Raw genomic sequence first — 101,568 nt, forward strand, 5'->3', positions numbered from 1 at the left:
TATCCATGTTGTCATAATTTCCAAACCACATGGAGACATTATTCTTAACCAGACTCAACCTCAGCTCAACTTTCTTGAGGTTTTTGTGTTTGTGTGGTTTTTTTAAATGCTTATTTATTTTTGAGAGAGAAAGAGAGAGAGAACAGGGGAAGGGCAGATAGAAAGGGACACAGAGAATCTGAAGTGAGCTCTGTGCTGATAGCAGAGAGCCTGAGGCAGGGCTCAAACTCTCCATCCATGAGATCATGACTCTGAGCTGAAGTTGACTGCTTAACTGACTGAACTGCCCATATGCCCCTTCCTCGACGTTTCTAAGAGGAGGTATTTGCCCTCCATCTTCTTCTGAGACAACTTTCTACTCTAACTCTGACTTTTTAGTTACTTTCATCAGCATCATCTCTGGTTTATGCTTCAAGAACAATCCTGCATTCCTGCTCTTAGCTCAAGTCAGTTTATAAGTTCTAACTAGGTCCTCTGGATTGGGACCAGGTTTTTCTATTGATACCATGGCTCGGGTTCTGTTGAACAGGTAGTGTGGGTTAGTGGACACAACACCCAATGGGAAGCTCTGAGTCCAAGTTTGTAGCCTCAGTTCTGCCACTCACTGACAAGGTGATCCTGACAAGAGGACCTTTTTTGGGTCCCGTTTCATTGGTAAAATGAGGCAAACTATCGTAGGCCTACATTAAGGGTTCTCCTACCTCAGCACAGATAAAAATCATCCCAAGGAATGGTAAAAATTGCACATTTGCCAGATGTGGATCTCATGGATTTTAAATAAGCACAAAAATGTCTGGTAAAAATTGGTTATTGAACTTCACCTTGACAAATCCTGAGCCTATTAGATTATATCTGTGACTGTACTGGAGCTCTCCCCTTCTGGCCCAAGTTCAAGTACTCTCAGGTTCCCATCTGAGCATCTCATTGCTCTCTCCCACCCCACCCCCTGCCTTTCTTTCACCTAGGGACAGTCTTTCCAGCTGCTTTCTGAAATGTGATTTTCATTCTTGTGATTTTCTTAGTTGAGCTAAGTCAGGAATTGTATTAAGAAGGTCATCTGGTAGTACTAATTTACAGGTGTGATTGGCTACTCTGTAATACTTACTGCTTGACAGAGTAGATTTTCGACATATTTTTGTTAAATGAATTATCAGTTTATTGAATAAGAATGCATTTAATCCAAGTTGATTTCTATCTAGGGATATTTTGGATATTAAAATTAAATAAAGATCTTCAGACATACGTGAATGAGATAATTTGAAGTTGATTCTTTCACAGTCCCTACCAAGAAGTAGGGGATCATAGCACCTGAGTCTTCCTAGGGTACCCGGAACATTTTTTACAGCAATTTCCTCTTCCTCACTTGTTGACCACAGTAGTGTTCACACATGGTTTTTGTATAAGTTCCTCTGTTCTTGCAGCAAACAGAGCCCTTGTCTTGATTGCTATTCTCCACAAATCCCATCAGGAGCTCCAGTCCAAGAATTCCTTGGTGGCTCTTGATTGTTCTTGTAATGAAATCTGAGGTCCTCCATGTGGTACATAAAACCCTTCCTTCAACATCTAGCTTCTGCCCACTTCTCTAGTCTCTGTCTTGTCCCACATCTTTCCCACACATAATGACATCCCACTATTCCTGCTATCTAGAATGACTGGCAAGAATTTTGTGATTCTCTGACTGTTTTTCCCCCCATTGCCTGCAAAGTTCTTCTCATATTTTTTGTCTAATGAGAGCCCAATTAATCTGAAAGACTTAGGTTAAGCCTCTTCTCCATGGTAGCCAGAATAACATTCCCTCAGAGGTGTCTATGCCCTGGAGTGCCTGGGTGGCTCATCCGACTTCAGCTCAGGTCATGATCTCATGGCTTGTGGGTTTGAGATCCACATCAGGCTCTGTGCTGACAGCTCAGAGCCTACAGACTGCTTTGGATTCCATCTCTCTCTGCCCCTCCACTTCTCATACTCTGTCTATCTGTCTCTCTAAAAAATAAATAAATAAAAAAGATGTCCATGTCCTAATCCCTAGTTACCTGTATGTTACTTGCCAAAAATGACTTTGCTGATGTAATTTACATTACATACAGTAAAATAGGAACATTGATCTGCATTATGCAGGTGGGCACACTGTAATCACAAGGTATCTTAAAAGCAGATGCAGCAGAAGAGAAGCTGCAGAGACTCAAAAGGTGAGAGAGACTTGAACCACCAATACTAAATACAGGCCACAGGAAAGCTTGAGGAGAAATGTGAGTGCCATCTAGAAACAAAGACCAGTTCCTGATAAAAAAAAAAAAAAAAAAAAAAAAAAAAAAAAAAAAGCAGACCTCAGTCTGACAACCACAAAAAAACTGAATTTGACCAACAATCTGATTGAATTTAAAAGCAATTTATCCCCAGAGCTTCCAGAAAGGAACACTGCTCTGCTGACACCTTGATTTTGGCCTGAGAAACAGCTGCACCCAGTGGGACTTTTGAGCTACCGAACTAACAGACAATAAATGGATATTGTTTTAAGATGCTAAATTTGAGATGATCTGTGATGGCAGCAATTAAAATATAATAAATCCTCTTCCAGAAAGCCTTTTCCCAAATCTCCTGTAGCCAGTCCAAGTCTACGTTACATGTCTCCCCTAGATTTTGCTGTGGTTTTCATGTGTTCCTCATCAAGAACTTTGCTCACTCTACTACATTTTTCTATTTACTGGGTTGTCTCCTCCACTGCATTTTTGAGTGTTTTGAAAACAGAACCATATTTTTCAGATTTACATAATTAGCCTGCATGCAATGCCTGCTTAATAATATTTTGTCAAGGGAATAAAGAAAGTAGATGCTCAACTCATTCAACAGATAGTTGTCGAACACTTACTATGGACCAAGAATCATTCTAAATTCTAAAATTACAGGAATAGACAGGAAAAAAATCAAAGATGGATTGGAGGAGGAAAACAATAAACATGAAAATATATAAATGAATAATTCCTGACAGTTATCCTTTCTAATAGGAATATAAGATAAAAGATAAAATAGTGAGGTAGGGTTATAAGGTGGGAGACAGGCTGCCTTAGCTAGAAAGCTCATGGAGTCTCTCTGAGGGGCATTGTGCTGACATATGAGTGATGAGGAGGCAGCATGTGATGATCTGAAGGAAGGAGTGTCCCAGGAAGCTAATAATTGGGAACGCCTTGCTGGAACAAAGTCCTTCAGGAAGAAAGCACAGAAAATGAGTCAGGAGGCTCAGACAGAGTCCAGAGCCTTGCAAACTGTGAGGGAAAGGTTTTAGACTATATTCTAATTCAATGGGAAGCCTTTGGAGGAGTTTAATTTACATTCTCGGCCTTATGATGTTAATAGTTTACTCTGACACTAGTATGAAGAAGAGTGTGGTAAAAGGGGTAGCAAGAGCTGATGGAGGTCTGGGTTAGCATTGTAGCAGTGTGGATGGAGAGAAGGGGTAAGACAGGAAGTATGTGTTGCAGATAAATGTGACTGGCCTTGCTGATGGATTAAATGTAAGATATGAAGATTGAGAGGAATGAAAGATGACTTCTAGATTTTTGGCCTAATCAACCTGGAGTGGGAAGTGGGAACTTAGGGACTAATCAGATTTGGGAAGGAATAGAAGAGAATCAAGAATTTTTCATTGGACATGTTAAATTTGAGATGACAATTGGTCATCCTAGTGGAAATCTTAAAGACTAATGGATGTATTAATCTAGAATTCATTGGTCAGAATTCATTTCGAGCTGGAGATACAAACATGGGACTAATGGCATATCAATAGTGTTTAATGCTCTCAGATAGGATATCATCTAGGGAGTGTTAGTGGAGAGGGTAGGGATTAAGGACTGAGCTCTGGGATGTTCTAACATTTAGAAGTAAATATAAGAAGGGGATAATTGTACAAATTAGATGGAGAAATAGGAAAGTGAAAGGAAAAGGAGAGTGTGATATCCCAAAAGCTACAGGAAAAAAAAGTGCTTCACAAAGGAAAGTGATCAGTTGTGTCATATACTGTACTATCAAGAGGTCCTAAATATGGAAATTACAAAGAATTTTTCATAGAATTTGGCAAATGATAAGAAATTGTATTGCGATTTTAATGTAATGATGTTCTTATCCAGGTCCCATCACCAGCCCCATTCAATTAATTCAATCCAATTCAAGAAACTTTAGTCTTTTAACATACTGTGTTAGGTAGTGTGGGCGATGAAAAGGTGACCAAAACAGAACCTTTTTCCTCAAAGAACGTAAAGTTCAATTGAAGACATAGACTTCTCAGAGGCTAACAGTGTTATATAAAACACTCTAATTAACCAATTACTTCTGAAAGAGAGGAACTGAGATAACTGGTAAGTCTCTAGGGAGAAAAAATATTTCACTGGAGTCTATAAGAATCAGTAGTAGTATTTAAGCCAGCTGAAAGAAAGCAGAGGGTTTTGTTTGTTGTTTGTTTGCTTTGTGTTTTCTAATTGAGGAAATAGAAATAATGTAGGTAAGGCAAAGTTTCTAAGCTAGAGTGGCAACATTGTGAACAGGAAGGAGGAAGAATGTGAGGATGATGCCGTCAATAGCTGTTGTTTATATCCATGCTTCAATGAGGTGTCATTTTCCTCATTTTACAGAGAAAGAAACTAAAGCATAAATTATACAATAAAAACAGTCTGAAAATGAATGCAATATTAAAATTGAATTGTCAAAGAATGTCCAAGACTTAAACATCACCACAACACACACCATCAAGTCATAGGAAGAATGGAAAGTAGCTGCCTCTAATGTGATTACAACTGGTAAACTAATCCAACCATCAAACTGAGGTCCAAGACACATCTTTAAGTCATAATATTGAGGCCAATGTTCAACCATAGAGTTATACAGTATCTAATGGATGATATTGAGGACCTACATATGGAATGGGTAGAGACTTTTTTTTTTTTTTTTTGGAGCTGAGAAGAACAATTTCAAGAACATTACATATCTATGGTATGTGGAATTACAGAAGTAGTTGCACAAAACAATGTAGCATGAGTGAGGATGGCCCAGGGTGATCTCTTTTAAAACTCAAGTGCATCATTGACCATCCACTCCATAAACATTAATTGACAGAAGCCTTGAAACTCAAATAGCCATGCTGGGAGCCAAGGCACCTCATAGAGGAACTAGAAAATGAAAGTCTGATTTCTTATGTCCCTGGAGGCACCTCTGCCAATGGTAAATCTCTTTAGTAGAGAAGAAAATGGTAATATGAAATGAGCTGAGATAGCAGCCAACAAGGAAGTCTGGTTTATCCTCAGATGGAGAAAGGAAAAATGCTTTTGTAGCTTGGAAATCTTGTTTTATAGAAGACTAGGGATGAGTGATCTTAAATCAGGCAAGTCAATGGTCCTTTCAGTAGAGAACTTTTCACGCCATTATTTGAACTGTAAATCTGATGAGACTTCAGAATAAGCACTTGTTCACATGCTTTTTCCAAATAAGAACAATCAGTTTAGGCTTAACATTTGGGGAAGATGGAGACTTTTTTTTTTCTGAGATCCTATTTTCCTTAGTTCTCTCTCCATAAAATCTCTCTGATAAATCTGAGGTTGCACTTGAAAATAACCCATAGAAGCGGTAGAGGAAGGAGTTGAAATTCTCCTACCTGAATAACATGATTATACAATGCTATCTCCTTCACCTCCATGTGCTGTTTTAAAGACTTCCTCTTATACAGAAAATAACACAGCCAGCTTGAGATGCTAAGTGATATTTAACCCTTGGCATTTTCTTATTGGCTTTTGATTTTTGTGATAAGTAGGTCTTTTTCCTCTCAGTGAGAACTGATTGACACTTATGTTCCACCTAATGCAGTAGTAAAAGATTTAATATAAGCGGAACATGGTTGCTACAGTATATTTTCAGGCACTAAAGTTCGAGCAAAATGGAATAAGGGCCAGGTGGCGGTATCTACAAACTGTGCTAATAGCTCCATCAACAGATGTTTAATGTACTTAGAGTTATTCTCCACATCCTACTGTTGCTAATACATTTCCTCTCATACCTCTTCTCAACACAAAAATTTTGAGAGGAAAGGAAACATTAATAACCCCAAAGTGTTTAATTTTAAAGGATATTTAAATCTTAATACTGGTCATAAGGTGACCTATTTGACCACTGGATGGCTTATTGCAGGCTCCAATAATTTTGTCGCCATCATTAGTAAAAGTTGTTAACTAAGAGAAGACTTAAAAGTGTATAGGTCTTCTCCTTTATTTACCCTTGGATTGTACACTGCTTTGAAGTTATTTTTCAGTGGATCAAAAATATAGAAGTGCTGTACAGTGATGTTTTAGCCTTGGGTGCAGGTGAGGCCAGCCAGCTGCCTCACCATGTATGAGAAGGGCACTGATCGGCAAGGAAGAGCCCCTGTTTTCTGTCTAGAGTTTTCAGTTCTGTGGCCAGTCCATCAAGTCAGGCAACCAAGATGGATTAGACAATTTTAGAGATTCAAAAGTCAATATTGGAGCATGCATTTTTTTTCCAGAAAAATGAAGAGGCAACTCCTTTCAGTGCAGTGCCTTCAGGGAGATTTATTTATATGATTATCCTGACTCCAGATTGCTAGACACAGAGAATAGGGGTATGGTGGGGATTAGCTAAAGGACAGAAAAGGCTCTCTGAGAGAGAAAGGTAAGCAACAGGATAGTTTGGGAGCATGGGGTTGTGGCCCTCTAAAAGCTTCAAGGAGCAATTTGAAGCAAATGTAGGGAGGGAGGGAGTGAACAAATGTGGGCCAGCTGATAGAGGAGCCTCCTACCCAGGCAGCAGCTACGTGGACAGACCCTTCTTGTCACATACCTGTCCTTGTTTCTCCATTTTGTCTCCTTTATCTCTTTTCCTCACCTGTTCAGTTTGTCAGGCTCTTCCATTTTTAATATTTTTGTGTGGAGGAAGGGGCCTACAAATAATACATCAGGCTCCCAAAAGTCATGATGCAGCTGTGCTTGAGCATTCCCACTTGACAACTTTTAACCTGTTCTATAATTTAAAGTATTCTCAACATGGGTTAGATATCATTTGGTTAATTGGCAAATGAACATAAGAAGAGAAAAGACATCTTAAAACAAAATTACAGCATGTGGATTTTCTGTAACACTTGTTTTAAGTTAGATGTCAATAACAATAATAAGAATAACTTCATCCCTAAAATTAGACTGAAATGGAAGCACCCAATGGTGGCTGAAAGAGCTTTGGAAAGGAAGCCAAGATGCTCTTTCTAGTTTGTTCCTGGTGAGGCCTTACCCAGTTATGAAAGTTTGGGAAGGTCACCCAACCTATGTGGTCATCACTGTAATTCAATGGCCACTAATGTCCTTTCTAAATTGTAAAATGTTTCCTGATCCTAATCATTAAGTTTCATTTCTGCTTGAGAGAATGCCCACTGACATTTTTGTTTGTAGCCAAGAACAAAGAGGAGGTTAAAGTAGAAGAAAATTGAGTAACATGAATCCTTGTTCTAATATAGATTAAAATTGCAGAAGGGCTCTGTCTTATGTCAGATTTTATTTCTCTCTAGAAACATTAGCAATTGTCATTTAAAGTATTTTCAATGTAGTTTAGACATAATGATTTGTCTAATTAAGAAGTTAACTTGAGAAAAGACATCTTAAAATGAAGCAACAGGATGTGGATTTTCCTTAACTTAATTCTGCAATATAAAAAATATCAGCAGTTAGTGTGGCAGGAGAGGCTGCTGCTCCCTTGAGAAGAGAGGGATGTGCTGACTTTGAGTAGGCCTTTTTTTTTTTTAAGTTTACTTATTTATTTTTGAGACAGACAGAGAGGGCACCCCTGTGACAGTGCACTTGCACCAGTAGGGGGAGGGACAGAAGGAAGGCGAGACAGGATCCTAAGCAGGCTCCATGTTGTCAGCACATCGTGGGGCTTGAACCCATGAAGCATGAATCCTGAGAACATGGCCTGAGCTGAGACAGAGTCAGATGCTCAATTGACGGAGCTGCCCAGTTGTCTCTTGAGTAGGTCTTAATTTCTTTTATTTATTTGTTTATTTTTGAGGGGGAGCATGCAGAGAGAGAGGGAGGCACAGAATCCAAAGCAGGCTCCAGGCTCTGAGTTGTCAGCATAGAGCCCCACGGGGCTCAAACTCATGGAGAGTGAGATCACCACCTGAGCTTAAGTCAGATGCTTAACTGACTGAGCCACCCAGACGACCGAGTAGGTCTTCCTAATGAAGAAAGGCACAGAGAGGAAGACCAAACAGAGAGGAAGACAAAGATATTAAAATGAAGTAATGATTTGAAGAGATTACAGTATGAGTTAGCTTAAACTGCAAATAATAATTACAAAAACAATGATGGGAAATATAATGGGAAAACATGATTGAGACATAAAAACATAAATATGTTTTCTAACACTTTTTAACTCATATGAGTAAGACACAATTAACAAGTTACATAATTTTTCATTTACCTTTTCCTGGTTGTAATATCTTTGAAAAATACAGGAAATATAAAAGAAGAAGCAGCCTAATTCTTATATCATACTAAACACTTTGTATCTGTGTATTTCTTTTCAGGTATATACTTTAAAAAATAAAATTTGGAACATCTTTTATCAACTGTTTTATATACTTATTTTCCTAGTATTGATTTTCATGAATATTTCCCACAAAATCAGACAGTATTTACAAACATGGTTTTAAGTGGGCCTATAATATTTGTTGTCTGGATGAAACCATTCCCCTGTTATAAAAATATCACTATTCATCATCACATGGTAATGTGCCATTAGAAGCAACAGACTCGATGTGCACGTAGCAGCATGCACAGATCCTAATCCTAAGTGGGGAAAAAAGTAGGAAAGAGAACGAGATGTATGATGTATAATGTAAAACCATCCGTATAAATAAAAACATGTGTATGCAAAACAACAGCTCACAGTGTACAAGAACAGGGCTCAGCACAAACGCTTTCTGTAATACAGCTTTAGCTATATTAACTAAAGGTGAATATATTGGTTTTTTTATTACAGTTTTATTGTCAAGTTGGTTTCCATATAGCACCCATGCTCGAATATATTGTATATACTGTGACTTACAGTTCCACTCCTAGGCAAGAGCCTGACAGAAATATGGACGTGTGTTCACCAAAAGATGAACTACAAGGTTCTCAGCAACACTATTAGCAAAAGCAAAACCAGAACCTACTCAAATCCCATCACCAATAGAATGGAAATGAATGGCAAATAGTCACAAGCTGGGACATTATACAGCAGTAAAAATGAACAATCTTCAGTCCCACACAAAAACATGAATTAATCCTAAAAACACAGTGTTGAGCTAAAGAAGCCAGACACATAAGAGTGAAAATAGTATGATTCTGTTTATAGAATGTACTAATCTCTCCTCTGTCAGGAGAGGGGCTCTCCTGAGCTGACTGTGACTAGAAGGTGTCCAAGAAAAGCTTGTGTGTGGTGCTGGAAACATCTGTTTCTTGATCACGGGGCTGATGGCTGAATAAGTGTGTTCAGTTTGTGAAAATTCACTAAGTTATACATTTAGGAGAAGTGTAACTGTCTCTATTCTTATAATATTGCAATTTAATATTTTTTAAAGATATTTTTTAATTTTTAAGTAATCTCTACACCCAGCGTGGGGCTCAAACTAACAACCCTGAGATCAAGAATCACATGCTCTACTAATGAGCCAGCCAGGCACCTCAAAAGTTTTTTTTTTAAGTTATGTATTAAATACATTAGAGTGGCTGCCTGTCAGGGAGGAAATGAAAGAAAGAATGAACGAATTTCAAGTATATGGTTTTCAAGAACTTATTCCCAAGGAATACCAAGGAATTTCTTAATTTTATTATGTTATTGAGAAGAGTAAGTTGTTCACCTTTGCTTCAGGGCTTTTTAGAAAATGTGTGGCAGAGGATGAAATTACATAAGCAACTAGATATAAGTCCTGTTAATAAGAATTGAGGTAATTAAAACTTTTTTTGTTTGTTTGTTTTTGTTTTCTTTAGAATTGGGTAATTAAATCTTAATGCTTTGCCAATAGTGAAATTCATGTGTGATAATTATGATTCAGAAAGCTACTTCTTTTGCCTTAATGTAATGTTTTAAAAAAGCACCTTTTAGCCATTTTTATTTTTAGAGCTTAGTACTTATTTCCCTTTATTTATCTTTTCTTCACATTTTAACCTCAACACCAACCTTTCCAAATGTTATTGAATGCAACCCCAGGCACTTCCTGCTAGAATGAGGCATTTTTCCCTTCCAGAACAACCTAAACAGATTAAAAATCACAAAATGCTTCTGATTTTAATTCCCTGCAGTGAGTTGCTAGAAGAGTTGTTTTAGGTTATCCTGGTGACATTTATTAAGATCAGAAGGTGCAGAGATAAGGCCATCAGAAATGTTTATTCTATTTAACTATTTAGATCCTCCCACACCTGCTTAGCTCAGTGACCCCAACTATCCTATAATTGCCCATATTAAATGTTTAGTGGGTATGAGGCAAGAACATACCAGCTTAAGCAAAATGCATGTGGTTTCCTTTTACATCAGTTTTTGTGGATGGTTCTAATTCCATTTAATGGATAAGATGAAAAGAATCTCACTAATTAAGTGATTTATTATATGAGCATATTGCTAGGCATATAAGAAAGCTTTCACCAGGTGCTCTAATTTTATTTTTCAGTATTATAAACATAATTGGAATCAAAATTTAATCTACAAATAATTTTTTTGTATCCTCTAATTCTGTTTTGGAAAAAAGATGATAATTTTTCTAGAAAAGTCAACTTAAATTTTGCCCTCTTGTGTGATTTTTTTAAAAAGCAACTTTACAAAAATATTTAGTAATTGAATTGTTTCTCGGCATGTCATTGCTTTTTCTTTGAGTTTTAAGCCAAAATTAACGATGGAATGTTTGGACACATTACTTATTAACATATACTTTCAGAATGACATCCTTTGCAATGAACTGCAAATGCATTCTGCAGCAAACTCCTTCTCTGTATTCTTAATTTTTTCTAATTGCTCAATTTTGCTAAACTTAAACACTGTCATGGTATTAGGTTCCAGTAGACCTCATCAGGTCTTATTCGTGCATGTGCATATATTGCTTTATGAAACAGACGCACATGCATATAACTCTTCGTTCTTGAGGACATTCAATGAATAGGGACACAGAATCATGTGCCCTGTCGTTTACTAAAGCCCCATGGAAAACCCTACTGCAGTAGCTATGCAAAGTTCTGGTTAAACATTGTCTTAGCGTTTGCACTGCTCCGTCTGTTGTTTTTACGCTAAAGACTCAGCCCAGGTTGGAGGCAGTATTGACTTTGTAATTAAACCATTTTACCTTCAGAATTTTGTAATCACTGCATTTAAAGCCATCTGTTGTGGCAAGAGGGTAAACTCTTTTTCCTTTCAAGGTAAAGAAAAAATCTACAGTGGCTTTTTTTTTTTTTTTTTAACTTTCAGAGTTCTGATTTTAGGGCCTTGATTTGGTAACACGTAAGTGGGAAAAAAGGGAGGAAATTCTCTCTGACTGATGGAAAAGGAAGCCTGTCATAGAACGCAAAATGAATGCGAATGAAATACCTGCCGCTCTTGTTTCCTCTCGTACATGCAGAGCTATTATTAGAGGATGAATGGGGTGAGGTTAAAGATAGGTTTTGATGTATTTCAGTGTTGGAAATTTTCCTTACTAACTTGCCATGATACTGTCAAGACTCTAAGAGTGTGCCTTTGCTGTGGGTAGCATGTGTCTTTTTACAGTGAGTAAAGGAGGCTCATGACACAAACAGAGTGATCCAGGAAGGGGAAAATACTATTAAAAGAAGTGGCTTGCAATGTATTGGCTTTGCAGTGATGTAGAATATCTAGGCTGTGTCCTTCTCTTCCCAGAAATAAGACTCAGAAGATTTGCACCTCTGTTAAATCTTTGTTTTTTTAAGTTTATTGATTTTATTTTGAGAGAGAGATAGAAAGACCGAGAGGGAGAGAGAGAGCATGTGTGCAGGAGGGGCAGAGAGAAAGGGAAAGAGGGAGAGAGAGAGAATCCTATGCTGGCTCCATGTTCAGCAAAGAGCCTACCGACACGAGACTCAAACTCACAGACCTTTGAGATGGTGATATGAGTTTAGACCAAGAGTCAGACACTTAACTAACTGAGCCACCCAGGCACCCCTCTGTTAAACCTTTATAAAAGGCATGTAATTAATCTTATCCCTCACCCCCACATGATGGACGTGAGTAGTGCTTGAACTACTATAAATTGCACCTTTTGCATTTAGGAAATATAGTGAAAACAGTTTGAAAATACAAACTTTGGAGTTAGAACAGGGCCCAAGTCATGGCTTTATCATTTTTTAGTTTTTGGTCTTAGGGAAGTCACTTAAACTCACTAACTTGATGTCTTGTCAAATAAAATAGTGAAGATAAAAGTACTTCTATCACAGTGTTCTTTTGGGGCCTTTAAAAGATAATGTAGTAAAATACCTCACATGGTTCCTGGCATGTAGGACACATAGAGGAAATCTCTTTGGGTCTCAATCAACTGGTCACTGGAAACCAAATATTTGAGTCATTTCACCTTTAAGTTCAGTGTAGTTCATCAATAAATATAACTGTATATGTGGTCTAGTTGTGGACTTTTAAAGCAATTTCATAGTTCTCTTTGGCTGATATCTATTATGTATGTCCATTTAGGAGAAAAACAAAACAATGACTGCTGACTATTATAAAATTCATTATTAATTGAATAATTCCTTTTCTCCCCCCAAATAATTTGGAGACTGAGCAAAAAGCCCAATTCAGAGACACCTCTTAACACATCTTAACACATGACTACCCAACAATAGCTGACTATCACTTGGGACAGGGGTGCGATGGGGATGAGGAGCAGGGCACGTTGGCAGAACTGTATCATCTCAGAATTCAAGCTTTAACCTCACGATGCCTGGCTTTAACTCAGCCTCGCTGCTTTCGAGATGTGTGACTTTGGGGAACCCCCTAATGTCTCCAATATGTAGTTTCCTTTTCTGTAAAATGGAGATAACAAAAGCACCAACCCCATAGAGTTAATGTGAAGATTTATCAAGGTAATGCATATAACCTGTTTAGCACGATGCCTAGCACATAGTAGACACTCGGTAGATTGATTTTTTTTATTATAAGAAAGCCATAATAAATTTGTGATGACTGTCTAAGAAAACCATGCATAATTTTATTTGTCATTTGTCATGATAAGCTTATAAGTACTTATAAGAATCCAAAACGTTCTGATATCTAAACTCATAATCCAGGGGCATGTTAGGATATGTAACAGTCCTAACTGGTAAAAACTTATAGAAAAATCTATAAAAATTAAGTAAATGTATGTAGGCTTGAAAAGACAGTAACATGAGGAAAAGAATTTTTAAGAAATGGAAATTATTTTGTCAACTGTAGGGATTTCTTACTACTTGAACTTTCTGCAGATTAAAAAAAAATCCATTTCATATTCCATAATCAATTCATAAAGCAATACCTTCTAGAACCCTAAATATCAGAGAAATTTCTATTTCCTTAAAACTCAATCTGGTTTACAATTCCTATGGAGTAGGAACTTTCTCTTGGTTGAGAAATGGGTGCTTTCATGAACCAGCATCTGGCCTCCTAGCATAGCTTAGCAACAGATCAATGGTGCTGCGTTGAGCTATGAACAAACTCCTTCTCTCTAAGCATAGGAGGCAGGAGGAGATAGGATGGCAAACTCTGAAGTCTTTCTGGAGGGAAAACTGTGTGTCCAACACAAATCACAGCTAGAAGATTAATCTGATACTGCTTGGGGAGTTACAAGTATTCCTTCAGGTTTTTATGTGCATATATTAATAACATGCTATCATTAGCCTTTGTCCAGTTCAAATACTTTTCTTCTTCTTATCAGCATAGATAAAACGAGGTAAACCAGATGTGAGAGAAAACACGGGAACCCATCAGCTGTGCATCAGCCACCCGATTGTTCTTCTATGGCTGTGCTCATCTTGCTAGTCAACCGGTCACAGAGGCCACAGCTTTGATCTCAATCTGACTCTATTTGACAAAGCCAGTTGCAGATGTTGTTCACGGAGATGGCCGATTACAGACAATACCATGCTGAAGCAAAGCTATCTTCCAGCCATAGATACACTAAGGGCTTTCTCTTTAATCTGGGATATGCTTGTGTCAAGGAGTCTCAGAAATGAGGTGACTGTGGAATGGAAGGCATCTACACATCACAGTTACAAAATCTCTCTGAGAAAAACCAATTTAGCAACAACAACCAAGTAAATATGGTATATACCATAAAATCATATAGATCCATTTTCAAGAAATCACTACAAAGACTGATGATGCACTCGGGCAGCTAAATACGCTCCACTTTCCCCAGAACACATCCACTTTCAGCTGTTGAAAGTGAGCCGCAATAATAGAATCAGATGGTGGGGAGTTAACTTGCAGGCATGTGATAGATATTTTAAAAATCCACTTTGGCTGTTGCTATCCCCATGACTTAGGAAGGAGATTTTCATTTCACTTTGGCCAATAACTATGGAAGGAATAATGTCATTTTAACAATTTACTTCAAAGTAGTCTTCACTACAAGATAAAAGGCCTCAGTTGCCATAATGTGCAAAGCCCTTTTCTTAACTTGAAGTTATACTATCATAATTGAGCAAGTGACTTCATTAATGTCCAAAGAATGACCTTTGAGTTTGTCTTCATGTTTAGGTGGGCACATTGCCCTGTGGTCAAGTCCCTTCCCGCCTTAGCAGCCCTACAGGTCAGATAAAATGGTATTGCGTTCCAACTGCATTTCTTTCATGCTAGATTTCAAAATCTTTACTCTTTAATCTTTTAAAGTTAATGAATAAAACTGAAGCCCTTTCTCAGATTCACTTCCCTTTAAAAATTGCAAGAAGATATACTTATCTTTACGACGCACAATCTCATGCTCACAGTGTCACTCTGGGCTGGCTTAATGCTTCTCCGGACTCATCATTTTGGCCACTCCTCTTGTCATTCAAATTTGAGAGCTTCTCACATTCTGAGCTTACTATTTATTTACCTCCACTAAACACATTCTCCAAAAGCTTTTACTTGCCCCAACAGCTATTGTTTTAATTCTGGTTTTAGCTGGTAAGATAAAAGTAATCTGCTATATTTTGGTTTTCATCTTTGCCTTGGGAAATTACAATATCTCTAAAATTTTTTGTGTACATATCTGTCATCAACCAACCTATCATTTCCCCTTGACTTGGGACTCGTATAAAGGGATAATTCAGGGACCTCTGGGCGACTCAGTTGGTTAAGCATCCCACTTGGGCTCAGGTCATAATCTCAAGGTTTGTGGGTTCAAACCGTGTTGGACTCTGTGCTGACAGTGTGGATCCTGCTTGGGACTCTCTCTCCCTCTCTTTCTGCCCCTCCCCAACTCACACACACACACTCTCTCTCTCTCTCTCAAAATAAAGACAAAAAAATTTTTTAAGGGAATAATGCAAAGAGTTCCCTTTTTTTTTTTTTTTTGAAGAGTTTCCTTAAAAACAAGGCAAGTATTCAAGGTTTTTCTATTCACAAATCTGGTTCATCAGGTTCAAACAGGGCTTGCTCAGTGGCAGAATTCTCAAGAAAATACACATTGGCTCCAGGTCACTAGCAAAATATTCAACATTTTTTTGTGAGAGCCACCATAACTACCTTTTAATTATCAACTTCTAAATCTTGATGTTGTATATATTACATGATATTTAGTATTTTTCTAATTACAATAGTAATCAATAAAATTTAATAATTATAAGAAGTCATGAAACACAAAGTCTCTTATAGTTTCCCCCACCCTGGAAAATCACTATAAACAAATTCAACACACTGAGGCCTAATTCCCTCCCCAAAATTTTCTTAGTTATGTTTATACTCCCCCTCCCCCCTAAAATATATGTTTTCAAGAAAAATGTGATATCATGTATATGAATTTGCAATCTGTTTCCCCATCCTCTACCACACCAAAATGTTTTCATGTTGATATGTGTTTCAGAAAAGAACTAGGTTTTAAAACTCATTTTGGAGGAGGGGGAAAAAAAAACCCATTTTATATAGTGTTTGCTGTCAGAAATATCTAGTTACTCCAAATATCTACCAAATGTGTTAAGCTCAAATGGAAAATGAGAAGATATTGTTCAGTGAATGTCTTATTCTCCTTAAATGATGGCATTTCCAAAGGCTCAAAGAATATGAAGAAAAGCATGACTTCTCATCCTGCAGATGACACTGCAGAGGTGGTGGCAGGGGTTCCTAGGCACCCATATCCCACCAGGGTTCACTGTGAAGAAATGAGGAGTCACTGCTCTCTGGCTTTTGCCCCTATTCTTCCTTTCCTCTCTTACCCTTTTCTTCTTTTTTCTGTGTACATATCATATGATGATTCTAATTTTAAAAGCTTGCATTTGTTGCAGGAGATTATCATTTCCATTACAAGAGTAAATGATTGGGGCGCCTGGGTGGCTTAGTCAGTTAAGCGTCGGACTTTTGATTAGGTCATGATCTCGCGGTTCGTGGGTTTGAGCCCCGCGTCAGGCTCTGTGCTGACTGCCAGCTCAGAGCCTGGAGCCTGTTTCAGTCTGTGACTCCCTTTCTCTCTGACCCTCCCCTGCTCACGCTGTCTCTCTCTCTCTCTCCTAGAAATAAATAAAACATTAAAAAAAAAAAAGTAAATGATTTATTGGGAACTGTTTCATCCCATTTCAATGCTCTCTTCTTAAAAATGAAGAATTTGAACACACAGAACGTGATTGTACTCAGATGATATACAAATTCGTATAAGAGTATCTATCTTGTCCTACGTCTTCTTTCTGTTTCTCTTTTTTTCTTTCCTTTCTTTCTCTCACTGTGGTAACCAGGGCATAAGGGCAGCTGGAACATGTGGCCTTTTATTTGATCAAGGGTAATGATCAACCAAGCCCAGAGGAAGGTGGGCCAGCTTTCTTAGTTCACCTGTGAAAGAGAATCCTTTTACATGCTCTCCAATTGTGAGTCCATCTGTGCCATCACTGAGAAGGAAAAATGTACAGAAATAAAGGGGCTTAACGCAACAGGAATGAATATTTAAAGTTCATTTGAATATGCATATGTAGGGGCTGCCACTCTATGAATGGAAATGTGTCCTTTATTCCTTTCTGTGAATTGAAAGAGCCACAGATAGGTTGCTTTTGTTGTTTGCTTGCTCATTTTAATTTTCTCTTCTGCATCATCATTTTTAAGTCTTTGCATTTATCTTTTTTTCTGTTTTAGATTTTAAACAGAGAGCACAATTCTTCGGATTATACCAATAAACATCAAAACACACAGTCATGTGTTTGCTAATCATAGTTTCCAGAACAAATGGTTTTCATTTGTGAAGAAAGACAAATTCATTTCTGTGCTTTCTAAATATTTGCTACACTGGTATGTTCCTTCCAGCCTTGAGGAAAATGTATACAGTATCTTGGAGTTTCCTATGAATCCTGACTACTTTTCAAATACGAGCCATTTGAAATGATGACCCAAGTTTCTAATGTAACAGCTTATTAAACACCGTTGGGTTTCTGGGCCATTCTGATGCTACAAGCACATTTCTTGCCCATATTGGATTCTATATGCTGTTTCTGGGGCATAGGACTCGGATTTTAATTATTAGTACTGCTCTCTGTGCAGACAAGCACCAGAAAATAAAATGAAGTATACCTACCAATGGCTATTGGCTCTAGAAACCTCATGTTACCACACTTCAGGATAACGGTGCTTGGTGCTTAACAAGACTTGTTGGTTAACATACTGATTACTTCAGAAAAGGCTTCTAGAACTGCTATTGAAAGGTAGTGATAGTTGGCTGTCAGGTGAGGGTAGTGAGTAAAGAATTGTCACGTCCACTATGAGGTTCAGAAGGGAAAGATGGGGAAATAGAAACAGAAGGTCATTGATAGAAAGTGAGATTATTAGGAATGAGAAGAAGACAGAACAGACGACTCTAGAAAAGTCACATGTCATCCTGACAAGACTTCTTTGATATTATTATTTTCACATTATGACTATTCTAAATTTCATATGCATTCATGAAATAAATTAAAGAGACAAAGCATTAACTTTCCAGGTTGTAAGAACTACCACATCATAAGTATAGTAGGACACCTTCATCACATTTCCAACTCTTACTCTGTCCCCCAGGTTACATATGGAGATGGAGGAGTGTGTCCGAGTGGTGGGCTGAGGGTCAGGAATGCAGTAAGGGGGTTTTACTATGTGTTACTAGGTAATTAAAAAGCTGAAAGTTTAGTATTCACCTTTGGACTATCCTAGATGTGTCCACGGCATGTTATTCCTGTATCGGAACTTCCTGTTTCACCTAAGGACCAGGAGAATGACATATCTTTGTGTGTTCTCTGTATATGTGTGTGTAATGCATTGGCTTAAAACCTACCCTAAGTCAATTCAGGCAGGCAGAGAATTCTATGAGATGAGACCATTAACTTGGATTTTGCAGAAATCTGTATCTCATCATAAAGATTTTGTGGCTATGTTGCTTTGGTAACCGAGCTTGTCTTTTGAATCAGGAAAGCCAAATGATGAGGTCACTTTATTACCATGGAGCAATTAGGAAAGAAGAACACAAACCAGTAAAGAAGTCTTTCTGGTTATATTCTGCTTTTGCTCACCAATCACCAGGTCCATCCTGGGTTTTTTTCCTACCAGGATTTTGCAGGAGGGCTTGGAAGAACAACATTCATAAACAGTGAGGGGTGTCCTGTTGCACATTCTACCAAAGTTCGTGAATAGATAATGAATAGCATGTGAATAGAGAATGTTATGGTGGGGTAATGGGAAGAAAAGCAATAACAATTAGTGCATCCCAGTGATGCAGCCAAGCCTGGATAAGAACACTCTTCTAGTACGTCACTCCTTCATTACCTCCATCTCTCCTATACCTTCGATGCTTTCCACCCACTCTACCAGTGGTTTTCCTGCAGTCCATATCCATGCTTAAGCTTTTCCCAGTCCAAATGAAGAAAACAAGCAACCCTCTTTTAACTCTGTAGGATAGGTTTTTAAAGAATGTTCCGTACTCATTGTCTTCCTTTCCTCACTTTCCATTTACAACTCAGTCCAAACCCATACAAGCTAGTCTTTGCTCCACTCAAACTGCCCTCACACATCCCACCAGTTTCCACATTACCAAACCCAATCTTTTCCAAATCGTTTCTTATGGGGTATCTACACTGTTTGCCTTTACTGACCATCACATCATAACGTATTCTTGAAACTCTCTCTCACTTCCTTGACGTCAGACCACAATTTTTCCTTTTTATTCTCTCAGCTCTAACCATCAGTTCTCTTTATTGAATGTTCTCTCTGTCTTCTCTTTAAACGCAGGATTTTCTCAGAGATCTTCTTTTGACCTACCTATGAATTCTCCTTTGGCACTGACTTTAATACTTACAGTTTTAACCAAAACCTTATCTTAGAGACCAACAAGTGCAAATGTTCAACCTGTGTAGTTACCCTGAGTTTTAGACCAGAAATAGGCCCATCCAGGCATACCTCAAAGGCACCTCAGAATGAATTTAGGTAAAATGGTTGTTTCTTGTGACTCTTCTCCCATACATACCTCACAGAAACACTGCACTTGTTCCTATTCCCTAATAAGCTGTTGGCATTAGCACAAACCAAGTCTCCAAGTCAGCTCTTTTCTTTCCTACTGCCCTGTCCACGATGTCCATGCTCCATAGCCTATTAATCAAGTCTTGTCTTCTCTCATTTTTAACCTACTGAATTCATCTTGAAACCACATTTTACCTGGAATATTACAGAATCTTCCTTCCTAATTATACAGATTGTAGAAACCCAAAGAATTTGGGCATAGCAGCTTTTATATGACACATGGGGCTTTGTCCCATGAGTTACTTGTATTCCAACAGAAGCACAAACACATAGACCTGCCTCAGAAAAAACAGTCCAAACACAAACTGGTTTTCTTAACATAACTTGGAAAAGTCCTTTATTGTTGAATGTTGCTGTTTGCACTGACCTTGGGTGGAAAGTTGGATTTTATTCCTTCATGGGGATGTGTTGAAGATTTGTCTGAATTATTCCTTTTATCTAAGGGAATGTATGATGCATCTAGCCTTGAAATCAGAAGGCAGATGAGTTGCTAGGCTATTGAGAGGTGTGTTTGCATGGATAAATACTTTCCAGGGAGGAAGCCGTGTGTTTATAACCTCCTCAATATTAACTGAACTTGAAAGAATGAATTGTGACATTGACATTGATAGCGGATCAAATCATGATCTCCACAGTGCCTGAATTTCACCCGATTTACCTTGCTTCTTTTCTACTTGCTTGTGTTCTCCATCGGGCTTTGTGTTTATCCTCTCTTGCCTAGACTACTGTCATATCTTCAGGGATATGTGAACATGGATATTCATGTGTCAGAAGGTCTTTTCTGGCAGTTAAGGCCAACAGGACTATTTTGTGATTGTCTTTTTGAAGGAATCATAAAGCAGTTGCTTCTTACATCCAGCATAAATGTTAATGTAATTTGTTTAAAAAATGATTACAGAAGACAATTTAGGTAACACAGACAACTGGAAACAACAGTTTCCATTCAGAGAACTGCAAAATGGGATGGAAGGTAGGAAGCTTTTACAGGATAAAGAATAAGGAACCAGGAAGGAAGCAATAAAGCCCAGAGGTGGTCTAGAGTTTAAGGATTGGCTGACTGGTTATACTACGTTTCTGGTGAAGCACAACATTTACAGGAACACAGGAGTTATCTAAATTTCTGTTTGTTGACATGGTGCCCTGAGCAGGAGCAGCTCCATCTTGGTCCTAGAAATTTACTTCAACAAAAATATTACTTAGAGTTGTTGTGAGGATTAAAAGCTCATACCCAGTATTAGTATTATTAATATTTTGGAAAGAATTCCCATTTAAGAATACTCAAATAAGTTTGTCACCCCAAAAGAATTTTATTTTAAACACTTTTACTGTGACGTCCCTTTTCCCCACTTCCAAAGTAAGCAAGTCAAAATCGGGGATATATCCATGGTCTAGGCATGCCACCTCCCAGACATGCTAACAGCTGACTGAGGTGCCACAGGGGTTTTGTCTTTTGGACATCAGACATGCCAAAAGTACCCAAGAAATTTAATTCATCATCTGGATGATTTCATATGTGTAAAACAAAAATCAAGTGTATGTGTTTTCATCTTGGGGTTCAGTGAGGACAACGCTAGATTAGAAAACATCCTAGGCCATGTTATTCTCAGGGAATGAAGAAATTACCATCTCTTTGGGTACCTGGGTGGCTCAGTCAGTTGAGCGTCTGACTCAGGTCATGATCTCACAGTTCATGAGTTAACCTCACAACAGCCATCAGTGAGAAGCCTGCTGGAGATTTTGTCTTTTCTTCCCTCTGCACCTCACCTGTTTGTGTTCTCTCTCTCTCTCAAAATAAATAAACTTCACTTAAAAAAAAGAAAGAAATTTCCATCTCTTTCTTTTTTTTAAAAGTTTATTTTGAGATAGAAAATCAGGGCACATGTGCTCAAGGGGGCAGAGAGATATAGAAAGAGAGAATCCCGAGCAGGTTCCATGCTAAGCACAGAGCCTGATGCATGGCTTGAACTCACATACTGCAAGATCAAGACCTGAGCTAAAATTAAGAGAATTTACAGTCAACTTAAGGAGACAGAAAAATAACATGTTAAGTGTCATGTTGGAAAAGTATAAGATCTAAAGGGAGCTTATATGAGGGACACTAACCTGGACTTTGGGGTTCCCAGAGGAACTTCTTAGACAATGCGATGTCTGTACTGGGAGATTGAGTAAGAATCATCCAAACGCAGGAAAGGCAGAAGAAAGAAGAAGAGAGTTTATTGTGTTTATTGAATTCCTGTATTATTAACTTGTTTTAAATCTCAATCTTAGCCTCAATTAAGCCTCTCTCTGCCTATACGTAATTGAGGTCTAACAAGGTCTATTTCCTTAGTCTTTCAATATCACTTTGTCACACATTAGAAAGACTCAGGCATGAGTCAAAATGTCCCATTAAATAAGATTTCCTTCAATGTTGTTTGTGTCAATTGCTAATGTCCTGAAATATTTTAGATCCATTAAAGCTATTGATTTTTGTCAGCATTTTATCTCTATTGACCATTTATCATTAATATTTCTACACCTTTTACTCTGACCATAAAACAGAAAGGAAATCCCAGTACCTACACAGTGATTACCTTTGACATCAAAAAATCCTATGAATCATTTATCTGCAGACAAAGTTCCAAAGAGTATATGCATTATATTGATTAATATTAGGTCCAAGCAGGAAGAGTGAGAATGCCCTAGGCCCATACTAATGAGTTTGGGCCTTGTTCTGAGATCAAAGAGCCACAGCCTGGTCTTGAGCAGCGGTTTAAGGAAGATCCCTCTGGAAGTGATGGAGAAATGGATTGAGTTGAGGCTAATACCATCATCCTGATAAGAGATGAGTTTGCATTGGGATGTTGTCTATGAGGAAGAGAGTTCAGAAAAATCATTAGAAGGAACAATGTGACTGGAAAAGGGGGCAAGGAGAGAGAGGTTAGGATAACTTCTCGGTTTCTGGCTTCCAGAGCACTGTAAGGACATGGTGAGCACACAATCTGAGAATAAATCAAATGGCTCCTGGTCTGTACATGCTGAACTTCAGGGGCCTGCAAAACATCTTGGAGGAGACGCCCAATAATCAGTAACTGACAGTCAGCTTTCTGGCTTGCGGGGGTGCTTTTGGCTAAGGTAAAGGTTTTCCTTATAGTAATAATAGAACAGAAAACACCTTGTCCCCAACCTGGCAGTTAGGAAGGCATTAGAAATTTCCAGCACTTAATAATTTTTTAAGGTAAATGTAACCATTTACGTTTTTTAAAATGCTAATTTAATTGACTTTAAAAGGAGAATAAAAATTAGTGAAAATATTGTCTTCCTAATATAAATATCCACAGGAAAATCTCATATTTTTATATCTTTTTATTACCAGTCTATGAAACCAAAGACAATCAGGCTGAAATAAACATTGACAGCTCACTCCCAGAATTAGTGATTAATCGAGGAAGAACTTGCATCATTGAATGAAACCGCCGAAATACACAGAAGCACAGATTATTTTTAAATATTGCTTGCAATGTTTTCATATCTAACAATCAGACCATATTGTATCCTGTGAGTGTCACTTCTATGTAACCATGCTGGTGTGGTTAATGATTTACTACATTTTGCTTTTTTCCTTTACTTTTACAAAATAAATTCTTATTTAATTACACCAGTTTGGGCTATCTTGCTGGACAACTCTAGCAATATAGCAGTCTACATTACACATAAAGGCATACAAGGACAATTTGTACTGCATTCAATAACATTACTGATTCCATTGGGATCTGAAGAATAGTGATAATTAGTAATGGTTACCATTTGTTTAGCCTGTGCTATATGATAGAAATGAACTTGCTAAATATTTTATAAGCATTAGCTCTGTTAATGCTCACAAAAACCTTTTGGTAGATAGCATTATGAAGCCCATTTTACAGATGAGGAAAATGAGTCTCAGAGAAGTTATTTGTCACATACAACTAGTATGGTTTCACACATAGATTTGTCTGACTCTGTAGTAAACATTTTAAATTGCTACATATTGTGTCTCTACTTTGAAATCATAGTTTATGTTAATCCTGTCTTCATATTTTATTTTATTATTATTTTTTAATGTTTGTTTATTTTTGAAAGAGAGAGACAGAGTATGAGTGCAGGAAGGGCAGAGAGAGAGAGTGGGACACAGAATCTGAAGCAGGTTCCAGGCTCTGAGTTGTCAGCATGGAACCTGATGCGGGGCTTGAACTCAGAAAGACAAAATCATGACTGAGGTCGAAGTCGGATGCTTCACCAACTGAGTCACCCAGGTGCCCCATCCTGTATTCATATTGTAACAGAAACTTGAAAAGCTACTTCAAGGCTGCTATATAAAGGCAAATTTTGGCCTTTCCTAGAACTTAACACTAGCTCACATCATCCTGATACTTCTCAGTCCTTACTGCATCCTATCTGAATATTCTAAGGTTTCATCTTGTCAAATGCAAGGAGTCAAGGAAAAGCTAAAAAGGTGTTTCACTATGGCAAGCCACTTAGAATTGAAGCCTGGGACAGGGACAGGCTATTCTTTTTGGTTTCCCAAATTCAATAGTCCATTCTTGGCCACTTTTCCCTTATATTCCCTGGGCAGCATTAAGATGTGTGAGAACTCATGTTGGCACATGTTGATGTGCCAAGGGGTTATCTTTCATCAAAGGACCAATGCACTCTCAGAAGGGTTTCTTTGCTGGTTTGCTGTCCAAGTGTCCCGAAGAGCCCCCACCTCCACCCACCCCGTGTCTGCCTCCGCAACTGAATACTCAGCTTCCTGTGAAAATACATCAGAGACCATCTTCAGGCACGCTTTCTAGTGGAGAGTTGAAACGATATTATAAATTGTAGAGGTACCCAGACAATGAGTAATAAGTGAAAGACAGTATATACGTGGGGAGAAGGGATGACAAAGAGTACATATATACATTACCCCCCAAATTGAAAGGCAAGAAATCTTGCCATTTTGTAACATAAAATATGGAAACCATTTTATTTTCCACAGGGATCATGCAGAAAGCATTAATAAGCTAAAGCACACAGAGCTAAATGACAAACCTTGATTAACAAACGACCCACAAAGCCCATATTTGCCTCGGTGTGTTTAAAGATGCTTGAAGGCTATAAATCCCTGACCCTCATTCTGACTATTGATTGGTAAGAACAACACCCTTGTTTTTAACTAATAAAAACAATGGTTTCTCTTTACTTTAGGGCAGGTATCATATTAAGTAGTTAATTTTTCACTTTTGTAAATGTGTTCCTCACCCAATTCTCACTTAAAGATCCTATGACATCTACTTTAAGAGGTAGTCATCACATCACACTGAGAAATCTTGGTTTTGACCTTCTCTTGACCTTTAGTTCCCTTTAGTTTTAGGGTCAAAATAAATCACATCAGCAATACAGGAAAATGCTTTTAAAAACATTAACAAATTTTTTCTTCCTTGGTATTTAAATACCTTTTTCAGGGGAGAAAGTCTGGGATTCAATTTGTGAAAAGGAATAGAAAACTGTATTAATCTTATTTTATTAAAATCATCATTTTTGAAAAGATAGCCAAATTAAGACCTTCATGAAGAAAACTAATACCTGAAACTAATACACTGTTATATGTCAATTATATCTCAATTTTAAAAATCCCATGAGATTAATTTCCTTACTTTTGTGTTGTCATAGAACACATAAAAGGGACTTAAAGCCTATTTTAAGTAGTAGATTCTATGAAAGCAATGGTGTTTGCTGAAAATATTTTAGCATTTCAGAGTTTATAAAAAGCTCAGCTTGACATTCCTACCAGCCTTGCCTAAAACTTTATGTATCTTCATAATCATGTTTCTCATGTTTCGTCACTAAATCACTATGATCATCATTAAAGTTTGAAAGCTTCAAGAGTGTCTCTCTAGATTCACTCTGGCTGCTCTTCCAAACTCTTCATGCTCCTTCATATCTTGTCATCTCTTCTTCCAACCCTGGGCTCCTTACCCGCTGCATTCCTGTCCTGAAGACTTGTCCTGCCTGCCAAGCCCTCCCCACCCCCACTGCTTCTTTCCCCATCGCCGGCTTTCCACTTATTCTTCCAGCCTCATATTTCACTTCCTTCAAGAAGTTTCCCTGACCAGCTCTCCCTACCCCGTCTCTGCCCTGAAGGCATCTCTATGGGCTCAACTCTGGTTATTTCTCTGAGCAGCCTTTACTTCTTTTCGCAATGTCAGTGAATTATTTCTTAGTTGTAACCAGTTGTGTAGATGTTAAGCTTAATGTCTGCCTTACCCCGTAAGATTCATGGGGGAAAGACCTTGTCCTTGTTATCAGCATGAGCAGACATATTGGTTAAGTTGTGGGATAAAATTGGATATCTTCTGGAAACTTCAACATGTTAACTCCTTAACAGAAAGCTAACCAAGCCTAAAAACGTAACCAAGACATTTCATTAAAATATTCAAGTAATAAGTAAATTATAAGTCTTGATTTTAAATGACATATTTATAAATAATGAGATAAGGGTTTTAATAGGAAGATGAATCTAGAAGTATTCTACATTTATATGTACGTCCAAAGCTCCTCATGCTACTGAATGAACAGAGAGAACTAGAACCTTCTAGTTATGACAGATTTCTACAGATATGACAAGTAAAATTATCAGTTTAATGAGTGGTCAATTTTATCCCCATAAACATCTGCATGAATATGATTGAAAGAATAGGTATCACAAGAGAACTTTGAGGAAGACAATCAGAGCTCTCTCCAACTGGATTAGTTTCTACAAAAACAAACTAACTAAATTACTTTGGTCATTCTGGGAAATAGACTATTTTTTATAAAAAAAGAAACATTTCTACCATAATATTATATGGACAAGATGAAGAAAAATTAAGCACTATTTATAAGATTTTGATATTAGGAAACTAATTGAAAACCTTTTTACCAAACAGAACAGAGATAAGCCCTTATTTTGAAATAATCTTAAAATTAATGAATAGATTACTCATTGCAGCTACCAATCTTTTCCAGCCACTGCTAACACCTATAATCAAGGAGTAACTGAAATTTATTTTCTTTTCATTTAAGCAGTGTGCTTTTGGAAGAGACAAGTTGTGTTCTCTGCCATTTACAAACTTGGGGATTTAATTTAGAATTCAATAATTGAATGAGATAGTACAATAACCTTTTATATAAACTCATCATTTCTTATCTTTCCCAAAGCACAAAATGTCCTGTATGCCATAATCACTATTGTTTACTTTTCGGGAAGGGTTTTGTTTAAATTTCGCTAACTGACCTGGGATTATGAATCTGCCTTCAAAATATAGTATGAACAGTCTGCTACTGCAGGCCTTACAAGAGCTCAGAGCTGTTCTTGTGAGACTTATAGGACAATTAATTTTGCTCCCTGTTATATAGAAATCTGAGAACTTATAATATCTCTTTCCAGGGAGTCCAGACATATCACTCTCATTTGTCCCCTGCTGTTTTGAAAAATTGGAACTTGGGGTTTGGATTTCAGAATTCATTTATATCAAAGAGTTTTTCTCTCTTTCTCTTTTTTTCTTTTTCTTTCTTGGGGAGTTGGTGGAGTAGAATGTGCTACCTGGGCTGACTTTTCAAGAATTGGCAGTATTCTTTGTCCTGTTTTTGTGGACTGCATTTGAGCATAAATTTATAAGCATAAATTCAGTGGTTGAAAAACATCATCAGTGAGCCTCTAATTTGCCATTTATCATGTTTTTCTGAAGAAGAGGAACATGCTGCTGTGGTCTGGTGACTGTAGTCAGAGCTGTTGTACTCTGAACGGCTAAATGGAGACCATGTCAATACAGGCTCCAAGGGTAAATTTGGGAGAGCAGGAGAGATTGGGCATTGTGCATCACTGGTCAGGATGGCACAGTCGCAACTAGTGTTCTAAAATCTAGGTCCAGGCACCCATTGCCTCAGTGTCCTGTTAGAGGGGCCCACCATTGCTGCCTACTGGACCCCTCTCACAAAAGCTTGTCTCTTCCTCTTTTCTCTCTTTCTCCCTGCTTCTAGTCCCACTCTTCTGCCTGTTTGCTTCTCTAGGCTTTGTGCAGTAGTTTCATGGTCACAGTACCTGAAGAAATCATCTAATTAGGTGAGTTAGATACTATTGGGTTAGTAGAGTGCCACTACTGGGCAGAGTTTGGGGACATTCATCTCACAGCCTACTGGTCTACCTCCCTTTCTTCATAGAAGTGTTGCTGGCTTTAGTTCTTGGCACAGTTCTTCATTGTGCAAATTTGTCCCACACATTGCAGGATATTCACATCCCTGGTCTTGACATTAAATGCCAGTGTGCCTGCTGTCTTTAGGTATCATGGGAGTAAAAAATCTTCTCCTTCCCATTGCCAAAATGGGTTCTTGACATGAGTGACTCTGAGAGTCTCATGGACCTTTTTCTCTCAAAGCAGAAACAAAGAGATTTTACAACACAACTGTAATAGGAATTTAGCTTAAATAATTTTTTAAAATTTCTTGCTAACCTAAAAGCATATTTGTGAACATATAACTGAGGAGAGCTCTAACCTTTCTTAGTGTAGCACTATCTGGAGAGATGAAAATAAATCAGATCTCTTTTGGTCTGTATTCTATGTTAATGGCATAGTTCAGTTTTAGCTTTTCTTCAAGCTGTTATAAAATAGGCTCTTGGCGTCTGAATTGTATTGAGTCCACTGAATTATTTGGAACGTGCATTTTTCCTTATGCTATTTATCTATAGTAACCACTAAAACACAAGATTTGAAAGATAGTACTCTAAGAACTGAGTATTTAAGCCTCTAGTTTTTTTTTATTTCTAACTTTAATTTTGGACTTCACATAGGCATTCGCTTGAACATGTCACTTTTTTTCTTTTATTTATTTATTATTTTTGAGAGAGAGCGAGGGAGAGAGAGAGAGCACGTGAGTGCAGAAGGCGTGGGGCCGGGGGTGGCGGGACAGAGGATCTGAAGCGGGGTCTGTGCTGACAGCAGATAGCCCAATGCAGGGCTCAAACTCACAAACTATGAGATCATAACCTGGGCCAAAGCCGGACACTCAACTGACTGACACTCAGGTGCCCCCAGGTCACTTCTTTATAATTGATAGTCCACAACTTCTAAAAATTACTTGAAGAATCATTGACTTACTTTTAAAAACAGAAACACTAGAAAGCTAGGCCAAGATCCTTTAACTATATTAAAATTTACCTAAAGAATAGCAGAAAAGGCCTTGAGCATCCAAGCTTTAGATCCATGAAGGAAACAATTCTCAAATGATGAGTGCAGCTGAAGGGCCGAAAGGTATTAAATGACTCAAGCTCCCTCTGGGTAAAATTAAAGATGCTGTCACTTATAATTCACGCAAGACTGGCACTGCCTCCCCAGAGGCATTTGGAAATATGGAAGATGTTAGTTGTCACAACGCTGGGTGAGGGGAGTGCTTTGGTATTTAGTGTTTGAGTGCCAGGGATACTAAATCTTTTGCAATATGCAGAAAAGTCCTATAAAAAAAAAGAAGTGTCCTGCCTGAAAGCCAGTAGTGCCCACAATAAGAAATGCTGTTATGTGTCTAAGAGAGATAAGCTCAAGTCCCACTGCCCGGGGAAAAGAACAAGTTAATCTTCCTGATGTCAAAATTTAGCACCTTGTCATCAGCCAGATGTACATGGAACCCAGAGATAATGTTTGCTTTTCTTCCGCACTTCTCCTTGCCCCAGATAATTTCCCCTCATCTATAAAGGGGCTATCAATCTAGAGTCAACTATTTGTACTGAAATGCTTTGCAAATAGGGTAAGGAAAACTTTAAAGCCACTATTAACATATTCCTTTTTAATCCCTGATAGCTACTCAGTCACAAATCCTTCAATTGTACTAAATGATGCTTATGCTTCTTTGAAATTTCTTTGTCTTGCTCCTTTCACTCTGCCCCCATGCAGTCTCTGCACTTACCTGCTGGACATCTGGATGAGAGAAATAGCCGCCCAGAAAGCCCATTCTTGGGCTAGCTGCTCTCCTGTCTGGTCCTCCTCCCTTTCCAGCTGCTGCTGGCTGTTCCTTAAACATCATATCCCCCATATGGCTTTTTACTCAGAAATCTTCAGTGAGCTTCTATTTCCTATCACACCACCCCTTCTTCACTATATCAGAACTTATTAAAGGTATTGGCAGAGTTGTGTTTTGTTTTGTTTTTTATGGCCTTTGCATTTTCACTTTCATCTTTTCAATTTGCATTTTCCAGTGTGGCTGACATAAAATAGATGCTGAATATATATTTAACTACTATATAGTGGGAATTTGGCTCTTAATTTTCAAGACTTATGTCCAAACATTTCTTAAAGCTGTTTTGTTTTCTGCTTCAGTCCAAGCCCTTGTTAATTTCACTCTCCTGTGTAGTCTTAACAACACTACTACAAATAAATTGAGAAATTTCTATTTCTCATGATTTGTTACTGTTGCAAAATTTTTGTGCTCAATTAATTAGCTCATAAACTACATGCTACTAAGCAAATGGTAGCAACACTCTGAGAAATCCACAATTAATTTGTTTATTGCTTGCTGAAAACAATCACACAGTTTGTCTTCACCAAATTACATCATGATGTATAATGGGTATTTGGGGCTTACAAATACTTTAAAAATGTACTCAGAGCTCATAGTATAACCCAATCCTCAATACAAATCATATAAGGCCTGTCGTATGACTGTAGGAAAAGCCTGTGAATTTAATGGAGGTTTCCTTTTACTAGCCACGATTCTTACAACAGACCTTCAGCTAAGATACACAAAAATGAAACAGAAACAGAGCTAGATAGGTGGTGTATCAAATTCCTTTAACTCATATGGAATGAATTCCTCACTTCTGATTTTTCTTTGCAATCAAATGATCCTGATCCCTGAACACTCATTCACTCTTAGTTTATAAGCCAAGTACTTGATTAAAGACTGCTTCCAAATCTGTAGAAGTTCAAATGGTCTATAAGCCACAATTTCCTTATATTTATATGCATAGATATGATATGAAAATATTCTTGAATTATGATGTTTTCACCAACCAGCTTTACTCTTTAATTCAGTATCCAAAGGAGCTTTGCTTGTGAATCCTAAGCATTCTTCAGAAACAGTAACAGCTCTGGGAGCAATCAAGCATTTAAAAATATTTTCATACTTTATTTCTTTCATTTCTTCTTACGTTTCTTAAATAAAGAGGGAAAGCATTCATAATTTCCATTCAGTTACATAGAATTGGAATACTGCTATGTAACAGAAATCATCACACTAATGCACAGGATTGAAAGTCAAGCAACTTTGGTCTAGGCTGAATTGAATTTGTCTTGACCTTGTAAACATTTCCATAGGAGGTAGAACACACACAATTGACTTTTCGTCAAATAAGGGATAGTAAACAATGATTCTGAGACCCTAATAAATTAAAGGTATTTTAGAGGCATTAAATAATTGTTTTCTTTTTATAGACCAAAGATGAAACAGAACACAGATTTTCAATAAGTTAGGAAGCAAAATATTAAATCTTCATAGCTGAAATGTTTGCCTCTTCAAAGCTCCAGTGGTTCCATTTGATAATGTTTGAAGCTATAATTAATAATGAGATCACGTTTTAAACAATTTGTGTGCAAGGTAGAGTCTGCAAGTATCTCCATTCATTATGGAGTTGTCCATGGTTTTGTACCAGTGACTTGAAAACAATGTCCTGACACCTTATTTTCCATTTTCTTTACCCTGAAGGCAATCTGAGTGAAGAATATTTGAGCAGTAGAGATTCTTAGTTTCAATCCCCACCCAGCATTGTTGGTTTAAGTGCCTCCAGCTGCTGTTCCCATGAACACAGTGTTGATGGGTGGTAAAGAGGACACCATTTCTCTACCATTTGCTCCATGGGAATCCAGGGTCTCTTGAGCTGGATACTGATTGGAAGCTCCATACATACACTGGGATGAGGAGGAAGGAATTGGGGTTTGCAAGCTGGATGCTGTAAGGGAAAATGTAATCAGTAATTGAATATTGGCTGACGTTTTTTCCTTTGCAAGTGTCACTCATTTTAAGCCTCTGATTTATTTTTGCATTTATCACACATACCTGTGCTATTTTTGTAGAAATTGTTTTTACTTCTACACATTTCACAAAGAAAGCTCAATTTCAAACTTAAACGGAGACAGCTTTATCACCAAAATATATCCCCGGTCTGCTTCCTCTTTCCATCCACACTTCCTCAATAATTCAAACCACCATCTTCTCTTACCTGGGCCAACCCAGCAGCCTCCTAACTAGTCTTATGACTGTCACCTTTGCCCCACCCTCTCATTCTTCAGGGACCAGCCAGGATAATGTTGCTGATGTGTACATCAAAGTGTTGTTGTTCTCAAACTCTACAATGACTTCTCATTACTCTTAGAACAGAATCCAAGCTCTTTGCCATGATTCACAAGACCTTCTGTGAACTGGTCTCTGCCTTCTGATTGATTTTACTCTACTGTCTTCATTCACCATGCTCAAAGCACACTGTCCTTCTTTCTGCCCACTGAGTTTTCCTTGTTCCCGTTTCAGAGACTGTGCACTTGGCATCTCTTCTGCCTACAATTCCACCATCAGACCTCCAAGTCATTGCCTCCTAATCACTCAGCTTTCAGCTCAAATATCTCTGCCTCAGGATTCCTTTCCCAACCATCTTACCAAGAGCAGTTTCTCCATAACCATGTGTCATATTACCTTATTTAACTGACTTCAGAGTACTCAATATTATCTTTTTAATGCATTTGTCTATATATTCGTCGCTTAATCTCTCCTTCCTAGAAGGTAAACTTCTTATAGAGAAGAGCTTTGTCTGATCACCACCATAATCTCACACTTAGAATGAAATTTGGCACATAGTAGTAGGTTCTCAAAAATTTGGTCAACTGGCTCTCAGACACTACATTTCCTGCATGTATGACTGCTGGCTTCTCATTGAGGTTTTTCTCATTTTTCTAACTACCATCTTCTCTGTCTCTGGAAACTAGGTTTTCTAAGGAAACATAGAGTGGGTCCTAACTTCCCTTGCACTACTTACCCACTTACTCTGTTCTCTTTTCTTCACTCAGAAGCCCTCTTTGCTATTTACTTTTAAGCCAGCTCTGACAACTAAAGCTTAGAATCCATCCTACACCCAAGCTATGTTCCATCAAAGCTTCCACTATCTCTACGAGTAAACAGAACTAATAGTAACAATAGCAACACGGTACATTTTAGTCTCACAGTGAGGAAACTTCCTGAAGTGGAATTTTCTGCTTCATTAGAGTAACCTAGAAGCAATGACCATCTGCAGATAGCATGAGATGAACTGCTAGACTCTGCTCAGGGAGCATCTGTGATGGTCACGGGGAGGGAAGAAGTGTTTCCTATTGAGTTATTGGAAAAGCACACTGACAGAGGAGAGATGGAATTTATCTCATTTTCCCTTATGCTCCAGTTGGGTGTCAATGCCCTTTACTCATGCGAGCTTGAAATCTATTCCATTGGAAGATTTCAACCATCTCATAGAAACATTAACACTCTGCCTTGATACTTACATGCATATATACTTGCCCTGTGATTCCTTGTTAGTCACGCTGGAAACTACATCTATACATATATTTTTGCCCCTTATTTTCAACTAATTGATGTATGAAGTTCCTACTACGTGATAGACACTTTGCTGGGTGCTGCTGATCTACAAGTTGTACAAGTACAAGTTGCAGGATTTTCCCAGGGACAGCAACCTGGTTGGAAAAAGAGGCTAGGGAACTTCATGGCAAACACACTATTTTGCTCATTTTTACCTAAACTATATTATATGTAACAGAGCAATAAATATAGCAGCATGTTCTACAGAGCTGTCTAATTACATTTTAGATACAACTGAGAAAATGACAACAATCTCTATCACAAGTCACCATTTTTAAAAACTTGGAGTGGATTTAGGGTACTGGTGGAGATTATGGGGTCCAAAGACACTTCTTGGCACAGTCCCTGGGTCCAACCGTGAACAGGAGAGAGTGAGAAAATGACATCATTACTGCCCTCGTAAAACCTAAAGTTTTAGACTGCATTTGACAGATTATATTCATGTCTTCCATATATAATAGGTGCCAAGTATTTTTTTTTTGAAAAATAAGAGATTTAGCAGTGGGTTGCCAAGTGACATACAGAATGAGAAATGGGAAGACTGCTACTAACAGCCACAAAAATATGACTTCAGATCCAAAGTGACGAATCACTTGTAGGAACATGAGTCTCGAGTTTACCTCAATAGTCACCCTCCAAAGTAAGACTACATACCTGAGGTTAGCAGCTTTTTAAAATGTTTTCAAGAACTACTAAAATAATTTACCTACTACTGGAGTTCGACACGCAACTGATGGTGATGTGTCTGCATAAAATGAGCTGGTCTGCTTTCTACTACTGTCATCTAAAATGTTAAGTGGATCGTGGATGTCATTGTAGGGAGGCAGTGAGCGAACACTGCTGATGACGGAAACATGTTGATTCACCATTGATCCAAGTCTATGAGACTCTGGGTAGTTTATGTTGCTTCCATAATATCCTACAACAGAAAATGTCAGGAATGTACTGTTAACTTACTACAAAGAATATTCCAGGAAGGAAAAAAAGGACAAGATAATAGGGAAGAGCCCTAAAGATGCTATGTTATAAATATTACATTCACATCTACCTTTACTATGGAGTTGGATTTGTGCTTGTATAAGGATACGGTTCACTCTGCTGTTTTTTTTAAATACAAAGGAGTTATCCTATTATTAATTTTCAGATGTAAGACTACACCTCTCTCATATTTTCCTCATCTAAATTAACAAGATCTTCCTATAAAGAAAAAAAGCACTACTAACCTGTCACAAAGATTACACTACTTATCAAATACCAATTTTATCTACAGATTTATGTTTCTGGGAGAAGGACTGCCCTACATTTAGAAGAGAGGACACAGAACCTGCTTTGGTGGCTGAAGAAGTCCATAGACCTTTCCAACTCCCTAAACTTCAAATGCTTTATCAGACTAACAGGGAGCACCGTTTCAGTCCTAATCTGTATGATCTGCTGCTAGTTCTCCAGAAGAAACATTATTTACTATAAATAAAAAGGACAGAACATTCTTCTTTTGGGCTTATTAAGTTAGATCTCAAACATACAGTTTGACATAGTATTTTTTCATCACCTGTGGCATTTATGAGGGCAACTTAAAAAAAAAAAACCACAAGAATTAAGGGTATGTGTGTATAAAAGAAATTAGCTCCATGTATCTAAGATTCCGTGATCTTTAGAAAACTTACATGGGATGACATGTTACTCAGAGAGGTGGAGCTCGATTCAGTGTCTGATTTTGTCTTACTGCCATCTCAAAAGCTAGGAAAAAGTCTTTTAAAATGTCAAATAAATCAGACAGAGAAGGACAGATACCATATGTTTTCACATATAGGTGGATCAGGAGGAACTTAACAGAGGACCATGGGGGAGGAGAAGGGTAAAAATAGTTGGAGAGAAGGAGGGAGGCAAACCGTGAAAGACTCTCAAATGCTGAGAACAAACTGAGGGCTGGTGGGTGTGGGGAAAAAGGGAAAGAGGATGATGGGCAGGGACGAGGGCACTTGTTGGGATGGGTGTAATATGGAAACCAACTTGACAATAAACTATTTAAGAAAAAAAAATGTCAATACCATTAGGTGAATTAGGAGGCAGTGTTGCTCCTTGGCAGCTGACAGCCCCTGTGTTGCCCAGGAAATTGAAGCTTCCTGTATTTAAAAACTGCATACTGTGTGAATCTTGGCTATGCGAGGATGGTCCATAGCTGGAAGGTGGTCGGGAATTATATGGAGACCCAGCACAGCTGCCACTGAAGAAGTCTCTTGAAAGCTGCTGTTCATTCCAGGCCATGCATCGACCATGCTCTGGGCGATGAGGATAGAGTCCTGATGGGGGGTGAGGCTGTGCCCTAAACACAGTCTGATAGTTAGAGTTGGTCCCATAAAAGTCATGGCTGGCTTGAGGATGAGTAGGATAAATGGGCTCTGGGAAGGTTGAGCAGTGGGGTGGAGCTGACAGGACCGGGCCCACACTTTGAGGTCTCCCTGCCATTGGCCCCTGGTTAATGACACTTCCTCGGCTCGCCATGGCTGGAGAAATGGGTGGTGTCATCAGATGACCAGTGTTCTGGGAAAGCTCCATTTGACCTGGGAAAAAATCACCAGAGCATTCGACAATGGCATATTAAAATAGATGGGTACATATCTTTAAAAATTATTCAAAAGATTTATGAATATGCTTTTTTAAACTTGGATCATTCATACTCTTTAAAACTTACAGAACTGAGGAACACTAAAAACCCAGGTTTAAAAGATACCATCACAAAAAAATAAACAAACAAATAAATAAAAAACATCACCATAATACATGTATATTTCACAATAGTGAAGTCTTTCAGAGCTAGTGACTATGAAAAAAAAATGTCTGGGAGGGTTTCATGCTTCTGTGGGTATGAAGATGCTTAGGGCTTAAGGTTGGGAAGGTCAAGGGATCTCCTCTTCCCATTTCTCCGTAATTAAAAAAAAAAAAAACCTGAATGTTAAATGGTTTGATTTTTAGGATAAAAGAAAAAGGCAATAGTGTCAAAATGCCGATGGCTTCAAAGCAAGCCAGTTCAAAACATCATCCAAACACCACTGATGAACAATGAGTTATGAGTGCCACCAACTCTCTGGGTGTTTAATTTTCCACTAGTGAAGTTGGGCCCCTGAACTATAAGGCCTTTCCAGGTTTAAAATTCTGTGTATCCAATGAAGTTATATATTTCAGAAAAGACATAAGGCAAGAAGCAGACTTAAAATATTATCTAGTAGTGAGTTCCAGCCACTAACCATTGAGATTGACACAAAGGGGACTCTAGACCAAAGATGAAAATTATTGTAATGGTTTCCTAAAATGGCCAAATCTACTTTTTAATGGAGGAGAAATAGCCTCCTCAAAAGCCAAAAATAAATAAAAGGCCCATTTTTTGACTCTCAAAGCATCTACAGGATTTTATGTATACCTAACCTAATTTTTCCTTCCACTTAATGAAGATAACTATTTGTATTTCCAGTATAACTGAGAGAGCATGTCACAGTACGGTACCTATGTTAATAATGCTATTGATAAAAATGTAAATGAAAAATGCTGAAAATTACAAAAGCTTTATAAAGCTTTAACGTAAGTCAGTTAAGACAAGTCTTGCTTATTCTCTGAATGCCTGGAGGTTACCAGTTTTGAAGAAAACACAGGAGGGGCGTCTGGGTGGCTTCGTCGGTTAAGCATCCGACTTTCGCTTAGGTCATGATCTCGCGGTTCGTGGGTTCGAGCCCCGCATCGGGCTCTGTGCTGACTGCCAGCTCAGAGCCTGGAGCCTGCTTCGGTCTGTGACTCCCTCTCTCTCTGACCCTCCCCTGCTCACACTGTCTCTCTCTCTCTCTCTCTCTCTCTCTCCTAGAAATAAATAAAACATTAAAAAAAAAATCTAAAAAAAAAAAAAAAGAAAACACAGGAATAGGTTACTGTGGGATGTACTGAGCCTGAATATTTCCCAACGTACCTGTGAGGGGCATAGTGTCTGTATTCCCAGCAGTAAATGGGTGCAGAGCAGAGGGTAAGCTTCCAGGATGGCTGGATGACAGAGGAAGATAGGTTGTTTCCACATGGCTTTCATTCTTCACAGTGTCGCTGGAAACAGTGCTCCCTTTATTACGGTTGGCCAGAAAGCATGAACTCGGAGAAGCAGTGAAGGCAGCTTTACTTGCATCTGGAAAGATTTTTTTTTAACAGGAAAGCTAACATCACTCTCATATTCCTAGTATATAAGCCCAAGCAAAGGAAACTGAAAATGCTTTAGGGTTTTGTCACAAATCTGGAAACTCCAGGAAATAATTGCCATGGGAAACAAAGCTGGCAGAGCTGTGGTCCTGGCAATGGTGCTGGATTTTTGTTGTTGTCGTTGTTATCTGTACATTTGTGAGTGTGGGGGATATTCTAAGGGGCACTAAGGAATTCCCTCAGAAGTGGACAGTCTTCAAAATGCTAGTCATCACATCCCACACAGATGTGTTCTCTTCCATCTTTAAACTTCTGTAGAACTTATTTCTGCACCATTTAAAAGGTGTGTACCACAGATGTCTTAAATTACTATTTTTTTAAATTTTAATCACCTCTCTACCTTCATTTAAATTCTCATAAGAACATTGTTTTTGTATCCTTCAGAACTTACAGTAAAGTCCTTTGACTACTCTAAGTACAAATGGTAAAGAGAAAAAATAGTGCTCCAGTAGTGGTAATGGACTGTGTTAGTAGTAACATACTTGGGAAAAAACTCTGAGACTCTTACAGAGCCACTCATTGTGGGCTTAGAAATTCTTGAACTTAGGTTTAAATAAAGAAACATGTAAAGCAAAATACACATTTTAAATTACCTGAATTCTTCATATACTTGTCCAATAAATTCTGTAACTCTTGTTCTTTGTCATTATTGAACTGGGTCTCCATGGCAAGGAGAATGTATTCATCAAGAAGCATTCGGATCAAATGGAAAGAACCTTGTTCATGGATGGGAATAGGGAGAGGACAATGTAAGATGAAAGGAGGGAGAGAAGGTGAAAGAAAAAGAGAGAAGTCGAGTTATCTGTGTGACCATCTCACAACACTTTACAAGGAGCAACTGAAATAAACAAATACTTGTTGGACTTTAAATGACCTGCTAAGACCAACATGCTTAACTCAGGTCTCTAATCTTTCTGTGTGCTGCCTGCCCAGCTCACTGTGTGTACTGTCCTGCCAGCTCTTTGGCCACTAATTACATCAAAGGAAAATACGGATGAAAGTGAGACATGCTTTATGCTTTAAGAGGGCACACATTGGAGCGTGATAAGCTTTAACCTGAGGAGAATGAGCTCTACTCTGCTGTATTTCTGTTTACTTTGTACTAAATAATTAGACAATGGCCACCATGGTCTGAAAAACGTACCAAGTAAGATGTCTTTCTAGCCTGAAGCAAAGTTCTCTTTGGTTTCGTAAAAAGCAAGAGAGTTACTTTCATTTGGAAGTTGTCTTGGAAAACCTTAAACTTCTTTTAACAGATTTCCCAACAAAAATCTGTTTTAATAATAAAGTCAGGCTTAAGTGTCATGTGTATAACAAAGCCTCACACCAAACCAAGATATTTCAAATAATAGGCTCAATACATTTTGTTCATCCTTCAATACAAGTTCACTGATTTTATCTAAATCCATGGAGAATTAAGTAAAAACAACTTAGTAAACTGTAACCCATTTTATAATGTAAAGATTTCTTGAAAAGTTAAATGAAGAAGTACTTTCCACAAGATAACATTATGGCTGCAAACTAAGGATCCCAGAAATTTTAGAAAAAGAAAGGTATTCAATTTTTAAAAGAGCTAACTTGATTCATTATGTTTCATAAGTCAAATCAATCAGGAAAGAAGTTTCAGAAACATATGAGAGCATGTCTTCTCAGCGACTCTTTGAATACAGCTATGTAGTTCCTGAAAAACATACAAAAATTTGCCATATTGCAGTTGGTGCCTTTGGAAAACCATGTGTAAATTACTGTTTACTTGCCTGTTTAACAACAACAAAAAATTATCCATGCACTGATAGGAGGTGATGATAATAGCTGCTATTCATGAAGTGTTCACTGAGTACTGGACTGTGTTTTTATATATACTGACTCACTAACATGTCTATATAACCCAGGGAAAGGAATATCCATCCTCTTCTACCAACTTGGGGAAAACCCAAGCCAGAGAGAAGCGGTGTTACGATTTAACTCTTCGTGTGGTCTGACTCCAAAACCCAGGCTCCTAACTACCATTCTCTATGGCTCGACAGTCATATTTGGGAAGTGACACATTTAAAAACTGATAGGAAATGTCACTGGAAAGTGAATGATGTATTCAGATAGGAAGAGCTTTATAAAGCACTTAGGATACCAAAACTGGATGCATTGTTCAAGGTGAGGTTATGCATTACTCGAGCACCAAAAAAGCTCCACTTGAGCAGAAAGTCTTGAGCTCTCTTCTTCAATGATCTTCCATTTTGTTTGCTCGTCTACAAGTAAAGGAACAAAATAAAACTATAAAATCTGTCATCTTGTTACTACTTGCATCCTACATAAAATCAAGAGGTTGATAACCTGTCTGACAAATGGACAGATGGCATGACATGCAATTTATTTGATCAGATATTACGATCTGTCCATGGATTTTAATTTTAGTCTGTCTTTGCTGTGATTTTTAAAGTTAATAGATCTTTATTCCGTATGGTTTTGTTGCCTAACTGAATTAGACAACAAAATGAAATAATTTACAAAATGCTTTATCTCCTAATTTTCCTTTGACAGAACTTTAAAAAGAACAGAAGGTAAAGTGTGAAAGAAGGGTTATATATGTCTGTGAATGATTAACTCTGACTTCTCTGGTCCTGAATGATAATCTGTTTTCCTTCCAGGAGGAAAAAAAAGTCTGTACACTACAACCAGTTTCCTTGATATAGGATGGCTAACACCAACTAGTGATGGATCTATTTGTTCTTATTGCCTTGTTCCGTGATGGATGACTTGCAGGTTAACTGAAAGAGTTGAAAAAACACAGAAAACACAAAATACTGCACTCCTAGAAGTAAAAAATGGAAATACTTAAAACCACATTTTCTGTCAGCATTTATGAAAATTTGCTTTTTAGAGAAGGGTCAAATCTCGTTCAGTTTTTATCTTTCACCGCCTATGTCACTCAGCTGTAACTTTACTGACTGACAGGGAATCCATGGTAGCTTGTAGTCCTTTGTCAATAAAAGGAGAAATAGAATTGAATCTATGCCCAACACTCTCAAATCTGGCCTATTCCGAATTTTGATATTTGGGCCACCTTATTTGCAAGCCTTCAAAAAGTTTTCAAAGCATTTTTATACATAGACTATCACTCCTCCCCCACCATTCAAGAAATTACAGCCAGTTTAGCATTTACCACTAAGAAAATTCTTATTTTCTGAATGTGTCATTGAAAAATACCTTAATAACTCTCTGCTCTACCACGGTATCCAACCATTCAATAAAAGCCTCCACGGTGGCATTCTTCTTAAGAAGATCTTTCAGTTCTTGGAACACTGTGATAGAATCATCTAAAGTGAAAAAAAGAAAGCAGAATATTACTCTACTTTGAACCGAAGAGAAAACCTAAAACTAGGAATCATTAAGAATTTTGTAGCATAAAAGGGAAAGACAGAATAAATTAAATGTGTTAAAGAAATTATTTCAAATCCTGAGAACAAGGAACAAAAAAATCCTTAGGTTTTTACTCTTCAACATTTTAGTAATAAGTGTATTTATTTTGGCACATACTGAAATGTAAGCTTATATATTATATAAGCACGTATATACCGGGGAAGAGTAAGTTTTCAGTATACTTGATTATTCATTTGGAATCCAAAGCATTCATTAAATGCAACAGCTTCATTGAAAGCTAATGAATGAACTAAGCTAAACTTACTGTTGATTTCCTGCTTTCTGAACTCCTTTTATCTTTAGCAAAAATTGAATTCTGCTCTGTGGAATGGAGCCATTCACACGAATAATCTTTCATCTTGTAAAGGTTAAAGGGGCCTTTAGGAGTATTGTTTATTAAAGAATTTGAAGTTTTACTGAATCCCAAAGGGTAATACAATTATATACTAGGAAACAGAAAGCAGGGCTGATGTTGGACCACCCCAGAGAACCGCTCATCATTTGGGCAAAAGCCTATCACTGCACTATTTGTCTTTTCAGAGAGAGGATGGAGCAATAGTGGATTTCTATTCCTTGAAAATAGAGCCTGGTAGTCTAGTCACCCATATTAGCTTGCTAAACTCTGTCAGATTGCCCATGCTTGATCAGGGAATTCCTGCTTTGAAACACAGTATTATGTTGAGATATCATTTTGATATGCATCATGATAGAAGAGTGTAAAACATGCAGAAATGTATATGCATGTAATGTAAAACTAGAAGAAAGCTCACAGCATTCAAAAACATTTTCATTATTTCTAGGTTATTTCTTTTAAAAAAAATTTTTTTAATGTTTATTTATTTGAGAGAGAGAGGGGGGCAGAAGAGGCAGAAAGAGAGGAGAGAGAGAATTTCAGGCAGGATCCACACTGTCAGCACAGAGCCTGATGTGGGGCTCAAACTCATGAACTATGAGATCATGACCTGAGCCGAAACCAAGATGTCAATAGTGCCAAGGAGTTGAGAGATCCAGCTCTAAACAGGAAGAAGACTTACGTTCAGTGTAGATATCTGATTCAGTGTCTGTGCTGCCAGAAATGGTGAGAAGGGCCTGTGATCCAATACTATTCAAGTCAACCTTTTCAATATCAGATACCATAGAATTCACAACATGCTGGTCAAAGAGAGCTGGTCTGGCAATCTGCATAAAGAAAGTAAAAAAGACACTAAACTATATTATCAATAATCTATCTAAAGAAACTTTTGGCTTCTAGAGAAATAGTTCCTTGAGAGAAAAGTATCACAAATATTTTCTTATTTTAAAACTAAAAGCAATACCTGAGACTCATGATCATCTCTGCAAAAGGTCTGAAAACTATTTCTGGAACTAGAAAATGAACTTTTTACTCACAGTCATACAATAAGGATTTTACAACGTTATGTTTCTTATCTGAAACTAGCCCAGTCACGTTTTTAAAATTTAGGGGGCTAGAAACTTTCACAAAACAATCATTTGAGAAGAGGGGAAATATATTTTTTAACAATGTACAAACCTGTAATTCTAATTTAAGAATTACTTTTTTTCTTCCTATTTAAGAGATCCAAATTAGTAGCTTAAAATGTGTTATGTTTGTGAGTTTCACAACATCAAATATCACATGGGCGCATTCCCCACAACCTTCATTTTTATTAACTGGATTTATAATGCAAAGAACAATTTTGTATTTTATATTGCACTCAGAAATTTTGTATTTTTTTACTTTTTATTCTGAAATAATATTAAATTTACAGAATAGCTGCAAAGATAGTGCAAAACATTTCCATATTCTCCCTATCCCCCTTCTCCTATAGTTACCATCTTACCTAACCCTTGTTTATTGCCAAAACTCAGGAAAATAACATTGGTATCACACTGGTAGCTACACTGTAGACATAATTCAAATTTCCATCATTTTCCCCACGAATGTCCTTTTTCTGTTCTAGCATTCACTCTGGAGTATCACATTGCATTTAACTGTTGTCTACTTGGTCTCCAGTCTCTGAAAATGTCTTACTCTTCACTACCAGAGGATTCTTTTTTTAACCTGGTGACTCAAACACCAACATACCTGAGCAAGGTGTAAGAAAGATGTTTGTCGTTTCAGAGAAGATACAAATCTTCGCACAATAGGTATCTTCTTGTCAGTTAGGACTTCTGGCAAGTTTTCCAAAGATGAAACAACCCACTGTTCCCAATTTTTAGCAAAATTTCTTATATCTGCTAATAAGCTACACACAAAAAAAACCTTATGTATTAAATGCTAAATTGTTCAAAATGCATTAAATAAATGTAGTTTAATGGAGGTATGCTATTATTCTGTGATTCCAAGAACATGACTTTGAAGTCGGATAGATTCAGCCTGGGTCTGCCATTTATCACCTTGGTCAAAATACTCAAAGTCCTCAAGTGCTGTCTTCACCTATTAAATGGGAACAAGATTAGTATCTATGTCACAGGATTATTATGAGGACTACATAAAATAACTCATGGAGATTTCTCTGGTCAAATGTGGTCTGCAGAGAGTAATCAATAAATAATACTATATTATTAATTTTTACTCATGGTTCAGTCATTTTTGATAAAATATTTCTGGGGAAATGTAAGGATGTACTTGATTTTGTGTATCTTGGCTTCTTGAGAGAGATTGCATAAGGATCATAATGTCATTTCAGGTATTTACTGTTAGTGTCTAGTAATATATTTTTATAATCCAAATATTACTGTGGGATACATGGTCAAAAATGTGCCACAGGACCCAATTTAGAAAACTGCAAATGTTGGTTGTGTATGTGAACAAGCATTTATATAGAAATGCGAAAATTTAAAAATCAGTCAATAATCTCCATACTCTACTTCAACAAAACAGATCTAAATTTATATTTGGGATGGTGCATATAATATTGGCAAGCAGTAGCATAATACAGGAAAAAGAATGGAAAGTGAAGTTCAACAGACCCTCAGTTAAAATCCTGACTCTGTTTTTTAACTAATTAACTTAATCTAGACAAATTAATTAACTCCTTTTTTGCTGCCAGGTTCCTCATTTGTGGATTTGGGATTATAATAGCTACTGGGGAATAGTCTAACAAGTTGTGTTTTAGAAAAATCCAGTTGTTGAATGATAAGGAATTGGTTAAATGAAGTATAGTATTTTTCAGATGCTGTGCAGCCATTTAAAAAGATAATGTTGAGAGGTGACTGGGTGGCTCCATTGGTTAAGCATCCAACTCCTGATTTCAGTTGAGGTCGTGATCTTGCAGTTATGAGATCAAGCCCAGCACCAGGCTCTATGCTGGGCATGGAGCCTACTTAAGATGCTCTCTCTCCTACTCCTTCTGCTCTTCCCCTGCTCTCTCTCTCTCTCTCTTTTATTTTTGAGAGAAACAGAGTGTGAGTTGGGGTGGGGGAAGGCAGGGAGATAGGGAGACACAGAATCTGAAGCAGGCTCAGCTGTCAAGAACAGAGCCTGATACTGGGTTGGAACTCACGGACCGTGAGATCATGACCTGAACCAAAGTTGGATGCTTAACTGACTGAGCCACCCAGGCTCCCTGCTCTCTCTCGCTCTCTCTCTCTCTCTCAATAAATAAATAAACAAACAAACAAATAAATAAATAAAATAAAAAAACAAAAAAATTAAAAATGATGTTGATCCATATTTGTTGATATGAAAGATTTTCACTGTATACTGCAATTATAGAGTGTATACTATGGTTCCATTTTTTAATGTGTATATTTACAGATATTCTTAGAAAAAAAGTTTACAGGAGAATAACATATGACATTAAGAATGTGGAGAGATTAGGAGTATTTTTTAATGCATTTATGCGTGTTTTTCATTTTCTACAATGAACTACTTGCATACTTAGGAGATAAATACATAAACAGTCTGCTTCAGGTTAGTTGAAGAATTAAGTGAAATAATTTATTTAGTCTCAAAGTCCACGTTGTATTTAATAAAGTTCAGCTATTATTACTATTAATTAATAATGCCTGCCTCTAAGTAAGCCATTCTGTTGTGACACAAAAATGTTAAGTGTACTTAATTCAGAGTTCAGATTAGATGTTTAAAGATTACATATTGTCAGGGTGCCTGGGTGGCTCAGTTGGTTAAGCATCTGACTTTGGCTCAGGTCATGATCTCACAGTTTGTGGGTTTGAGCCCCGCATTGGGCTCTGTGCTGACAGCTAGCTCAGAGCCTGGAACCTGCTTCAGATTCTGTATTTCCCTCTCTCTCTGACCCTCCCCTGCTCATGCTGTGTCTCTTTAAAACATTAAAAAAATGTTTTAATAAAAAATAAAAATTAAAGATTACATATTGTTAATTAAAAGAAACCAATGATCAGGACAATAACAACTTTATATAAATATGTAAAACCATCTACAGGAAAAAGTAAATAAAAACTAAACTCTGTTTTATCAATCATCATGTATTTATTGACCATCAACTATGTCCATCCTACATGTATTTGTGCCCAGAATACTAAAATAAATTTCTCTTTTTTTCACTAGACTTTGTTTACAAAGAAAATTTTGGCTTTTTATTTTCAACTTTTTATTGTTCACACATCAGAAAGTTTTTGTGAAAAATTTCAGGTATCATTTCAATTTGAGATTTTTTTTAATTGAAGTATAATTAACAAACAACATTATATTAGTTCCATGTGTACAACATAGTGATTCGACATTTGTATACATTGTGAGCTGATCACCACAATAGTCCAGTTGCCACCTGTCATCAGTTGCCAGAAGGGTTGGGGGTCATTGTGGGGCAATATGGATGGAAGGGATCAAAAGGTACAAAGTTCCCAGGATGGGGAATACAGTCTATTTGAGCTCTTATTCCTTTGTTAAAAGAAGATGGTAATTCCATTATGCTACTTTATGATTTTGCAATTAAAACCACTAATAATAAATAATATTAATAAATAGTCTTTAGTAATAAAGATAAAATATTTTTTAATTTTTATTATTGTGGGTTTTTTCCATCAATTATCCCCATTTATATTCCTGTAGCAGTTTCTATTGAAGAACTTTCTCAGTATTTCAAAGGTCAAAATGCCACTTAAATATTTATTTTTCACTTAGACATGTCTCATATTAAAAGGATTTCAAGATTATTCTATCAATTTTGCTCATTGAGGTTTGAGTATTAGGCTTGAGGCACATCTTCTAACTAATCAAGGGACAGAAGCAGGAAAGTAATCTTTATAAACACGTGAATTTTTATTTAATGTTTTCCCTTAATATAATGGATAGTGTTAAACCCTACACTAAGAAACTACCACATTTATTGACTGAACCTACCTTTCAGGCATTTCTTGCATTGTTGCAGGAATGAGTACATCTGTAAGAACCTTAATCACAGCAAAAGAGAGTTAACATAAATCCTTACTTAGTATTTTTGTTGAAAGATGCTTATTTGTCAATTACTTTTTATTCCTAGCTTTCTAGTGAATTAATATGCTACCTCATTTCTGGAAGTTATACTTTTATCTCTAAAATGAATGTATGTGTGAGGCATGCGTGTAAGAAAGGCAAGGGGTGGGGATCTAGAAACATTACAATACTAAGTTAAGCAAGTGGCACTAATATACTGGGCCCAGAGAGTTAATTATCAGAACACAAAGAATACATGAAAAGATAGTCAACATCACTCATCATCAAAGAAATATAAGTCAAAACCACATGAGATACCACCTCACACATGTCACAATGGCTAAAATTAACAACTTAGGAAACAACAGATGTTGGTGAGGATGTGGAGAGAGACGAACACTTCTGAGCTGCTTATGAGAATGCAAACTGTACAACTACTCTGGAAAACAGTATGGAGTCTCCTCAGAAAGTTAAAAATAGAACCACCCTATGAGCCAGCAATCACACTACTAGGTATTTATCCAAAGGATACGAAAATGCTGATTTGAAGGGGCACATGCACCTCAATGTTTGTACCAGTGCTATCAACAATAGCCAAATTATGGAAAGAGCCCAGATGTCCACTGACTGATAAATGGATAAAGAATTTATATATATATATATATACACACACACAATGGAATATTACTCAGTGATTTAAAAAAATGAAATCTTGCCATTTGCAACAACATGGATGGAACTAGAGTATATTCTGCTAAGCAAAATAAGTCAGTCAGGGAAAGGCAAATATCATATGATTTCACTCATCTGTGGAATTTAAGAAATACAACAGATGAACATAGGGGAAGGTAAGAAAATAATAATATAAAAACAGAAAGGGAGGCAAACTATAAGAGACTCTTAAATGTGGAGAACAAACTGAGGGTTCCTAGAAGAGTGGTGAGTGGGGAACATGGGTTAAATGGGTGATGGGCATTAAGAGGGCATTTGTTGGGATGAGCATTGGGTGTTCTATATAAGTGATGAATCACTGGGTTCTACTCCTGAAACTAATACTACACTGTATGTTAACTGACTTGAATTTAAATTAAAAAATAAAAATAAATTAATTGATTAAAAAATTAAAAGAAAATACAGAAAGAAAGGGCTAGACTGAGCTCTAAACATGGATGAGGTGGGTAAGGCCTGGATGAGAGCCAGTAGAAAGAAGAATATAGATAGAGCTGACTTATCCCAGCTCAGGAAAAACTAGAATAAATAAAGGAAGAGGATAAGGATATGAGCAATGCAGATCCATTAAGCTGGCTGATAAACTCAGTAGTCCAGCCTGAGGAAAAGGACCAAGAGGAGAAGATGTTTCAAAATGTGAGTAGACCTAATCTTCAAAGGCCTGTGTTGCTTACCAGCAAAATTTGCATGTGTTCCATGTATATAAGACAGTATCATATATGCCCAGTATGTTAGTTACCAATGAACTGGCCTTGGTAGTCATGTACTGTTTTATGGACTAAAACCTGACCACTCTCCAGCGAGGAATGAAGATCTACCAGAAACTCATTCTACGCTGCTCTATTTATAATGCTCACTGTGCCTCCCTGGGAAACCCCATGAGGAGGAGAAACTTAGTTCATTTAAAAGTATTTAAACTCAGGAGTTTTGTGTTGGATCCAAAAACAAAAGCAAAAACAAAACCCAGACTATTTGTCCTTCTTCAACATGAATTTGAACTAAAGGCCAGGAATATACTGCACTTGCTCCATTATGTTATCCTGTGATAGGGAAAACTTAACAGAGGATTAAAATATGAGCTCCCCCATTCTGGCTCAAGACTACCTACCAGTTCTTGGTGTGCAAAATTGCTTCCAGTCTGAGTTCATCTAGCTTCTGCTGAGAACCTAATAGTAGCAACCAATTTAGGAGGATTTTATTTTCTAAATGCTTAACAGGGTTCTCTTTTGGATTTTCTTGCAAACTCAGATTATGATATTTTTAAATAGTTTATTGTCAAGTTGGTTTCCATATAACACCCAGTGCTCATCCCCACAAGTGCCCTCCTCCATGCCCATCACCCCCCTTCTCTCTCCCCCCACCCCCGATAAGTCCTCAGTTTGTTCTCAGCATTCAAGAGTCTCTCATGGTTTGCCTCCCTCCCTCTCCCCCACTATTTTTTCAGATTATATTTTAAAAGGAAAGGTCTTGTTTTCCTTCTGACAACTGAACAGGTAAGTGTAGACAAACTCACTGTAAAGTACTCGGATTGTAACACAGTTTTCTCCCTCAGCTTGGACCTTGCTGTTGCTGTAACTAGGGGACAGACTGTCAGGGAATTAGTTTCTCTCTCTTCCCAGATAAATGTTTGGCTAGAAGGCCAACGAGCTCATCTTTGTTTGTAATGTCTTCATAATCCGTCTGTAGCCATTTGCATACTCTTACTTGGTTTTAGAACAGAAATGAACATTAATACATCAAAGCTAGAGATTTCCAATATTTTTAAGTTGTTAATCCCATAAGAGTGCTTAATTCTGCTTTTCCCCAAAAATACCGACAGTGAAAAAGCCATTATGTAATTCACTCTGAAAACACCTTAAGCAGGTAATAAAAATTAACAAGATTTACATGTTTTAGTGAGTATGTCACATTTGGAATCATTCTTAACTATAAACAGAAACTGATTTTATTTTAATTTATACTTAACTATAATACATACACTAGTAAATATTGCTTTCTCATCAGACAAAAAGAATACTGTATCTCCAGCCAGAAATAATAGTTATTGAAAATACGATGCAAAAATTTATATAGAATACTCATAAAGAAAATATATGGTTCATGTTTAGACACCCCAAAGACCTTACCTTATAAAGAATTGAGTCACAAACACAGAAAATGTCAATGATAACAGGGTTTTCAAGCAGGGGAAGAAGATGATCAGGCATTCCTTGCCAAAAGTGTAATAAGAAATGCTGGATCTAGTTATAAAGCAAAAAGTATAAACACTAAGATTCCTCCTTCACATGAACTCATCAAAAACAGGACAAGAAAGTATACATGGTACGATCAGCAAAGCATTCATTGTCATCCTTACCTCTTCAAAGTTTCCATTAATTGCATTGTCCAGGATGCACTGGCAGTGAGTTTTATACATCATTATGAGGGTATCAACCTATTTCAAGGAAGAAAACGCTTAACCAAAGAATCCTTTCAATACTGCCTTCATTCGTTTATGCATTCATTTGTCCGGCACGCATTTTTTAAGCTCCTCTTATGTACCAGGCATTGTGCTCAATGTCAAGGAATCAAAAATTAACGTACGGTTCTTATTTCCAGGAACTTAACTGCCTTGTGAAAGGAGAAAGGCAAGCAAATAGACAATTACAGTATAGTATCATAGGAACAATGAAAAGGCTGATTGAGCAAGGAGCTGTGGGCCAAATCAACATTGTATTTTTCTACCTAAGAAGAAAATTACCCTTGATTGCAGAAATACACATAAAATGGTAAAATACAATAACTTCACACAGTTTTATTAAGTGTGTGCTGGGCAGCGTGGCATGGTGATTTCCAGTTTGGGTTCTGGACTCAGCTGAAATTGCGCACCCAGTTCTACTGCACTACTTTGCACAGGCTGTTTTGTCTCTGAACCCTAAGCTTTTTTTCTTTAAGTAGGATAGTAATAACGTATTACCCACATGGTATTAAAAAGATTAAATAAAATATCAGGCACATAGTGCCTAGTACACAGTAAGATCTTACTAAATATTAGTTGAAATTAGTAATATCAAATGCCTCATAGATCTACCCAAAAAAGATTTCAATAGTGAATGGCTATTATGAAAAGTCTCTGCTTCCACATTACCACAGATATTTGGGTTGCATAGTTAAAAAGCTTTATTTTTTATTTTTTGATGTTTATTTATTTTTGAGAGAGAGACAGAGTGCAAGTGGGAGAGAGGCAGAGAGAGAAGGAGACAGAATCCAAAGCAGGCTCTGGGCTCTGACCTGCCAGCACCGATCCTGACACGGGGCTCGAACCCAGGAACCATGAGATCATGACCTGAGCCGAAGTCAGATGCCTAACCGACTGAGCCACCCAGGCGCCCCTAAAAAGTTTTAAACATATTCTAAAATTTGTAACGGATTAGAACTAGATAATATTTTAACAGATTAATAATAGTCAAATGTCCTTATTTTATAATCTAGAAATGCACTACCTGTTACTGGTTATGTAGTCTAAGCGAATAAGAACATGGCTTACAGGTTACAGGTGTGAGTTTTTTACCTGGATGTGAATATTAGCTCTAATCTGCCACTTACTAGCTATATGATGTCAAGAAACCTACTTAACTTGTGTGTTTTAAATTTCTCATCTGGAAAATGGAGATGATAATAACACTACATTTCTAAAAGAGTTGTTATGAGGACTAAACAAATTAACACACACAAGTGGTTCGAATAATCCATAATACATGCTGAGAGATTGACCTTTGGGGCTACTTTTATCCCAGCAGTATCTAGGGTGGTGATGGTGATGAGGGTGTCCCACTGTAACCTCCACTTTCCAATATTTGTCCCTAGAGCCCAGCGACAGCACCCATCTTTGTAATTTAGCTCAAAGCTGCACAATGATGACATGCAAATTACCAATCTCCCTGAAAGGAGGTATGCTGACTACAGGACCCCTCTCACAGAATATGTCACCATTAATGCAATTGAGACGTGGTCTATACTTTAGGCAATGACATTACATTTTAAGTAGGTTTCTAATGCATATTTTTGAAAATAAGGATAAGGACAGTATGAAATATAGAAAGTTCACAACTGTTGTCAAAATTAACCCTTTGATCCCTGAAATCTCCTAAAGTATTAGTAAGCTTTTATCTTCACAAGTATTTCCACTGATGTATGTTAGAGTTTATTCTTTCCTACACAAATCAGCAAAAATTTTTAATCTTATTATTGGTACTACATTTGCTTATTTAGTATTTACATAGTCTTAGGAAAATAAATTTTTATTGTAGCATGGCTTGCATTATTTACAAACATAATTTTGCTCAATTTCCTGAGAGTAAAACACCACATTATACAGGGCAGGAGCAGAGGCGAAGCTTATCTCCTGTAAAGTTAGTGAGTATGCGGTGAGGGGTGGCAACTGCCTTGAGTGACACCATGATGAGGCAGAAAGTGGTCCCTCAGCTTTGGCCAACCCCCACCTCACTGGGATCAACTTCCCACTGGGAAGTCCCATCCCTTCTGTCTCAAGAAAGCAGATGCTAAAGTGCTTAGCCTCAGCCCCACCCCCCTTTCTAGAAACTGACAGGGAACTGGGCTACTGGCTAAGAAGGTGAAAAGTAGCGTCCATCTGTTTTCAAGGGACAAAGAGGAATGTTAGTCCCTGGTGCTCATGATGAGGACCACTAGGAAGGAACTTAGAAACCAGGGGTTGTTTATTTAAGCATCCTGATACCTGAGTGAGAAATGATCTACAGACCAGTTTTTCAAGTTGACAGGTAAGGAATTCCTTGGAAGCTAGCAGAGAAATTGAAATAAACAATTGGAACATGCCCTCATTTCTTGTTTTTCCTTTGTTGCTCTCCCCCTACCCTTTCTTTCACCAGGTATATTTATTTATACAGCAAACATCTACATGATATGTTTGCATGTAAGCAATTTCTCCACAAAGCGGCCCAACAACACCCTCCCCAAAAGAACCATATTCCCTGGAGTCCCACTGATATCCACAGGTTTCTCCACAGAATGCCACATGAGACACCCAAATCTAAAGTCATAATTATACCTTATAAGATAAAAAAATAATGTGATAATTTCAAGAAATGTGATGGGAGAGGAGAATGATAGAAAGTGGACATACTTCAGGAGACTTGCTTAGAATCAGCATCTGAGAATTATCTTCAATATTTTGACTATTCTTAATAGGAAGAGTAGCTCATCAGAATAAATCCTGGAAGTGGCTGTGCAACTCTACTTATCTGTCAATAGATCTTTTTATCAATGCATTGTTTTTATTTCCAGTTTCTACACAAAACCCACTAGTAAATCAGCTGGACATAATCATATTCTTCTGTCTTTGAACCTCAAGAATACGAACTGACTTAACATACTATTAAAGATATTTTCCTTGGGGAGCGTGGGTGGTTTAGTTGGCTGAGTGTCTGACATCAGCTCAGGTCATGATCTCATCGCTCATGGGTTCAAGCCCCACACCGGGCACTGTGGTGACAACTCAGAGCCTGGAGCCTTCTTCACATTCCATGTCTCCCTCTCTCTCTACCCACCTCCTCCCCAGGCTCACACTCTGTGTGTGTGTGTGTCTGTGTGTGTGTGTGTGCGCGCGTCTCTCAAAAATAAATGTTAAAACATAATTTTAAAAAGACATTTTCCTTAAATGCTAATGAGAAATGAACTTTGATTGAAATAAAAATGCAGAAATCATTATGTCCTGATTTAATAATGGATCCTGCCATTAGTCAGCCAGTAGGTTCTCAGCAAGTGACTTTAGAAACTCAGAAATAGAGGAGGATTTACTCTTAGATTTTACTATATAAGCATTGAAGGGTCACATTGTGGATTACTTATAAACTGAATCCCATGAAACTGTTTCTTCCTTAATTTTCAAAAAAAAAAAATTGCAAATATAAGGGAGCACAGAAGTTTAGAATAGAAAGGAAGCTTTGTCAACTTCTAGTATAGTTCTTGCCATTCATCTAGGTATTGCCTCCTCGATGCTAGGAACAAATTCTGTCCTAGAGAAGTGCCTGATGACTACTGAAATTATATGAAGCTAATCAAAAACATAAAGCTTATAATTAAAGAAACTGCATGTGAGAGACACTTTCTCATATTTTCTTCCTTGAAAAATAATCTGTATTTTTGTCCTTGAAAAAATAATCATTAGTATTTTGAGGTTCAGTTTACCAAATTCTGATTACATACTATCATGGAGATGGTAAATAATTAATTGGAAAGTGTTTAATCAATGTTAGTAAACATTTGTCCCTCCTATAAATCAGTCAATTATGTTTGATTATGCAGATTTCTGACTAGTTCCTGCAAATGCCATGAGATTCCCAGAAAATGCAGATAGGGAGCCAGCATATCAGAAAATCAATAGAGAAGTATCTTTAATTGATACCTTGTCTTTAGAAATGCATCCTTGGTACACAAGGTGTTGAGCACTGGGGAATTCTGGAAGAAGTGTTCCCGTTTTTGAGCTTAGTGAATATTTACGAGTGAAGCCACCCTATAATTCAGAAGAATGAAAAGAAAGAAATCATTATCAACTATTTGGCTCCAAAATACAATTCTAATAAAATAGAAACCCATAAAATATCATTATTCTTCATCCTGCAAACCATGACAAATTAAGAGATTTTGGTAAACTTTCAGATCATTCAATTGAACAAAGAAGACATGTCAGCGGAATCATTATTGACAAATCATAAATAATTTCATAGTCAGGATATTTTCTCTATTATTTTGGATTTTACTTTTGAACATTTGTCAATTTGTACCACTTTTAGAAATTTAATTTTAGTTCATATTTGTTAATGGCATATGTTTTGAAAGACTTATTTTTAGAACTTTTGAAGCTATTTGAACTATAAGAGGATCAAGAATTACCAAATACATTTATAGATTAAGTAAACACGATGATAAGAAGTTAAGTAATTTCTTTAGTCTCAGAAATAATTAGTGATAGACTTGGGAGTGGAGTCTAAGTCTTCTCATTCTCAAATTAGTACTCTGGACTTTCTCAACTCAATCTTCCCCCACCCTGAATTTAGATGTGTGTTCTTCTTTTGGATCCCTTGGGGAATAAATAGCACACTTCTAGTAGTCTTCAAAAATTAGAAAAAGTGACAAACAACAAATAACATATAATGCCGCAGAGTTGATGTCCCTACAAAAAATCCGCACAGAAAGAGAGACTGAATATTGGTGATGGAACCAGAGCCTCAGCAAATCAGTCTCCCAGGTCACAGCTGATTGTTCCTGCTCCTCAAAGTTTTAGCAAACTAGAGTGTAATAAAAAGATTGGGCAAAGAATGAAGTTGTGACTATAGTATAGGAAGTAAAGTATTCCTGTCAAGGACCAAATTTCATTCTTTCCCATAATTTTCCTGTATTTTCTTCTACAGCTTTTGTGTTTCTTTGTTTGTTTCTGTGATATTGAAGATTTTTTGCTTATACAGGTTAGGTTCCTACCCTGTCTTATCATTCCCAACCTTTGTAGACTATTACAGACTCACATGCTAAATCAGGAAGAAGTTGGGAGGACTTTCAGTCATTAAAGCTGGTATTTTAAGAACACTGATTTCTCATTGACAGATTTGATATAAGCTTTCAAACAAATTGTATTAAAAGTGAAATATAAATATATTTCTTTCAGGTTAGGTTTTCGTTTTCATCCTTGTTATCCCTTATTTTCAAGTATGAATAGAGAAGAATTATTCTGATTAAATAATTCTTAAGAGTTTTTTTTATTTGTTAAGTTTATTTAATTTTGAGAGAGACCATGAATGAACAGGGAAGGGGCAGAGAGAGAGAGGGAGAGAGAATCCTAAGCAGGCTCCATGCTGTCAGTACAGAGCCCAATGTAAGGCTTGAACTCATGAGACCATGACCTGAGCCAAAACCAAGAGTTGGACACTTAACTTCCTAAGCCACCCAGGCACCCCTAATTCTCAAGAAATTAACTAATTCTCAAGGACTACTATATAAATGATTAGCTATCATGAACTGATATATTAGCACAGTTAATTCCAATCCACTCTACTTAATCGGTCTTAATCAAGATATGCTTCAAATATTTTTAATGCTTGAATTTGTCATTTATGAGCATAGATCGTCATTGTACTGTCAAAGAATGGTACTGTCACCAAACTGGGAAAATAATAGAGTATGAGAAATAAGGAATTTAATCTTAAAGGGAGGAAAAAGTAATTGGCAAAGAATATGAAACTAACATTTGATGAACATAACAAAAATGAACTTAAATTCTAATTTTAGGAAAGCTTACATTGTTTTCTTATACCTTTTTTCATGGGGGGAAAATCATGTTTATTCATCCCAAGATGTAATTTGGTGAGATTGGAAAAGAAAGAAAAACAAAAACAAAAAAATGGCAATACATAGTGTTGTATGAAATTTAAGTTAAGAATATGAGAATAGTTTCATTTCCATTGACAAATATAATTAATAATCAAAACTCTTTCCACAAAGGAAAAAAAAACAGGCTCAGAAGATTTAAAGGTGAATTTTATCAAGCATTCAGTGAACAGATATTTTCAAACCTAAAAGATCTTTTTTTTTTCAGACAATGGAAAAGAAGAACCTCCTTCCAATTCGTTTGAAAATTTTTATGCCAAAACTGGACAAGGACAGAAAAAAAAAGAAAAATCATAGGCCATTCCTGGTTATTATCATACTTGAAACAGTACCAAATAAAATATTAGCAAACCAAACCCATTAGTCAATAAGAACCCAGTGTCACCACACTGACAGAAGAAAAAAAGGGGAGGGGATATGTAGAATACCATATATAATCATCTCAATTGATACAGAAAAAGCATTTGTTAAAAATCCAACCACCATTCACTTCTCTTTCTTTCTGTTGCTCTCTCTGTCTATGATAGAAACAGAAGAAATTTTCCTTAATCATTCAATAATCTATCAAAATATCAAAAAATACAAAATAAGAAAATAATCTATCAAAAATCCATAGAAAATATCATACTCAATAGTAAATAGCAAGTTCATTACTATTTGACATTTTACAAGAAATATTAAAGACATTAATATTAAAGATATTGTTTATTAAAAGACAACCTTTAGTATATATATTTTGGACACACAATTAATAAAGATGTAATTCTGTGACATCAATAACTGAAAGAGGTAGGGACAAAACTTGAAAGGAGGAAAGTTTTGTATATTATTGAGGTTAAGCTGGTATAAATTCAAGTTAGAATGCTATAGCTTTAGGATGATAAGTGTAATCCCCATGGTAGCCAAAAAGAAAATAGTTGTATAATATATACGAAAGCAAATGAGAAGTGAATTAAAATATTCACTACCTAACAACAGAATACACATTTTTCACAAGTGCACATAGAACATTTTCTAGGTTACACCATATGTGAGGCCACAAATGGACTCTCAATAGATTTTAAAAGTTAGATATAATATAAAATATTTTATCTGGCCACTATGGCATGAAGTTAGAAATCAGAGCAGAAGGAAAACTAGGGAAATTCACAAATTTGTGGAAATTAAACATACTGGGTTTTGAAGGTTTATTTATTTTGAGAGAGTGACAATCCCAAGCAGGCTCCACTGTCAGCGCAGAGCCCAATGTGAGTCTCAGTCTCATAAACCATAAGGTTAGACACTTAACTGACTGAGCCAACCAGGCACCTCAGAAATTAAACATACTCTTAAACAATCAGTAGATCAAGGAAGAAATTATAAGGGAAATTAGAAGATTCTTGAAAATGGGAATGTGTTACATCAAAATTACAGGATGCAGTGAGAGTGGTGCCAAGGAGGAATTTTATAGCTATAAATGCTTACATTAAAAAATCAGACAGATCTCAAATCAGCAATCTAAATAAACAACTTCAGGAACTAGGAAAAGAACAAACTAAACCCAAACTGGGAAAAAGAAAGGAAATAATAAAGATTAAAACAGAGAAGTGAAATAGAAAATAGACAAACAATAAAGAAAATCAATGAAACCAGAGGTTAGTTCTTTAAAAAGGTCAAAATTGACAAACTCATAGGCAGATTCACTAAAAAAAAAAAAAAAAAAAAGGAATAGAGAAGACTCAAGTGACTAAAATTTAAAAAAGGTAAAACTCCTGAGTCTATTGAGAAAGGATTTTAAGAGGATACATGAACAAATGTACATCAACAAGTTGGATAACCTAGATGAAATGGATAAATTCCTAGAAACACAAATTCAACCAAGAATGAATCACAAAGAAAGAAAATACAGTATCTGAATCAGTCTATAATCAGTAAGCAAATTAAATTAGTAATCACAAATCTGACAAAGAAAGGCTTGGATCCTGATGGTTTCACTAGTGAATTGTACCAAACATATAAAGAAGAATTAACACTATACTTTCTTGAGGTTTTCCAAAAATTGAGGAGGAGAGAACACCTTCTAACTCATTTTATGAGGCCAACATTATCTTGATACCAAAGTCAGACAAAGATACTACAAGGAAAAAAACATACAGGCCAATATACCTTATGAACATTCATGCATAAATCCTTAGCAAAATACTAACAAAGTGCAACATATTAAAAAGATTATACACCATGACCAAATGAGATTTATTTCTTGGATGCAAAAAGCAATCAGTGTTATACACTAACCACCTTAACAGAATAAAGAGGGGAAATCACATGATTATTTCAACTGGTGCATTTGACAGAATTTGACACACATTGACATTAATAATACTTAACAAACTAGGAATAGAAGTAAAGTACCTCAACATAATAAAAGCCATATGAAAAACCCACAGCAAACATCATATTCAATAGTGAAAGGCTGAAAGCATTTTCTTTAAGATCAGGACCAAAGCAAGAATTCCCATTTTCACCACTTCTTTTCAACATAGTACTAGAAGTCCTAGCCAGAACACTTAGGTAAGAAAAAGAAAAAAAAAATGCATCCAAATTGGAAAGAAAGAAGTAAAATTATCTGTTTGCAGATGATATGATCTTATATATAGGAGACCACAGAGATTGCACACACACACACAGACACAAAAACCCTGTTAGAAATAAATGAATTTAGCAAAGTAACAGGGTACAGTCAATATGAAAACATCAGTTGTATTTTATTTTATTTATTTATTTTTTAATATTTTTATTTATTTCTAGGAGAGAGAGACAGCATGAAGAGGGGAGGGTCAGAGAGAGAGGGAGACACAGACTTGGAAATAGGCTCCAGGCTCTGAGCTGGCAGTCAGCACAGAGCCCGACGCGGGGCTCGAACCCACGAACCGAACCCACGAACCGCGAGATCATGACGTAAGCGAAAGTCCGACGCTTAACCGACTAAGCCACCCAGGCGCCCCCATCAGTTGTATTTTAATAACAATGAACAATCTGAAAAGAATTAAGAAAGTAATTTTATTTACAATAACATCAAAAAGAATAAAATACATGGGGATTAACATAATCAAGGAGGTGAAAGACTTGTATAATGAAAGTTACAAAATAATGCTCAAAGAAATTAAAACATAAAGGGAAAGACATCCTATGTTCTTAATTTGTAAAACTTACTGTTAAAATGTCAATAGTACCCAAAGCAATCCACAGAATCAATGCAAACTCTTAATGATGTTTTTTGCAGAAAAAGAAAAATCCATCCTAAAATTCATATGGAATCTCAGGAGCTCCAAATAGTAAAAACAATCTTGAAATAAAAACTAATTTGGAGAACTCACAATTCCTGGTTTTAAAACTTACTAAAAAGCTGCAATAATCAAAAGAGAGTAGTTTTGACACAAAGACAAACATACAGTGGAACAGAACAGAACACTCAGAAGTAAAGCCTCACACAAAAACTGCCACATGATTTTTGACAAAGGTACTTAACAGCATTCGATGAGGAAAGGGCAGTCTTTTCAACAAATGGTACTGGAAAAATTGGATATCCACAGGCTTTGTTGTCTTAGATATGACAACAACACAAAAAGACAAATTGAGCTTCCTAAAAATTAAAAACTTTTATGCATCAAAGAACACTGTCAACAAAGTAAAAAGATAATCAATGGAATGGGAGAAGATATTCCCAAATCATATGTCTGATAAGGGATTAATATCCAGGACATATAGAGAACTTGTAAAACTTAACAACAAAACAAACAACCTGCTTCAAAAATTGACAAAAGATGTGAATAGACATTTCTCTGAAGAAGATGTACATTAGTTAGCAAGCACATGAAATGATACTCAACATTACTAATCATTAGAGAAATATTTCAAAGAACAGAACTGGGCAATAAAAATTCTTTAAAAATACAAGCTTATGTTTTTGATGTCGTTATTAAAAGCAATTTTCAAATGAAAATCACAGGTACCATTTTGCACCCATTGGATTGGCAAGAACTAAAATGTCATTCAATGCTAAGTATCAGCGAGAATGTGGAACGAAAGGAATGCTCACGCATGGTTGGGCAGACATAAATTGACACAACCATTTTGGAAAACAACTTCATCTTAACTAGTAAAGTTAGACATGAGTGTATCCTAGAACCTGGGTTTCCACTTCTGCACATGTGCACCTGAAGAATGTTCATGCACTAATTTTTCAGAAAAAAATGTCCACCCCTTGTTGAGATGAGCACTGGATGTTGTATGTAAGCGATGAGCCACAGGAATCTACCCCAAAAACCAAGAGTACACTTTACATATTGTATATTAGCCGATTTGACAATAAATTATATTTTAAAAAGAATAGAAAAGAAAAAAGTCCACCAACAACGGAATGAATAAATGCATTGTGATATTTTCATAGAGTGGAATATTATACAGCAGTATAAATAAGAGTATTAAAGCTACCTATTCATGAACATTGATCAATCACAAAATCTAATGCTAAATGAAACCAGAAAGTCACAAAAAAATGAATCTATTCTATGTAGAGCAAATAATGAACAGAACATTGGCGACAATAAACGGGGCAATAAAATAATGCATCACTTTGAAGTATATGGTTCAGTGGTATTAAGTACATTTATATTGTTGTTTAGCCATAACCACATTGTTTAGGTATATATTCATAAGTGATCAACTTTAAGGGGGAAAAAAAAGAGTGATTAACATCAAATTTTGGAGAGTAGTAACTTTTGGTAGGTGATTGGGGTGGGGTCACATAAAGGACTTCTCTATGTTAAGCTATGGAGTAGGTCTTGAATTTTTGTCTTATGGTTATTTTTAAAATGTGTGGGGGCGCCTGGGTGGCCCAGTTGGTTGAGCATCTGACTTTGGCTCAGGTCATGATCTCGCAGTTAATGAGTTTGAGCCCCACATTGAGCTCTGTGCTGACAGCTCAGAAACTGGAGCCTGCTTCAGATTCTGCGTCTCCCTCTCTCTCTCTGCCCCTCCCCAACTCACGCTCTGTCTCTCTCAAAAATAAACATTTAAAAAATTTTTAATGAAAAAAATTAAATTAAATGTGCATATGTGTGTGTTAAGAACAATACATTTCCCAATTAAAAAAATGTTAGAGTGCTAAGGAAACACATAAAGAACGAAGTATATCTATTATATTTAAATACTTATTTAAAACTCTCATCTTGATAAATAGCAGTTTCGTGTAATAGACACTAGCAACATGCAGAATCAACAGGAGGCAAAAGTGCCAAAGGAAAAGGTTTTTAAATTAAATTTGTTGGATATATTAACAATTGTGTGCAAAGTTGGTATAAATCAAATAATTATATGCCATCCAGAACATGCAGCACAAAAAGGAACAATTGATAAAACTGGGAGAAAAAGTAAAACATGATCATTTTAATTACACTAATATGTTTGCTATTTTAATTGCACCAAAATTGGTGCCAAGTCATAGGCCAATTACAGAGGTCTAGGAGGTGCGTGGGGGGGGGGGGGGAGTGTTCCTCTCAACCAATGACATCAGTACTCTTGGGTAAACTATTAAGTCTTATATCCAAAAGAAAACAAGAAGAAACCTGCAGAAAAGAAACCATATAATTAGAAGGCAAGACGGTCTGATTTATGAGGAAAGATTAAAGGATTTAAGCACCACAGTTTGGCTAAGTGATGACCAAAAGAGAGCATGATAACAGTCTGTAAATATTTGCAAAGCATATACCAAGGAGGGAGGATTTGTTATTTATCTTGGTGCAAAGTTGTTAAATGGCCATGAATGGTCGATGTTAAGGAGAAGGAAATTCAAGCTATCAGGAGACTTCCTGGTTGAAATGTATGAAATCAAGAGGCTGGCTCCCTAAGAAATAATGGCAACTTCATTATTAGAGCTAGTTGAAACAAAATTTGGTGCACACTAGAAGATTCACAGGGAAAAAAGGCTTTCTTTTATCAGGACAAAGTACTGAGAATAGGTTTTGTTAGTTTTATTCCAGAGGATGAAAGGGTTCTGAAATATTCTCTAAGACATTTCTGAAATTTGAGTCACTACTGAATAAAAATGTAAAATAATAAAAATAATCAAACTGATAATTCCTCTTACCATCCTCTTCCTGTCTTTTTGTTTTGCTTTTCTTATTTTTCATTTTGTTAGCTTTTACATTATGAACTATTTAAAGCTTAAAAAGGTGTAGATAGTGATAAGTAGCCATGTACTAACCAAATGGATTGGGATATTACACATTTGAAATGTTAAAGCAGCTTCTGTAGCCCTCCCTAATCTTATTACCTTCCTTCCCCACAAGAAATAATGTTCTTCATTTAGTTTATATTACTCCTATTTAAACCCCTAAAAATTTACCTCATATGTAAATACTCTTAAGTAATACATACTATTGCTTTAAAACCTGTACAATACAGCATATATCCTACATTCAACACGTTTTTATCACTCAACTTTAGGTTTTTGAGATGAATCTCATTTGAGTCTTATAGCTATAGTTCATTCATTTCCAAAGCAGTGTAGTCTTACCTTGTAAAAATATATTAAAATTGATTCTCTCGCCATATATTAATGGCCATTTGTTTTCCAGTATTCTGAGATTACACGCAATACTGCAGTGCACCTGCTTGTGCACAGTGTGAAGGTTTCTCTAGGAAAGCAGTCACAAGGTATGTGCACCTTCACCTTTACTAGTGATTGTTCCTCCTGCTGTTCATGAACGTTCCTTTACTCCACATGTCTAACAACGCTTATTTTCAGACTTCTGACTGCTGTTATTCCAATAATAGTGACATGTTTATTTATTATGGTTTTAATTTGCATTTCCCTGATTAAAACTTCTTTGATTAAGTTGAGCACTTTTCACATGTTTCTTGGCAGGAATGGAATTCAGAATATCTGCTGACCCTATGTTATGGTCAATCAATAGGGGTGCCATGAATACCAACACTATTTGTAGTTATTATTTTTCATCTTGTATGAATTGCATGTCCATATACCATGTTATATTTCTACTGAGTTGTCTTGTTATCATAGAGATGAATATTTTACATGTTCTAAATTAGTGCTGCCCAACAGAACTTTCTGTGATGCTAAAAATGTTCTATGTCTACACTACAATGCTGTATATGGTTATTATAGACTTGAAATGTAGCTAATGTGACAGAGAAACAATATTTGATGTAATTAATACCCACTTGTGGCTAGTAGCTATTATATTGTATAGCATAGCTATACATATTAATCCTGTCATTCATATATGACATATAAATATCCAGTTTTATTTACACATTTGAAGCCAAGTATACAATATTTGCTTTTGTGTCCGCTTTTCTTCCTAATTAACATTTTCCATGTCATTAAAACAGACTCTTAATAAATAACATATTTAATCCCATAAAAGTCCTATAAATGATATCACCATTTCTTTATTAGTAGTAATTTAGATTGCACACAGTTTTTCATAGTTGTCAATTATAATTTTTGCATAATATTTTGTAAGCATTTTCTGTTATTTCTTTATGTGAGATTCATGCAAAAGTGAGACTGTGGGAGAAAGAGCATGAGCACTTTAAAGACTTGATACAGATCTTCCAACTTTTTTCCAGGTAGTTTGTTCAGTATTCACCAGAAGGATACGAAACAGCTTATCTCACCAGAACTTCACCAGCATCATCATATTAATTTCTAAATATTTGATAATTATATGATTTAAAATATTGTTTATTTTTTATTCGGCAGTCCGTTTTTCATGCATTTATTGGCCTTTTCTTCCTTAGGTGTATTTTCTATTCATGTCTTTTACTGTTTACTGCCATCTTCATATTTTTCTATAAACTGATAAAATTTCTTTACTAAATAGAAATATTATCTTATTTTCTCCAGTCTTTCTTTTGACTTCAAATTTTATATGTGATGTTTTGATACAAAATACTTTTCAATTTCCCCATTTTTTATTTTTCCTTTGAAATTTCTTATATTGTTTTCATCTTAGAAAATCATTCCTGGAAGCTCTTTCTGCCCACAAGTTCTATCCCCATGCTTTAATAAAATCACCTTTTTGCACAGGAAAGAAAGAAAGAAAAGAAAGAAAGAAAGAAAGAAAGAAAGAAAGAAAGAAAGAAAGGAAGGAAGGAAGGAAGGAAGGAAGGAAGGAAGGAAGGAAGGAAGGAAGAAAGGANAAGGAAGGAAGGAAGGAAGGAAGGAAGGAAGGAAGGAAGGAAGGAAGGAAGAAAGGAAGAAAGGAAGAAAGGAAGGAAGAAAGGAAGAAAGGAAGAAAGGAAGAAAGGAAGAAAGGAAGAAAGGAAGAAAGGAAGAAAGGAAGAAAGAAAGAAAAAGAAAGAAAGAAAGAAAGAGAAAGAAAGAAAGAAAGAAAGAAAGAAAGAAAGAAAATCATTTCTTATCCATAAATGAAGTAGATACAAATGTTCCCTTCTAAGTATTGCTTTTATATTTAATAATTTATATGAAATTCATACAAGGCATGAGGTATAAAATTTTTCTCCAAAATGGCCCATTTTTCTAGCATTATGCTATGAAAAGCTTTATTTATTTATTTGATACTACATATTCCCCCAAAAAACAATTAAGACAATTCACTGAAAAATATTTTTTTCCTTCATTGGTTGTAATGTCTCTTTGATCATACATTAAGGTCTTTTTATCAGGTATCTAATCTTTGTTATATATTTATTCTACCTACAGTTGAGTTTATATCATAGTGTCTTAATATTTTGATATCTGCCAGACAAGTCCCTTTTGACTATTCTTATTTACATTTCTCATAACTATTACTTTCCGTATATCCTTCTACATCAAGTGTACAGCCATTTCAATCACTTACAAAAATCAGCTACCCACTCAAATTCTTATTAGGGTATTAAATGTCTAAATTAATTTATAAAGAACAGGCACATTTATAATATCTAACGTACTTATCCAGGAAGGTGGTATGTCTTTTCACTTAAAATTTTCATTTAAAATAAAATGCTTCTGCACAGCAAACAATCAACAAAACTAAAAAGCAACTTACTGAATAGGAGAAGATATTTGCAAATAACATATCTGATAAAGGGTTAGAATCCAAAATATATAATCAACTGATACAACTCAAAACCCAAAAAACAAATAATCCAATGAAAAAATGGACAGATGATATGAATAGACACCAAGAGACACATTAAAAGATTCTCACCATCTCTCATCTTCAGGGAACTGCAAATCAAAACTACAATGAGATATCACATCACACCTGTCAGATTGGCCAAAATCAAAAACACAAGAAACAACAAGAATTGGCTGATGTAGAGAAAAGGATGTAGAGAAAAAACAAAAAACAAACCACCCTCTTGCACTGTTGGTAGGAATGAAAACTGGTGCAGCCATTGTGGAAAATAATATGGAGGTTTCCTCAAAAAATTAAAAATAGAACTACCTTTACAATGTTTCCCAGCTAAAATCAGTCACCTCTCTTCATCTCTAGAACTATCATCCTCGTCCAGATATTCTTTCACCCAGACTTGTGCACATATGTATAACATGATGCTCCTCTTGTTTGCCTTCCCATATGTCAGTGGTTGACATTAGGTAACGTCAGAGACATTTTTGGTTGTCACAAGAGGAAAGTGTGGAATCTGGTGAGTAGAAGCCAGAGATACCGTGATGTTGCTAAACACCTTACAATGCACAGGACATCCCTCACAACATAAAAGTATATAGCCCGAACTGTCAGTAATGCCAAGTTTGAGAAATCCTAAACTATACTGTTACATCTATTCCTTCACTGTTACTCGTTTCCCCAGTTCCACTCCCCAAATTCCCACTTATTCTCAGTTCTTTCCTTCAACTACTCCTATGGAAAATGTCCTTAACCACTTAAACTAGGTTAATACCCATGACACCCTTTATAATTGCATATAATTACTTTAAAAGATATATTTTCCTGCTACACTGTAAAAGAACAATTCTATCCATTCACTGTTTTGTTCCTTAGTACTTATAACTCCATATATCTATTGATTAATATCTTGACCATGAGTTTTAAAAAAGTAGAACTTTATTCAGAATTTGAAAAAAGCAAATGCATCTTTCAGCATCAGTTTCCTTAGCTGTAAGTTAGTAACACTAATTACACTACCTCATTACCCCTACCTCACAGTTAATAATGTTTCAATGAACTGAAGTATATATAGATTGACAATGAAAGTCTCATGTCCTGAGCAGGTTATGATGGTTGATCACCCCAAGTACCAAACAATGTTTAAAATGTCAGCTTTGTTAAACAAATATTCTATTATCATTTTTAAAAGTATTTAGAGTAGTTCCGAGCCTTTAGAAAGCCCTTGTGCTAATTTCTATAATCATCATGGTAACGATCGTTATTGCTGTTGCAGTCTTTGGAAATATCAGCGGTATGACAGCCTAACAAATATATCTTATTTTAAATTTATTAACAAAATCTACACCCAAATTTGTAGTGCCTTCCTCTAAGGAAGAAACAGTACACTGGAGAAACAGTTTTTCTTGTATTCTGTGAAATGAGCCTTGCCGTGCATGCACTGTAACAGCTGATGGCTAACTCGTACCACCAACCTCATCCAAGTGGTAAAAAGAACACCTGAGAGAAATTACTTAAATTCCCTATTGACATAAACTTCAGTCAACTGAAGTGTATTTCTAAGTCAATATTTTTGCACTTTCACAATTGTTTATCTAATAAAGAGCTATTATTTCATTGATAAAAGAGCAATCTAGAGGATTTTATTATGTAATTAGCCATTAACTGTATTAAAAGCACTGGTGGGAAGAAATTGGTCATTTCAAAGGGTTGGGGGCTTTATATTATTCCTTGAGATAATATGCTTGCATCATTTCACCAAACTAATGGAGTTACAATTTACCTCAGGTCCAGATTTACCACACAACACATTGTCATGTGCCCTTAGCTCTGTGGCACCTCTTTTTAATGATTAGATAACTTGAGGATAATGAAGGCCTTATCGTGTGCCTAATTAGCCATGCAGTCCCTAATGGTAGTCTAACTCATTTAGATAAAGTCAGTTTGCTGATCTGTTCTTTGGTTGGGGGTGGGGAGAGGGAGGAGTGTCTAGGGAGAAAGTGTGTAAGTGTGTGTGTGCTAGAGAGATGTACCCTTTCTCCCTAGCTCCCACCTCTGCCATCCACCCTGTCTCCACACTGCACAAGAGGTCAGCAAGCTAACTATACATACACACACGCTCACACAAAGTGGTTAAAACAAACCACAGCATAACATTTGGGTTTCTTGATAACTATTAAGGGTTTTGTCTAAATGGGTGTATTCCAAATAGCAATTCCTTCCATATCCTTAGCGTTAGGCTTTTTGTTTATATTCAAATGGAAATTTCTTGGATCTGTAATGGTCTTTTTTTGCAGTCACTTAAGTATCTGATATTAGGTGAGAATAAGAATAACTGAAAAATTAGCCCTCCTAGGTTAATTGGAAATTGTTCAGTAGGTCCATGTAAAGAATCATAAGTAGTCCCCAATCTAACTTAGTTCTTTCTGAAATTTTCAATCATATTAATGGGCTCCTAATAAATTAACATTTTTTCTATATTTACCAACGAGGATGATTAGCATTATTTAGTTTGTAGTACATATTGTAGCAGATAAAATAATGATGAAAATAATTCTTACCTCATTCTTCAACTTGCTTCCAGAAAACCTTAAAAATCAGTATATTCTCCATTAGTTAACATATAAATATACAGTTTTAGCAATCAAGGAAATGCAGAGAACTCACAAAAGTGGTAACTACAGATCATGAGTAGTAAAAAAAAAAAAAAAAAAAAAAACCTGGAGAGAAATCTGCCTGATTTTCAAAGAGACCCAAGCATTCTTATCAACTTACTTAAAAAATAAGTCTATTAAGGAAAAGTAAATGAAGAATATTTAAGGAAATCTGATAGGGTATGCCAAGAACACTTGATATTAAATATTCACTTGTGTTCTAGCCTTTATTTTCAATCTGCAGTGAGTCATAGCCAGTAGCTGCCATTATGTACTTCAACATGTCTTAGTTCATCTTAGTATGACTCAGGTGAATAAAATTATTTTTATTCACAAGTTACTTTACTTTTCAGAAAAAATTATTCTTTTGAAAGCAACGAGCAGTTCTTGGTAAATCTACCATATAAGGCAATCTCAGAAGCAGATTAAATTTTTCAGAGCTTCAATATTTAAAAAATAGTAATTATATATTATCACTGGTTTTATTGGATGTCACCCCAGCTATCAATGACCTCCTCCTGATAGTTAATGATAAGTTAGAGAAATGTGTTCTTTATAATCATTTGTGTATTTCCTTTCACAAAGACTCAAACAGGACAGTAGCTTTATCTCACTGAAGGTAAACTGCTATTCAAAGTACGTATTATTAAAGATGAGTTATCATACACTTTTCATCTTTGTAAGGTACTTATCAAGCATATAGATTTTTATTTTATTTTATTTTATTTTTAGTAGGCTCTACAACCAATGTGGGACTTGAACTTGACCCTGAAACTAAGAGTCACATGCTCTACCTACTGAGCCAGCCAGGCGCCCCAAGGACATAGATTTTTAAAACAGGTTATTTCTTGGGGAAAAAAAATACATTTTCTGCCTTTATTTTATTGAATCAGTCTGAAAACAGACTCAGCCTTAAAAGTAAATACTAATTTAAAAACAATTCTGCTTACTTGATTATTTTTTTCATCTCTCTGAGGTATGTTCACTATTAATTTCTCCTTACTTGATTATCCTTTTTCATCTCTTTGGGATACCTTATTCACTATTAATTTCTCATTAATGATTGCAAATTACATAAATTACCCAGTAATCTAGACCATATCATTGTAAATGTCCACACAAAGTTGAAATTAAGGTCTGATGCTTAAAAGAAAACATTTCAATAAGCAAAATGAGAAAGTCTTTTATTTAATTGCTATTATACATATTTCAGGAAATGTAGAGAATTTGTCTTGAAGAAAACAGAACTCTACCTTGTCAGGCCCTTTCCAGAATAAACGGAGTGGTAATATGCACTGCTCTCTTTGATGCCAATCCCGTAATAATGATACCTAGAGCAAGGACAGGAACCAGCTCTGTGTTAACGAGGGAGTTTTTTGAAGGGAAGAAGGAGATAAAATACAGTTGAGGGAAAGCATAGCTAAGAACTGCAACCCTTTGATCATCTTCCTTTCCTGATTTTTTTTTCAAGTAGCATCTTAATGTGCTAAATCCTTTTGATAGTCATTAGTCCTACTTATGGTCATATTTCTGGCTTTCTGGCTCTGGGATTAAAAAAGAAGAACAGCCAATCCCCTTCTAACTCCTAAAAATATAGACTTCGAAACCAAAAAATTTATAAATATAGACATTTAAATATAACTACCCAAATTTGCAAATGTCAGCATAGCATCCAAGTATATCAAGTGCCATTCTGCAAATTTCTGGTTCAATTTGAATTTAGTCAATTGAAAAAGAAAATGATAGCTTTCCTTTATGGTATATTTATTGGATGGAGGAAAAAATGTGACATTGTATGAGGGAAGATATTATTGTCATGCATAGGAATATGTGTGAAGCATGTGATCTTTCAAACCTTAATTTCCTCATGAGGAATGAGAAGCCCAATTCACTGTCATTTTCACTTCAAACTTTTGTACAACAATGAGGGAAAAACTCTACCATGAATCAATGGAAATATAAAGCATGGAATGTAACAGTGTCACTTTATTATAAATGTGTCTGTGGATCCTGAGCCACCCACAGGTATAACATGTCATCAGTTCTCAAGCTGTAGTTCATTCTCTTAAGCGCAGGCTCCTGACTTATTACATACCCAAATACAAGCACTACAAATGCTACAAATACAAACACTACAAATATACAAAAGCTAACCAAATAGTGGGAATTAGTAAGGATGGCTGAAGCCTGCTAACTTCTGCCTTCCCTCTCCTTCCTCAGCCCCAATACAGGCAGCAGCACCACCTACTTGGTTACCTATTGTTTCAATTTGCATTCATCTAAAATCAGGCAAGGAATGAAATAAAAGTGAATAAAGGGGTTGCCAGTGGACTCCAGTGTAACCATATTTAGAATTTCATTACTTAGCATCATCATCCAAGTTTAAAGTGGACAAGACAGTGTGGATCTAAGTTTCAAGGCCCCTTTTCTGACCTTAACAATAAAAAAGTAAATAAATAAATAAATAAAGATAAAGAAAAGAGTTGGCACAGCAAGTCCACCCTTAAACATTTCCAAGGCCCAGGACAAGAGTACAAATGAAAGCCCACATACCATATACTTATATATTCAAATCTAAATAAAGCTATAAAACTGCTAAATAAAATAACCCTGTCCTCCTAGCTTGACAGTTTACTTCCATATCGATCTGGTAGGTGGATTTGAATTTACATTTCTTCCATGTGTAAACACGGCGGTGGGAGAAGAGCCACCCTCAGCCCTTCTCTTCACAGCCCCAGCTCTTTTCTTCACTGTGCGGAGCCTCCTGTGAACACACAGCCTCCATGTCCAAGGTCAATCCAACCTTCCAACCACCACCACCAAAGAGCTGCCTTCTGGTGGCTCAAGTCTACGTATACTGGTGGAGCACAGCTCCCTTCTCAGAATGGACGAGGGTAAGAGCCCCACATAAAAAGGAGAAGGAAGGCCTGGGCTCTTTGGACAGAGAATTCTGGGGCTCTGGGGACCTGGAATGTGGGCTAAAAGGAGCATGCGGTCTCTCAATGGACACATTTATTCAGGCTATGGACCCCTTGTCTCCTGGGGAAGAGAACAGCTGGAGGACGGCCAGAATAGAGCCCCCTAAACTGTGAGGCCCAGATATGGGTTCTCTCCCATTATTCTAAGGGCAAAGAAGTCACCTCTGATGACCCTAGCCTATCTGAGATGGAGAGAAAACAGTTTTTAATTATGAAAAAAAAATTACACATATTATATAAATGTTTTCAGAAAAAGCTGGTATACTTGAGAACCAGTAAGGGGCAATGATCAAGTTGACTGGTGATATTTTATGATTTTTGCATACTGGGAACAAGTTTTCAATATAAGGCAATAAGTAGCTGGTTAACCTAAAACAGAAGAGTTTTTTTTTTTTTTTAATGTTTACTTATTTATTTTTGAGGTGGCTGGGCAGGGGGAGGGGAGAGGGACAGAGAGAGGGAGACCGAATCTAGAGCAGGTTCCACACTATCAGCACAGAGCCTGATGCGGGGCTCTATCTCATGAACTGTGAGATCATGACCCGAGCCAAAGCTAGAAGCCTAATGGACTGAGCCACCCAGATGCCTCAAACAGAAGAGGTTTATAACTGCTCCAATTTTACAATACAGAAAACAATCCTATAATAGCAGAAAAAAAAAGAACCCATAAGGTACAGTGGAACAGAGGGGGAAATGGAGGAAATTCAAAAGTGATGAAAACCCCAATATATGGAAATGACTCAAGTCTCCAATGAGAAACTAAAGGAAGAAAACTTATATAAGTCATAAAGACCATAACAAAAGCAGCTATATTAACAGAAATAAATAAGAGAAAGGCCTAAAAACCATGAAAAAAAATGAGCAGATTTAGAGGATATTCGGCAAGTATATTATAATTAGTTAATGAACCTGAGTCTGAAATAAATATTAATATCTCCTTTATTAAATTTTAGAACTAAGATTTCAAAGGGAATGTCTTTATATTAGAAGAAATATAGCAAAGGATGTTTGAGAACAAGAGGATCTATTGCAATGGAAATATATTGTAATTTCATTTTCTCTTGCAAAGTTTTCTATTTATTCTGTAGATACTATAGTTTAAATAACTATATTTCATCCACTTGCTGAAGCAATATACATTAATCATTGCTTTAAAAGTTGATAATTTCCTTTATTAGAACTTTGATCTTTTGTTTCTCATCTGTAATTCTTATTCAATATATAGATAATATTATACCATGGTAAAGTGGTTTGCCATGCAGATTTGAGAAGAAATTACATTGCCTGATGGTAGACAAAAGTCATTGGACAAGTCAAAGGGATGACCAGGAGTTCAACAAATATTAGAAGACATACTGTGTCCTGACGACTATGCTAGATGTCAATACAATGAAAAAACAGACATGGAAAATCAAGTCAGAAATGTGCTTCTGAATTGCACCTTTGTTCATGGCTTCTTGAACCCAATCACTTGTCAGTCATGGAATAGTGACCACACTGAGTAAGGCACATTTGACTTCCACTTTTAAACATCATCTGATGTAAATTTACAATATTTTGTAAATATTGCAACATCCTTTAGCACTCAATAATACTGACTAATATGAATTTGTAATTTTGTCCTTACTTCTGACTTTTAAGGAAAGGGTATTCTAATTGCACAATTCATTTGTTCCTTATTTTTTCTAAAATGACTATTATTTTGCCCTCTTCTTTCCAATCATAGGCAAAAACATCTTTAAAAATGGAAGTGTGTATGGAAACCAACTTGACAATAAACTATTTGTAAAAAAATTAATTAATTAATTAATTAAAATAAAAATGGAAGTGTGTAATATTTCCAACTACATTCAGAGCCAAGATTTTACATCTTAAGGCCCCACCCCACCCCAGCAAAAGAAAATCCTTTTAAAATAATGTATTTTATTAGTAGGCCAAATATAAATGCCGCTATCGACCCAGACACTCACTGAGCGCTCTTTGTTTCAGTGGGTCACATTGCCTCCGTACTCAAGATATGTATATATCTTTTGCATAATTTTGTATCTCAGTTTTATATGTGATTATAAATTCTTAAGTGAAAATATTTTAAATATGTTTGCACTAAGTATGAACACTTCCTCTTCTAGCTCAGCACAAATCATATTAAGCAAGCATTGGTAACTAACAAGAATTGTTAAGACCTATACCATTGATCTGGATTTTTCTTACTTGACAATCCATATGCAAACAAGGACTCTTTCTAGAATATAAGCTCCCTATAATAGGAAATCCATAAACATTTGTTGAATAAATAAATAACGTAAAAAAGTTAAAAATAATTATATGTTATAAAGAACACCTTAGAAACAAGATTTTTCAATTAAGGCCATGCATATAGTATCATATACTTAAATATATCAGCACAATTTTAAATTTGGTAGAGATTAAAGAATGTCTTGTCTAACATGATATAAGGAAATATACTAACTCCTTTAACCCTACCACAAACACTGTCTAAACTTATCTACCACTATCACAATTACTTGTTCTCCATAAATAATTTGTGTTTTCTCACCTTGGTGCTCTTACTTTGTTGAGTTCTTCACTGGGAATGCCCTTATTCCTTCATGTCCTCATTTCTTACTCATACCTCAAGGCATCATAATTTTAATGCACAAAGCTTGCCTGGTTTCTCAGGCATCTAATCTCTATGCCCTTTGAAATCCTCTCTTGGTCGTTTATCCTATGTAGCCTTACACCTCATACCATTGGTGAGTGTATACATGGGCTTACCTCTCCTACTCAACTTTAGATGTAGAGGAAGGGAATTCTGTCTTTTCCTTCACTGACTTTCTCCTAAGAAATTACTGTATAGAAAAATCCTCTTTTATTGGATGAGTCAATGTATCCTGCTAGAAATTTAGACACTGATAAAGCACAAATTCTCTTAAGGCCAATAGTTTCAATAACTGCTTTGTAGCACTGTGCATTCCCAGGCTACCAGTAAAAAATTGGGGTTGAATAAAAGTTGTATAGCTAACCAATATATACAAAGGGCATGAAATCAGAGTATTTAAGTAGAAAGACTGTTGCTAGGAATATAAATCTTAATATTTTGCAATGACCATTGTAATGCTTTTGTACATCTCCTATCTTGTTTCTTCTGGAACTACTGAAATAAATCTTTACCCTTTAATCTTCCTTTTACTCTACTAGATACATGTTATCATTTGAGTGATGATTTCATGTCTTTGAGAACAGAGAAGAGATAATAAATGAGTAGCTCTGTCTTCCTAAAGGTAAACCTCATAAAACTAGGAAGAGTAATTTCATGCAAAGTATACATGGATTTTTCATCTCAATCCCTAAATATTATCGCATTATTTTATTGTTAATATATTCCTCTAAAATAAGTCTTACTACAAAATATTTTCCAGAAATATTCTAGCATAATAAATACCTATGTTGGTGCATGTTGAATAAAAAGCAAGGTCTGCATAAGTGTGGGATAACTAATTTTAATTAGTTATTTTAATTTATATACCACTTCCTAATGCTTATTCTGTAGGTTACTCTGAATAAAGATTCCTAAATATTGCACAGTTCCTTCTCCCTATATGGTTTTTATCCATTTTTATTAAAAAAGATATGTGAAAACTGCCTTAAAATCCTGGGTATGACTAGCTAATTTCTTTAAGCAAATGTTAGCATAATACAAGTAGTTTTGTGATTATCTAACAAATTATGTTCATTCATTAGTGTCAACTGTCCTTAGCCTTATACCAAATAACAGATCATTCACATTTTAGAAATAAAGATTTATTAATTTTTATGTCCACATTTTAAAGTGAACATGTTATAAAATATAAAATACTTTTGATAGGACAAATGGAATTACTGCTACTCTTACTACTAAAATATTTACATTGCACCTAATACTTTTCTTCACTTGCTGACAAATTTCTCTTTGCACCTATAGTTCTTCTTTTCTATTTCAGTCATTATATAGAATTCCTGAAACATATGTTCCTACCGAGCTGGTAGCGCTGATGTTAGTTTACACTACACAAATGATAACTGATAAGGAAATGATGGGACTAAGCTGTTCAGGGACTTGCAATAACTTACTATGATAAGAGCAGCTGCCGTATCAGTTTTATTAACCCACTAAATCACTACTAATAAATAAGATAATAGCTTTTGTCCATCATGTCTGAAAACCAAGATTTGACTGATCAAAGTCTACAAGAAATTAAAATGTAACTTCAAATCAAACAGTCTACTGTGTACATGAAATCTACTCGGTGGTCTCAACTATCAGCTATTCTGAGCAATGGTGGGATACAGGCTCTTTTTCTTCATCATTGTATCCCTAAGGCCTAGAAGTACCAGGACACACAATAAAATGCTTATTAAATAAATGAATCTTAATAGTGAAAGTTTTTTGATAGCATATAGCCTATCTTGCTATTCGCATCTTAAAAAACTCTTTAGCATCATGCTCTGTACATTGATATAAATATGGATTGATTATTGACACAGTACATTTATAACATCAAATAGACAAAAATCACTTTGCATAGCTCTTTTGTGCCTATAGAATTTTGCTTCATTTTTACTTTTTCAAAATCCAAATTTAAAAATACTGCACAGGAAAAAAAATCAGGTGTATATTTTGGCATTGGTAGTAAATCAAGGAGAAGAAAATAAAAAACTGAAAAGCCAAGACAATTTTATCTGGGTGTTGAGAATGTGCAGAATCTGTCATTGGGGATTCTTGGCAGGGAAGGAAGGGTGACAGTGAAGGAAGGGACAGAGAGCTGAGCTGCTAATGCCCCTGTAAACTGATTGGCCTTGTCCCCAAGGCACACTCAGGTTAAATGTCCTAGGGTGAGGCTTCATAACCCCAAGAGTTAACCTTTAAAGACCTTTTTCCATATCTATTGGTACTACTGGCTTCTTATGTAGAATATCAAACCTGCCCCTGGAAACAAATTTTTCAATTTTTAATTGTTTCTAATTCTGACAGTGCATGATACCTGGTGATGTCTGGTGATCTGTGATATCTACCTAGTTATTCTGTCCATTTGGATTTTTTGTTTGCTTTTAATGTATCTGTTTTAAATATTTTATCTCTTCCTTTTGGCTGAATAAATTTTTGCTTCATTTTATTTAGTTAAATATTTTCATCTTTCACTTTCATGAGGTCCTTGAAAGTAACACCTGTATAATTATGAGTGTGAGGACTGATCATTTAGGAAAAAAGAAAACAACAACCTTGAAAATAGACACAAAATTCACTCCTATTTTTTTAGATCCTACTAATCACTTCTTTGCCGCAAAGATCAGTGCTTCCCAAACTTTTGGATTTCCTACATGGAGTAAAATTTGGAGAGTAACATAGTTCCATGAACCCTAAAGGCAGCCAGGGAAAGTTTTAGAAACAGTGGTGCTATCTTGTGCCCAGAATACAGAAGAAATGTTTGAGTTAATCAGGATCAAAATAAATCCTGTCTGAAAGACTCAAATGAAATGACTGAACAGACTCTAGCTATTCTATGAGAAATTGGCAAAAATTGAGAGCTTATGTTTTTAAATAACCATCATTATACAGTTATATAATGGTAATATATTTTAGTATTCGATCCACAGAGGTTAAAATAAATTAATACTTATTTATATTTTTCAAATAATTCAATAAGCATTTAGTGATACTATGTTTAAGGCACTAGAATAAACATTACTCCAACAAGTTCTGCTAAATTAATAGTAAAATTCGGAGAAATTATAAATTTCTCTTTCTCCAAAATATGCTAACTTCTTCATTAATATTTCTGTTTCACAGATTGTTCATATTTCTATAAATATAAAATACTTTTCATAAGATGTACTTTTTGAAATATTAAATAGCCATTAGACATGATGACTGTGAAAATAATACACCAACATAAAGAAATGCTTTGGACAAAAATTAAGGGCCGCCTGGGTGGCTCAGTTGGTTAAGCCTCCAACTCTTGATTTTGGCTCAGGTCATCATCTCATGGGTTGTGGGTTCAAGCCCCGCATAGGGTTCTGCACTGACAGTGCAGAGCCTGCTTGGGATTCTCTCTCCATCTCTCTCTGCCCCTCAACTGCTCACTTTCTCTCTCTCAAAAATCAATTAATTAATTAATTAATTAATTGAATAATTAAATCAACACATTGCCAGGTATAAGTTTCACAAACTCTACGTCTTGCCCTGTCAACATAATTAGTTTACCTATGGAAATTTTCTTTCTCTCCAGGATATCAAAATGTCAAAAATATAACAAGCAAGTTATAAAAAGCAAATGTCATATTGAGAAGGTAGAAAAAAATTCAAGTTATTAATGTTTTGCTCTTGGGCACATCTGCTTTTAGATATCAAACAAACTGCCTGAAGTTACCACATGTTGTTTCATAAACCTAAACATCTGAGCCTCACAGTGTCACAATGGACAGGGTTAATGATTCATCCCTAATCCTAAAGGCTTCTTTTGGGATTAATTGACTTTCACAGCAGCCTGCCTTCCTGCCGTCTTGTAGACCCGTGAAGAGGATTTCTCTGCATTGCTTTGCCTCTTTTTCTACCATCTGCTTCAAACATTATCTGATTTTTCTTCCACCTACACAATTCAGTAGGAATCAGATTCAGCAGAAATCAGCCAATTAAAGTGATTCAGGTTTGAAAAACAAATTAGAAGGGAAGAACCAATTCAGTCGTTTTCAATTTGACATTTTATTCCTCTTTCTCAGACCATATGCTATTAACATTAATAGGAATCAATTAAAGAAATATTAACTGGTAGTCGATTATGTAGCCAAATACAGAAAGGATATAAAAATGAATGAGACAAAGTCTCTATCCTCAAAATATTATCTTTTGAGGGGAAGAGATGAGTTAATTTCACACTAAGATAGGTACCAATGAACTGCTATGAGAGTATGAAAAAAGAGCCTACAAGAAATCAAGAGGTAAGACAAAATTCAGAAGAAGAGGATGTTAATGAGACATTCTTTTCAATGGATAAGCTTTCAACATACCTGTAGGGGAAAGGGCATCTTCCATGGAGGAAGACAGCATAAATGAAAGAATGACATTTGAGGGTGAAACAAAGGGTATTGGGCACTAATCTGGTGGGAGCATAGGCTCCATATTGAGGGGTGAGTAGATGATAAGGTAGGAAAATGTTTTGGGACTAAATCATAATGGACCCTGAATGCCAAAGTGAGAAAAATTGATCATGAACTGGTGAAAGTTTCTGAGCATGACAGAGATATGATTGAATACACCCTTTGGAAGTCCAGTTTGGAAAAATTGTATTGAAAGGACTAGAAAGATACAGTGAAGGCCAGATTATGAAAGTGAGAATGGAGAGAAACTGATTCAAGAGAATTCATAAAGTAAGGTTTATTTTTTGGCAAGTGAGTAAAGCTGAGCTAGCCAATAAGGTAGCTCCTAGCCACGTGTGTACTGACAACTTGAAATATGACTAATCTGAGTTGAGATGTGCTGTAGGAATAAAACACACAAACACTTAGTAGGGAAAAAGAAAGAATGCAAAATATCTCAGTAATTTTAATTTTGATTACATGGTGAAATGATACATTGGATACACTGGATTAAATGAAAGATATCAAAATTAAATAACATCTGTCCCTTTTTACTGTTTTAATGTGGCTACTAAAAATCTTTAAATTAAATATGTGGCTGCATTATATTTCATTAGGCAATGCTAAACTAGACGTTGGGACAGAAGAAGACATTGGATGAGCTAGAAAATGAATGGGAGAAGGAAATAGGGCCTGGCAGTTCTGTGACAGAGAAACCATAGGAGAAGCTTTACATGTTGATTTATCGTAAGAAGGCACTGTCAGCAGTTGCACATATAGACAGGTGCCAACGAGGATGAGTAAGAGTAAAAATGAGCCATGGAGTTTTTATCCAGGTAAAGAAATGGAGTTACCATGTTAACAACGGTAAAAGAAGTGAGCACAGCTACTCTCCCAAGAAATAGCAATGCGAATGAAAATAATAGAGCAATTATTAAGAGCAGAGCAGGCCTGAGATCAGTTTATGTTCATCAACATAAAAGAGATCTGAATATGACTGTAGGCAGAAGGAAAGGAAAAACTGAAAACACAGTGGACAGAGGAAATAATGGATGAATAAGAACATGTAACATATAACTCTACAGAGATTGCCGCAAGAGAAAAGAAAAACTAAAATTACCAAGAGAGAGAACTAACTTTATATTTACATTAAGAGATGATCAAAGAAGTCATTTGTGGAGGTCATTTGCCTTGAAGGGAAAAGAAGAGGATATTGAAATTATTATCTAGGAAAGAAAACCAAAGGAAGAACCTGAACCATGCTTCAACTCCTGACTTTGGCCCTGCTCTTTGAGAGTGTTGTGGTTCCATCCGGCCACTTATTTAGCCATATACACTACCCTTTCATGATACACGTGCCTTTGTTAGTGGATTTAAGATTATGAAAATGATTCACTTAGATTTTTTATCAGAAGAAATAATATATAAATATTGCTTTTTAAACTTTATTCCAAAATCTACTTTTTTTTTTGTTAGTTCTTAGAGTTGGTAAAAAATCTTCTTCAAGAAGAGAACACCTGATTCCATTCACAGATAAAGACAATAATTATTTTACATGTGTCAATCCTATGTACAGGGTATCATATGTACAGATCTGATATATGCTCATTAATGTGTCTTACTTTGAATGGCCTCTTGTTCCAAGTCGCCGTGTCGTTAAGAGGGGAAATTTCTGGCGAATTGTCTAAAAAGAGAGTCAATTACTTTAGTTTTCAGGAAATGTGTGGTTCTGTTGCAAGCAACTTGTGACCAATAATTCAAGAAACTAAACGCCGAACTTTGGGTAAAATTTAGTCTCAAAGAAGAAATATCCTACATATACCATGCTGATAAGCAATAATATATCAGCAGAGGCAGGGAAGTGGTTTTTAATGAGATTGTTCTACTGCCCTTGTCTCAATTTCCAAAGCAAATCATACCAGCTTCTGCTTCTGCTTCATGTTACTACCTTATGTACCTAGAGGAAAGACTTGAGTGTCTTTATAATAATTTTATCCAGAGATTTATCACAATTAAGTATCTCCAACTCTGAAAGAACACATGAAACTTTCTTCTTCCTACCAGATCTCCACAGTATTTTAAATTGTTTCTTTTCTATGTTCTTTTCTCTAAAATTTGCTAAAAATTAGCATCTGATTAAAGAACAAAATCTCTTCTACGTAAAATAAGAATTTTATGATCTACTAAGGGCTCCATGGCAAACTTTTTATATATGTCAGTTTCTTGGGGACCAATTCTGTAATTTTAATCAGATTCTCAAACAGTTAAGATTATTGCCATAAGGTGGAATAAAACAGCAGTGTTAAAATGGATGTTAGAAGTTATCTTATGCAACCTCCTCATTTTAGGGAATGAGTGAACTGAGTTTTGAAAACGTTAAGTGCTTTTCAGTGGGCCTCACAACGAATTACTCACTGGCTAGGCAGAATCTAAATCATGAGATTACCATGCACCATATCACACTGACTCCCATAAGCAGATAGGTTTCAAAATAAATTTATAAGTTATTTTATTTTCAAAAACTGAGCAGTTCAACTATTGTGTTCATTATTTTCTGGACAATGAGTCCCTCTGCAGGTTAGAATTTGGATTTCAGTTTACATGAGATGCAATGTTTAAGGCCTAACCTTCCTATGGTTTTCCTAGAATATCGTAGATTCTTAGCAGAGAATGAGGAGAATGTCAAAGTACAAAGCTTTACCAAGAGATTGATATCGTTTCTCAATTCTTAAAATAAGATTAACATACATAAATATAGTAATGCCAATTCTACAGATTCCCATCCTAAACATACAGGTTGTGTAGAAAGGAATGTTTTCAAATAAGCAATGCTTAACCAATCCTGTCACAGCATTTTAGAGTTTGGAGCATAAACATACTCAGAGTGGAATGGAGAATCAAGGGAATTATTTACAAAATAAAGTAAAAATCTATTAAAAACTCATATACTTGGATTAGCTAAATAATAAACACAATCACCAGTTGCATTAACAAGATACTTGTCACCATCACTTAATTTTGCTTCTCAATACAGGCCATACCATACTCTTTAATGTATCCCTCTTTGAAGGGAAATGCTCAAATGGAGCTTCCTTTAATATCACATTAAACCATCTGATGGCTAAGGTTCTAAAATTCAAAGCATATAGTAGTTCAAGGTAAAACCTGTAGTAGGTAAAATCAAGATAAAATATATAGTAGTCAAAGACATCTGCAAGAAATTTCATTTATGCTTGTGAAACAAATTTCTTAATATTCTGTAAAAAAATGTACTCAGATGATTTGTTTCCATACTGTCTGCCTAACATGACTTTAGCCGTAAAGCAGTATGGCCAATACGTGTAATTTACCTTTCCAAAGGTGGCTGCGCAGGCAGGCTCCAATTTCTCTTTCCTGCAGAAATCTAAATAGTGTGCATAAAGGATGCACCGTGGTAAGCAAACTCCCTCACATACGATGTAATTCTCTTCTAGCCTAAAAAAGAAAATTAGGTCAAACCCTTTCCTTATTTCTCCTTTCCATTCCCCTTTCACATTGATTTAATGACTGTTTTGAATACAGACTCTATACAAATGAGTTCATGAGCAGACATGAGTAGACTTTCTTTATTCTGGATATTACTAAAAGTCAGATCACAAGAATTAATGTTAGAAGAGCACAAGCCCCAGTGAATACCTGCTAGTGGAGTTAAAATACTACGGCCAACATGAAACCACTCCTTCCTGGTCTATATCTCAAAGAATAAGTCTTACTTCTATGGAAATCCTCACTATTCATGATGGTTTGTTCTGTGAGATGCAAATATAAATGGTAAAATTGAAGAAGATGGTTTTTTAAAAGAAATATTCTCAATACTAACAGACTTGTCAGGTTTCAGGCTGGCAAATGCCTACAATCTCTTACTTTCATTCACAACCTAGTTCTGAACCCTAAGTGGTTAGGGAAGCATGATTATGCATTTATTTGCAAAATACCTAAGAGTAAACTCACTTCACTGATGTCTGAGATGTACTGATTTACTTCTACCCTCTGCCTTTTTCTGTGATCAATATCATAATTGCCTAAAACATACTATAAACTTGAAACATAATGTACTTCTCTATAGATGTCTCCAAATATGACATATAAATTCAACTCTGCTACAAATGCAGTTGTATAAGTTTTGAAAATTTAGACATAATTCTATTTAATTTGAATGTCTACAATTGCAATTGAACACAATTTATATAAATGTAATAATATATACGTAAGTGTTACAAATATCTAAACAGCAATCGAGAAATCAGAACTTGTGGACTGTATTCCCAATTTTCCTAATAATTCAGTAGGTAATATTGACTAAACTTTATGTATACTCATTTTCTGTATAGTAAAATGATAATTATTACTATATAGGAACAATGCAATATTGAGCATGCTTTCAGATTAAAATTGAGTGAAACTGTTCAAATCTCTGATTTAGCATATTCCCTAAATGCATGAGATAAAAGCTAAAGGAGATGTTCATCAGACTTAAAGCATCAGATATCCATATTTCTATGAAGAAGAACAAAACAAAACAAAACCCAGGAAGATTTACATCCATAAAACCAAATCTAGCTGACAGTTGAAAACTGGATTAACTTACATTTTTTCATTTTAATTTTCAGCTCCAATTTTTAATATTCCCAATAATCTACATAACCATGAGGGAAACTTCTCAAAGTACAAATAAGTCACTTAGTTTTTTAAAAAATCATATGTAACATTCTTTTATAGGAAAGGGGCGGAAGTTTCAAACAAAAACTATGGCATTTTAAGTTTTAAAAAATGAAAAATCACTAACATTCAGCTACTTAAAAATTATATTTTAATGGCATGCATAAAATGTCAACTATTCATGTGGCTGTTTTGATGTTGTTGTAGGCATTGTCTTTATCTTCAAAATACTGGATAATCCCAGCCATGAATATGGCTAATTTGAGGTATGACATTTATTTTTCTTTGATTGTAATGCAATCAATCATATTTATAAAGCAAAAAACCACATTTGTTTCCATTCACTCGATTTGAAGGGAAAAACTGGAAGTGATCATTCAACAGATCTCCATACTATACCTTTAATCAATACTTCTGCCCCAATTATCCTAATAAAATGGTTGTATCTAAAATATTCCAGATAATTGACTCAAATATTTACTGCTCCAGTGTATTTTTAACCAGTAAGTGTGACATCAACTTCAACAGTTAAGCCATAACTTTAGGAGAATATGTGGTTTAGATTTCAAATATTTGAAAAGGTGTTAAGTATATAATCACAAAAATTTAGTATATGCAAACTGTAATTGTTTAAATAGCTGAAAATAAAAGTTACTAGGGTGTTTTTTTTACTGGATTTCTAGATATTATTTTTTCTGTTGTATTTTTCTAAAGTTTAGTTCATACTTTACACATATACAGATTATATAACTAATCAGTAAATAGACCTTTTAAGTTATTTACTTGTTATTTGTAACTTGGGAGGAAATTTATACTCCTTTTTACACAATGTGGGGAAGCTTAGCATTTTTACCTTAGATCCCTCTTCCTTTTCGGTTAATATTACAAAATGCTCTTCATATGTAGAATGCCTACTGATAAACTCTTGGTTTTAAAAGATTTTCCATAAAATCCAATTCATGATATTTCACCATAATAAATCATATATGACAGGTGCTATAAAAATAGTTGAACATTTATTTATGTTAATAGTGTTACTTTAACTGATTTTTCTATGTCTTCTAGTTCAAACGCATTTCACCTAATGATCAATATGTAATTATATGGTCATTTGCCCACATATGGATAAAGGCAATATTAAGACCCTTCCTCTTTTTAAGTTGTTTGGAAAAATCATGTTTTATAAACAAAAAGACTATCAAAATAACAAGTATATAAGGACCAAACTGATTGCATGTTAAGCAAATAAGTCATTAAAAAACATTCATTATTGCTGACATTTGACAAAATTATAGTTTAGGTCAATAATGAACAAAGTGATGGGTTTTTGTATTGCAGATCACTTTTCATCAACGACAGAATATGTCTCCGTATCAAATATTCAGTAAAAAGAAAAAAGAAAAGATTCATTTCCTTTTGGCATTTTAAACTTCCTCCAAAAAGTTTGAGGGAGAAACAGATTGGGAAAAGCAATTCTGAAGATACTGACTTTTAAAGCTCAACAGGTGCTGAAAGGTACCCCGGTGGGAGACTTACCACTGCAGGGTGAGCTGTGTCTGCTTCTTTTTATCCTTCATCATCTGCGTGACGGTTTTTTTCTGAGAAAGGTGTAGATCGGCTGCTTTAGTTTTGCTATCGTGACTGTCTGCATCCTCTTCTTCGGAGGAAGCGTTGCCATTGCTTAAATGCATTTCTGATCGCAAGTTGAAAGGATGATAAAGAAAATCAGAATGTAAAATCAGTTAAGTAGCCTCTCAATGGACCCTAGTACCAAACGGGGTAGCCTAAGGGGGCGGAGGGTGGGTGGTGAGAGGGGAACTAAGCAAAATCCCTTAAAGTTCATTTCTAGGTGACCAACATCTTTCTGGGGGAAATACGAAGATCAGAACTGAACATCCTACATGTAAGTTACGTTTGCAGTGTGTTTACTTTTATTGTGGGGTGCCCTTCTTAGAATTCATCCCCGTGCCAGTCCCGTCCCCCGAGGGGGCAGAGCACTCACCTGACTTAACTCCTACAGGCAGCTCCGGGTCTTCCCTTCTCTCCCCGCTGCACAGCGCGCCCCCGGGCTGCGCAGCCGCCGCCAGGTACACCCTTTCCTCGGGGTAAATGAGCAGGCTCTTGCCCAGGAGCGGCACACAGCACTCCTCCTGGGCCTCAGGGGAAACTTGGGGCGAAGGCTGCGCCTGCAGGAAGGTGTCCTCCAGCTCCGGGACCTTGGCCATCCTCCTGGCCGCGGGAGACCTGGGCACCCGCAGCTCGGCCGGCGCCCCGCGGAGCCCAGAGCTCAGGGCGGGGCGGGGCGGGGCTGGAGACCTGCGGCCGCGGGGCCGGGGGCGGAGACCGCAGGCTCCTGAGCGCCCGGCGTCGCGGAGAAGGAAGGCGGTGCGCTGGGACTGCGCTGACCGAGGCGGGACTGTCTTGCCCCCCACCTGTCCGCTGTCCTCGCAGATGCTCAATTCGGAACTCCCTTCCTCACCTGCGCCTCTCTCCCAGGCCCCACATTTCCCCCCTTCCTTCCTCCCTTTCTCACATCTTGTGCTGGGCCCGAGGACACTTTTCACACCCAAAGCTCTCGGAAAGAGCTGAGAAAACCCCACTTTCTTGTCTGAGACAAGAGCTACAGCAACTGTCCCCATCCCTAGCTCTCTCATCAGACTTAAAGGACGCCCTGCCCGGCAGCCTTGATCCTGCGAGGCCAGGGAGAGGAGAACCCTGAGCAGCACGCAGTCTTCGCACAACCTGGGCCGTGTTTATTTAATCTCGGATTAATCTCAGGGGTTGGTGAAGGCCCTTCTCAGTGACGGGGACAGACGCCATCGCATCGCACACGTGTCCAGACTACCCTGCTGGAGGGTGCACCAGGGCTCTGAATCCCAGGCCTCGCCTCTTTCGAGGATCTCTAGCCTTAAGAGTAGAGGAAACGATTCCCTTGTTTCCTGCAGAATTTTGTGAGTTAAAAGCATCCCTGGCAATTCCTCATCTATTGTACCCAGGGGTAGTGCAGTGGACGTTGCTGTGATGAAAAATGAAGCAGCCATATTTCATTTCCAATTTAAAATGGGAAGAGTCACGTGGGGTGGAAGAAATGGTAACTTGTGCTCTCTTTAAGAAGTCAGTAGAGAGTTGGGGTGAGTTTGTTGCCTGACTGCCACATAATCTTTCATTCTTTCCATCTTCTGTTCTTTTGGCAAGTATATCCATATCCTGTGCTTACTGTATGCCTACTGCTTCCCGGAAAAAGCAAGGAATCTGCTTTCATTCACACTGCCTCACCATAACCAACAACCTGTCATCTTCTTGTGGAGCATTAGCAAGAGAAATAATCCTTGCTAATTTAATTTACTTGAATTTAATATTAAACTACAATACATCAAAATTTAACTTAGTAAAAACAAAATGGGACTCAAGGTGGTGGATGGCTGAAGGGTGAATTATAGAGAGGAAAAATATAATCTAAGAGCATGAACCTGCTTAAGCACCCAAGATTATGGATATATTTGAAACTTTCCTTAATTTTAGCACCACTTGTTGGGAAAGGCATCACTTTCCTGTCAAAGGTTTTCTCCCTACCTGGTACCAGGCTGGAGCCACCCACCCATTCATGCACCCAAACCTGGGAGTCTATACACTTGCCAACCAAGGGACAACTTCGCCTACCAGTTTCTTCTACTCAGACCTTCAAAAGCCAAAGAACTTTCTCAGTGCATGGAGCTTAGTTCTATAATACTAAAGTTTAGAATGTCCGCCCTTTATACAGACACCTTCAGATTCATTCTGTAAAAGTGCTAGTGATTAACTATGTGTGCACAAAAAGACTCTGCTATTTATATCACGTAATCAGAAAAGAAAATATTCAGGAAAAGTACTGGGAATTCTTTTTGGACTTTTAAAAATATAGACCACTTGATAGCCAGGCTAAGTGTGTGTGTGTGTGTGTGTGTGTGTGTGTGTGTGTGTGTGATAGACACTGAATACCTGGCAATTATTCAGTTGAATTAATCAAAGGAAACACAAACCAAGCTCCTTTAATGCCCTCAGTGAACTTTTTGCCTTGATTTTAAGTAAACCATATTCCCTACAAAATAACATGTAAGTTCTTTGCGCTTCTAGTCAGAAATATAAATTAAATAGACCTATAACAAGTAAATAAATTGAATCAGTAAACAAAAAAACTTCGACATAAAAAAGCCTAGGACAAAAGTCTTCACTGATAAATTATACCAAATGTTAAAAAAGAATTAATGCCAATTCTTCTCAAACGTATGAGAACCAGTGAGAATAGTGCTCAATGAAGAGGCAGATGGTCATTATCCTAAATTTTCATTTGTAGTTATTATAATTAATCTGAGCTCATGAAGCCAATGTTTTAAAACTGTAATAATGATAAGTCATAAGATCCTAAAAAGGAAAACAGTTAAATATGGAGGATGATCTCTTAAATAGTGATTCTTAACATTTTGTTTTTTAAATTCCCTTTAAGAAATTTATGTAAGCCATAAACTGTCTCCCCCAGGGGAGATGCGGTGGGAACCCATGAATGCGCTCACATATATACACACAAAATTTTGTATGCAATTTGTCAGATCCCAGATTTTTTAAAACTCTGAGAAAGTTTATTCAATTGTTTTTAAAAAGGGCATAATGATCTCTGGAACCAAATGATGGTATCTTTGTGACTGGAGGCACCACATTAAAGGGGAAAGAAAAAGGAATTTGGAGTCACATACATTTGCACTCATTCCCTTTGTGACTCTGAGTCCTTAACTTTAGTTTCCTTCTCTCTAAGTTTTCTGAGCACCCTCTCCCCAGCTTCCAGTCACCAGCTCCGCCACCACCACCTGCCTTTGGCTACCAGACCACCATTGCGCATAGGCAGAACCTCAGTGTCTGTCCACTCCGTGGGTATTCCTTAGTCAATGATTGATGATTAGGGAGAATAAAAGCCTGATTCTTTGACCTCATGGTAGATAAATTTGAGTTGCAATTTACAACTCAGAGCTCCTTTGTGGAATCAGGCTGAAGCATCCGTGGCTGGACAATTCCTGACATCCCATCCTAGTTTGGTTTCTTCCTCTTCACTGTTTAGCTACCTCTGCTCCCTTACCTGTTTCTTCTGGAAACAGTTCCTTAAAAATCACTTTTGTAGATGACTACTTAACTCAAGTTCTGCTGACAAAGACATCACATGATAGGGCTTCTGTAAGGATTAAATGCAATATTATAAAGACAAACTTAATACAATGCCTGGAACAGTAAGTAAAATGTATCTAATAGGGGTGCCTGCATGGCTCACTCGGGTGAGCTTCCAACTTCATGAGTTCAGGTCATGACCTCAGGGGTTCCTGGGCTCCGTGGCTTTGTGAGGTTGAGCCCTGCTGACAGTACAAGGCTTGCTTGGCATTCTTTCTCTCTCCCTGCTGCTCCCCCATTCATGCTTTCTCCCTCTCAAAATAAATAAATAAACTTTAAAAAGTATCTAGGATGTTATTGTGAAACTTTGTATCTCTTTTAATGCTCACAAGTAAGGAAAGAAGTCTTTTTCTTTCATTGCAAAATGATTCTGAGAAACATCTTTCTCTTTACTTAGGCTATTCCTGGGCTTAGTATGATCTGGAGTGATCACAAACTATGGAACTTTCTTGTGTAAAAGCACACGTCCCCTCTATTTTTTTTTCTTTTCACCAAGATTACTTTTTAAATATAAAAAGTACTTCTTATTCTGCCTTCCAGTAACAAATTTCATGTTGTTGCTGCTTTCAGATAAAAGCAAGGACAGTTATGAACTAACAACACAGCCCAAAAACACATGAAGGAAATACTGATTTTGACAAAGGTGCCCAGACCCTTCAGTCAGGAAGGAATTAAGTTTTCAATAAATGTTGCTGAAACAATTGGACATCCACAGGCAAGAGAAGCCTTTATCCATAAGAACTTAAACCTTCCTTGATGCCACATACAAAATTTACCTCAAAACTGATCAAAGACCTACATCTAAGAGCTAAAGCTGTACAGCTTTTAGAACAAAACCTAGGTATAAATCTTCATTCCTTTGGGTTAAGCAAATATTTCTTAAATATGACACCAAAAGCATAGGCAACAAATGAAAAAGATAGACAAATTGAACTCCATTAAAATGTGAGCATCAAAGAACGCTATCAAGAAAGTGAAAAGATAACACACAGAATAACAGAATATTTGAAAGTCATGTATCTAATAAGAGTCTAGTACCCAGACTATACAAAGAATTCTTATGATTCAACAATCAAAAGATAATAGCCAACTTAAAAATGGGCAAAAGATTTGAATAGGCGTTTCTCCAAAGAAGATCTACAAACAGCAAATAAACACGTGAAAAGATGCTCAATATCGTCTGCATTAGAGAAATGCAAATCAAAACCACTGTGAGATAACATGCTGCTCCCATAGGATTAGAATAGCTGTAATTTTTTTAAGAAAAAAAAAAAAAACGTTGGTGAGGATGTAGAGAAATTGAAAGACTCACACATTGCTGGTGGGAATGTAAAATGGTCCAGCCGCTGTGGAAAACAATTTGGCAGTTCCTCAAATAGTTAAATAGTGTTACCATAAGAGCCAGTAATTCCACTTCTGGGTATATACTCAAGAGAACTGAAAACATATGTTCACACAAAAGCCTGAACACAAATGTTTATAGAAGGGTTATGCATCATAGTCAAGGTAGATACGACCCAAATGTCCATCAGCTGTTGAACAGATCAATACAAACTGGCATATCCATAAAAGGGAACATTATTCAGTCATAAAAAATAACAAAGCAGACTATAATAGGAATGAACCTTGAAAACATCATGCAAGTGAATGAAGCCAAATATAAAAGCCTGCATATTTTATGATTACATTTACATGAAATGTCCAGAATAAGCAAATCCATAGAGACAGAAAGTAGATTAGTGATTTCCAGAGGCTAGAGGTAGAGGGTAATGTGGAGTGACTGCCTAATGAATATGGTGTTTCTTTTTTGGATAATGAAAATGTTCTGGAATTAGTGGTGATAGCTGCATAACACTGTGAATAAGCTGAAAACCACTGAAGATACACTTCAAAATGGTTAAAATGGTGAATTCCATCTCAATAAAGAAAAAAATTTAAATAAGCAAGGTCAGGTTATAAACAGCTTAAGAATCTGCTACATTATTACGAGATAAAAATCATTAGTTTGGACAAATTTCACAGGTTTATTCTTAAAATACGAGACATTACTTTTGTTATTGTCCTGTAAACTTCAATGGATTATGTCTCCATTTCTTTTTCAAGTCTCATTTTTTCCTCCTTCAAACTTGGTTGTGTCACGTTAATTTAAAAAATTGTTTTTACTGCTTTTATATTTTTACGAGAGAGAAAGAGAAACAGAGCACGAGCCGGCAAAGGACTGAAAATGGGAGACACAGAATCTGAAACAGCCTCCAGGCTCTGAGCTGTCAGCACAGAACCCAATGCGGAACTCGAACTCAAGAACTGTGAGATCATGACCTGAGCTGATCATGACCCTTAACCAACTGAGCCACCCAGATGCCCCTGTGCCATGTTAATTTAAATCTCTCTCTCTCTCTCTCTCTTTTGAGTTTACTGCATGTAGGATGAGAAATAGTGGGAAATGGAGAATGAAGAGGAGAAAGGAAAGGGAGTGTTAAGAAATTATTGATAAGACTGAAGGAATCAGCAAAAAAAAAAAGGCAAAGATAAAATACATCCAGTTGGTTAGAAGTTAAGAGACCAAACTGATGACTCCAGTTTCCATATGGGCAGAACCATTTTTTCCATAACTGTAGATCAATGTAAAAGGTAAATTAACTGTGAGAAAATCCAGGAAATGGGGTTTTCTAGGAAACTACAGCCAAATTACATTAGGCAGTGATCAGGGCTAGGAAAGGGAGTGTTTGGATGGAAATGCAGTGAGTGGCAGGCCCTAAGGTTATTTAAAGAAAGAATCAGCATTTCCTGGTGACTAATGGGCAGGTCTTGCATGGAACAGAAAATTTATTTCCGAGATTGTAGTCTTTAGAAACTGTCAGGGAAAATAAGAAGTACTTTCCCTGTAAAATAATTGTTCAGCTAAAGGCTCTCACGCTGCACCAGAACTCACTACAGTCATTGCCAAACGCAATGTTACCAGGCAGACAATGCATAACAGCCACCTCTTTTACTACTATCATTCCAAAAATAGACATGTGTCTTAAGCTCAGAACAGGGACTTCAGCCGGAACTGGGGCCCAGAGCTAATAACTCAGCCCTGAACCAGAAGTGTCTGTATTGAGAATGTGCACTGAAACCCATTTCAGTGTCTAGACGTTTCATCAGATTTTCCTTGGGGCTGTGATATGATACTCTTCTTAATTTGTAACTCTCCACACTGTAAATCCTAATGAGTAACTGGTGCAAGTGTGTTTATTTTTGTTTTATATGTTGTTTAGAAAAATAGAAATGCCAGAATAGAGTATATGGGTACTTGTTACATTACACTCATAACTTTTCTTTGGATTAAAATTGTTTCCGAATAAAATTTTAAAAGTGCAGTAAGCATTTTATCTTTAGTAAAGTTGGCCTATACTTGTTTATAAAAAAAGATATTTACATAATTCTAGGGGTGCATGTGTATACATAAAATATGTTAAAGCTAAGGAAATACATGTGTTTAATACAATGCTGTTAAAAACAGAGAGTACATTTAAAATATTGTAATATTCACTTCTATAGTTAAAGTCACTCTATCCCTTATTTAAAGTTACTTTTTTCAACCTTTACATGCAGTGTCTCCAGTAACCTTTGTCCTTCACATACAAATAACCACTTAGCTCTTTCTGCATTTCCAATAAAAGACAGTCTAATGGTCTTTTTTAGATTAATATAAAACTCACATAATTATAATATAATTATGTGTTTGAAACAGTGGAGAAATAGGCCAGGTTAGTCTGTGTATAAAAATAATGTACTGCATCACGTGTATTTGAGAACTTCTTATGTATTATATGCATTATAATAAATATAGTAAATATCAAAATTATGACTTGCAAATCAATTAAAAATTAGATATATGTGTTATATAGCAAATGACACATCTTGGATATCTACCAGATATTTGTTACAAAACTGATTGGAAAATGGTGGTGACCTTCCAATCTCTCCTTCATTCAACCAAAAATAATTTACATGACTGGAGGATTCAAAAATAAGTAAGACATGATTTTTCTCTACTCGGTATTCTCCATCTAGTGGAGGAGGCAGATACATTAGAATACAACGTGATAAATATCAAAATGGTGGTATGCACAAGGTGATATAAGAGTACAGAGCAAAGAATGACCAGCTCAAGTAAAGATCGCCTTGGCCCCAGGAGAGACAGAAGGTTTCAAAGAGACTATAATGTGAACTAGTCTTGAAAAATTTGTATGCAATCACGGGTGGAAGACAGAAGGAGCAGAATGTACACAGGCACAGAGTGAAGAAAGAACATGGCTGGTTGGACGAGTCAGTAATTGGGTGGATTTGGAGGATAAGCAACATCGTGGAAAGTGAATGATCATGAGTTGAGATCAGGTCTTAGGGCCTTGTGCAAGCTAACCAATATATCTTATAACTAATAATAACATATCATTGAGGGATTTTAAGAAGAAAGTATAAAGAATGAGTGGATTAGGGGGAGGAAAGTTAAGAAGACCATGTGATAAAACAAAGCAAAGGTGTAGACAAGGACAATGGCAGTGAAGCTAGAAAAAAAAAGGTGATTCAAGAACATATGAAGGATTTATACATGGTGATTATGACAGATTTTACAATACTGTTTCTCCCAACGATTCACGCATCCTCCACTTATGCCACTGAGTACTCCCATCCTATGTTGACTCTGAGCATGGTTATTAGCAAACATCAATCAGAAGCTTGAAAAACACTTTTGTACTGGGGTTTCCCTTTCCTCACTGAAGCTGAAAATTCTGAGACCATCACTCTGTGGCCAAGCCCTGGCTAGCTTGCTAGAAACATGTCAAACCCTTTACTAGAGTTGATAGCTAGAATTAACCAATACTTCTAACACTAGAACCAACTACCAGACATGTGAGTGATGTCGATGAAACCATTCTAAACTAACCAGCCTCTGGCTGACTTGCCAACTGAGTGCAGCACCATGAATGAAGCTCATGAGTAAGCTCAGCCCAAACTGCTGACCCGTAGAACTGGGCACTAATGAATAACTGTGGTTCCAAGCCACTAATATTGGGGATGGATTGTGACACAGCAAAAAGTAACTGACACAGTAATGGATTCGTTTATATTTATAGCTTTGAATGCCACAAAAAGTCAGTTGAACTTTAGAAACATAAGAGTAGCAGTAGCTACTGGGAAAAGCAAGTTGAAGAGTGAGTGTGGAGTGATTTTGTTTGTTTCTGGTGGGGTTTTTTTGTTCACTTTTGTTTTTTAGGTAAGGAAGAATAAAATTCAAATGTGAGAACAGTTTTCAATAATAAAACTTATTTCAAGGAGTTCGTGAGAAGATCAAATGCAATAATGTACACAAAAACACCAAATGAAAAATAATTGTTATCTTATAAATCTGCACATATGTAGATTATAAGTACTTTATTTTCTAGTCAACTTTAGGAATTTACACAAGTGGCTATCTACATATAGCACACTTTAAAACAACTCCCTAAAATTTCTGACTATAGGCAGGATATAATTTTCACAGACATACTTCTCCTTCTATTCCCAAACCCAGAGAATTGTGCAGTTCCTTCTTCAAAATGAAGTGTCCACATAGAGGCAAACATTATGGGTGTAAACAGACTAAGATATTACAAATGTGAACCTTAAGCTCTCTAAATAAATTAAGCATGTTTAAGGCTAAATGAACTCAACTTTATTTTTGAACTTTTAGTTTTGTATTTGCCATATATTTTCCTAGTGGCCTTGGGGCTGGGGTGCCTATTACTTCAAATAACAAATTATGTAATAAGATATGCTAGCTTATCAAGCATTTAATTTCAACACATAATGTGTAGCCTACAAGATGAGGACAATAAATTATTTCATGTCTTATCAGTGTTCACTTGGGAGAAATGGGCAAGGCCAGAATGCTTTTCAGCATGAATACTCCTAGCATAACAAGGCAAATAATTGAAATTAAAAGACTTACACTGGAAGCATCAATTGTTAGGCATGTGTTATCTACTGTCATGAATAATATAGAAGAAACTAGGTAATTTAAGATTTAGGGAAGTATGAATACATTTGATTTTAATATTTTGTAATTAATAGCTGGTTCCAAGCCTCTTTCTTTTTCTCAGCATACTTCTCTATATCATCCTTTAGTTGTAAAATACACTCTAAATGCTTCTTTTACTTAGAATATGTGTTCTGTGAACACTGAAGATTGTAGCTTTTATTTTTCTCAGCCTTCCAGTTGTTTGTATTTTATAAAAGGGATGTGTGAATATGCTTATTATAATCATTTTGCTGTATACAATAATTTGACTAATAATTATTAGTAATTTTGATGAATACATTGCTTTTTAAATACAATATTGAAATCAATAACTCTTTTCAGAACTCATGTAATTTCCTCAAGCTATACAAGATTAGTTTTGCTTAAATCATTAATTTTGTAACTTGTCACTGAGTGGAATGGATAACTCTGCCTACTAACTCCAGGCTGTGGTTCTAAGATTATGTGTACAATGCATTTATTCCTCATCTCTCACTCTGTTTAAAAGTTTTTGAGCTCAGTGCATCTTCTTTACTGAACAATTTATCAATTGGAGTTGCTGAGTAAATGCTACTCTTTCCATAACTTAGTGCTTTGGGGTATCTCTAGGGGACCAGCTATTAATTACAAAATGATAGAAAAACATAGTAAGTTAGGTCAAGAAAAAAGATAGTTGGTTATATCTAACACAAGGATTGAGATGATATTTCTTGAAGTTGGACAATCTGTATCAGAGTTATCCAAAGTACATGTGAACTCTGCAGATATCCACCTCGGAACCAGGGAATCACTGCATAAAATGGCATTTACCCAATAGTGTCACGTTATAAATTAAGACAAAGAAAATTGGACCAATGATGAAGGAAAATGTGCCCAGCCTAAGTCATAGTCTAAAATCTTAGAGAATGCTTTCACCCAGATTATGGCTCATTCAGAAAGACAGTGTGGAGGTGGGGACAATGTAGATGGTAGGCTGAGGAATGAGAAGGTGATAACTTCTCAGTAACCTCTGTGGTGCTTTCCTGGCTTTTCACACCACAGCTCATGTAGAAAATGTCTCTACAGCATACTGGGCTGAATAGATGAGTCTGCCCATGAGGTACACTGACCAGAGATTCTGAACTACAAGAGACAGGGGATCAACACCACCTCCATATGGACACCCTGTTGGGAAGATGCTCCGGGAACATCCATCGCTCTTTGTTAGTGTTCATCACTACATGCTCTTAGCAATGTCTGGCACTGGCTTCATCTTCTCCACTTTGAAGAAGAAGGAGGAAGCTTCTGGGCCATTTTCCAGCTCCTTGTAAAGAAGAACATGGTATAGTTTCTCCATTTCCACAGTCAATTATGGAATACTATTAAGTGGATATGGCATTACATGTAGAACATTTTTCTTGATTACTGTATGTCTTACATTTGAATGAAATAAATAATTTAATAGTTGTATTAGAAAGCATGTACAACTTGTATAAATTGGCTTTTTAGTTAGCCATTTATGATGATATTAAGTAAAACTTCAAGAGAATTCTTCTTATTTTACATAAAACATGAAACTATAATATAAACATAAACTATAAAATAAGAAAGTGCAAAATACATAGAAAGGTGATAGAACTCATTTTTATCCTTAGATGAAAATTATTTGCTGATCATGTTAGCATCTGAGAAAAACATCCTGTATTCCAGGTTAAAAAACTAAAGATGAGGAGGAGTCAATAAGAGATAAAGAAACCAAAAAGCAGGTTTGTTATTAACTTTTATAAAACCACAAATACCTAAAAACATCAAATGATTAATAGTTAAAATAAAATTGTTTATTGATCATTTTCCTAAATTCTCTAAATTCTGTAGTACTAAAAATGTGAGTTTCCATAATACATGTCAAACTAAGTTGAATTTTACTTCAACATTGTATCTTTCAACATTAACTGGATGCATTAAAATAAATCAGGATATATAACTTTGAAAATAATGTACCATGTTAAAAAAATTTAATGGCACACAGTACTAGAAGTAGACTACAGCAACATTTACACTTAAAGGGAGAGCAAATAATGATTACACATTTGGGGTTGATCTATTTGTAAGTTCTGTTTGCTCATGTCTCCAGAAACCTAACTCAGTGACAAGTAGGGCAACTTAAAATCAGATGTAAAACCAAGTTGCATATTAAGCCCATTCATCAATGACAGTAATGTGAAGTAAGCTTCAATTTTATGAACTGAATAAATAGCTACACTATCCTTACAGCATAACTATTATAACTACTAATTTATAACATAAATCACATCAAAAAGGTGGTTGATTAGCTGTTTCTAACTATGAGTTCATTTTGAAAGGAGACATGAGAGACTTAAGAGTTAATTGGTCCCTCCAGAGATAGTAGAGCAATTATTAAAGTCATTATATGACTTGCTGTGGACCATATAAGGAAAATTAGACTAATGGAAAATTCTCCTACAACATTTCCATGAAATAGTCTATGGATTGTCAGCTGCCTTCAACATTCATTTAAAGTTAGAAATAAGAAAATTGAAGATGACTATAACAAAAAAAGGAAATTGATCATTGAGACAGGAAGTGATTAAGGTAAATAGAATTTTAGTTGAGTCAGGGTCATGGTAAGGATGGTTTCTGTTCTGACCCTGTTCTGATGCATTTGTAATTAAAAGCCTATGGAGAGAAAAAGTAATTCCACAGTGCTGACATAGGGCATATGTTAGACTTCCAATTATTCCATCATCTACTTTGATGTGAAGGAATCCAAACATTAAGCTAGAAAAATTAATACTCATGAAAATTTGTAGAAATATGAATGCATGTCATAGATAATGAAATTCTGAATTTAACTTTAAAGTTAAGTTTATAAAGTGAGTTTTTAAAAACTCACAACCTTCCAATGTTATTAAGATTCATTGCACCAGAGAATGGAATGATATGAATGATATCTTCATTCAGTGAGCAGTAGGCATGATGTTGATGTGCTCTCTCTACGGTTAACTTTGTGGAAACCCTACAGGAAGTGGAGCTTCCTCCCTGTCAGCGATGCACTTTAATGCTTGTAGAGAGAGAAGAAGAATACATCCAGGCTTGCTGAGTAAGCAGGCTTCCTAGCTTCACCCAGCAAACCATCTCTGCACAACAGCTGGAGGACATCCAGAGAGACCTGGAACTCATATTCACCCATGTACAGTCCCAAAATCCAGCAGGGAAATAAGAAATGCTGATAAGAATGTGGACAATGAGACAAAGGGAAATGGAAAATTGCAAAACCTAAGTATTGATATATTTTAATCCAAATTCAAGACCCAAAGGAAATAACCAAGATAAACTGAAAGTAGAATTTGGCATAACTGGAAAAAATACACAGTAGAATAATGACACACCAAATCCTATGAGCTAGAATAAAGGAGCAAGTTCTTCAGGAATGAAAGAATAAATGTGACATGTTTATTAATATCTATATTATTAATTGTATATAACACTTTGCTCATAAAGTTTATTATAGGAATTCATTAACTTATTGCGTTTTAATAATAAGATATCATATACCAACCGCATTATATGCTGGGCACTATTTTAAGTACTTTATATGTTATGTCATTTTACCTTCACTGATTCTATGAGGTAGCTGAGAATATGACTTTTTTCAGATGAAGAAACTGAGACTCAAAAATATAAGTGACTTGCCCAACATCTCATGATTAGTGAGGAAATAGAGTGAACCTAGCCCTGCTTGATTTAAACATTCATATCTTAACCAGTACAATCCAAAGTTTATTGGACACCCCTACCAACACAAGGGCCAGGTCTGTCTCATACATGCTTAGACCAGTGGTTCTCAGCCCTACCAACCCACATCCCCACACCCTACACCACTATTTTATAGTAAATGTTTTATAATATTCTCTTTCCTACCCCAAAAGAAATTCACAGATAACTATATACATATATTTAATAAATGTAATGTACCAGCTCTAATATAAAGAGTAAAGTAAAGAAAGATTACGAGTAATACATAATAAGCATTTCAATGGATACACGCTCAGGCATGACATTGCTAAAACATTTTAAGAAATCTGATGTTTGCATCTAAACATAAAATCACCATAATGGAAGAGTTATACATGCAGAGAGTTTTTTTGGTAACTAAAATACAGAAGAGGTATTGTCATTCGTAATGCGATTTTCTGAAATAGTAAGCAACTCTTCTTAAGTTTCTATACAAAATGTGATTATATTAGTATAAAACGAAGAATTTGGGATAAGGAATATTATCAGAGATAGAGACACTGCATAATGATAATAGGGGTAATTCTTTAAAGTCTTAACATGTATGCATCTGATAACAAAACTTCAAAATTCATGAAGCAAAAATGGAGAAAACTAAAGGAAGAAACAGAAAGCTCATAATCATAGAAATTTTGCATTCATCTCAATAATTAGTAGAACAACTAGACAAATAACTAGTAAGGATATAGAAGATCTGAAAAAAAAACTATAAAGCAACTTGATCTAATTGATATTTATAAACCACTGCACCCAACAATTATATATGCATTCTTTTCAAGTGTATCAAGAACATTTACCAAATATACTCAGCTATTAAGAAACAAATCTCAGTATATTTCAAATGGTTGAAATCTTCAGGGCTTATTTTGAATGGAATTAAATTAGAAATTGGCAAAAGGTATCTAGAAAACCCCCACATATTTGGAAATTAAATGATACATTCCTAAGTAACACATGAGTCAAATGGGGGAAAAATCACAAGACAAAGAAATATATTTTTAACTGAGAGATGGTAAAAATGTAATCTATCAAAACTTGATTTTGAACAAAATTGGTGAGAATCAGTGAATGCAGTATTTACTGAAAATTTTATAGCTTTAAATGACTATACTAGTAAAGAAGAAAAGTCTTAAAATCAGTGATCTAAGTTTCCATCTTAAGAAGTTAGCAAAAGAGAAGTTAAAACTAAGTAAATAAAAGGAACAGTATAATAAGAATGTGAGGAAAAATCATTTCAATAAAAAACAAACATTAAAAAATATTCAAAAGTTGAATATTTGAAAAGATTAGCAACATTTTTAAAATGTTTTTATTTATTTTTTGAGAGAGAGAGAGAGAGAGAGATACTGAGTATGAGTGGGGGAAGGGCACAGAGAGAGAAAGGGAGACACAGAATCTGAAGCAGGCTTCAGGCTCTGAGGTGTCAGTACAGAACCCAACGTGGGGCTTGAACCCACGAACGATGAGACCATGACCTGAGCCAAAGTCAGACGTTTAACCGACTGAACCACCCAGGAACCCCAAGATTAGCAACATTTATAAATCGTTAGCAAGAATAATTTTTTAAAAGAGTAAGATAAAATACTAATGACCACTCTCAAGTATAAAACAGAGATATTATTATAGATTCTACATATGAAAAAAGACAATATTTATGAACAATGTTTGACCAATAAATTTTAAGATCTAGACAAAATAGACAAATTTCTTCAAAAACACAAGTCCTCAACACTGACTCAACAAGCAATAGAAATTCAGAATAGAGAGAGAGGGCGCAAGGGAGCAAGGGAGAGAGAGAGAGAGAGAGAATCCTTGGAAGGGCAGAAGGGAGAGAGAAGCCGGGCTCACACAGGGCTCACCGAAGCTGGGTTTGTGCTCACTCAAAGCCAGGGCCTGAATTGAAGTTTAATGCTTACTGACTGAGCCACCCAGGTGCCCCAGCACTATTCTGTTCTTAAAAATTGAAAGCACAGGGGCGCCTGGGTGGCTTGGTCGGTTGGGCGTCCGACTTTCGCTTAGGTCATGATCTCGCGGTTCGTGGGTTCGAGCCCCGCGTCGGGCTCTGTGCTGACTGCCAGCTCAGAGCCTGGAGCCTACTTCAGAGTCTGTATCTCCCTCTCTCTCTGACCCTCCCCTGCTCACTCTGCCTGTCTCTCTCTCCTAGAAATAAATAAAAAAAAAATATTTAAAAAAAATTGAAAGCACAATCAAAATCTTTTCCATAAAGAAAGCTACAAGTCTGAATGGTTTCATTAGGGATTCCTATGAAATATTTAATGAAGAAATAATATCACTCACACAAATTTTCAGAAAAATAGAAGAGGGAGGAATACCTTCCAATCATTTTACAAGGTCAGCAAAATCCCACTCCCCAAAACTGGCAAAGACATTACAAGAACAGACTATCCCTTGTAAGCCAAGACACAAAAAACCTCAGCAAAATTGAATCCAACAAGATATTATATGGGTGGTACATTATGACAAAGAGTTTTTATCCTGGCCATTCAAGGATACTTTGACATTCTAAAATCAATCAATATAATTTACTCATTAACAGAATAAAGAAAACACAAACATCCTAATAAACACAGAAAAGCCATTTGACATAATTCAGCACCCATTCAGGTAAAAACACTCAGCACACAAGGAAAATATGGGATTTAATTGGGCCCACAAGAAGGGAAACTATTAGAGAAAAAATAAAGAAATAGTTGAGGCAATACTTTGGCTCAAAAAAATACAGTAGAGAAGATATCTGCACTTTCAGAGAACTCAGGTAAGATAACATATCTTTCCAAAACTAAACTAAACTTACTTCTGGAGGCCCCATATCTGCTAGGTGGTAGATACTGTAACCCTATTAATTCAAAGTAATCTCATCGGCTCCAATATCTAGCATATTTACTGAGAACTTAGCATGTGCCAGGCACTAGGGATTTATCAGTGAAAACAAAACAAAACAAAACAAAACAAAACAGAAGAAGATCTTGCCTTTGAGGAGTTCCTAATCCAGCCAAGAAGATAGACAGTTTAATAAAATTGTTATTAAAGAAGTTATGTAATTGGGAAAATGTCAAAATAGTACAGGATAATTGGGATCAGAGTGGTGGGAGTGGTGGGAGTACCAGAGGTGCAGGTGGGTAAGATTAAATTAAATAAAGAATAAATATAGCATTAAATAAGATCAGCAGGATGGGCCTCATTGAGATGGTGACATTTTAGCAAATACTTTAGGGAGGTGAGGGAGTTAGCCAAGTGGCCATGTGGAAGGACAGTATTCTGGGCAAAGAAAACTGCTAGAGCCATCAGAAGGAACATGCTGAGGTCTTAATTGTTGCTGTTGTTTGTTTGTTTGTTTGTTTTCAGGAGAGCAAAAGACCAGTGTGGGGGCACCTGGGTGGCTTAGTCGGTTAAGCGTCCGACTTTCGCTTAGGTCATGATCTCGCGGTTCGTGGGTTCAAGCCCCGCGTCGGGCTCTGTGCTGACTGCCGGCTCAGAGCCTGGAGTCTGTTTCAGATTCTGTATCTCCCTCTCTCTCTGACCCTCCCCTGCTCACGCTGTCTCTCTCTCTCTCTTTGTCTCTCTCTCTCTCTCTCTCTCTTTCTCTCTCTCTCCCCCCTAGAAAAAAAAAAAAAAAAAAAAAAAGACCAGTGTGGCAGGCGGTGAATGAGCAAGGGGACAGTAGCAGAGAATGGAGTTGGATAAGTAATAGGGACTGGATCATCTAATGCCTTGAAGGTCCCTGTAAGAACTTTGGATTTTACCCATTGCAGAGTTTTGAGTAGAGAAGGGACAAAGTCTGATTTACATTTCAATGTTCTCTCTGGCTGCAGTGTTGAGAATGGGCTGCAGAGGAATGCTCTGGTTATCTATTGCTGGCTAACAGTTTACCCCAAAAAAGAGTTTATAAAACAACCTCTATTTTATTATATCTCAATAAGTGTCAAAAATTCATGCTCATCTGGGTAATTCTTCTGTTTCATGTGGCACCAACTGAAGTCAGTTAGTGGTATTTTGCTGATGGAAGTGTTGTTCTGGAGAGTTTGAGATGGCTTCAATCACATGTCTAGTGTTTCAGAAGGTTGGGCTGAGACTGTCAAGTAGAGTACCTCCAGGTGGTCTCATCACCAAAGAGGACCAAGAGGACTTGGATTTTTGCATCGAGCTTCCCTGATTGTTCCAAGAGTCAGAAAGTAGAAGCTGCCCATTTCTTTTTTTTTTTTCCAAATAGTTTATTGTCAAATTAGTTTCCACATAACACTCAGTGCTCATCCCCATAAGTGCCCTCCTCTATGCCCATCCCCCCTCTCCCCCACATCCATCAGTCCTCAGTTTTTGTCAGCATTCAAGAGTCTCTCATGGTTTGCCTCTCTCCCTTTCCCCCACCATTTCCACCCTTCTTCTCCCCCTT

At 36.3% G+C, this 101,568-nt stretch overlaps 1 protein-coding gene across 1 annotated transcript; it reads right to left on the bottom strand.

Annotated features, from left to right (window-relative positions):
* Positions 1-31,517: 31,517 nt before the first annotated feature.
* Positions 31,518-84,348, bottom strand: RFX6 (regulatory factor X6). Its single transcript, XM_039223742.1, has 19 exons — positions 84,126-84,348; positions 83,660-83,816; positions 80,776-80,899; positions 79,048-79,109; positions 68,588-68,665; positions 67,242-67,269; positions 53,562-53,669; positions 49,497-49,574; positions 49,267-49,380; positions 46,340-46,389; positions 43,100-43,259; positions 42,048-42,192; positions 40,801-40,910; positions 39,725-39,842; positions 38,190-38,312; positions 37,319-37,525; positions 35,412-35,924; positions 34,070-34,282; positions 31,518-31,693 (listed from the first exon to the last, which is right to left on the bottom strand). The coding sequence occupies exons 1-19, from the start codon at positions 84,346-84,348 to the stop codon at positions 31,518-31,520; spliced, it is 2,787 nt and encodes a 928-aa protein (XP_039079673.1).
* Positions 84,349-101,568: the final 17,220 nt, after the last annotated feature.

Source organism: Hyaena hyaena, unplaced genomic scaffold (genome assembly GCF_003009895.1).
Source record: "Hyaena hyaena isolate Hyena2069 unplaced genomic scaffold, ASM300989v1 scaffold_1426, whole genome shotgun sequence".
Taxonomy (NCBI): Eukaryota; Metazoa; Chordata; class Mammalia; order Carnivora; family Hyaenidae; genus Hyaena; species Hyaena hyaena.

Bases quoted from the DNA above. Each gene is read 5' to 3' on its own strand.
- RFX6 (XM_039223742.1), bottom strand. From the start codon at position 84,348: ATGGCCAAGGTCCCGGAGCTGGAGGACACCTTCCTGCAGGCGCAGCCT. The intron at 67,270-68,587 runs GTAGAGTTCTGT...CTGATTTTTAAG, and splicing joins TCTGGAAAGGGCCTGACAAG to GTTTTCTGGAAGCAAGTTGA. The intron at 40,911-42,047 runs GTAAGTCTTCTT...TTTTCACTTTAG, and splicing joins ATCAGATATCTACACTGAAC to ATGATTCTATCACAGTGTTC.